Genomic DNA, 143679 nt, shown 5'->3' on the forward strand with positions numbered 1-143679 from the left:
GATCATAAGGAGCAGAAATAATCGAGAAAATCAGGATCTCATTGCAAATGCCATAACTGTTCAGCCCTACACACACACACACACACACACAACATGAGAAATATGTATGCACACAAAAGGCGTCAATTGCATCTGCACCAGTTCTTGTACATCTGTTGTTGTTGTTGTTGGTTGTTGTTGGTTTCTCATTCTTATGACACTCATCACACTCCCAAATACGCAGTCACGTCTCCAACATTTAAACCACTGCCACCGACCAGACACACAGAAGTCTGTTTTCTGTCACCAGTGGTAATTTTCAAGCTGTCAATCAGAGCAGAGGAACCTTCAGGTGTGGGTGCGTACGTGCGTACGTGCGTGCGTGCGTGAATGTGTGTGTGTGTGTGTGTGTGTGTGTGTGTGTGTGTGTGTGTGTGTGTGTGTGAGACTAAATGTAATATGCAACGTGCAGTTTCTAGACATGCCTTTGGAAACATTGCATATCCTAGATTTCAGCTGCTAATGATGCTAAAGGCAGTCATTTTGCTAAATTATGCAAATCACACACATTGTTGCAAACTGCATGCAGAAACATGAAAAAGACATCAGTGAGTTACGTTTTCTCTGACAGTGGGTGAGTAAAATTTTCCAATTCAATGTTGGGGCAATTTTTCATCAGCACTGAAATTAATTCTACCTTCCTGACTGTGCGGCAGTAAAAGGATGTTAAACTTGGATTCTCTTTTGGTCTCCACCATCAGAAGCAAAAACAACGACAAAAGATCAGAGACCAAAACTTACATCAGGGCACTAAATGAATGAGGAAACTCCTTTACCTGTAATATCTGAGGACCAAAAGTCCTCTGAAAACAACACTGGTGGCCTTCATAGTGCACTGTGCTTTGTCACAACATGCTGCTGCGCCACAGCCCTGCATGTAGTGGCTGTTTCATATTCAATGAGTCTGTTGTCAGCGGCGTACTGTATGACATGAGAAATAGAGGCATAGCAGAGAAACATTTCTGAAATGCATTCCTTCACCTCATTCCCTGCTTCCTCCATCTCTTAATTAAATCAATTTCACCCCTCTCTCTCTCTCTCTCTCTCTCTCCCTCTCTCCCTCTCTCTCCCTCTCTCCCTCTCTCTCTCTCTCTCTCCCTCTCCCTCTTTCCTCTCCCTCTCCCTCTCCCTCTCCCTGCCCTGTGTGACTCCCCGGCTGCAGTTGATTGATGATGAGAGAAATCTCCCAAGGACAGGCGCCTTGTTAAAGACAGGCCAGTATGTTCTGTCGATGGAAGCAAACGGGGATGTCTCATATCTCCTTAAACTCTTGCTTCCTACTTTTCCATCTTTGTTTACCCCTGAGCCGTTTTTGGGCAGCACCTGGCCAAATGAATCTAACTGAAAGACTTTCTTGATACCTAATGATTGTAGTTCGACTTGTTTAGCAAGGTTTGTCTTTAAGCTTTTTGAGTGTTCTTTATTTATTATCTGCTCTAGCTTTTCAGAAACAGATAAGGTGATAATAACGGGCCAAAATGATGGAGAAAAAAAAAAGACTCAAAACTACCACAAAGGGACACAAACCGACTTAAAGAGACGCCAAATGACCAAAAAGAGACAAAGTCCCAAAAGAAACACAGAATGTATGGGGAAAAGTTTTTTTAAATTGAAAAACGTCACATTTTCTTGAGGAAGGACGCTTAAACCCCCTGCCAAATAAGCGCACATAAGTCTTCCACAAAGCCAGGGAAAACACACATCTATCTATCTATCTATCTATCTATCTATCTATCTATCTATATATATATATATATATATATATATATATATATATATATATATATATATATACACACACACATATATATACACACACACACACACACACACAACAGTATGTACATACATTTCCCTTTCTTCCCGTTTCCTGCTCCCCAACCTCCCCAGCTTCACTACCAAGGGAGAGCCTTGTCACCAGGGGGACTGCAGGATGGGGGTGATAGCTGTCCGGTGGAGAAGGGTGAAAGGAGAGGGAGATAGGATGAGGAAAAAAGGGAGCTCTGCGGTCTCTGCTGAGACCCCTCCAGGGGGGGCCGGGGTGTTTTGAACGAGGGGCCATCCCAGAGAGAGACAAGCTGCAGTCTGATTAATGACAGGGAAGCCATCGTATTTATCACTGCCCCACATCAGCCCTGAGAGAAACGCTGTTTGTTGCCAAGACTGGTGGTTTTTCTGCCTCTGGATATGTTTTTTTTCCCCTAGTTTCCCAGGAATTAATTTAGAATAATGACTGATGAGGCAAGCAGAGTCAGAATACATTAAAAGGTAAATATTAGATAAATTAAGAATGAGCACAAATTAGAGTGGGGAGGAATACTTTATAGTGCAAATCAATTTGCTGCTTTTCTTTGTCTAATGTGAAAGTAAACTGAATTATCTTTGTGTTTTGGAATGTTGGTTGACATCTTGAGTTTTGGAAAATTGTGACAAGCATTTTTTTTTACTTTTCTTATATTTTATATTAATCTAAAAATGTAGTATCAGTAGATTGATTATGAAAATAATTGCTGCAATAGTTGCAACCCTAGATAAAAGAAAGAGTGGAAAGGATTCCACTTTAAAGCATGGAAGATGGGGTAAAAAACAAAAAGGCAGTGAGATGTTTCTGTCAACACTTCGTTGGATTTTCAAAAAATATTATTTGATTTGCAAGCGGGTCTTTGTCAGATTAGGGGATTCTCCAAATAGGTTACACTTCAAGACAGGAAGATAAAAAACGACCACTCAGTACCAGGCTATGAGCACCTGAACAAATTGTGATAAATTGATGCCCTCTATGGTTAAATCGGACAGCTTGTTGTGAAATCCATGAGCTGCTAAGAATTGCAAATTAATGTAAATAGCGTTGTTTTAATTTACAAGCAGAACTTATTGAGCCTCTGAGTGTCTGATTAAACCTACAGCATGTAGTATATACATGGTCATGCACGGCAGATCCTTACTTTGATGTCCTCTTTCACAACCACTCATACGCACACTCACACAGAGAGCTAGGTTTCTTAATCTCAAAAGCTCATTACTGCAGTCCGAAACTGATCAAAACTAAAATCCCTTTGATTCAGGAGGAAACACACTGTGGCTCTCTCTCATCTCTGAGATGTTTCTAAACATTTAATTAATTTCTGAACTGAGGCCAAGTTCACGTCTTTTAATCCCAAAACAACACACACCACTGAATTTACAGCATTATGCAAATGCACATAAAACTGACTTATTAAAGATAGTCGCATTGCATTAATTTAAGCATAATTCCTGGCCATGAATCGTTTCAACCGAGTGTCTTCCCTTCTACTGCAACCACCACCGACTAGTCACTTTTGTTCCTCTCTTACTTCTCTCTTTTTTTCTTCCTTTTCCTCCTCCTATAATGTCCTCATTTTCTCTACTTCTTCTGCTCTCCTCTCCCCAGGCCCTCCACAGACTCATACAACATTTATGACTGTCTGGAACATACGCTTGCAGCAGGAACCTGAAGGGCAGATCTTCATATCCCAAAACCAATACTAACACTGTCTACGGCTCAACTGGTATCTTATCTGACTGGGAGAATCCCTGGTATGTTTGTTTTTACACCGGACAGCATTACACCAATTCTCTTGTGGCATCGTCGTGTTAAAACGTTTGCTGGAGCAAATGCAGTCTGGAATCTGTCCGAGACACATCTCCCTACAGGGGGATCAACCTAGTCTAGTCCATCTTACCTCCCATGCGAATGTAGAACAGAATACTCCTTGTCTGCAGTGTACAAATGCAGCGCAGAGTCCATGATGGAGGTTGGAGCAACAGTGCAGCAGTAGCAGTGCGATACGCTTGTAAAAAGTGGGACCTCAGTGTCAGCTGCATCTGTACAGATAAATACACTTCACTTTTTTGTTTGTTTGTTTTAACCACAGAGCAGCTTCACTGCTTTGATCTAGGGCCCCCTGATGGTAGTTGCTGAATCCTTTTAGATTGAGATTTGCACCAACAACTTTCCTGTAACAAGCCATTTCTCTGCCCCCATGGCATTGTTCTTGCTCCTCTTGCATCTCTCTCAGCAGCAGCATGGTGCCTTGCTTCATGGCAACATTTCTATGTGTCCTCACTGTAAATGTTACTTTTCTAAAGTTTATAATTGAGGTTTATTTCAAAGCTAATCATTTGGTAACCTGCTTTAGGTTGAATGAGCTGAGATCAAGTTAAATTAAAGTAAAGCTTAGGATTTTAGAGGTTAGAGGATATAACTGTATAATCTAAAGTACACATTTAAAACAGGTACTTGGAGAATGAAATCTTATGAATAAGTTATACAGTTAGAGGGTACTGCGGAACTACTTAACACAAGCTAAGGTAAAGGTATGTAGATTTTGGTTGAACAACGAACTGCCTTTGGGCTAAAAGTAGAAAATAGCTTTCAACGTTATGATCCTAAGAGTTCAGTCCTGGCTGATTTGTGTCACCTGTGGTTACCCGTGACCTTGAGCAGCTACTCCGTTAGAAATGCAACAGCACCTTGTATCAGTTTACAGCGCACCCATAGGCTGACAGGATATGTGTGGTTTTGTTTTAAATAAAAGACAGTCAATAACAACTACATTTTCTTTCCAAATGCCCAGTACCGGCTTTTGTCATTCACATCACATCCAGTACATGCATGTATTGTTTCCTGTGAATACCTTGTGCATGGGTGTGCAATGTGAATCCCAAACGGAAAAGGCAGATAACAATGAATACTAATACAAAGAGAGGCAATTATAGAATGCAAATACATTGAATGGCTGTTCCTAAAAAAGAGAGTTTTTAGTATCAAAAATGGGATTGGATAGAATGAAAAGCTTGAGAAATATCACTGCAAAGAATAAAAACCTACTTTACCTCTGAGGAAACATAACGAGCAATATTGATATTAATTCATGATAAAAAAATCACTTTGTGAGCATCAGGTTGTGTGAGAGAACGTATGGTGCCGCTTCAGAGCTCAGTGCAGCAGTGTGGAAAGATTGAAGCAAGTAACTACAATGGGAGATTTTTACAACGGCCATTTTATTGGACCTCACACTCTTTTTATGTGGTGCAGAGGAATAATAGACCATCATTGAAGTCCTAAGCGAGCGCACTTTAAAGGAGATTCCACCAGTTCATATTTCAGAGGTTCTTTGATTTCACGCCTTAGCCCATTACTTTCAATCATCTGCGTTAATAATAAAATAGGTGGTTTTCTTTTGTTGCTAATCTATCTTATTTGCTATTCAGCCACTTAAGGCCATTTCACCAGAACTCATATTAGAATACTGGGCCCAATGGGCATTAATATTGAATGAAGTGGGAATATAATAATGTGAGTTCCCCTAACTGGAGGCAAACCACTCTCAGTGCGTTTCTCTCGGGCTCTGCAGCAATATGTATGGAGGACTAGCCTATTAATTACTGTCGAAACATTATGGTTATTATCATGATTTCACATTATGCATCTTTTAGGGGCAATCTGTGGTGGGATGGTAAACAGGTACAAGCAGCTTAAGATGATGAGGAGAAGGGGAAGAGGGGAAAATAAGAACACAGCTTTCTAAGACCAGTAAATTTTCTTTTTTGTCCTTCCTCTGGTTGTCTTGCCCTTCTGTTTCAGCCTGTTTCTCTTAGATAACGTTTGTTATTTCTTGGCGACAGATTTAACAAAACTTTATTTCCATACACTTTGTTTTCTCCTCCTATCCATTTGCTCCCCGTCCTCTTTTCCATCTCTTTTTACTTTCTATCCTGCTTTTTAGTAACTTTCTCTTTCCTCCTCAACCTCTGTCTACCTCTCTCCCCCTCCCTCTCTCCCACAGGCACAGTGGATCAGAGGGTTTTAGGTGATAAATACCCTGGACCAAGGGCTCACCGGCCACCGATTCCTGCCACTTTACTGTGTCACATTGTGGCCGGGGCCTCATTAAAAAGGCATTAGCCTCCTCTTGGTCCCATGATGGAGGCCGTGTGTGGCTCAGTCACTGCCGCAGGGATCTATTTAAAAGTGGCGGCAGGAATGGATAAGGAAGAGAGAGATAGGGGAAACAGAGAGAGACACAGAGAGAAAGAGATGGCCATGTAATGAAAGGGAAGATTTGGCTGGAGAGAGGGAGCGAGCGGCATCAATTCCATGTCTGAGGATGAGCCGAGGTCCTGGAGTCCAAGGAGGCGTAGAAGGAGGAAGCAGAGATAACTAGCTGGAGTGAGGTCCATTTACTTGTCCCCTGTGAGTTCATGTGCTTTCAGAATTTAATTGATACCGGCCAATTAAAGCCACTCAGGTTTCACCTTGAGGGGGTCAAGAGAGGTGGAGTCAGGGGTTGGGCACAGGATGAGGAGGCTGCTGGGAGATGAGGAAATGGAGAGGAACAAGGTGAAGAGGAGAGGTGGAGAGTGCAGCATGAAAACACAAGAGTAAGCGTTTGCAGGCTTGCAGCACATCATTAGTAAACAAGTAGTCTGGAGGTGACGAGAGAAAAGAGGAAAAAGTGGGGGAAGGAGGAAGGAAGGAGAGAGGAGGAAGAAAGCGTTAACAGATAAGAGAAATGTTGTTTGGGGGTTGGGATAAAGGATATAGAGAGTACTATCGAGCAACTGTTACAGCACATTTAAAGTCTTATAAAACAGATTAAATGTGAAGCATGTGGGTTGAATCTATAAGACTTCCTTAATCTCAACAAAAGACTGCAACAGGAAAAATATTATTATTGAAGAACAGATCAATATTGGGCAATTTGTCAGCGCTCTTTACTGTCAAGTAAAATTGACTGTGCATCAAAAAATAGATACACATAGCAATATTCTAATGTTCCAACTAAAGGTCAATAAACCACAAGAGGCACCATGTACATGGAAGTGATGCTGGCTATGACATTTCAAGAAAATGTTGGTCCCACCCCTTTCACCAGGATTAGCTGACCATATCAACAACAATGGCCGAAACCGTAACATTAAACCCGCAATGACCAGTTGCAAGTTAGGAACACAGCATTGACATTTCACCTTTTAAGTTGATATGCTTAACTAATTATCTCTCTTTTGGTCTCTACCAACTTGTGAGGGAAATATCTGGCTTCATCACGGGGACAGAAACACAACTTTAAATAAATACTAATGTTGCTCTGTATCTGCTGTGTAAATAAGCAACTCTTTGCCAGCAAGTTTGCCATAACTTAAAAGGTGATAATATGACAGTGTTGTGCTTACAGCTTGTTTTTCGCTACCCCCAAAAGGCCAAAATAATTCAGTCTAAGGAGGATGTCATGTGAGCATGACACTACAGACTGGAGTCTCTTACCAGTAGTCAATGCTTTTTCACCATGAACACTGTCTCTCCCTGACCTCGAACAAGTAGTTTAACTTGCCTAAACCTAACCATACCCTTACCACTCAAAAATGTTCATATCAGCATACATCATTTGGGAAGGCACTTAACTACTACTACATCATTAAGGTATAAGGGCAAACTGTTGATCATAAAAGCAGTGTATAACAGTTAAGATATAGAAATAGAGACCAAGAAAAGATAGAAATTGCTCATGTTTGAGAGATGGACTGATAAAAGTCAAGAAAAGCAGGACATATCTTGATAGGCAGATAAGCGCATGTCCTCAGGTGGGTTGCAAGAAAGACAGACAAAAAGACAAGCAGACAGACAGGCTGACAAGTTGCCTCCTTATTTATCAACAGTGCAGATTCCAATGCAGCTGCCCGCTACCCTCTTTGCTGTGATGGAAGGATGAAGAATAAACAAGCAGAAAGCTGTCACCTCCACCACCTGTGTGTCCGTCCATCCACTGACAGGCCAAGGAAGTAAGACGGCAAGTGTGTAGGCACCTCAATGAAAGAAGGGCAGGGGTCAGGCAGGCAAGTGTTACACATGTGCAGAGGAATGTAATGTATGTTTCAGTGTTAAGTCAATGCACAGGTGAGGAGTTTGTCTAGTAGCCAGACAGAGCTTAGAAAGAAAAGACAAGCACTGCTGAAGTGGGGGAAGGTCTTGCAACGATGCAGATCAAAAGACCGAGGTCAGACAGGCAGGCATGCATCGGGTGGAAAGAAGTGGATTAGCTATTGTGATTTTATTTATTTTTTTACAGTAACAGACAGACAGTTGGCTGTCAGAGGGTATTGGTCAAAAAAAAAAAAAATTTTTTTGTGTAGAAAAAAAAAAAAAAAAAAAAAAAAAGGGGGGCGGGGGGGGGCTTTGTGAAAACTGCAGTTTGACCGATGAGCACTATGCTGTGAATGGTTCAGAAGACAGACAGGCAGCAAAGCGGAAGGAATGATAAAACACTACAGTCAGACAGACAGACAGACATATATATAGGTAGTTGTTTAGTCAATACATTGAACAGAACTTTATATTATTTCTTTCTGTTCTGTTAAGCAGTTTGTTTAGCTTGTTTCTATTCTGATATGTATTATCTTGTTGTTGTTGTTGTTGTTGTTGTATAATGCTGTATGTAGTTGTTTTTGGGCCAATTAAAGAGAATTCCAACATTTAGTGCCTATGTTTTCCTGATGTGGTCATAAAGGAGGCAAAATTAGAGAGGAGACAGTTTATTCTTCTGTATCTGTAAACAGTGGAAACCCCTTGAGAACGCTTTTTCCAACAAATCATATCTGTTGTTTACAGAGCTCCATTAGTATAATGAAGTAAAAGTTATATTGTAAAAAACAAAAACAAAAAAAAACTAACTGTAGCTATGAATCTTCACACTTAAGGTGCAAATTGTCACACAACTCCCACAATCTGTCATGGCTTCTGAAAGAACTTCAGCAACTCATATCATGTTCTTCTTTAGGCTAAAGATTTTAGGCCACATCAGTGCACACTGACTTTGTTTGGGTATAGTGATTAAGCCAGTTAATGCCAAGCAGTGAAAGCGTTAGCAGTGGCGTGGCTCAGTACAAATGCTGGGGAATACAAGTAAGACACATCATCTAAACAAAAAATCTATGTTCCACTATGTTCACATCAAAAAATATCATTGCATGTATCAAATACATGACTTACTCATCCTGCCCAGGATACAAAGATGTCCTTTCTGGTTACAGCTAACTAGTCATTATAATGCTCAGTTTAAAAACAAAACACGGATGAAAAACTGGTCTCAAGAAACTCAGACCTTTTCCATCTTTTTAAACATCACAGCAAAGAATATAGATAATATACAATATTTAAAACAAGCAATAACACAACAGCTTCAGGGTCCTGCCAAAGGCAGAAGTGCAAAATATAACCTCAACTACATACAGTACAGCCAATGCAGGACATTTAACAAGCTTGTAGACAGACAGAACGGCAGGGGATGTATTTTACTTACTTTATTTGTTGTCGAAGCCCATCTTCCTTTACTTCAAGGGGGGGGAACTGGTCCATATCCATGACATAAAATGTCCCATTGTACTTGTTGCTGACAGTCCTCTTTTTCATTTCTTCTTCTTGCTAGCTAGTTAGCTATTTAGTCTAAAAGAACTAACGTTACTTTAGCTGTTAGCATTAACGCTAGCAACAGTGGAAAACTAGCTAGCTAACGTTAACTTACGCAACTCTCCCGGTTGTTTAAAATAAATGATGTGGAAATAACTATTTTTTTGTTTGTTTGAGAAAGTTCACAATTCACTTAACGTTACACATTGTTATTCCACATTTATGCCCGCTTACTGTGTCGCAATGTAATGGCGGTGACCGTATCTGTTTAGATTGAACTACATTGACATGTACTGGGCTTTTTAATCAACTTCACCTGGCTTCCCCTCCTTTAAAAAAAATGATTACCTCCAGCGAAGATCAAAGCGCAAAATCGCTTTTGACCCACATAGGTTGCCATACATGTACCAGCCGAGACTAACGTAAGGTTATGTTCCGTTTTTTTGTGGTGGAAGCAGTACTCAGGTCACAAGTAAAGTTACGACCTTTCTACATAAGCATTAGCATCAAAATATAGCCTACTTAAAGTACCAAAAAGTAAAAGTAGCCTAGTCGTTTTCCAGAAAGGCCAATTTCAGAATAATGTGTATTATATTACTGGATAATAATTATTGATGACTTGAATGTTGCAGATGATGGAGCTAATTTTATATACTGCTGGGTAAGTAACTAATGTTATCAAATAAATGTTATACAATATTGGCTTCCAAATTCTAGTGGAGTAGAAGTATAAAGTAGCATAGAATGGAAATACTCAAGGAAAGTACAAGTACCTGGTGTTGTTGAATTGTATTGTGCATTTATTTTATTACTGTTTTATATATTAAAATGTATTAAATTATAGAGCAGAAAGTTTTTCAGGTTTATCACAAGAGTCTAATGTGTGTCTTCAGGTCCCACAGGAAATCTGAATGTATAAATTGATAGAAAAAAAAGAAGAAGTTCTGTCATAACTTATTCGTGTTTAGGTGAAACATCTTTTTAATCTTCCCCAGTAAACTTTGGACAGAGTAACTTCCAGCATCTGGAGGAAGTTGCTGATATAGCTGGACAGTAATGAGACGACAGGAACGCAGACATTCTGCTGACGCCTGTACAATTCTCAAATCTAATTATTAATAAAAAATTCCCCCGCATCCCTCTATATATATCCCCTCTCCTTTTTATTATGGAACTGTATTTAATTCATAATCAGAGGGCATTGAGTCCCCCATGATGACACCCTTATAACAACTTCCCCAAAAAAGGTCAAAGAAAGTTGAAAGGCCATCAGTCGCCAACCTTATTTACTCACAGATGATTTACTTCCTGTGATTGGATGCAGGCACTACTCCAGGGATATTTGTGAGGTGACATGGGACAGGGGAAAGGTGACAGCAGGGTCAGGTTGGTTGTTTATTAAAATCAGAAATGGCCTGGTGTCTGAAAGGGACCCTCATATTAGGGTTAATGATATGAGGCATTGATGGAAAATATATGTAATAAGTGCATGCATGAATGTAAGCATGTAAGCTCTGTGTGGGTTGATTGAATAGATTTTTTTAATTTTTAGGAAATTAGGTGTCACATATTTGTTACATTGCTGGTCATATTACATGCCTTCATATAAATAGGGAGCATTTGGAGATAACAGATGCACACAGAGATGCCTGCAGAGTACAAAAAATCTGTCTTTAGTAATGTAAGCCAATTAAGTACAGTATAATTACAAAGCTATAGCTTTGTGATGTAGCTTTCTAGTTATGAATATTTTTTTCTATAAGGATTTATAGGATTAATGTTGTCACTAATGGCTGTATTAATGGTTGGTACATGATTTACTAAAGCTTTACAAATCAGTAATTTCTAAGACAGAAAAGTAAGAACAACTTGATAAGTAAGAACAACTTTTGAGTTGCCAGGTTGTTAAGCATTTGGCTGGTGTATATACTCCTCCTCCACCAAAGAAAAATGACAGGAGCCATATGATGTAGACAAATTGACGTTAACGTTGTATTTCTTTTTTTTAAGATATTTTTAAGGCATTTTATGCTTTATTCGGGTACTGACAGAGAGGAAAGGGGAGAGAGAGGAGAAGACATGCATCAAAGGGCCCTGGGCTGGAATCAAACCCGCTGCGGTAAGAACTCAGCCTTAATAAACTCTACCCAGCGAGCTACGGGGCCACCCTGACTGTATTTCTTTAATTCATCAAGAAGCCTCTAATGGACAGTTACAACACTTAGCTTGTGGAAAAGAACCATAGGGCATTCAGACCAAAATCCATTCTTGAGAAATAACATTTTACAATTTATAAAGATTTTTTTTGCCATGTTAAACTATAGTAAGTGGTACTGAAAGCAATTTCTTATTATCTTATACATAAAAGGTGCACTATAAAGACTTAATTTGCAATTAGATGGCAGCTTAAAAATACAAAAGTGTGTATCTTCCTCTCTATTTAAACATCTTTCTTTGCTGTTAAGTTCTAATACACATTTTGTAATTAGTTATGCTACAGACTGTCTGTGTGTGTGTGTGTGTGTGTGTGTGTGTGTGTGTACATCGTATGTATGTGTGTGAGTGGTTTAGTGTACAGGAAAAATAGAAATTGCTGAGAGGGGTTGTAACATCAATGGTGAGGAGAGGTTATATAGCCTAGTGAGCAGGAGTTTTGAGTAATGGACAGTGAACTGGGTTAGGTCAAAGGTTGCTAGCTGTAGGGAGAGTAACCTCTAACCTGTTCTCTGGTAGATATGTGGGTTTGCAAAGCAGTAAAAAGCCCACCTCGACAAACCTTTAACACCTACTGCCTTATAGAATTAGAAGTATGATGGATGACTGAGACAGTGCTGAGGTGGTGACTGCCATCTGGGAGTGTGTGATACAGAGGCGAGTGATTGACTGGGATTTAGTGGAAACTGGACTGACTGTGTGGCCTGACAGGGACTGATAGCCTCGCCATCATTATTCTGGGTCACAGCAGGGGCGGTCTGCACTCTGTCTAGTAGGTCAAGAGCAGCATACATGCAAGGGTATAAACCGCTGTTCTGAGTGCATAAGGGACTTTTTATGAACAGTATTTTATCAATTTGTTCATATTTAAAGCAGGCAAGCATGTGTACTCTCAGTTTTACGTGAAATCAGAACTCAGGAGCCTCTAGTTAATGATTGATTAATAAAATAAATGAAATGCTTTCTCTTCATCAAATGACAAAATTTGTTAATATTAACTCTTTATGCGACTTAACTCATAAAATGTAAAAATGAAGAAAGGAGGGGAGATTTAAAAAAAAAAGCCTTGCAATGACTGAGGTATCAAGCGAACAAAATGAACACTTTCAACACTGAGTGTACATTTAAACTCACCTGTCATGTTTTTTTCCCATTAACAAGCATGCAGTGGGGTCAGGGACGCTCACTCACTTGGAGGGGCATACTGCAACATTATGATTACAGAAATATTTATAGATGTATCAGAAATACCATAGATGTTTGATTAAACATATTACCCTAACTGTTGATAAATTGCAAAACTAAACAATCAAACTTTATTTATCCGGGATGCCTGGATGGCTCACCTGGTTGAGCGTGCACTCCACTGAAAGGAAAATGTTTTTTGATGAAGAAATCTGATACACTGTTGTGCAATCACTTCTTTCTTGCAACAGCATTCCAAAAACTCTGAGATAGCCTGTTAAAAACCCCATCCCCTGAAAAAAACAAAGCTGAAATGCAAAAGGTAACAGCCCTTTTCATTAACCCTTGTGTGTTGTTCGGGTTTTCAATGTTTGCTAAAAGAGAAATTATGCTATTTATTATTTTTTCTTACTGAAACTCATCGGCCTTGGCTCATTTTCTGTGAAGAACATAAACAAATAACTTATTTTCAATGACTGCACACAGTACACCCCCCCCTACACATAACTATTACATATGAGGTGTTTGGGTCTACTGCACCCCAGTTTATTTAATTTTTACTTATTTATTTTAAGTATTTTTACATACATTTTTACAAAATGACTGTATTGATTTAAAAGCCTAATAATGTGGTGGGTCCACCAGACCCGGGAACATTGGCTGTGTAACAAAAATATGAACACCACACAAGGGTTAACACCTTATCACTGACTGTGCACATCACATCTAAATGAACAAAACAGACAGATAATGTTATCATTATCACCCTATTAGTGCATTTAAACCAATTGCAATTAAAACTGCAACTGTTGTTGTGATGTACTAAAACTAATTAACCCACCATCAACAATTACATTTTGTAATATTTGCATATGGCTTGTCACCCACAGCAACATTCATTTACAGTTTATTTTAACAGTCTAAGATGTTAATCTATTTGTAGTAAAGCTCATCATCAACAACATAATAATGTATGAGTGTTTACTGTACTGTGGTCTCTGCCAGTGTGGGGATAAAGACATTTAATTATTACTTCTACACCTTGCATTGCTTTGTCTGTTTCATTTTACTCTCTCCCTTTTTGTCCCCCTCTCTCTTTCTTTCAGTCTTTCCTTACTTGTTCTACCTCCATTCCTACTTACAATTTTTTCACTTTTTCTCTTTCTCCATCTTTTTTTTTTACGCCCCCACTCCGTATAGCCTATAAATCAAATGGTGATAGATTGGCCCCTTTGGGAATGTCTCAACCCGAGGCTTGGAGCAAGGGTAGCTCACCAGATATGGCTCCTCTTTGTTCTGTAACCACGTCACGGGGGGATATTTACATGAAGGGCGCAGATCCAAGTCATCGTGGCTTAAAAGCAGGGAAGAAAAGGCTATATTTACGGAAACAGTCCAAGGACAATAAAAGGCTACAATAACAGATATTTTCAAGGGACCAAATTGCAGGTTATATTCGGACCTCTGGTGGGACTGAATACTACGATCGTCTCTATTTATATTGCAGTTTTGTGAATTCACAGAGAATGGGCCATCAAGGTAAAGTGTGTGTTTGAGTTTGAGTTCAAGAGGCGTAACCTAGAAAGTGAAGCATGTTGCTGATGTGAGGAAGACACACTGGATGAACATCAGCCTGGGGTGTTGTTCGCTTTCTGCAGCCTGAATCCTTAATGAGAGGTTTTATACCACAGGCCACTCTAAGCATTTTTACATCATCCCTATGTTGAAGAGAGTTCAGTTTAACTCATGTTTCACACAGTAAATTAGACACTTCAATTTTGAATGACCTTCATCCCAACATGCTGCCTCGCCGCATCTCTTCGCCAGCGAGCCACCACGGAAAGCTCGCGAAAAGACACGCTGCGAGGGGCTCGCACCATCCATCACACCTCGCAAGAAACGCAGAGGTGGCTGTCACACAAATCTCGTGTTTTTTTCTCTGTTAATGTATTTATCTCTGTACAGGAATGCCAAAAGCAACAAGGTCACCCTGCATCATCACAATTTGCCAAAAGCTCCTTCTGTCGTAAATCACTCATCCCAGGATTTTAACCCCAGGCTCCTCTCACGGTAGGATTAAATATTTATGCAACGCAGCCAGGGTTCACAGTTATAACAGCAGGAGTGGCACAGTTTAACACAATGCCAGGTGGAGTTATCACTTTATTGTTAATGACTATAGACATTATATTCTCCAGGCTATAGACAGGTGTTACAGACATGTAGGGTACAGCCCACTTTTCTTTGCAAAGCTGCCAGTCTTTGTTAAAGATGTACTCCCTGCTCTTGCTTTCGTGCCCATGTAGCATCCTCACAGCCCACTGATGATATTTGGAAACTCAACTGTGAACTGTGTTGACTTTGAAAACATCCCCAGTTGGAGGCACTATTGAGCACTATACCCAAATCAGTGAGTAGACCTTTAAATCAACTATGTGTAGAATTTAAAGTGTTGGCTCCCTCCAGTGGTAGTATCAGAAATGCAACACACTGCACCAATTTTAACCAGGATTCTTCTTCTTTTTTTTTAGCCATGCTAGCAGCGAGGCTATACTGTATGTAGCGGCAATGTTGGTCGGTCAGTAGGTCCACCACTTTGACCAACTATTTGATGGATTGCCATGAAATCTTGTACAGACATTGGTGGTCCCCAGAGGATGAAACCTACTGACTTTAAAGATTCCATGACTTTAGCCCTATTCGCACGGGATAAGTATTACCTGGTGACCTCCAGTCATTTGTAATAATTGCAGAGGTTGTCTGTAATCTTAATCCCGTGCGAATCGGTCATGTCTGTAATTTGTAAGTAGCCTAATAATTCCCCCGCAAATGACCTACCATATTTCGTCGAAAACGGAGGTCCTGTGATAATATTAGTCCCGTGCAAATTGGCATGTCTGATTTGTCCAGGATTTGGCGGGGCTTTTTTGTTTTTTCAAGGTACCTATTTCCTTCTTTTGCGCCTTTTTATCCATCTTTCGCGAAGAATGGAGGGTGCGTTGGAGTGTTTTGACAGTGTTTTGGGTGCTGGATCATGTCGCTATACATCGTATACAATTTGCAAAAAGAGAAAGATGAAAACCACCACAAGTGCGAAGACAAAAAGAATGATTAGATGGCGATGGATGACATGTATAGCAGCATGCGGTAAGTATATTTTTTATGTTTGTATCATACATCTAGAGATAACGGCAAGACATCTCCAAGCAATAGCTTATCAAAAATAATGCACAATCAAGCAAGGGGGCTCACTTCATAATTAGAGGTTAATGTTACAAATAAATCAAGCGTAAAGCTTGAGCTAATAGATTTTAACCTGGTGAAATGTTTTGTTTTATCCATCTAACCGGACCCTGCTTGACACCACCCGGAGAAAAAAGTGAGAGAAAAAGGAGAGGTCGCAGTTCGGACGATGACTGACTACCCGGTTGAGATTGTGTGCGTGTGTGTCTTCGAGATCTGACCACATACAAACACACGTAGCAGAGCTACCCACACCCATGTTTCTACGGTTGCTTAATGTCAGTAAATTCGAGTAAAATCACAGGCTTCGCTTATCCCGTTCGAATGCGCCAGATGAAAATCAGACATGGGTGGGTAATTTATAATTCACACGAGGTCCCTAGATAATACTTATCCCGTGCGAATAGGGCTTTTGTCTAAAACACCACCAAGAGGTTGACCTTTGTTGCCTTGAGTGACCTGTCTCATAATGAATTCAATTTTGTGATACCCTGACTTTTCATCTAGCATCATAATATCTAATTACTAAATATTTTGGTTATTAATACACTGTTCTGTGCTAATTAATCACACTAATATGAGTAATATCATACATGCTTACAATGACAATACTAACGCTGCTGACGTTAGCATTTAGCTAAAGGCCCAGCCTTAGAGAGCTGCTAGCATGGCTGAAACATAATTATTCTTTCAGTAAAATGATGATGCTATAATGAGTCTATACTCACATCCAATATATGCTCTAGTGGCTTTGATGTCAACATTAGAAACATACTGTATATTTTTGTCATCTGAATTCCAATATGTTATTATTCCTATTGCTGTCTCTCTGTTTCTGTGTAAAGTGACAAATCAACAAGCAGACCTCTGGCTTACAACAGAAGACACATCAACATTGCACAAGATGTTTTAAAGAAAAACTGACACTAAAGTTGGTGGAATTACTGAACAAAAAGCAATGCTCAAAACTATTCTTGACATGCATTGGCATCCAGGTAACTGGGGTTCTTTGATAAATGAAAAGAAAAAAGAAACAAACTCCCTTGCTATGCCTGTAATTGCTTTTCATTATTGAGTGGTCAAAGGCAAGACCTGATTTAGCAACCTGAAGTTTCATTCCCTTTTTTCCTTTTTACCTTCGAAGCCTCCATTAGCTTCGCCAGCCCATGGGAGTTGATTCCCTCCAATAAATCTCCGCACAATAATGTACAATGCACAGTGATAAGGAATAAGACTTTTTAATAAACAAAAATAAGAAGAAAAGCCTGCCAGGAGAAAGGACCAGGAACCTTTTGTGGGCTGCCTGTTGAAAGTGTCTTGGTCTGTATTATCCTGTGCAGTTTTTTGGGGTCTGCTCCAGATACGGGTAAATAAAGCCTTTTATTGCCTTGATTCCTTCAAAGATAGACTCAGCTGTGTAATATAGCCACCAATATATCAGGGGATTGGAGACAAATAAGGATAGGAGCAAGGTAAGGAATACAGCTTATGAAAGATCTTTCATTCATCATTATATGCAAAGAATAGCTTATATTTTTTCAAAACATAAAAAAAATGCATTTAATCTTATAATAAAGGTATATTTTTAGTGGTAATAGTGTTTATCCCCTGCAGGCTGTGCTACAGTTAAAGGTCCAATATGTAATATTTGTACTGTAATAAATCAAAAAATGACACCAATGCCTCATCAGATATTAAGGAAACATGTTAAACTGAAATACTATCTTTTCTGACAACAATGCTAATTTCAGTATTTTTCTTTTTGAAATTTACATTCCGTGACGGAATTTCTGTTTATGTTTTGATCTGTGTGTTGTTATCAACGGCCCAGTTTGACAGGCAGGCCGGGTTGCCAGATATACCTGTAAAAACGTAAACCCAGCACGCTACAGCTGTAACGGTAGTACAGCCATGAAAGCAGCACACAAACGAACAGGATCAACAGAGATAGATTCTACCCGACCTAAAAAAAAGAAAACAGCATTTTTCTAACAGTTGCGTGACCAGAGACGTAACAACCCCCTGGTAAATATTGGAGATGTATTTGAAAGATGGAGACAGCTTAGAGCCCAAAAGGATGCAGAATTGGCTTATTTCCTCCTGAACCGGTAAGCATTAGCTTCAGGCTAATTTATCACAGCTACTAGGGGCATTTTTTGTCATTTCAACATTTGTGTACTCACATTGAATTATATAGCTAGAGTACCGGAGTTGGTTACTTGCAAAAACAATTGAGACAGTAAAGTGATCCCGACTGGTCCGTGCGCTAACGCTGCCTTGCTAACCCTGCTTACTGCTAACGTTACCGGGGGACCAGGCAAGCCCATGGCTGTTTACAGCATGTAGCCTCTTCAGCGGCTGGAGCCGACAACGGTGAGTTATTTTAAGCCATGAGAGGGGGCTGTAAATCCGAAGAGGGACTGTGAGTTTGCAGTGTGTTTAGCGATTGTTGCCGTAATTCTAAGCCAATGAAGTGTGTTCCGTCGGCAAGGTAGTGGTATATTTAGCGTTTCGTATTGTAATTCTAAGCCGAGGAAGTGTGCCCGACTGGCGTGTGGAGAGGACGGTGAGGTTGTTGTGTTTTTAGCGGTTCATACTGTAATTTTAAACCAAAAAAGTGTGTCTGTCAGTTGGTTACAGAGCCCCGAATGAGCACGGGCTTTTATGACTGTCAATATAGCCAGAATCTAACGTTAGCTACGCTGTGCTGTGGAGTAATGTCTGGCTATGTGAGACTAGCATCTACCGTTAGCTACTCTGCTGTGCTGTGAAATAATGTCTGGCTATGTGAGAAAAGCATCTAGCAACATTGTTGTGAATGCTGCGGTCTCAGCCTGGCAACCTCCGTGAACTTCGAGTCTGGGCAGGAGGGGGCGGGGGAAACGACTCTCCAGTATTTTGAATTTGTACTGCAGTAACTATTTTAACCGCTAGCTGCCAGTATTACACACAATATTACATATTGCACCTTTAATGATTACACATTAACTCATAACCTGCGGACATGTTGACCTATCTAAACTCGGCCTGGTAATAAGGTTATATCTGACAGCAAACAATTTCCTTTCATTACCTCCATCTGACACTAAATGTTGCCCGTTCACATACAGTAGCCCTGACACATATCGATTGAGTATTAAAACTGCCATCGGGCTCAGCCTCAAATCAATACACAAATACTTTACCAGCTCTCGGAAAATTCCTTTTCTGTAACATCAAGTCCTCAAGTGGTTTAAATAATTTCTGTCGGCACACACGAATGCTCCCCGAAATTACTTTTTTATTTGTGTCTTATTAGCAGTTATAAGATAATATGGCAGTGATTTATTTCTCAACTTGGCCTTTATACTTGTTCACATTTTCTGACACAGTGCTTTCGTGCAGCAAGTGGAACAACCTGTCATTCACGAGCAAAGTCACTGAAAAGTCAAACTCGTCAGAGATTTTACTACTTCTTTTCCCCAACCACCTCCACATCTTAGGGTGGGAGTCACTTTCACTACAGTCAATCCACACAGACATGCCAGTTCACTGTCTCTCTATGTTTAATCTATCCATCCTATCTATCTATCTATCTATCTATCATCTACCTATCCATCTATCCATCTATCTATCTATCTATCTGATCTGATCTGTGTGTGTCATTGTTTCAGTAGTACTTAAGTAATACTGTTTCCTGAGACAGTGTGAGACAGTGGGGGCAGCAGGTGTAAAGTCAAGGCAATTTTACTTATATAGCCCAAACTACTGCTGTACAGCATAGGACACTCTGTATCCTTGGACCCTCAGTTTGTATCAGGTAAAAACTCCCCCCCAAAAATGCTTTAGGTAACAGGGAACAAAAAGGAACACAGGAGGGATGCCTCTTCCAGATCATACAGAAAAGTAATAAACAACAGTAAAATTACAATATGGAGAAACCAAATGGCAATATTAAGTAGAAAGACTGCAAACATATATGAGGAATATGGATCCGGAAGATTTCAAGCAACTTCGATTTTCCGCCAAAACTGTCGGGATCCTGACTACGCGAGCATTACATGTGATCCTGGGCGGCCTTTGCTTTTCCAGGTTGAAGCTGAAAAGATTTCACTTCACATCTTGTATGAGCATGTGACAAGTAAGACTTCTCTTCTTGAACTCATCTGAGAAAAAAGCAAGCGCAGCTATCAGTTAAGGCAGTAACTTGCAGCTTTAATTACTGCAAAAAGCAGCTGCCCAATAAAAAAAAAACATGTTTCAGAGGACAGACAGACAGAGAGGAGGAACGTTGCACTGAGACTTATTTATTAGACAATATATTTGCAGACGGCCATATGACACTGCATATGGCTGCATCCCTCTCCTTTATTAAAATAGTAGTAGAAACAAGAAACTGTGAGGGTGCTTTATTCTTAAGCTTTCAACCTAAAAGCATGTATTCTATGAGATTTGAGCATGTTACAATAAAAATAGACAGAGTTGCACAATATGCTTTAAAATAAATTCAGCTGTAGTATTAATTTATAGAGCTGAGGCAGAAAGATGAGCAATCTCAGAGCAGGACACACCTGAGACTCCACACCATCCTCAGTCAATTTAGATCACATCAGTGTTCTCAGCAAAATTGAAATTACTTTCTATTCTTTTTTTTTTTTACTTTTTCCTCAATGTTTTTATCCCTTTGGGTTCTGTTGCAAGAATATCTAAAACTTGTTTTACATGTAGCAGACCATGTCATCTGTCTGTTCTTGTAAAATCAGAACAAGTAAAATAGAGAGGGTTTGGCAGCAGGATACCAGCAATAATCTGTGTTAAACCTGCTGAGCTGCTGTATTACTGAAGCTCTTGGCAGGTGCAACCACACTGTAGCCTTGCTCAGTCAGTTTGAATAAGCCCTGCGCAGCTATGATCACCGTGAAACTTCAGATAAACACGAATCGCACTCAGACATGCCAGGGGAACGCTGAATCTGCTCTCTTGCCGCTGTAATGTCAAAAGAAAACCAATCATGATGCAAATAATAAACGTGTTTTTGCAGCACTAGAATCTGTAGCTGAATTGTTTGTAAAAGAACAGCCGGCCTGTGGGAGAAGGAAAGTAATTTGGAGACACAAACACGAGCTAAGCATGACTATGAATGTCATGTAACTGTTAAAATATTGAAGCAGGTTTTAAATGCTTTGTTAATTTTACTCCACCTGGGATTCCTGTAATCTGTTCCATCAGCAGTGGCTGTCCTTCTTGAAGGCCACACAGAAGAGAATACTCAAATTAAAGCACCCAACCCATCACTGTTAATGTGATGTACTGATTATGCAGGAGTGGGGAAAATCTGCAATTCAGCAACTTACTGTAACAGGCATGATGTGCTTCTCAGGGTCTTTACTGTTGTGGGGTTTTTTTTCCAGGAAAACAGGCAAGGAAAATGGGCACCTGCTACTAGGGACTTGAGGGCCGAGCATTTAAAAACACTTTGCACGTTTGTGCGACGGAGTGGACAGACGCAGAGGACTGAAGGTCGACAGCTCTGTGATGCGTGACAGAGGAACAGGGTGTTCTGCTAACAGCATCCCGCTGTTGTTTACAGCGAGGTCAGCATTTTACTCACTTCGCTCTACACGCTCTCCTACGCTCTGGATTTCTGCTCCAAGACACATCAAAGTAGTGATGGGCCAGAGCAGCCTATCTTTACTCACTCACTCACGTGTGTGTGTGTGTGTGTGTGTGTGTGTGTGTGTGTGTGTGTATTAAGTGACAGACCCACATACAGTTATCGCTAAACTCTTCAGTTCCCCTCAGCTTTACAAACGTTTTAACTTTGGGATCATTATTTTGGGTTTCCAGCCTGCAACTCCATAGCCTGGATGCCAGCCGAACTTAGCCCCGCCCACAACATTTGAGGTCAGGAAGTTCGGTCTGGACTTGATCTGTTGTGGAGCAACTATGCTCGAACCAGAGCTGTAGCAGAGCATTTAGCTCTCTCTCCCCTCATTTCCCGACATTTCTCTACTGTCCACTTTATAGAGCCCCATTCCCACAAGACAAAAAAAAACCCGCTAACACCCACTAAAATCTGTCTTTTGTCTTTACTGGTAGAGGTTACAATCAGCATTCATTCCAGGAACAATTTACTCTGTAGTAGTCACGGTTATCGGTTATAGGCTGCAGCTCTGTTCGGCAATGAAGAAACATGACACGGATGGCCATGCTAATTTCCGCCTCTTTTCCGGCACAATGCTATGACTCTCTGTCATCTCATTCTCAGCCACAAATAGACGCCACTGAGTTTGAAAGAGAGAATGAATATGTTAGATATAAAAAAGAAGTAACCACCATAACATTTTCACTGGCCTCCATGCTGCTTTCTACTGTTTTCCGGCGCGTTCGTGACATTGAACGTGACAGAACAGAAAAAAACTACAGTAAGGCATAATCTACTAGCAATGCAAAAGGAGTCTACTGCCTATTTTTAGCTTATGATAAAGGCAGGGGCGTAGCACAAAATTCTGGGACCTGTAGAAAGACATTTTCTATGGGCCCCTCCCCGCATCCACAGCTATTCATTCTAGCATCTTTTTGGGCCCTCCTCACATGAGGGCCCTGGGTACTCAGTCCCCTTTTTCCACCCAGTCCGACGCCCCTGGATAAAGGCATAAAATACCCTCAAAATACTTCAGCTTGCTCTAGTGGTGGAAAAAAAATCAACTGGTCAATTCGCTCAAATTACAAAAACCTGTAGATAGTGTAATTTTTATTCAGCGAGTTTTTGAGATATCTGTCTCTTGTAATATAATTTGAACCTTTAAAGGGTGCAGAGGGTTGTTGTGTATTAAAATGCTGTCTCCTCTCTCTCTCTCTCTCTCTCTCTCTCTCTCAGTAAAGCATCAACCGTTACGGAGGAAGAGACTGAATCAATAAGTGCACTATGTTCAGCTGAAAACTCCCAAAGTTAGAAAGTCAAACATCTCCTTCTCTCATGGGGAGATTTATTTATTGACAGATGACTTGTACCACAAAACTACTTTCAAAAGGATGTTAATGGAGTTTTCAAAGTTGCCTGATCCAGTCCTTCAACAGCACAACTGTTGTCAGCCACTCCTTCATCTTTCTCTGCATTGCGACTGTTTAATGAAAAGACTCTGATGTTCCCTGTCTACTATTACAAATACCATGTACTCTCAGTTACATGGAATTAGATGCTGGCTTATGTGGTACTTGACATTTGTTCCATACATCTAACTGGTGATAGAAACCAGCCAATCCATCAGAAGACTATTCCCTGCACATTTAAATGATAGAAATGAATATTAATTACCAATATTATATCATGTTCTATTGTTTCATGTGCTGAAATTTGTTGTGTGTGAAGTAGAGAAGAGGAGGGTGCATTGTGCAGCAGCTCTTGAAGCAGACCCCCGTAATCATATCACTCACCACTGCATCTAATAAAAAGAGAGGCTGGAAATGAAGACAAATTGATCCCCAAACTTATTTTATCATGTCATCGTGAATCCAAGAGAGACAGGTGTTTCTCAAATGATTCAAGACTCTGTGTGTGTGTGTGTGTGTGTGTGTGTGTGTGTGTGTGTGTGTGTGTGTGTGTGTGTGTGTAGCACCAATACAATCACCGTTAACTTCATATCTGCATTGTTTTGTGCCCAGAATCACAAGTACACACCTGGACAGGAGCTGCCACCGCAGCATGTCTGCATTTGGCGAGCACACAAGACATAGTTTAGGGAGGACATGTTTTTTGGAAGCTGACCAAATTGACACCCAGTAGTTTAAAAAGCAGGTGTCTTTGGAGAGTGATAAAGAAAAACATACACAATATATGGGTTTATATAGCGAGGCATATAGGTTGTAAGCTCATCCCATAAAATCACACGTAAGGGATCAATGAAAGGAATAACACAGAGCAAAAGTTATGGCAAGGTCTAGGTGACAGCAACACTTTTAGATATAACTTGAAATAACAGAAATAAACTGTCTGCATCAAAGTTGAAACAGCTCAGTTCCTTTTGCTGGTCTGTCACTGAAAATACCACAAGTACCCCACAAAAACCCAATGAGAAACTGTCAGCTTGGCTTTTCGTTTCGTTTCTTTTCAAACTCAAACATGGCACAAACTGTTTCTCTCAAACCCAAAAAGTGAGCTAATGTGTAGAAGGGTGGGACAACAGCTTGACTATGCACTAAAGAGCCTGTCCATTTACTTTCCAATGTGCCTAAAACAAAACAAGACGTGAGGTTATACCCATTCGAACATCACAGCAGTGCCTTGAGGTAAATCCTTACATCAGCATGCTCACAATGGCAACACTTTCATGTTGATGTTTAGCAGGTATAATGTTTACCATGTTCACCATCTTATTTAGAGTGTTAACATGCTGACAGTTGCAAATGAGCACTAAACACAAAGTACAGCTAAGGCTGATGTCATTACTACAATTTATCCTCTTGGGACCATGACGTCTGTGCCGAATTTCATGGCACTCCATCCCACAGTTGTCAAGACATTTCACTCTGAACCAAACATTTCAACTTGCTGGTGGCACTAGAGGAAAAGTCAGAGGATCATCAAAGTCATTACATTGTATCCTCTAGGCACATTTAATATGTGTAGCACATTTCATGGAAATCCATCCAATGGTTGTCATGAAATATCACTGTGACCACAAATGTAAACCTCATGGTGGTGCTACAGCAAATGTCAGTGGATCTCCAAAGTTATTAGGATTCAAATTCCTGGGACCATAAATATCTGTACAAAATTTCACAACAATCCAGGTGACATTACCGACTAAAAAACAAACTTTTCTTGTGCACGAGTAACTTTGACTTTGAATAACTTTTTCTTTAGTCTTAACCTCTTAGCTGCTTATCCATCCATCCATCCATCCATCTTCGTCCGCTTATCCGGTGTCGGGTCGCGGGGGGAGCAGCTCCAGCAGGGGACCCCAAACTTCCCTTTCCCGAGCAACATTAACCAGCTCCGACTGGGGGATCCCGAGGCGTTCCCAGGCCAGGTTGGAGATATAATCCCTCCACCTAGTCCTGGGTCTTTCCCGAGGCCTCCTCCCAGCTGGACGTGCGCTGGAACACCTCCCTAGGGAGGGCGCCAGGGGCATCCTCACCAGATGCCCGAACCACCTCAACTGGCTCCTTTCGACGCAAAGGCGCAGCGCCCTCGAGCTCCTCACGGATGACTGAGCTTCTCACCCTATCTCTAAGGGAGACGTCAGCCACCCTCCTGAGGAAACCTATTTTGCCGCCGTGCACCCTGGATCTCGTTCTTTCGGTCATGACCCAGCCTTCATGACCATAGGTGAGGGTAGGAACGAAAACTGACCGGTAGATGCGAGCTTTGCCTTCTGGCTCAGCTCTCTTTTCGTCACAACGGTGCGAAGATGGAATGTATAATACCGCACCCGCTCCGCCCGATTCTCCCGCAGAATCTCCCGCTCCATTGTCCCCTCACTCGCGAACAAAACCCCAAGGTTACCGGAACTCCTTCACTTGGGGTGTAAGGACTCATTCCCTACCTGGAGTAGGCATTCCATCGGTTTCCTGCTGAGAACCATGGCCTCAGATTTAGAGGTGCTGATCCTCATCCCCAACCCTTCACACTTCGATACCGATCCAGGTAGTGCTGAAGGTCGCAGGCCGATGATGCCATCAGGACCACATCATCTGCAAAAACAGCGATGAGATCCCCGCCCAGCCGAACCGCACCCCCACCCCTCCCCCCCGACTCGCCACGATATCCTGTCCACAAATATTACAAACAACAGGATTGGGCGAAAACGCAGCCCTGGGGGGGCCAACCCTCACCTGAAAGCAAGGTCCGACTTACTGCCGAGAACCCGGACACAGCTCTCACTTTGGTCGTACAGAGATTGGATGGCCCTGAGAAGACCCCCTCACCCCATACTCCCGCAGCACCTCCCACAGTATCTCCGGGGACCCGGTCATACGCCTTCAAATCCACAAAACACATGTAGACTGGTTGGGCCTACTCCCGGCCCCTCCAGGATCCTTGCGAAGTGAAGAGCTGGTCCGTTGTTCCACGACCACCGCGCGGTATCCGCATTGTTCCTCTTCAACCTGAGGTTCGACTTCGGCGGAAAACCTCCTTTCCAGCACCTTGGAGTAGACTTTACCAGGGAGGCTGAGAATTGTGATACCCCTGTAATTGGCACACACCCTCTCGGCCCCCTTTTAAAAGGGGAACCACCACCCCAGTCTGCCACTCCTTTGGCACTGTTCCAGACTTCCACGCAATTGTTGAAGAGACGCGTGTCAACCAGGACAGCCCCTCCACACTCAGAGCCTTGAGCATTTCTGGACGGATCTCATCAATCCCAGGGGCTTTGCCACTGTGGAGTTGTTTGACTACATCAGTGTCTTCCGCCCGGAAAATCGACGCCAAACCGTCGCATCCTCCAGCTCTGCCTCTAACATAGAGGGCGTATTAGTCGGATTCAGGAGTTCCTCAAAGTGCTCCTTCCACCGCCCTATTACCTCCTCAGTTGAGGGCAACAGTGTCCCATCCTTACTGTACACAGCTTGGATGGTTCCCCCTCCCCCTCCTGAGGTGGCGAACAGTTTTCCAGAAGCACTTTGGTGCGGTCGAAAGTCCTTCTCCATGTCTTCTCCAAACTTCTCCCACACCCGCTGCTTTGCCTCTTTCACGGCAGAGGCTGCAGCCCTTCGGGCCTTCGCCGGTCCCGCTGCACGCCTCCGGAGTCCTCTGGGATAACATATCCCGGAAAGACTCCTTCTGCAGTCGGACGCCTCCCTGGCCCCCACCCGTGTCCACCTACGGTCGCTGCGTGGGTTACCGCCCCTTGAGGCACCTAAGACCCTAAGACCACAGCTCCTCGCCGCAGCTTCAGCAATGGAAACTTTGAACATTGTCCACTCTGGTTCAATGCCCCCAGCCTCCACAGGGATGCACGAAAAGCTCCGCCGGAGGTGCGAGTTGAAAGTCCGTTGGACAAGGGCCTCCTTAGCTGCTTATGAATACTTTATATTGTACTAATGTGGTAATAAAGCATTTAGGTTGACTTCTCAGCAGGGCAATAAAAGGATACTTTAGCAAAGCACAGACTCGCCAGAGTGGTGAACTTAACCCAGGTCATCCAGCTGAAGGACATCCAGTCACCCAGCCATCCATAGCTGTCAGCAACATGAGCAGCACATTGCTCGCCAGCACTGTCCTGTGATGACCTTTGTTTTAGTTTTTTACAGAATCACATATTATCTGAAAGTGTATGCTGATCATATTTAATTGGGGGATGTTATCCTCTTCTACCATTATTGGAAAATATAAAGCTTTAACAAGTGAAATTCCATTGGCTTTCACACATCGCACATTAGTGCAACCTGTAATTCCACACACTATTTATCACATATGAGTCATACTAAGTGATCAAATCAGCCTCCAAACACAGCCTGTGGCAAGGTGAACAGTAAGGCATCTGAACTTAAAATGGGATTTTCTGTTAGGAGGACAAAAAGGGACCCTTTGTCTTCTTCCTGGTCTCCTAATGAATTGGTTTTAGCCTGTTTTGGAGAAAATTATCCTTCCCTCTCCTCCTAATTTTCCAATTTGCTGTGTCATTTATACCTAATTGAGGACCGCACTGGGCTGTATTACTCTCACAAATAGGGTGATATAGTTTATTGAAGGTCTGCTTTATACAGAGGGGCTAGTAAACCAAACATCAATTGTAGACCACACAGAAGATGGGGATTTTTCCCGGAGGCTGGGGAGCATTGCAAAGAGGCTTTAATTATTTCTCAAAGGCAATCCCAGCCATTGCTCCACCGCTCATTTTATGGTCACTTTTCTTTTCTGCCTTTGATGGAGGTAATGAATGGGGTGAGAATTCACTTTATTTTATCCCTGCTCTGTCGCCCTTCTGGATATTTGCATCTCATATTCACCTAACCAAATAAGAAAAGCTTGTTTTCAACCTGGCCAGGTCTAGCATAGGAATGAATGCACAAAGCTCAGGTTAGTGGCTCCACTATTATATTAGTACTTTCCACATTAACTCCTTCTGCATGCAGGCTTTGGTTCGCACTGTTAGGAAAGTGTAAGTTTGTTAACTCTCAAACTGTTCATGACCAGGAAATGGCAAAAAAAGGAAGTTTTATTTATTTACAAAATCAGAAACCCTGCTTGTTGGAAGGGACAGATAATAAATATAACCCTCTGATGCATGAATTATGAAAGCCTCGGTCAAAAATATTCACTTTTTTTCAGAAAGTTACAGACATGTCCACTACACTGGACTAAATGTGCTTAAGCACTCAACATAAACAGCACAAACTTAATGGAAGAATGAATCAAATTGAGTTTTATCATAAATCCATGAACAATTATTAAATTTTATGCTTTGAAAAGCACTTAACCATACTTTCACACACTTTAACATTCTATAGCCCTATTGCAGAATTAGTGGCAGAAAAAACTGTCCTGTCATGTTGGTAGTGTCCTGGGACAGTCAGACAGTGTCCTGTACACTGTCCTGTGACTCCCTGTCCTTTTTCATTTAACCTTTATTTATCCAGGTAAGTCGATTGAGACCTGTCACATTCGCATAGTTACACATTCATACCTGGAGCAGTTGGGGTTAAGGGCCTTGCTCAAGGGAGCAGTGGTGGTAATGAGGGAGGGACACGCGCTGCTCTTTCACTTTCCACACCCAGAATTTTATCATTGAACCGTCACGAGATCTCTTCCTTAACCCCTAGGTCACCACTGCCCAATGTGTCCTGTGACTCCATGACTGTTCCGGGACAGTCAGACACTGTCCTGTACACTGCCCTGTGACTCCCAGACACTGTCCTGTGACTCCCATCACTGTCCTGGGACAGTCAGACACTGTCCTGTGACACCCAGACACAAATATACCCAAAATGCACTGAATTGCAACCAAGATAGTCATAATAAAAGATGAATCAACCACATGACTTGTGTTGGAAAATATACTTAGCAATGCATGACGTCCACTTCATTGGACACATGGTTAATCACAATTTAGTACTTATTTGAAATAAAAAATGTAAAACTAAAAGAATAATATTGTTCCTTAGATATTCCTGCATATCATCATATATTTATTTTACCTCTAGGGTTCTCCTGGTATAGAAGGATTGGCAGGATATTCCAGCAGTGGTGTGGCTGTCTGTCGGCCATCTTGGATTCAGAGGCGGTTCACCTGTAGTTACAACAACTAACCACTGAATAAACCTCAATGGAGGGGGGCAGCAGAAAGCATTCTAACGGCTGATATGCAATTCCACCATAGAAACTATTGCATTTAGGAGAAAATTACTTTTAAACAGCTGTCCACTGTAGTGACCACTATGCGTGTTCAATTAGATTTACAAAACAAAGAAAATTGTGCTGTTAAACTCCTTACAACTGACAGTGTAACTGCTTTCAGCCCTTACTGTTAATTCTACTACGCTCAGTACTTAATCAATAATTAATAAATTAATAGCTCCTCAGCTCCACATCTCAGCTCCTTTTAATGCTTACACTTTAACTTATTTCATTTGCCACAACACCTTTGGGTACAACTTAAACTGTCACTCCCATACAGTAATTCACATGCAAAGAATTCCTATTTTAATACATTTTAAACTTTTTCTAGTGCAGTTTGCATCTGCAATTTTCAGCATAAACGAGAGCCTTTTCTTTTGGTTGGTTTTCCCATGAATACACTCCTATCTGCACAAACCTGACAATCGCACAAATCAATACCCATAAAGTACTTTCTTGGATCACAGAATAGGTTTAATGTCTCTTAACTTCTTTTGGTGCCCAGTGGAAACAAATGCTACCACGTCTCTCATAGACAAATGTCTGAATTTCAGAACCACCAAGGGGCCTTTCAAGCAAAAGTTTGTCTCTGTGCAATCAGCAAATGGCATTAACCTCCTGCCTCTCCTCAGAGTAGCCTGTTATTGTCAGGGCTTAATTTCCACAGGATTTTTTTTGGCAGCAGATGTTCTTCTCCACCCCGCCCATCATCAGGGGTGCCTGAGCGACAGAGGGGCCGCCCATCAAAATGCTATCAGGACCCTGCTGGCCACCAGACGAACACATGCCCAGAATGCATCATGTGGGGGCCGTTCAGTCCCACTTAACTCTTCCTCCCGTCTGCCACTTCACTTTACCGTCAGCTTGTGTCCTCCTAACTCTCCATCACCATGCAGACAGAACAAAGCGTTCAGTCACTTTTTTTGTGTGGTTTGCACTGACAAACCAACTTAGCAGAAGATGAGTCTTAACCCCTGGCTGGCTCAGTATGAATTGAGTGAGAGACAGTGGCCGACAGAGGTGTGGGCATGTGAGTAAATCGATTAGTGGGGCACTTGACGGATGGGATTTATAGGAGGCCTCGACGCACCAGAGAATTAATTTTGCTAGGAGAACATGCCTCTGCCAGGTTCATTCGTCTTGGCAGCAAATTTGGCAGTTTACCCAGGTCTGGGGCCTCAATTAACCAAGGGCTCCAGCAGTTTGGGGAGGGAACAGCTTTGTCGAGAAATACGCCACATTCGTGTGTCATTCAGTGTTTTAATGATAACAGATTTTGGGAATACAAAATGAGATAGAGGGAGGATGAGGTTATGTGGTTGAAAGGGTGGGGTTAAGGGCTGAGAGATGGGCTTGGTGGGGGCGGGGCTTATTAGTGAATAAGGGGACAAAAGGAGAGGTAGCCTTTATAAAAAGGTTCATAGAACGTGACACAGCATTATTATACCGTTATTCCGATTTAAGACTGTTCACCCATTATTTTAAGATGGTTACTTCAACTGCTAGATATATAAATAACCTAAAATAGCTTTTTGTGTTGCACATTAATTCATTACCAAGTGACTCAAGAAAAAAAACTAACAGTGTCGAGCTCCTTTTAAATTATCGAAATCAATTGCTTTAGCTATTAATTTGATTTAAATTCAACTACCAATGATGGTGGCAGCTTCACAGTCATTTTGCCAGTGGTCTGTTGACACTTCTGTAGTTGATTAACCAAGTGGGAGATATGTAGATGTCAGACATACAAAAATATTGATTAGTGCAGCTTTAAAGGATTAACTGAACCAATTCTGCAAACATTTGTTGCTTTACATCTCTCATTTTCTTTGGACTGATTTAAACCACTGCACAGAATGGACGCTAATACAGAGTTGCTTGTGCAAGTGTTGAAGCATTTCTGTACCGTGTCTCCCTTCTGCTCTCAGGTTCCAGTCCCTCATCCTGAACATCTCAGCAGATGATTTATGTAGAAGTGTTGCTCTGTGACCTCAAAATCCGCCCCATCCGTACCGCACCTGTCACTGCGCCACTGCCTGCGTGCTTACTGAAAACCAAGCCATCCGTGCAAAGTGGCAATTTTCCACCTACCTAGAGAATAAAAAAAAGGATTCAATCCATTCAGAGGCAAAAGTAGGAAAATTCTATGATATGTAGAGCAGGTGCGCGAGGGCTCGGTGCTCCGCTAACGAGGGAGCTGAACGGCACGCACCGCTGACCACAACAGCTGTCGTTGGTAGGGATGCAGAGTTTGGTTTTTACCTCTGCAACGCAGTTTGCACAGCGAGAGACAGCAGATGATGAAGGGCTTTAAGATGGATACAGATGGAAGGGACCAGGCCCGGTTTCAACTGGGGGCACAGAGTTCCATGCTGTGGCTTGGTAGCATATGATGCATGAGAATCCAGCGAGACTAGCAAAGAGTTATGCTCGTCTGTGTGGGCCCAAGGTGAGGCCGGTCTGACCCACTTCAGCATCCCAGGTGGAAACCCTAATGAGCTCATCAGGCCTAACGAAGCTTAACAAGCTTCTAACTGGCAGCGTTATGATGGCCCCGAAGGTCAGAGTGCAAGTTTCTGTGCAGCAGCGGTACAGGCTGCCACTTCCTGCCAACAGCACGTCACATGGCCCACTAATGTCCCTCTGTGTAAACAAAGTTGTGTACTTTCACAAGAGGAACTTCTTACCAAGGGGGCCTCTCTCCACAACGCGTAACTCCTATGGCGCCATTTTGATGCTAACAAGCACTCAACCGCCGTTAGCATTCCATTGACTGGCATTCATTTTGACAGCGAATACCTTTACATCTGAAGCGTTTAAAGACTTTATTTGTCCATTGTTTATTTCTAAAGAAACACGACAATTTATAAAAGGCTCCATTACCTTGTACCTCACGTTACGGCTCTGTAGCAGACGTTTTTGTAAAAATAGGCGAACGATTGTGTCATAACCACAAGACTTACTGTCGCATAGTAGAGGAATTACCGTATAGTACAGGAGAAGCTTGCAGGCAGTTTTGACTTACATTAGCTGTTTACATTTAATTACTAATGTTAACTAGCATTTTAGTTAGCAATAATTAGCCTGTGCCTATGTTCTTTCATTACAGAGACTGAGAGCGTAGGTATACACCTATGCTCTCTCTCTCTCTGCAAGATTCAGAATGATTGAGATTTCTCTTGGCACAGCTACCAGAAAACTTAAAACTTTCAGACAGGTTGCTCACGTCACATCTATGTCTTCAAGATCAGTTGGAGGCTGCGCAGTAACACTCAGCCCTCACTGGAAAAGTGACGAACTTCCGGCAAATTTGAGATTACAACTGAGAGTGTGTCTGGTGCAAGGGGGTAAGCTTCGCTTCAGAACGCGTAGCTCCTATGGCGCCATTTTGATGCTACAAAGCGATCACCTCCCGTTAGCATGCCATTGACTGCCATTCATTTTGTCACCGAATAACTTTACATCTGAAGCGTTTAAAGACTCTATTTGTCCATTGTTTATTTCTAAAGAAACACGACAATGTATAAAAGGTTCTATTACCTTGTACCTCACATTATGGCTCTCCGTAGCAGACGTTTTTGTAAAAAAATAGGCTAACGATTGTGTCATAACCACACGAATTACTGTCGCATAGTAGAGCAATTACCGTATAGTACAGGAGAAACTCACTGTTTAGGTTTAATTACTAATGTTAACTAGCATTTTAGTTAGCAATAATTAGCCTGTGCCTATGTTATCTCCTTACATATGCCTACGCTCTCCATCTCTGTAAGATTGGGAATGATTGAGATTTTCTCTTGGCACAGCTACCAGAAGACTTACAACTTTCAGACACGTTCACATTGTCTCTCTCAGTTGGAGGCTGCGTAGTAACGCTCAGCGCTCACCGGAAAAGTGCTTCTAATAGCTTTCACTGGTCTCCATCCAGAGCAACGGGATCTGTTGGTCCGTTATATACTGTCTATGGTCTGGTGTCGACCAGGCTAGTTTGTTTAGCTAGAGAGGAAAATTCCACACAAAAGCAGTGGACCAACACTGTAGAGCCATTTTATTTATTAACCTCTCTGCTACCACTAAACAAAGCTCAGCAGTGTAGTGAACAAGAAAACAGTGATATTGATTTTTTCCCCTGCTGATGTACATCAAAGTATTCAAAACTACAATATGGTAGACCTACTGCGTTTAAGGTTCTTTTAAGTGAATATCAAGATTGTGAGCGTTGGTTTTCTTGATCATCAGCAGAACAAATAAGTTTTGAAAAAAGGTTTTACTTACATTTCTGGTCTAATGACCAAAGATTTAATAGTGAGGACAGATTACAACTGGAGAAAAGAGGCTGCTCTGACTAAGCCAGACAAGCAAGCTTCTATTGTGAAATGCTGCCACCTACTGGTCACCATGTAAAGGTACAGCTTGAAGATATTTTCCCAAAAGACAAAACATGTCCTGTATGTTCTACTAACACATAATTATAGCATCATATTAAATAATGACATGGCTGGCTTTCTTGTGATAAAGCTACTCATCCACACTCTTATCAACCAACACATTCCAATCCCAAATAAACCATATCACACAATTGAAAGCTGTGGTCAGAATCCTTAGTTTTGAAGATAAAGATAAACAATGACAAAATAAAAACACACAATAAATGTAAGATTAGAGTGTACTTACAAATCAAAGAATGAACAGTAAAGCATATTTGCAGAGTACCTATCAATTAACTGGCTTGTAGGAAAACTAAAATCCAAACTTTACAAGTCTGACTGGCCAAAAGGATTAAAAGACTGGAAAAGCACTAAAATGAGACGGACATTAGGCAGAGTTCCCCCAAGGATAGACCCTAATGCTTGAAAAGCATTAGAAAAGAAGTTTGTAAAGGAGTATATTACAAAAGTAAATGAATAAAACAAATGGTAAAATAACCCACATTTATCTCACCTATAAGTAAAACCACAGCAGAGCATGTAAAGCTTTAAAATATAGATAAAATGTCTTTAAAATAATGTACAAGTTGACAGAAGAGGGTTAGGTCACTCTGATGTTCCACACAGGGTTGTAAGGCGATTCTGTCAAGAAGGGAAAAAATGTGATGAGAATTAAAGCATATGCAAGAATCTCACACCTAATGCTACATTAATTTAGGAGCAAAATAGGACTTCCAATTCCTCCCCCCGTATACATGTTCACGTATTCATACCACTGCTAATACTATCTATATACGTATTCATATCCCTTACTGTGTATTCCACATTCTAGTCTATATTTTAGTCTGTCAATTCTGTACATTACTCTGACCTTTGCTGCTTTTCTGCACTTCTGGTTAGATGCTAAACTGCATTTCGTTGTCTCAGTACCTGTACAATGACAATAAAGTTGAATCTAATATACCTGCAGTAGCCGAATGCTCGTCAGAGCGGTCTCATCCAGTAGAGACAGGTCCACTGAGTCCAACTGACTGGCCAATAACTGAATGCTCTGGATCAACACATTACAAGACATTGGTTAATTAGCCTGCTTTTCCAAAGTCATACAATAAAAAGCAAACAATGGTCACATCTAAAATAAATACAGGCCTAGCACACAGACGACGGATAAATACTCGAAGTTCCTCAGCAATATTAATGTAGTGTGGTCATATTTTGCAATAAGGACTTAAAAAAAAAAAAAATCAAATGCACGGTTATATTTCGAATAATCTGATTATAAAGTGTTCAGAACTTTATCCCTGGTTAAAACAATTCTTTACTTAAATGAATTGCCCTGTAGGATCAAGCTAACTGCGCACTCACCTCTCCGTTGCCAATGGGAACGTTGATGACAATGTCCTCATTTCCTGCTGAAATGGGAGAGCCGTTGACTGAAATGCTATAAACCCTCTCTTTGTGGCGGGGAATCCTCACAGCAGGGGTCTTAGGAAGCCTGAGGGAATAAAGCTTTGAATGGTGAGTATTATGAACCCCTCACTCACTGTGTGTAATGGTTTTCGATTTAAAAATTAGATTAAAGGGAGTAAAAATGCACTAGTTGCTCTAGTACATATCAAATTAGTGAGATAGCTATGAGAACAAGTCCCTGGTGCCCATTTAATGTCTAGTCGAACATATAAAAGATGCTAAATCTTGCAGATCAGAGCTAAAAAAGCAAAGTGCTTTAAAGATCAACCTGAGATTTGATGCGGTTTGGGCATTTATTTGCCCGTTGCGTTTTCATAAAATCACAATCAGTATAACAATAAAGACCAATAACTGTACAGGAATTTCTGCCTCAATGTTAAATACTGAGTATCTCACACACTCACACATTTGGGTGGAGACGTTAAACCCCAACGACCAGACTAACCCTCTCCAGTAGTGATGCACCGAAATGAAAATTCTTGGCCGAAACCGAAAACCGAAAAAAGAGGAAACCAAGACCGAAAACCGAAACCGAAACACCGAAAGAAATTAAGCCAATTATTAGTACCATTGCATTTATGGCTATGACTGTGTACTAACTTTACTAAAATCAAGGCATTGCAATTGTATAAATTAATATTAAAGTTTAATTAAAAAAATATCTAGCAGAAATATGGCTACAATCTGATAGTCACATACAGTATACAGTAGCCTAAGAACAGAATAGCTTACCTATTGTTATTATTATTATTATTATTATTATTAATAATTGAGGCACTTTCTTGCAGGATTTCACTGAACATATCAGACAACGAGGGTGCATGCCCCTCATCTGGTGCAGCGAGACAAGTCTTTTTTTCTGTGCTCTGATCTCCTGCCCAGGGTTGTGCTCCGTCTCCACGCGGGTTCTCCGCATCCATCGCGGCCTGGATCATTTCTCGTGCGCCCTGCTTTATTTCCGCATCCAAGTCTTTATAACGCGGATCAAGTACAGTCGCGATGAAGTGCAGAGGATCCGAACAGATCTCACTGAAACGTGTGCTGACAGACTCTAAGAGCGTACTTTTCATTGTTTTCACTCCGTGGTCCGTCTCAACCTCTTTGCTTAGGAGACGCTTTGCAGGTGGAACGGATCGGGTACTGACACGCGTGCAGGTCGCGTTTTCTGTTTGCGTCATCACAACATTTTCGGCCGTATTGTTTCGGTGATAAAGGTATTTCGGCCGAAAACCGAAAATGCCCTTTTGGGCCATTTTCGGCCGAAAATTTTCGGTGGCCGAATATTCGGTGCATCCCTACTCTCCAGAATTATCGTTGTGCAGCTGTAACTATAATGCCTGCTTACCTTGGGTCGAAGCGTGGAGTAATGAGGGGAGTGGGACCCATCATAAAAGAAGAATCCAGCATACTCCTGGCAGGAGTGACCAATGGCTTTCTGGTTGAGCTGAATTCAGATAGAGACAGTTTAGTAGGACATTATTATGCTACTGAACTTAAGAAAGGGGTTAAAAAAAAAAAAGAGAAAAAGGTCTTACCGTCTGATGGAGTTGTTCTGCTTGCTGACTGTCAGTGCCTTTGCTCTTTTTGATGTAGTTGGAGGTTTCCTTGTTGCTTTGCCCTGAATTAGGAACAAGCAGTTAAACAGACATCAGGTCCGTGCATTTATGATTAATTATGCTCTCAAACACTCGGCTGCGTTTTCTGACTATTATGCATGCTTGAATAAAAATGTACCATTACCTTCCTTGTTGTGGCCGGGGTCTTTTCATCCTCCGAACTGCAATTGGCTGCACCCTTTTTCTTTGATGCTGTGGGAGACAAAATATACGGGATAAAATCCACTTAAATTCCTGACTGGGTTGAAATAATTCGTACATATTTAGTCCATCCCATCCAAAGAAGACTCCGTTGAATTTAAAAACTACTTTAAAAAAGTAGTTTTAACATACTTTTCTTGACTGATTTGAGAAGGACTGCGTGGTCCTCAGCCACAACGCTGTCAACAATAGCAGCTTCCTCTTCTCTCTGGTAACAGACAGACGAGAATAAAGAACTGAATAAATGTTTAATACAGTACAGAGTGTGCCTGGCCTGCACAAACCAAAGATATTTTGAAATCTGTGACACAATGTTAATTATGATACAAAATAATTGAGAAACATAGTCAACTCACCTTTGTATTATCCACTTCTGGTGACTTTGGTTTCTCAGCCCCTTCAGAGAGAGGGGTGAATGTTTTTTAATTTACAAAATTTAAAAAAAGAATAGAAATTCATTTTTTTACACAATATATGCAACACCAGTGCAGATAATCTGTTTTACAAGTAACTATGTATAACATGTTTCATGAGTCAAAAATACTAGATCTGCAGTTATTATTTTATGAAACTAGCACAAAACGCTAAAAAGATGCCTCTGTGACACAACTGCATTACTTCTTAAAACAACATTCATGGAATTGTGGATTTGGGTTTCATTAGACTAATCTGAGAGCGTTTGTCAACTCACTGAAATGTTCCAACCAGACCATTTGACGGACAGCCTTGGGGAGCTTAATTTGTGCCATGTTGTAGCTGTTGTCAACATTTTTCAGCAGCTGGTTGAGCTTCTCTTTCAGTTGACCAACTCTGGTCTTCACTGTGAAAACACAACAAGAGCTTTAGATTACACACTACCCTGCAGTTTATAAAGCAGTTAAATTGACACATTGACAAACTACAACAATAAATTCCCCCTTACATGACAATGCATCAGTAATGATAATCCAATAATATTTTAGCAGGCTCGATAAAAATAACCGCCGATACTATATGTCGATTTCTGATGTATTGGTATCAGCATATGTGTTGATCAATAAGTTACAAGAAATTGCAGTACAGAAAGGAAACACTATAGCCATTACAGTTTGTTGACCAGAGAGTATTGCTTTGTTTATTTTTCAACTGTACAATGTTAGGCTCGGTACACATCTTAGTCACAATTATTTAATAACTAAATTATATTGGTATATGCATGCATGTATAACGATATCTCATTTGATATTCATCCAATGTCAATATATCTGTGATGCCCTCTAAAATCTTTCAGGCTCTGTAATAATATTAATATTGAATTATTATAAATCAACATGCAGCAAGCCTGCCTGGGAGTGTTGGTCAAAGTGAATTTCGAAGTCAAACTAAAAACAACGTTGACACATTGCACAGGCCACTGCTTTACGAAGTACCGTGTATACCGAAGAAACTGCAGTTGAAAAATAAGGGACATATATATATAAATATATATATATATATTCACCCTCGCTGTCAAAATCCTCCAGAAAAGCTTCCAGCTTGGCCGTCTTGGGGTTGTTTTTCCGTTGTTTGGTGGTCCTTTTCCTGGGAGCCATGTCTGCATGGATAGGTAGCGGAAACGAAGTAAGTTAACCCACGCTTGACAACACGACACAGTAATATCATTAGGTTACATTGTGTAGCTTTAGAATATAATAAAGAATAAAATATAACTTCATCCAGCGTTTTAAAAAGATACTGGCGACATGCGGCTGGTTGGTAATCGAGCTAACGTTAACGTTACGGTTACTTAACGTTAGCAAGACCAGTAACGTTAGCTTGCCTCGCAAGCTCGCTGACTTGCTTTACTGACAGTTTCTATCACACGCACAAATACTTAATGGAACACTCTAAATCATTATTATTTTGTTTACAACGGTGATCCATATTTCGTAAGCAATTAACGTTAATTACCTGATTATGTTTTTCTTCACCGGACGGACTCTTTACTTTTTTCTCTCTCTCTCTGTGTGTGTGCGTCCTTCACAAAGCCGTTTTCAAATGTCGGCGCGGGGAGGGACTAGGCGCAACGTCAGCCAATTAGGACGCGTGTTTGCTTTGCGTCACGAAAAACGTTTCTCGGCCAATCGTAGCCCCAAACGTCAGTGTTTACATCAGAAGGACGGAAATGGGTTCAGGCAATCTGCAGGCAACATGGTAGAAATGTGATTTTATTAGTAGTTAATATTACCTCACTTTTAAAGGGTTACAGGAACTGTATTAAAATAGTCAGTTGCTCCAAAACGGACTAAAATCATTTAAATACAAGGATCCGATTATTGTACACACGCGGTTTTGCTTTTGTGGTCAACTGATGTCTAAAATCAACAACTGAAATGTCCAAACCTGCACTTATTTCACTTCATCAAGCACTGAAGAAAAGCTTCCAGAGTCTTGAAAACAATCAGAAAGTATGGACGAGTGTGTTAGCCGATTGCAGCCCTCTGATGGTGTCTCTGGGTAACTTGGCGGAGCAGTCGCGAGCGCTTTCCAACGTCCAGATCTCCAACACACCGCTCAGAGACTTTCCTGACCTGGAGGAACGGCTGCGTTTCAAGCTCCTACAAGCCACTGATACAGTGCTGGGCAAACTCAATGAGAAGATGTAAGTAGCTGGGTAAACACTGCAACACAAATGAAGACTGTGATGATGATGTACAGAGATCTTTGAGACTTTTTGACATATATATAGCTGATGTTGTTGCTTAATAATCAGTCGTATAACAGCAGCCAATCAGGGCCAGCTCTAGAAGGGTCCCGGGCAGATATGAGCTATGGGCCTCTACTGACCCCCTGTTTCAAGTGAGCGAAAACGTGTCTGATGCCTCTCTTTTTTTAGTGATACATGTCTTTTTTGACTGATGTCACTGTTAATTATTGGTATGCTAATGCCATTTTACTGTACTTCAGTCATGTTTTACTGACAGGTATCACTTTGTGCCGGCATATACAGATTTTTGCTGTCATGTGCTACCGCTAATTATGATATGCCGCTGTTATTTGTGTCTTATAAACGGTTTGTTACTCCTGTTTCACTGGCAGATATAACTTTTCACCGTCATACTGTCATGTCACCTTTCACTTTCCGTTAAAAAGAGACCATCGCCATGCATGTGACAGTGAAAAGTGGTATCTAACAGTGGAACGAGAAATAACTAAAAGCAGCGACATATAATGATCAGCAGTGGCTTATGCCAGTAGGAATCACTATATGCCAGTGGAAAGTTGCATCTGTTAGTAAAACGTGACTGACATTCTGTTTATAAGTGCCACAAGCCAGTAGAACGACAGCACATACCACTCTGAATCAGCACCAGCCACTTTTAAATATCTGCACTGCTGTCCATTCCTCTCCACACTCTATCTGACTGCCATGTGCAGGTACAGTGCCCATGCATTATTCATAGCAACTTCATTATATAATGATTAGACACATTTTTTTAGGAATGCTCCACCTTAGCACAATATCAGCTAAAATAATAAAGGGTTTACAACTAGATTTTTGATTTTGACACATGGCATCTATACTGTCTTTTCATCCCTCTTTTCTTTCTGCCAGGTCTTCTCTACAGTCGGTCAGAGATTCCATCAGTAACCAGGTTTTTGCAGTCTTCCAGCATTACGAGCAGAACACAGACAGTCTGGATCTGCTCACCGTAACCGAGCGCTCGGCCACCGCCCCTTCTGTCTCTGACATGCTGGAGTGGCTGCAGGATGCCGAGCGTCACTACCGACAACAGTATCCATTCTGTTAAGGTTTGCATTGGGTTTGTCTTATGTTTGGGGGCTTTTTTTTTGTTTTTTCCTCAACTCGTGTTCAGATTTCTGAGGAGGAAGACTCTGCTGCAGACTCTGAGGGCAGATGATTTTTCCCTTTTAGAATTGGCTCCCAAAAGATGGAAATCCTGGGAGTCTCCCAGTACAGAAGACCACATCAAAGGTAAAGTGTCTTACATAATGTTGATAACTTCATTGTGACGCTCTGTTTAAATAATAACTATTTTCTTTTCTATAGATGATTCTCAATAAACAGTTTAAAACAGCGGTATGTTATAGTCCACACTCAGTGTTGCCACTGTCACATATTGACAAGGTATCTTGTGTTTGTTAGCATATTTCGTTTTTGGTAAAATGTTTTATGACAATAGATAATTGGCTATGTGACTGTGTTTTTATAACAAGCAGACCAGAGACCAACTCTCAGCCAAATCTATAATGGCTGTTGTTTCATTAGCTGTCAGTGTTAGTCGTAGGGGTGCTAAAGATTTGTAGGTAAACTAATTACTTCTCTGTCTTCTTTCAGATACACTTTGCAAAGTGTCCTTCTTTATTATGTCCCAATAAAAAGAGAGAAAAAGCAACATATGTGGAACTTTGACCAGCATGAAGAGGCTAGAAGAGAAGAGCAAACATACGTAGATGGACACATTTCCTGTGGATTTTAGAGAAAGGACTGGATTTTTATTGTCATAGAATAGTCCCTAAACATGTTCTTGGATGGAAAGTGTGTGCATGTACAATACTTTATATGGTAATTGAAGATGAAGAGGCAATTACAAAAAAAATTTTTTCACAAAAAAGGACCCTGTGGCGTTATTTCATACTTGATTGACAACATTGTTGTCTGTGATGGTTAAAAATGGCCCAAACTGGGGGCGGCCTCTAGCTCACCCAGTAAGAGTGTTCGCCCCATGTTGGCTTAGCCTTGCAGCGGCGCAGGGTTTGAATCCGACCTGCTGCCCTTTGCTGCGTGTCATTCCCCATCTCTCTCCTCCTTTCGTATCTATCCACTGTCTAATAAAGGGAAAAAGCCCCAAAAAATTATCTTAAAAAAAAAAAATGGCCCAAACCAAATGTATCTTCAACAAACAATCAGCACAAACAAGGATAAAGACAAGTTGTAACACATAGTCAGCGAAGCACGCTTTAACAAACTCTTTTTATTTCACACTTTCGATGTAGGCACACTCAGTCAAGGCTTCATGTGACAAATCGAGAGGCAATGTCACAGAAAAACAGCTTAAGAAATCACTGCAATCTGCACAACACAAGCCACCATTAAAGCCATCATAACAGTCATACTTTTCGATTTGACAATATAGGCAATGGGCTTTCTTCAGACTACTTTAAATCACAATGCAGTAAAAGTCAAACTTCAAACAAACGTGAAAGTACTGAAGACACATTTCACATTACAAAGAGACATACAAAATATAGGTTGAATATATTAATAAATAAATATATAAACTATGCTTATATACTTCAATTTATAGTTTACAACTAAAGAGTTAAAACTTGAGACAGCAAATTTAGGAAAGAACCCAGAGTTTTCAACAGCATTCACTTTTAAACTTCCTCCCTCTCCACCTACTGCTGTTCCTTCCTCCTCTTCCTATACGTACTCCTTTAATGGTACACTATTAGATGTGATAGGTTTTGGGGGATCTGGTGCTGAAGCGGGTGAATTAGCAAAGCTCCGGCCTATATAGCCCCTGCGGTACCTGCCGCTCCTCTCCATGAGGGGACAGGTGCTGCTCAACACAGCTCCACTGATCATGAGAATAACGGCAGACGCCCAGCCCAGATAAATAGCCTGACCCAGCTCTCGTTTGTGCATCAGTGGCACGTTGGGGTTATAGAAATCCTGGATGACGGTGTTAGCAGTCCAGGAAACGGGAATCAGCACGCACAGGCCGGTCAGAATGAAGAGAACCCCGCCTGAGAGCGCGATGCCCGCCTTGGCCCGGCGGTCGTCCCCGGCGCAGGTGGTGCACTTCATGCCGCAGCAGGACACCGTGCAGGAGAGCCAGCCCATGAAGATGGCCAGACACATGAGGGCGCGGGCCGCCTGGATGTCTGGAGGCAGGGCCAGCAGGGAGTCATATGTCTTACACTGCATGTGACCAGTGGTCTGGTAGATGCAGTTCATCCAGATGCCTTCCCACTTGATCTCTGAGGTCAGGATGTTGCTGCCGATGAAGGCCGAGACCTTCCACTGAGGCAAGGCCGTGACAGCGATCGCCATGATCCAGCCAGTCACCGCGCAGGTGAAGCTGATCAGCTGCATGCCAGTGTTCGCCATGATGACAACACTTTTTAGTCCAGTTTATAGGAGATTAAAGGGTCCTCTTTTTCTACTTCTGTTGCCTCTTATTTTGTTTATCCTTCTTTGTGGTCTTCAAAGTCTACACCTTTTGTTTGACTTGTTCCCCTTCCTGTCTGACTTGGACAAGCTTCCTATGGTCTCTGTCCCAGTGCCACTTTGTCAGCAGCCATTTTCTTCTCTTTTTCTTTTCCCCTTCAACATCTGCTCACTGTTCCACGTGTCCTCAATTCCCCGTTACCCAGAAGTAATCACTCACTTTCTCTCCACAGTCATTCACCTTTTTCAAAGGATCAGAGGCACTTTCTCCTCCTTTTCATTCCTCAGTTTGATTCAATGCATTATTGAACAGCTAATAGCTGTGCAGCCACCTGTGGCAGCCCGCAATACCAGGATCGATCGGACTTTACGGTCCAGGCCTTGTGGATGAAATGGATCCAAGCCAGGCTTTTTTTTTTTTTTCTTCGTGGAAATGTTTCTTTGCCTTCAGCTCTGGTTCAAATCCAGGAGGTCAATTGTTGAGCTGCAGTGTATTTGAGTGTCACACTCCTGGTATGGTGTAACCTTACCTAGATGGATCAGACTGATGTAACCTGATACTTGAACTCAAGGCCACTGATGCTGCTATGCGTGTATCCTGTCACAGCAAGGTTGAAAAAGGGAGATGCTTGATTACACAGAATAAAACTCTGCGTAGCTTTTTACCTCTTAGTCAACAGAAATCCAATGTTTGGTCCTCAAGGAATACATGAAACAAACATCCTGTTGAGATGAACAATCAGCTGATTCAGAGTCAATCAAAAGAGGTTATTCCAGCCACTTATTTGAGCAGGTTTTTCCAAGAATCCACATCAAACTTAGCAGGAGACTGGCTTCTAAATCTGTCTCTAAATCAAAAAAAGTACAGGCTTCCAGAGGAAAACAGCCAGCAGAACTCGTCATCAGACACTGCTGCCGCTGCCAGCTGAAGTATCTCCTTGTTGATAATGAACGGCGCTGGGGTCCAAGCCCTGACGAGGCCACTTCAGCTGCTGTTCAGCTTCACCCTGCCCCCAACTGCTTCCTTTGGTAGCAATGTAGCCCGAAAGGGTCAGTCTGGTCCCAAACAAGGGTATAAATAACAAATCAGGCCCGTATAGTGAGACTTCTGGATAAGTAGAGCATCTGTTCACTCCCTCCCATCTTCAGTTCCACTGTTGACAGTCAAACCTGTGAGTGTAACACTGAACCCCAGAAAGAAAAAAAAACAGCGATGCAGGAGGGAGGGACAGGGCAAAAGAGGGTGAGACAACAAAAGGAGGGAGGGATGGATGGCCGAGGATGGAGCGCTGTCTGTTGGTGGATCAGTTAACACAAAGACAACATGGCAAACGTGTGGTATTGCTTTGTACCACACAACCATGCATTTTAAAGGAGCTTTCACAAAAATGACCTTTCACTTATCCTTTTTGTCTGCAATGAAAGAGAGAAAGGGCTTCACCAAAGGGGCCATAGGTTGTTTTTTTCTCTCTCTAAAAATCTTTTGTATGATTGTGTCATCTGGACAAAGGAAATAACAAAACCCTAAATTCTGACATTTGTCCCATCATTGATTTTTTTATTTTTTTATTGAAGTTTTGTGTCATTTCAATTCGATTTAATAACAGACTGAATATAGCAAGTCTATATCAGGTGATTTATTATGGTTATTATTCATATATTGTTAAATAAACAGCTAGAGGTGGAAAAAATGGACCCTGGTTTTAACAGCATGATCTGACAGCACCTCTATTCAGAAATGTCCCTTCTACCCAAGACCGCTCTCGCTCCATGTGCATCACACTGAACCTTGGTGTGCCGATGAATTAAATATCATGGCATCAAGATCTGTGGTTCAGGTTTCCTTTCTTCTGTAGCACCCGCTCTCCTTGGTAACGGTGGTCATGGCAACCATCCGCGCGACACAGGAAACGGGAGAGTGGAGGGGATGATACACAAAGGGAAGGTGAAACATACCAATGATGGCTATCCAGGCTGAATGAATAAACAGAAAGATGTAGGTGTGTGCCTATAGCAGTGACATTACACTACAGTTAATGCATCCGGATATTCATCATAATAACGAGAAATATCACCACATGGGGGGTAAATGAGGTTTGTTCTCTGTTCCACAGAGGTCAGACCAGCTGACTGCATGAGCTCTTTTACTACTTTTTATGGACTAATGCAAGAAAAAAAATGCTACCATTTATTACATTTTTAATCCATTCTGCTTTTTGAATAAGTTCGGCCACCAGCAAAGTTTGTTTTGATAAACGTCAGTATAAATAGATCTTTAAATTGTTTAAACATGACCGAGCTCTCAATCAAATGCTCATTTTTAGTCGATTGCTCTTTTGTTTTACGATAAATTGTTATGCTGTGTGAATTTCTGTGTGTTCTTTTAAAACTTATTTGAACCACTGCCTACCTTACATTCACATCTGATATTATAGGGAAAGCTAATTTTCTTCTCACACATTTTCAGCCCGAAACATCGGTGTGTAAGTGGACTGCTGGTAATGATCGGATAAAAAGAAAAACGTATGAGGATAATTTGTGAATACTTGTCCTACTTTTAAGTGAATTCAGTGGACTTTGGTTAAAGACTGATAACATTATTTTGCCTGTGTACCTGCTAGGATGTTAAACTGGGACAAACAAACATAAATTATTTACAGTTCAAGCTGCTACACGAGTTACTAGCTACATAAATACATATTTTAGCATTTTACATGTCTAGGTAAGGCCCTGAGCTACAGAATATGACAAACCTTTTGGAGTTCTAGTGTAGTGCAGTAAAGCCCACAGATCCTCAGGCCCATACACTGTTTGAGTGTAAAGAGTAAGAACAAGTTCTTAGCAGTTCTTGAGATGGGCTCACTTAAAAAGGAAGTTCAGCATGACTGAATCCACACTGGTAAACATGGAAAGAAAACAGGTGTGTAAGAAAATAAGATATCTTCATGCCTCATTCAGCTATTCTAAGATGGCCATCGAGGTGAGAAAATGGAAAGATCATGTTACTGTTTAAGTAATCGTGTGATTCCATTTACCATGGTAAAGAATGCCATCTAGTGACAAAATACATGTACATGCACATAGAGACGTTGGTGTTAATTGGTCAACTAGCTCTATAAAAAGGGCACGCTGCAAGAGCCCCCTTTCATCGGTCATCAATGACGAGAACACGCCAGCTTATAGGCATAAAATACCAGTTTATTACTTTGCACATTAACAATAATTCCCTGCAGGCTAAAAAAAAAAGAAAAGAAAAAAAAAGTTATTTGAACAGGTCACAAAAATAGCAATAACAGCGAGTGAATGGCCCTCTGCTGTTGGGGCGGAGCTAAAACATGCCCCGCCCTCTCACAACTGGTCAGAAAGGGTTCCATTCATTCACAGAATTGGAGCGTTCCATTCACGGAATTGGAATGTTCCAATTCTAGGATTCTATTGCTATAAGACAATCACACACAGCTTCAGAGACCACTAGCAGAAAGAAAAAAAACAGAGCAGAGCTATAACAAACCCCAAAAAAGGAACCAAAAAGGGAAAACAAAATAAAATGAAAATACACAATACACAATGTCAAATTACAAATCCTTTAAGATATAACAATATATCAAAGTGAGAGGAATTTAAAAATAATTCATGCTCTCTATCGGGGCACAGAAAGAATTATGATCTTTTTTTAAAAAGGTTAAAAAGAGGTAATCCTGCTCCCTTGATGCCATGGGGACCCCTTCACAAAGAGGAAGTGCATTTGTGAGAGGTCAGCAGAGTTGCCATGGAGACAGGAGAGCCCCTACTAAGAGGCGTGGCCACAGGTACAAACCAGGAACGAGGAGACAAAATGGTAACCTGGCAAAGAGGAGAGGGGTCCGGACTTTAACGGGTCCATGTTTGAAGAAAGTACCTCGTTTGAATTTGAACACGACGCAAAGAGCTGGGTCCCCTCACCTCAGAACACAGCTTGTACCTCCCAAATTACTGACATTTGTGTAGGAATCTTTAAAATGCATCTTAGAGAGACTGGACAAATATTGCTAGCCTAAAACAGTCCCACTAAATTGATAAACATTCCCCCCCCCAAAAAAAAAGATTTATATTTTTTTCCTTTCTCATAATAAATATGATTTAAAAAAAGTTTTTAATTTATTTTTATTTTTTTTAAAAAGGACAATACTCTGGCATGCAGGCGAGCAAAGTCTACATTTTGTTACTTTAAAAGAAAATTGTCTAAAACCTACATAACTATACCACCAAATGCACATTCCCACTGATTGATACAAGCAAATAAAAAAATTAAAATAAAAAAAAAAAAAGTACAGATACACAATAGCGAGAGACCAACAACCACAATGAGTAGAATTATAGCTTTGTTTTTTTTCCACATTTGAAAACTAGAACTGGGTTAATATTGCTTTGCAATGTCATGTTACCAACAGGACGGGATCATTCTTCTGACTGGAGGTTTAATGATCAAATATAGTTAAGGATATTAAAAACATTAAATCATTCCCCATTAGAGATGCCAGATGAATATTTAATCCCAGCCCACTTGGCTTGGTAAAACTAGTGCACGTTTTAAAATCAGATCTGCCCCCCCTTTAAAAAAAAAAAAAAAAAAAAAAAAAAAAAAGAGTAAAACTTATTGCATGCAATGCCTGGACAACACCCTCCCAATCCCCCGAACTAGCCCTCCTCGTTTCCTGCTTCTCTGTTCCTGGCCCATGCCAACGCCCACGCCCACAACAGGCAGGTGCTCAAACTCATTCATAGTAAACCTGCTGCTTTACGGGTGGTTTATTACAAAAGGGTTTTCACCGAGCTGTCCCCTCCTGATGAGGCGTGCACGTCGACTGTTTCTCCAAACTCTCCTGTCCTGTCCTACAGCTTTATCCGATCGCAAAAAACACAAGGGGCGCCACACTTGTGCAACGATAACCACAGCACGTCACAGATGACACTATGATTTTCATGGTAACAGTTTGACAAGTGTTTGTACAGGGGGGGGCACAAGGGCAGTGCTTATGCTTATTGTCAATTAATTTAATCCAGTGTTAAAAATGCATAAAAAAATATGAAACAAACACAGTCAAATAGCAGAGACTTTTAAGTTGGGTATACTTCAAATACACACAGAGTAATAGAAACCTTTTTTTTTTTTTTAAGTCTAAAAATTCAACTCATTGCTTATCGCAAACCGTTTTTTTAAACAAATCCCTTAATCTAGGTTCACTCTGATTACAATCCCTGATTGTCTCCATCTACCTGACCAAAACCAACCGATACCAGCTGAGCGATATACACAGCGGCAGATCTGTTTTAACAGCCGGAGTGCTACAAAATACCTCAAACCTGCAGCTAAATTTCACCCACATCAGAACCTACAGAGGAAGCATGAATTCATCCGACATGGGGCCTACTTCTTCTCATCATTAGCCAGAATACTACAAAACAAATGTCCAACCCAAAGCTCTGCCCCACTAACCTGCAGCTCAACAACTGAAATCTATTCCTGAAGTCGCACTATTAACTATAAACCGGCTTTGCTGCCGACCATAAAATTTCATCACAATAGTAACAACATTGACAACAACGATAACATCAATGGTAAAGTTCTAATTCTAAACAACAGTTTTTTAAGATAACCACAAAACATCTTATATTAAACTTTTACAAATCTGCTTTGTTGATTCGTATGTATAAATGCATAAAGGTAAGAGAGTGCCCTCTGTTGCTTGCCTAGCGTCCCGGGTCAGTGCAATGAATTGGCCAATATTAGCAAAGGAGACTTCAAAAAACAAACAAAAAACAATACGTTAGTTTCCTGCCCTTAAAACTAATTAAAAAAAAAAAAAAAGTAAAGAAAATTGAACTACGTCCAGCAGTGTCATCATATAATCTTTCAGATAATCAGGTCCAAAGAAAAATAAGATCCTGCTTTTCACACAGACAGCAAGCTGATAAAGACCATACCCTGTGTGTAATGCCTTCAGCCATTCAACAGGTCCCAATGCTGAGCCAGTCACAGGCCTGACCACGGTTACCACTGCTACAGTCAGACCTGACTTCATTTACTACTTGAAATGGATTAAGTTGCTTTTTTATGGAATTCAATGATGATTTGAGTCACAAGGAGCAACTGGCTCCTAAAGGTGCAAATCCCACCCGTCATGCACTAGCAGGAGGCTAACACACACGTTCAAAATGTAACTCAAAGCATTTCAATTAATAAGTGACCCAGGACTGCTACAAATACCCACACCAGCCTCTAGGAGGCTTGTTTAAGTCATATGTCTCAAAGTTGCTCTATAGATGTAAATATATGCTTATATGTACTGTATGTGTGAATATAAAAACAAATCTGAGGCATTTACAGCAGTTATCTCCTTGATTTCCCTTTACAATTCAGTGGCCTGCCATGAAACACACATGCACACAAAACACACACTCATACAGCAGTACATGTATATACAGAGATGCACACACACACACACACACACACACACACACACACTTAGACACATACAGACTTGTGTAATCTTCGCTATAAGACGGGAGGAAAATAGTAATGGGCATGGACACCCAAGTCACCTCGCTTGTTAAAGACCGTAAAAGGAGAAAAAGTTAAAACGCACGCTCATAAAAGGAAAAAAAAAAATATATATATATATATCCATCATTCTCAAAAGGTCGACTCCCCTCCATCTCTTTTCATGTAGAGTTCCCTCCCAACCACCCAATAAACCCAAGACCTTGTGACAGATTTTGCCCAAAGGGGCTTTGAGGTAAAAGTAGATAAGAGTCCTGCTTAGCTGGGAGAGCTAAGAGCTGTGCTGACACACATTGTGCCAGTCCACTCACTTGCTCAGTGTATCTTACAAAACACAAGAGTGCAGACATTCAAATAGAAAAAACAAAAACAAACTCAAAAATAATGGCTCAACTTGTAGTATGTGTATGTATGGTTTGTTTTTGTTTTTTCGTTTTTTTCCTTTTGTGCATTGGAAACCCTCAGGGTTTACAGTGCTGGATTGCTGGTTTGAGAGGCGGCTCGATTGGAACGCTGGTTGGAGATTGTTCCTTGAAATAAAAAAACCTGCTGGACATTGAGACACAGCAGATTCCCCTGTCCGAGAGCCGCTTGGGTGCAGATTCAGAAATTGTAGAGTGATTGTGAAGAGAAAGAGACAGATTACAAAAGGGAGAGAAAGATATGTGGGAGAGGAAAAGAGAGACTGGCAAATGAAAGATAAAAAGACAGTAGAAGAAGAAAAGGAATCCGCGGGTGGACCGGCTGACGTGCTCTTTAGCTCAGGCGAAGTACATGGTGTGCTGGGTATCATAGTGGATCTGAACTGCCTTGGCCAACGCCTGGGGGTCCCGCCCGTTACTCTGGCCCGACACGTGGCTTCCTTCAGCACTGCAAGACGGAGAAAGACAAGAGTTTAATTTGACTGTCAGAAATGATATCATATCACAGAAATGCAGGAGATAGAGGGTACAGGGATGTAAACAACAATCAGGAGCTGTGTAGGTTAAGTGGTTCAGTCTCCGTCTCTGGAAACACATGTGCCTCTACTGGCCTAGCGTTGATTCCAAGTGCTTTCTCTTCCGTCTCTCCTACATTGATTATGCAGACATTTTTTTTTATATGGTCACTTTTTAAAACAAATGTATAAAAGTGCCTTGCAGAGACAACATCATTTGACAAGATGCTCTGTGCAACATACACATCCAAACTAGAAAACAATTAAAAGAACACTATCCCAAGGTCCATGAGGCTTGGGTCCAAAAGCATGAGCCATATGGAACCATAGAGGTTTAGGGTTGCCTCACCTGTCATGATCTTTGTCCACCAGGTGATAGCGGGCTCGGAAAGCCACTAGCCGGGCGTAGTAGGCCGGTGCTGGGATAGAGACGGAGCGTGTGCAGCGGACATAGGTGTGGCACAGCTGGTAGGTGAGGAGCTGCAGTTCATCGGCAGTGAAACAGTTGTCATCCCACAGGACGTGGTAGTGGGAGGGACGACTGGTGCCCTGATGGAAGATGGGACATAAAACGTTACATGTCAACACGTTACTGATAATTGCATCTGATCGTTATAAAGTGCACTATATTTATTTGGTCAAAGAAAAACATTTTTTTAGTATGAACACTGTGGCTCTTCTCAGATACAGGACAAGACATGTTTGTATTCACCCTTTTCAGAATAAAACACCAGCTAAATACACAGGAATTCCTTTATGTGTATGAAAGTGTAGCATCAGGCTTGCCAGTAAGTGAGCCAAGACAGAGCAGTTCTCATGATCAGTTGAAGAGCAAGAAGCAAATGCTGAAATGCTCACAAACCACTGCAGGTGTCTGTTTGCAGCCACATTTTACATCCATCTTTTCAATGTACAGGGGATAAGTGTTTTATACTGAAAAGAGTTTGTGTGTAGTGTATCACCTTAAATAAGAGCCAAACCATCTGATGGGCCAAAAAAGGTTGTAACCATAATTTAGATTTGTGTGTGTAAATGTGCCAAATCTCACACACACACACACACACACACACACACACACACACACACACACACACACACACACACACACACACACACACACACACACACACACACACACACACACACACACACACACACACACACACACACACACACACACACACACACACACACACACACACACACACTTTTAAAACTGAAAAAGAGAATTGGGAGAACTAGAGGGGGAGCTGGACACAATGCACAGTTGCATTAGCTTTCTTACAAATTGTAAACCTTTAAAATTTACCAAACAGCTTTTGAGAAAACCTGGGAAAAGTGTCTAACTCACCTGAATTCCAGCATGGCTGCACAGGTAGAAGTCAAACTCAGACGGGTGTGTGATGGTGCTGTCCACAGTGGTTCCTGCTGGGACGTTACCGCTCTTCCCAACCTGCAGGGGGTGAACAATTAGATTATAGTTAAGACTCGCACAATACAGTGTTGTACAATAGAAAAATAATTAAATACCACACATCATAGTAGAGTGAACTCCTACTGACCCTCTCAGCTTTGTCAGAGCAGAAGAGACGAGTGTGGTGACGTTTCTGAACCACAATGTAGGTAATGCCCGGCCTGTAATCCTCCTCCAGACTGATACAGGCCTTCCTGATGGCTATCAGCTCCGGCCACGCCACCTGAAAATACAAAACAAAAGACACACACTTGAAAGGTATTCTATGAGACATGTTGTCTTGATGTAGTACTATTGCATATCATTTTTCTGTGGCATTTGGTCTGTGGCCTAGTCACCATTTTTGGACTGAAGCAGCATATCATCCTTCAGATAAGACTATTTATCCTGAGGGAAATTGCTGTGCAGTTGCAATGCAAAGTGGGAAGAGTGCAAATATAAATAGTGCAATATAAAAAGTCCAAGATAACAATAAGGTGCAAATAAAACATTTTTTTTTTTTTACATGTTTTAATTGTGCATTGTTTGTTGTTGAGCCTTGTCAAAGAATTTCAGTCAGTTTTTATTCTCTCTCTCTTATCCATCCGTCTATCCATCCATAAGACAGCCTCCTCTCATTCAGAATCACAGCTGCCATTACTGCCAGAAATATGGTACAAATAAAATTGAGTTTGAAAATAACTGGTGAAACTCTGCCAAATACTACCAAGGTCTCACCTGTTTCATTTGTCCCTCAGACACACCGCCACGATAATAGATGATTCGTGTGGGCTTGAAGCGTGTGGACTTGTAGAACTGGATAAGCAGCTCTCGCACCATGTTGGTCAAGTCTTGGATTACCTCTTGACTGAAGAGCTGCTCCTGATGAGACGGAGGAGGGGGAGTAGGGCACTGATTTCCAGAATCAGAATCAGAAATGGTTTTATTTCCAAGTAATTTTGCACATACAAGGAATTTGACTTGATTTGGTGCATAACAATAAACACAGTGGAAAAGTATAAAGAAAAAAAAAAAAAAAGTATTGTACGATAGGATAATAAGGATGTGCGTTAATGTAAGGCATAATGTGGAGTAGATCTGGATAGAGACAGTGGGGGTCCCAGGCGTTGCTGATGAAACCGGTTTTGTGGCATGAGGTTTTGGTCCTGATGGACCGAAGTCTGCTGCCAGAGTAGAGTGACACAAAGAGTTTGTGTCTGGGGTGGGAGGGGTCAGCCACAATCTTTCCTGCCCGCCTCAGGGTCCTGGAGGCTTACAGGTCCTGGAGGAATGGCAGATTGCAGCCAATCACCTTCTCCACAGAGCGGATGATAGGCTGCAGTCTGTCCTTGGCAGTGGCAGCAGCGTACCAGATGGAGATGGAGGAGGGGATGATGGTGGTGTAGAAGTGCACCATCATGGCCTTTGGTGATCGTGTCCTCCCAGAAGCAGATGTATGACATCACAGCCTCTGTATACTCATTCAGACAGGAGTCCTGAAAACATCCCAGTCTGTACAGTCGAAGCACGCGCTTAGATTCTACATAGCTTCACTTAGATGTCCTCACAATAGGTTTAGAAAGTTTTATTTCTGCCTGTATTCAAGTCCCTATACAGACCAGGTTTGGAGTGTGGACTGGTAGCTGGAAAGTTGCCAGTTAACCGCCTGGGCACTGCTGAGGTGCCCTCGAGTAAGGCACTGAACCCCCAACTGCTCAGGGCCCATCCTGTGAGGCAACATCCTTGCTCCCACATCTCTCCATAAAAAAGGCCTGTGTAAAGCTTCTGTTTGTGCATGTGTGTATTTGGGCCTGTGTGTGTAAATATATTTAACAGACTAACAAAAATGGAAATTGAACAATTGAAACTAAGTTTTATATTAATAATTAATAGTAATTTAACACCATTTTAAATTCAGACTGGATCATGCCAAAATGATGCATTCAAACTTAGATACAACAGATGGATTTAAAAAGGAATTACTCAATTAATGTAAGTAGTTAAATAAGTAAATAACATGAAAATCAAAATGTCATTTTCACTAATTACACAAAGAATGCCTTTACCTGGGAAATGTCTTGTCTAGACGTCTGGACTCGCACCGTGGCGCAGTATCGGCTGGGGTGGCCGTCCATGCTGCCCACAACCGCCGCGATGGACGGCTTTTTCCCATCGCCTGCTGGAGGATGTGTGACATCCGCACCCAGGAAGATGACAGGCTGCTGGAACACCGAGGGCCTGAACCAAGAACAGGACACAACAGTAACCCGTTATTGTTATCTTGGGACTTTTATAGTTGTACTTTTCCCACTTTGTTTTGCAACTGCAGCACAGCAATTTCTCTCAGGATAAATTAAGTTTTATCTTATCTAATAAAAGAAAAGAGAGACTTTGCATCACAGGCCAGTACATCATATTTCTTAGTGGTGCTGTTCTTAGTTTAGAAATTAAATGACAGTTAAGAAAAAAAATAAAAAAGATCCAAATATCATCAAACAAAGAAAAAGAAAAAAAACACTGACAAAATATCCCTCAAGATTCTCAGAATTTAAGCACCAGATGAGAATTTATATGAAAATGATTCAGATTACTTCAAATTGAATTCCTCTTTACCACATAATTACCAGGGGACCATCTGTATTCCAAAAGCATCTGAACAATCTACAACATTCAAAGCCAAAAAGCATTACAGACTCCCATCTGGACTGCAACGAAATAATTACTAAAATCCATGCTGACCTCTGATGAGGCACCAGGACGTTGTTGATGCCTCCCAGCTTGGCGTTGATCTTGAGGCACAAGTTGGAGAGGGTCTGGGGGGACGTCTTCACTACGTTCTTCACCTGCACACACTGAGTTGCCATGCCAAGGAGAGTGTCACCCACCCGCTTTACTTCAGCTGTAGACGAAAATGGAGAAGACCATGATCAATATCACAAAAAGTTTGTTTAAAAACAGACTAAATACCTGTAGAATAAAGTTGGATTCCTACATATGAGATCCTCCTTTTATCTAAAAAGACTAATTCACTAAAATGCCAAATTATGAATTTCAATTCCTTACCATAGACTGGTGTTTTGCCAGGCAGGATGACCACAATCAGCTGCAGACCTACGTAAGACATCTTGAGGTGTTTGAACATGGGCTCCACGCTGTCAGCTCCTTGGGCGTATTTACAGAAACATGGCTGGCCTTGAATGGGCATCCCAGCATCCTTAGAGATCTTTCGCAGCTGGTCAGTGAAGCTCCTTTTTTGAAAGCATTAAATGCTCATCAGAAATCAGCAGTAAAAAGAAGTCTAAATGTAATAAAATTTTGTGTAGCTGGGAGAAATAGACTATAGACTACTAAATAGACTGTGTAGACTAGATCACTCAATGTATGCAAGTCCATTGTCGCTGCAGGTTGTAACTTTAAACAAAAAAAATCTACAGCCACACTAGCAGCTTTTTGAGCAACATTTTTAACCATGTGACATTTTAGAGACCAAAAAACTAATCGATTAATTGAGAAAATAATCAACAGATTAAAATCGACTATGACAGTAATTGTTAGTTAGCAGCCCTAAATCCATCCAATGTTGTTAAAGAAATTTCAGTCTGGACCAAAGTGGTGGACTGACTGGCCAACATACATTTCCATCGATAGAGCCACGCTATTAGCATGGCCTAAAAGAAAACAATGTGTAAAGGCTTTCACTTTCGCTTTTCACTTTCCCCGGTCCCTTCTCAAGTACATTTCTGGGACATGCCTCACTATAAAAGTAGGGATAGACCGATCAATGGCCCTGGCTGATTGTTGGGCCATTTTTTGGCAGTTTGCAGATTATCTGTATCAGTGTTTTATTTGCCTGACAACCGTAAAGGTAATTAATTAAAAAGTGAGCTACTTTGGCTCCGCACAACAGTTGATACCATCACTCACTTGAGCAGGTCCTCCCGGCACTGTTTCTGTGGAGCGAAGCAGGCCACAGCCCAGACCTTGATCTCGATGCCCGCGTAGAACTGCTTACCCCTCATGTCCCACACGCCCTGGTTGGGCGTGGCCACGGTTTTATTCTGCGGAGATAGTCCCTACTCTCTTAGTCAACCCCCCGGTTGGATGAGCCAATACAAAAGGTACAACAGCCCAAACCACATTTTGATTTACCTACCATATACAGACATTAATGACATAATGACACATGACAGACAACATTATACATGAATGACAGACAAGATAATGCATTAAAAGCCCACCCAGCTGGCATACAGACACTGTACATTGTTAGCTTGACAGTGACACATCAAAAATATTCTACACACATTGAATGGCTTTAAAATTGTTTTACTGTATAATGATGTTCTGTGTGACATGGTATACTGTGGATTAAGTATTAATCTGCACAGTACATACACTGACACATATTTAGCAGAGAGAAATGCTCTTTTCTTATTGCACATAAATATGCTGGTTTTATAGCTTCCCATATCAGGAGTCCTGACATGAACAGCAAACAAGAGTAATGTATCCATCAGAAGACTATTAGGTGAGTGCTCCTGCTTCTGAGTGTGGTTGTGAATACAAAGTCAAAGGACAGTGGCTTTTAATTAAGTTAACAAGCTTTGCCAAAGGCCATTAAGAGCCTTTATTCTCCAAAACAAGTGACTAAAGTGAAATACTTTTGAGTGTTTGCCAAGAAATGTTAAGAGCTTCTCCATCTCATTACAAGATTGTCTCAAAAGACAAAAGTCACAGGATTTAAAAACTACCTAATAAATGATTGCAGGTAGTCAATAATATAAAAAAACAGCACAGTGCATGAAAAGCTTTCAGTCTACATTTAAGGGCATTTCATTGGAAGCCGATTAGACTCAATGTCCAAGCAGGCAAGTGGCCAAGCCTTTCAGAAAGAGTGGTAGGTAGTCAGATAGGATGTTGGGTAAATTAACTAACATATAGTTCAGACAGCCAATAGTGGGATTTAAGCTTGGTAGTGGAACATGAGTTTTTGTTCACTCTACGCAACAATCTGCTTTAATTCTGTTTAAGAACAATTGTAAATGTAGCAGAGAGTAAAAGCCGGCCCATACACTGAACAATTTCCCCACAGGGATCATTAAAGTTTCATCTTATCTTAGCAGAATCATTGAACACTGCCTCTGAATGGGGTGTTATATTCCAGCAGCTTTAGTATTTATATTAACCCTTTTCACTTTTTTAGATAGGAGAAAAAGACAAACATGTTTTACTTTAATGCTGGGCGGCTTTGAGTCTTATCGTCCTCCTGTGGCAGCACATACATTCTTCCCCTTACACACAATCCTTGAATCCCAATTCAGCCTTTCACGCCCAACAACCAGTAAATGTCACAGTCAAAGGTCTGTATTTCTCATCCAGGTAAAATGCTGTCTTCTGTTGACAAGTTGGATGGAAATGCTGATTTGAGATTCAATGGGTAAAACTCAGCAGTCTGCAGTGATTTCCTTAAGTCCTTATTTCCATTGCTTCACTTACAGCACTACAGAATGCAGGTAAAAACCTAAGCCCTCGTTTACTGTACGTGCACCATCATTTTTACATACTTAGAAGCTGTGTCAGTCAAAGGAAAGAGTATTTAAAGAGATGCACTGTTCAGACTGCAGATATGCACCACAGGATTGTAACACGGGGCAAGTGCCAGGTCTGCATATATTTAAGTTGAATACCGTATTTAGTCACTACCTGAATTAATATACTGTATATAGAGTTGCAAAATCGGAGGCGGCGCTGGTTATGTAGGGGTCTAACTATTCTATATTTCCCATTTGATTTCTTTTTTTTTTTTTTTTTTAAATGACATCCCCAATTTAAAAATCAACATAGGAAATACAGGACTCTCCTGGATAATGTAACAATCCTATAGTTTTATTGTTATGCCCACAAGCTTTAATGATTACAACTTTCTTTATAAGAAATCATGTTCTGCCCTTTAGTTTAGAATGGGTAAATACTAATAGACCCATGAGCCTCAGCCACTGTTGCAATGGAGAAGAAGCCAATCAGAGGCACAAATCAGAGCCGTAGGAAAAAAAAAAAAGGGAGCGATTGAGTTCATTTAAGGTACAGATTGTATCATCAGTACAACACAGTAAGCTTAAGCTTTTACTTGCCTTTTGCAGCATACATAACATATGTTGCGCACTGTGATTAGATGTTTACAGAAATGCACCTTGGGAGTCGTAGTTAATTTCTCACCATACGATTTTATGTGCACAGGCTAACACAGTTGTTTGTCTTTTATACGAATGATTCAACTGGGGAAATTTGTCCATCCAAGCAGTAGAAGTGATCCAAATGTCAGTCACCTCATATTGTCTATGGAGATAATAAAGGACTTTTCTTCCTGAACCAAGGGTGCCTGAAGTAGCTTCTCCTCCTTTGCAACTCTGCTGTTTGAGCTAATGTCTTCACTTAAAACAGTATAGCCATTTTTATTTTTTTTATAAATATTACAATATTTATCCATCTCAAATTTGCTTAGAAATCCCATTCATTTAATTATTAAAAATCAATCCTATCATAAATTCGCTCACTCTTTTGGTGAGTGACCTCTGCAAACCTGGATCTCCCCCCAGATTCCCAGCATTTATTCTGATGCGCCCCCACCCCCCCTTTGCGTTCCCAGTCAGGCTTGTGCCCCCAGAATGCAGCCCCTGCCCAGTACTCACCCTGCCACAGTCCCGCCCTGTGTCTGTACTGACTCGGCCCCCATACTGCAGCATGGGCGCTGGGAGAACACGCCCTGTCACTTCTGTCATGTCATTGTGTACCACAATGCCAAATTCCTTCAGGTAAGGGTCCGGGCCCCCAACCATGCTGTTACTTTTGACCTGGGAAACGAAGAGAAATTAAGTTAAAAAAAATTTAAAAATAAAATAAATAGAAAAATCATCGAAATGCCAGCTGCCACAGTTGCTCGTCGTCACTGTAAAAAAGTGCTACCTTAGTGTCTCACGAGTTGAAATAAAGGTCATTCATTGATTGATTTTCTTACTCCCACCCCCAGAGGGAAACAGCACTCACCAGTCTGCTGATCTCTTCCTGTCTGTCGGGGGCTGAGCGAGCTGTAGCTTTGATCATGGTGGATGTCTGGTTGTCCGTCAGTTTCTTGATACAGCGCTGGCCTGCTACTATGTTACAGACCTACAGAGCAGGAAGAAACATTTGATTAATTAAACAAAATCAATCAAATAAGACAGCGGGGAATTAAAAAAGACAGAATGTTACCCCAATGGTACGATTGTCAAACCCTTAACTAAAATAACATTTAAGAATCATAACAGCCTCTTTCTCACCTCCAGGGGAAGGTAGGTGTGCTTCTGTTCCTGCCCTACTTGCAGGCAGGGTAAATGTGGATATTTGAGCTGCAGATTGTACTTCTGCTTGAAATACTGAGCTACTGTGCACTCCATGGCTTGGCCGTTCTCAAGTTGTAAGGGGAACCTGTGAATAAATGGAAAATGTGAGCCAAGTCCACATGAGTATGTACACCAAAAACACTAAAGGAGACTATCACCAAAGTTACATTAATTGTATATTTACAAGGCCTTGGTATCAGAGGTGTCAAGTAACGAAGTACAAATACTTTGTTACCTTACTTAAGTATAAATTAAGGGTATCTATACTTTACTGGAGTAATTATTTTACAGCAGACTTTTTACTTCTACTCCTTACATTTTCACGCAATTATCTGTACTTTCTACTCTTTACATTTTAAAAATAGCCTCGTTACTCCTATTTCAGTTCGGCTTGTTTTCATTCGGGCTCGTCATCGTTTAAAAAAAAAAAACTATCCACATAAGTCGCGGCATCCGGATAGAGTGAATTTGATTGTGGTTGGATGAGAAGTATAAACATATACCATTCCGACACCCTATTGGTTTGTACGCGATCCATCACACCTGCACAGACCCGGTGCTAATATGGCTGCGGTGCCTTACGACAGTTCTCTACCGGACTGAATAGCCTTAAATGACTGCGCTTCTCTCTGATGCTCCGAAAACGGACGTTAGAGGGAACTGAAACATCGGCGCACGGGACGCTAGTTAACAAACACTTGACAGCAGGTAACGTTAGCCTACGGTTAGCTAGCAGCTGGAGTAAACACGGTTAAAATGCTGAGAGCTAAACGGTGTAAAAGTGTGTCTGTATTTCACTGGAGAGGCTTGTAACACCAGACTGTAGCTGCCGTTGTCTGAGAAACACAGACTCAGCCTGAAATAAGTTACTGTTAGAAGTTATTACATTTTTAATAAATCATTTAATTTTGACCCTGTGGCCTTAGCAATACACAAGCCGTTCTTTAATGTCGCCTTGTGCTCTTTTTTTTTTTTAAGATCAACTTTTTATTGTTTTATATTTTTGAACATACAGAACAGACAAATACAATTGAACAAGGTGCTTCCTTTTTGTGTGGAGGTGGGGTAGTGCACTATTAAGCCCCTGTGGGGGCTAAGCTTTTGTTCTTAATGGCATTTTTTCCCCTTACATTACTCTTATACTTTAAGTAGTTTTGAAACCAGTACTTTTACACTTTTACTTGAGTAAAAAGCTTGAGTTGATACTTCAACTTCTACAGAAGTCTCTTCAAACTCTAGTATCTATACTTCTACTTGAGTAATGAATGTGAATACTTTTGACACCTCTGCTTGGTATATTGCACTATACATACAATGTTGCCTTTGCAGACATATGATGGTGAACAAACTGATGTTACAAACTTACGTTTGGTGGCTAGCGGGTCGTCGTGTCACATTGCACACACGGTACTTCCTCTTCATTTGACCACAGTGTGTGACCTCAACCTTCAAGCCTGTTTAAAAACATACAAGAATTGTTACAGAAGAGACCATGAAAAGGCATTACCATTTTCCAACCAACTGCAATTTCAAATATTTCATTATCTCTAAAATTTAGCAGGTTGCAATCATACTCTTCTGTTCCTCTAATGTTTTCAGGCCATGCTGAAGACAAATGCTGACAAGGCAGCCAATGGTGTACATGGTGTTTCAGCTCTCTGCCGTTTCCATTAACACATTTGTCACAACTCGGCTCAAAACTAAAGCCAAAAAGGAGAATTTAGATAAGCTTACAAGTATCTGCCGTAGAAAATATGCAATTGAAATTCCACAGTCTAAAAGAATCCCATTATCTCCTGCAAGGTTATTTGGTGGTTCTTTGTGTTTTTACAATAACAGCAGTGAAGACAAACAGACTAGAGCTGCTTGGAATAGCAGTATTTTCTGGCATTCAAAAAGATCTGCGAGTTATGAATAAAAGCTTTATTCAGAAGATCCTTTAGGAGTACTTGTGTGAGTCACATGAACATATTTTCTGATTCGAGAAATGCAATCCTTTGTCACCCTGAGGTTAAAAACAAGTGTTCAGCATTGGTGTAGGATAAGCTGTGTGTATACAGCATGATTATGTGCCAGGAGCGGGTGTCTTTAGTTTCTTTAGTTCTGACACACTGCATAAAACAATATGGATGTGCCTAGCAGGCCCACACCTATCTGTAATTTATGTGGGGAATTTGTTACACAGTGAGTCACAGAAGTTGTGTACATAAGATGTGCATGTCTGTTAACGTTGGTACCTCTTATTTCCTTGGTGAATTTGACACGCTGCGAGTCAGTCAGTGGCTTGGTCTGTTCGTTGATGTTCTGTATATCTAGCACCTCGCACATGAACTCAATCACAGGCTGAGCGCGGTAGAAAGCTGTGGCTGACACTGAGGGGTAGAACAGATTTTAGCAAATCAGTTCCATACATCAATAACTACAACCAGGCTAAATGAATCCATGATGACAGGCAGACTGGTCAAACTGGGAGTGCAGAAGAAGCAGTAACAAAGGGAGCTTTGAAGCACCTTCTTGCAGCCATAATGAATGTCCTGATCTCATCAGCAACAGCTACACATCTTTCTTTAGAATGACTCCTCAATTTAACCGAGCACATACATACATACATACAAAACAAACAAACAAACAAACAAACAAACAAACTAGTAAACAAACCATCTCAGTTCGGTAAACACATCAGGACCTGTGTTTATAAAGTATTTTATATGACAATAAGTCATTCTTAGTTTCATAGAGTAAGACCGTCAGTGTTTTTGGTCATTGAGTCAAGAGGACATCTCAACTACCCCTTCACTCTTAAGAGATTTAGGAAGTGACTTCAGTGCCAAAATACCTTGTGAAATACTGAGTTTTACAATTTCAACTGACTTAATGGGTGTTCAGACGGATAACAGCCCTGTGTTTTAAAAAAACCCAAGGGGAATGCATTTTTGGGGAAGAGACAATTGAATACAATCCCTGAAGTTCAATTTGAGTAATAGATAGGAGTTTAAAGGCTTATCAGATCACATAACGCTACATGGTTTATAATATTATAGTATGAGGCTGACAACTCTGGAAAGTTATAACAGTCTCAATCATGTTTACTTTCATTGCAAAGTAAGTTCTAAGTTGAAATTATGTGAATTAAAATCAGGTATATATTTATTATCTCTCCTTTTTGCTTATACAATTACTTGAGCGGAGATCAAGTTTTCTACTCGACTGCCATAATGGCACTGAATGTATTTAGTGGAACATTTGTAAAGTCTACAGTTACAGTCTAGGCATAGAAGGACAAAGTAGCTAGGTGCAAATAAAACCCAATTCATTGCTGATTATCAGTGATTCTGTGCACACAAATACATCCAATCTTGTTGGATAGAGCATTAAGACATGAGAATATTATTTATATTGGTCAGCTAACACCAACATAAAGTATCAGCCTGATACAGAATGCTTTTAAATGAATGTACCAAGTAAACTTTAAATCACAGCTGAAGTTGATCAGCTCAACTCAGGTCTTACCGTCGATGTTGAGCATCATGTTCCACATGGCAGGACGGACAGACTGATGGAAACCAAACCACACCTCCCTTCCTCCACCCAGAGGATGATAGTAGCCCTCCGGAGGGGAGAAAAACGAACGCCCCACAGGAGTATACCTGTGTGCACAAACACAGAGGTCCAATAATGGACCAAATTAATCAACATAGACTCAACCCACTTCGATAAATGAAATGTCAACAAGATCATTTTTAATAAAATCGGACAAATTAAGAATACATTTAGTTTATTTGGGTTCAACAGCTAAAAGTAAAGAACATGTATGGACCTACATGAAACCGCTATAATTCAAAAGTACATTTTGGTTTCTGAATCAGATTAGACAGTGAAAGCACTGGAGGACCATTTCATATTTGCTAGGTTTGCAAATTAACCTACAATGGTATTAAATCTGACAAGCGTTTCTGAAAATGTGCACTTAATGATCTGTGTGCAGTGAATTGATTTCTCCTCATGATGCAGAAGTGTCACAATTTTAGGGTGATGTGATATACAAATCAAAGTTAACAAAAATACAGTGCCCTGTGGCTCAGTTGTTACAGTGATGTGCAACGAAAGCTGCTGTTGGTTATCAATTCCATAAAAATGTAATTTGCTTGCAATATCATTTGATCAGGAGGACACAACTGCAGGAAATGAAAGTAATACAGGCAAATAAAAAGATGAAAAGCAATAACGGTCAACAGATGTGAAAAAAAAATGTGGGTGGTGCGTTTGTGAAAAGGCAGAGGTGATGAGTGTCAGTACCTCATGGAAGGCAGATGCCGTGTGATGACATCCAGAGCCTGAACCGAATCTTCGGGGACCTCGTTAAGGTGACCCGACAGGGCTTCCAGCAGCATCTGAAGACTGACCACAGACACCCACTGCAAAGACACCTTGAACGTCTGATCTTTCCCCTCACCAGGCAGGGTCACCTCCAAATCCACCTAATGATGGAGAGAGAGGGAAAATGAGGGGGAGGGTCAGGGAGATGAGCGAAGGGAAATGGATTGAAGAACAGGTGACAGGGAGAGATAAAATGCAATAAATACCCAAGTGCAAAGTAGATTGAAAAAAAGAGCAACACAGAAAGAATCCTTGGACCGGTTTGTCTTTGACACAACAAAAAGACATTAAAACTTTACATTAGCACAGCCGCACAGAGTCAACAAGAAGCGAAGAACTGGGGGAAATTTACTGTACGAGTAGTACTTTAAACAAAAAAGGAGGTGGTATTTTCCTTTTTTACTATGCTGAATGAAACACTTACCCTAAAACAGCTTAACACTGGTAAAAACAGGTATTAGTATTGATCTCAGTATTCATGATTAAGGCAAAAACATCATTTTTTTCCACTGGTTAATTTTGAGATTTTGGGCTATTTGTCTTCAATAAACATGTCTTGTGGTGAGAAAAAAAAAAAAAAAAAAAAAAAAAAAAGTCCAAAATACAATAATATAGGTCTTTATTTTACTACACTTTGTCTGTTTGCATCTGTATATTTCTCCTAAATTCAACAAAAGTTGGCGTTCTAAATCACCCCGCTGCTCCGCGATCCCTGTCATGACATACCGTTAGAAAGCTCTCTCTCCTGTCGGATCCAAATATGGTCATTCCCTTTTTATCAGCAACCAATCGTGAAAGTAAAATGGGTGATTTAACTCTAAATGCGCAATCTCATTGACTGACGCCACGTGATTCGTTCAGAATCGTCATGTGATGTGCTCTGACATTTCCGCGGTACTTCAGAATGTCGAAAATCATCTCAGATAGACAAAAGTAGATATCCATAAAACCCTCTGTAATTTCTTTCCCCATCTAATATGTGAACACAATGAAAAAAAGAATGTTGAACCTTGCTCTATCCAATACTCAGATTTTTTTTTTTTTTTTAATATATGCAAATTAGCGCATATTTAATTAGATAATGCATAATTGCCTCTCCGGGAACCATCACCTTATCGTGGTGGAGAGGTTTGTGTGTCTCTATGACCCTGAGGGCTGTGTTGTCTGGAGCTTTGTGCTCCTGGTAGGGTCTCCCAAGGCAAAGTGGTCTCAGGTGAGGGGCCAGACAAAGAATGGTTCAAAAACCCTATGAAACAACGAGGAAGAGGTGAAGTGACCCTGCCCGGAGGAAGCCCGGGGCCCCCGTCTGGAGCCAGGCCCAGATGGCGGGCTCGTCAGCGAGCGTCTGGTGGCCGGGTTTGCCACGGAGCCTGGTCGGGCACAGCCCGAAAAAGCTACGTGACCCCCATCTCTCCAGCCCATGGGCCCACCACCTGTGGGAGGAACCGCTGGGGTCGGGTGCGCTGCCACACGGGGGGCAGTGAAGGTCAGGGACCTCGACGGACCAGACCCGGGCAGCAGACGCTGGCTCTGGGGACGTGGAACATCACCTCTCTGTGGGGGAAGGAGCCGGAACTGGTGCGAGAGGTGGAGCGCTACCGGTTAGATCTGGTGGCGCTTACCTCTACGCACAGTCTCGGTTCTGGAACCATACTCCTGGATAGGGGTTGGACTCTTTTCTTCTCCGGAGTTGCCCAGGGTGTGAGGTGCCGGGCGGGTGTGGGGATACTCACAAGCCCCTGGCTGGGCGCCGCTATGTTGGAGTTTACCCAGGTGGACAAGAGGGTCGCCTCCCTACGCCTGCAGGTTGTGGGGGGGAAAACTCTGACTGTTGTTCGTGCATATGCACCAAACAGGAGTTCGGAGTATTCGGCCTTCTTGGAGACCTTGAGTGGAGTCCTGCATGGGGCTCCAGTGGGGGACTCCATTGTTTTGCTGGGGGACTTCAACGCACACGTGGGCAATGATGAAGACAAATGGAGAGGCGTGATTGGGAGGAACGGCCTCCCTGATCTGAACCAGAGTGGTTGTTCATTGTTGGACTTCTGTGCTAGTCATGGATTGTCTATAACAAACACCATGTTCGAACATAGGGATGCTCATAAGTGTACTTGGTACCAGAGCACCCTAGGCCAAAGGTCAATGATCGATTTTATAATCGTTTCATCTGATCTGAGGCCGTATGTTTTGACACATTCGGGTGAAGAGAGAGGGCGGAGCTGTCAACCGATCACCATCTGGTGGTGAGTTGGGTCAGGGGTGGGGAAGACTCTGGACAGACCTGGTAAGCCCAAACGGGTAGTGCGGATAAATTGGGAACGTCTGGAGGAGGCCCCTGTCCGACAGACTTTCAACTCACACCTCCGGCGGAGCTTTTCGTGCATCCCTGTGGAGGCTGGGGGCATTGAACCCGAGTGGACAATGTTCAAAGTTTCCATTGCTGAAGCTGCGGCAAGGAGCTGTGGTCTTAGGGTCTTAGGTGCCTCAAGGGGCGGTAACCCACGAACACCGTGGTGGACACCGGTGGTCAGGGAAGCCGTCCGACTGAAGGAGTCTTTCCAGGATATGTTATCCCAGAGGACTCCGGAGGCAGTTGCAGGGTACTGAAGGGCCCGAAGGGCTGCAGCCTCTGCCGTGAAAGAGGCAAAGCAGCGGGTGTGGGAGAAGTTTGGAGAAGACATGGAGAAGGACTTTCGGTCGGCACCAAAGTGCTTCTGGAAAACTGTTCGCCACCTCAGGAGGGGGAAGCGGGGAACCATCCAAGCTGTGTACAGTAAGGATGGGACACTGTTGACCTCAACTGAGGAGGTAATAGGGTGGTGGAAGGAGCACTTTGAGGAACTCCTGAATCCGACTAATACGCCCTCTATGTTAGAGGCAGAGCTGGAGGATGATGGGGGATTGTCGTCAATTTCCCAGGCGGAAGTCACTGATGTAGTCAAACAACTCCACAGTGGCAAAGCCCCGAGGATTGATGAGATCCGTCCAGAAATGCTCAAGGCTCTGAGTGTGGAGGGGCTGTCCTGGTTGACACGTCTCTTCAACATTGCGTGGAAGTCTGCGACAGTGCCAAAAGAGTGGCAGACCGGGGTGGTGGTTCCCCTTTTTAAAAAGGGGGACCAGAGGGTGTGTGCCAATTACAGGGGTATCACACTTCTCAGCCTCCCTGGTAAAGTCTACTCCAAGGTGCTGGAAAGGAGGGTTCAGCCGACAGTCGAACCTCAGGTTGAAGAGGAACAATGCGGATACCGTCGTGGTCGTGGAACAACGGACCAGCTCTTCACTCTCGCAAGGACCCTGGAGGGAGCCTGGGAGTATGCCCAACCGGTCTACATGTGTTTTGTGGATCTGGAGAAGGAGTATGACCGGGTCCCCCGGGAGATACTGTGGGAGGTGCTGCGGGAGTATGGGGTGAGGGGGTCTCTTCTCAGGGCCATCCAATCTCTGTACGACCAAAGTGAGAGCTGTGTCCGGGTTCTCGGCAGTAAGTCGGACTCGTTTCAGGTGAGGGTTGGCCTCCGCCAGGGCTGCGCTTTGTCACCAATCCTGTTTTTAATATTTATGGATGGATATCAAGGCGTAGTCGGGGTGGGGAGGGGTTGCGGTTCGGTGGGCTGGGGATCTCGTCGCTGCTCTTTGCAGATGACGTGGTCCTGATGGCATCATCGGCCTGCGACCTTCAGCACTCACTGGATCGGTTCGCAGCCAAGTGTGAAGCGGCTGGGATGAGGATCAGCACCTCTAAATCGGAGGCCATGGTTCTCAGCAGGAAACCGATGGAGTGCCTACTCCAGGTAGGGAATGAGTCCTTACCCCAAGTGAAGGAGTTCAAGTACCTTGGGGTTTTGTTGCGAGTGAGGGGACAATGGAGCCGGGAGATTGATCGAGCGGCAGTGCGGTATTACATTCAATCTATTGCACCATTAGCAGCGAAAAGGCGAAGCGGACCAGAAGGCAAAGCTCTCGATCTACCGGTCAGTTTTCGTTCCTACCCTCACCTATGGTCATGAAGGCTTGATCATGACCGAAAGAACGAGATCCAGGGTACAAGCGGCCGAAACGGGTGTCCTCAGGAGGGTGGCTGGCGTCTCCCTTAGAGATAGGGTGAGAAGCTCAGTCATCCTTGAGGAGCTCGGAGTAGAGCCGCTGCTCCTTTGCGTCGAAAGGAGCCAGGTGAGGTGGTTCGGGCATCTGGTAAGGATGCCCCCTGGGCGCCTCCCTAGGGAGGTGTTCCAGGCACGTCCAGCTGGGAGGAGGCCTCGGGGAAGACCCAGGACTAGGTGGAGGGATTATATCTCCAACCTGGCCTGGGAACGCCTTGGGATCCCCCAGTCAGAGCTGGTTAATGTGGCTCGGGAAAGGGAAGTTTGGGGTCCCCTGCTGGAGCTGCTCCCCCCGCGACCCGACACCGGATAAGCGGAAGAAGATGGATGGATAATTTGCATATTTAAACATTCAATTACAGAAAACTTGTAATATATATTTTTTTCTCATCTTAATGTAAGTAATATACTGGGAGTGTTTCATGGTGATATCTGCTAGTTATAAATTTTACCCTATTCACCTGTAGTGTCTCGCCTTAAATACTATTGTTTGAAGGTAAATTTCTCTTATTCCTAGGGCTAACAGACCAAACGCAGACAACATGATTTTACATTTAGGAGCAAAATCACAGAATTTTTTTGTCGAACATCAAAACTTGTAAAACAGTAAGTATTTGAAAATCAAAACTATTTTAAAAGCCTAAATGTAATGTAAGAAAACATAAGAGTATGAGCATTCAAGAGACTGGTGTTCCATCTTCCATTAGAGGTCCTGGTACATCAGTACTGGTCTCACATTCCTGGTACAGACTTTCCAGATCCAGCTGGCAGCCTTCCAATTACAAACCCACAAACACGCAACCTAATCCACTAAACCATTTACATGCCTGCCACCTCGAGCCTAAAATATGAACAAATCGCTGGGTTTAGGTTATTAAGTGTAAACAATTTCTCCCTTTCTGAATCCTTTAGAGGAATTGATTTTTCTACATGTCAAAAAACATTTACACACATTTATAAAAAGACACAAATTAATTTGTGTACATGCTCATGACATGAGCGTCAGGTGTTTGAAATACCAACCCTATCTCTCCCAATTGGCAGTGGATGTGCTGTGTACATGTTCCTCTTCCCGTCGTAGCCAGGCTGTCGGTCTCCAAAGATCTGCATCTTGAAGTGCCGCACCATGGTGTCAACCACCTCCCTAGAAGACAGGGACAACAGGATGGTGAGCCAAAAACCCAGGCATAACAGTAATTTAACAACATTTCTGGTGACAACATAAACATAAAATGGCCATGCAGATTTTTAATGCAATAAAACAAAATGCTTCTTTTTCCTTCTTTCCCCATTTGCTGGTATCTAAACTTCGCAGTGTGTCTGTGTTGTTATAATAGCTAGAGATGCAATTGGCATCTCAAAATTAGCAATATCTAAGACAAAAACTCTACTAAAATGTGCATTTTCTGCTCAAACTTGTTAGTAGGATTTACCTGTTGACCCTCCGAGGCCGTTTCTCAGGCTTGATGTCGATATCATAGTGATAGACATCAATCTTGGGAATCTGCACCTGGAAATGGTTGGCCAGGAGCCGGATGGGTTTCCCCACTGTGCCGAGGCCGGGACGCCGCGGAGGCTGAAACAGAGAGGGAGGGGCGGGCGGGCCTGGATAGAGCAGAGAAAAGAGTGATTGTGAATTATCACCATTTTAGAGTTTATATGGCTTGATCTACTAGACTTTTGAAGAAAATGCATGATTCCTCGCCACAAAAGAGCTAAGCTTAAAATAAAGCACTTTGGCATTTATTTTGAATGTGAACAAAGGTGGCGACAGTGAGAGCGTTTATCTTTGCATTAAATGTCCGATTTTAAAGATGAATGTGCGCGGTGCAACGCCAAACTTGTTGCAAACTCATCAGTGACACCTGCTTGAATGCACTGAAATGGCCTCACAGACCCAGAGGCGCACATAAACGGTTTGATTGATCCGTAACTCTGGCCCCTGACCTACATGGGTCAACAAGGGGCTGGCAAAACAATGACCTCCAATTATCCTTCAGCCCGCCCCCAGCTCCACCCAGACACACAGGGCGCCCACCCCGCTTGCCGAGACAAAGGCCCAGCTCCTCTCAGACAGACCGCAGCAGGGCCATATGGAGGGGTGTCACGCAGAGTCTGGGATTACCGTTACACACAGTACACGCCACACACATGCATCTCACTCACGTACACATTACATACAGTATACGCTCGTACACAGGTGCCTAACACAGGTGTGGTGCCTGCGAGTCTGGTAGCATAAAAAGCTGCAGGCAATGGAGGAAAAAGGTCTTCAACGCTTTAGTCGTCAGTTAAAAACAGCACATTTATATACTCAAGACCTCAGGCTTCAAGTAAAACTGATAATGAATTACAATCCATCTCACACATTAACACTACTTCTTTACATTAACATGGACGGAAGGAGGCACTGTGATGCCTGCTGTCAAAATCATACTTGATCTCTTGTTTTGGGCTGCCATGCATCTGTACAAGAATGTCTGCAAAATGCTCAAAGAGGATCTTTGCTCTAAATTAAGTTGGAACAAAAGAAGAAAAAGATGGAATACATACTCAATATGCAGAAAACACACTCAATATGCAGAAAACACTATATATATATATATATATATATATATATATATATATATATATATATATATATATATATATATATATATATATATATATATATATATATATATATATATACACACATACACACACACACATATATATACACACACACACAAACAATATTAAAATAACATTGTGTTGGTGGTATTGAAGGAGGTTGGAGAAGGCTGCTTCAAGCTTTTGTTAACCGACAGCTAAGGGACTGCGGGGGTCCTCCTGAACTCCATGCACCCACACGCTCCAGTTAGCAAGTGAAGCGCAAGAACACGGACAATTGGGACCCTCCCCATCGCTTCCTGAAAACATGCCCTCATCTAGCCTGGGCCCGAAATCAACTCCCCTGCTCCCTGCTCCCCCCTCCTCCTCCTCCTCTTCCTCCTTCAACTCCATCATACTAACCAAACCATTAGCTTGATTATATTATCAGCTTTTCGACATCATTATTTTGCTAGGATACAGTCTTGAATAAGAAGCTCTTCGTTGCAGATCTGTTTTCCTTTGTCACGACGGATTAAAACCATCTGATGATTCACTCTACTTTGTCCTACTGGCCAGGTTACTGATGGCAACAATAGGCATACCAAGAGCTCTGAGTGTATAATTCTACATTATGTATCACAAGTACACAAAATCATTTCAAGTGCACTGAACTCGATAGTAATTCAAGTGTATTCCTTTGCCTCCATTTTGGTGCGTTGTGTTGGCGTCTACGTAAAGCTTTACAAGCAGGAAAATGTGTTTATATAACATCCTGTCTTCAGTTGTACGTACATGTGGGGGTGGATAAAAAAATACAATAAAATGCAGTTCACACAACATTCTCACAACTGCAAACTATGACATCTTTCATACAAATTTGACCTTTCACAAAGCGAATGCATAATGCTGTACTCTGGATTTCTGCAGAGACTTTTTAAGACCTTTATAATACCACATAAAATGCAATTTAATTCTTTTCATTAGATTAATCTGACATGTTTGATTAATTGTTAAGTCTATAAAATGTCAGAAAATATTGAAAAGACACAAAGATTACAAAGATATAAAAGTCAGACAGACGCAGCAAATCCTTACATTGGAGAAGCAGAAATCAGAACGTTGTTTGGCATTTTGGCTTAAAAAACTAAATGATTATGAAAGTTTTCTGGAGATGGAGCCAGTATGGACATTATAGCCTGGAATTATTTATTAAGCAGCCCGCAATCAGTAACAAAAAATAACTAAAAAGGCAAGAGAAATTACTTGTAAACTACATTTAAGACTTTTTAATCATCATCTAATGCCTTTTGAGGCAAGACCTGCAGATACCCTGTGTGTTGAATTGTATGATATTGTACATGGGTTTCAATTTTTCTGTGCTCACTAGGTGCACGTAAAAGTACTACAGAAGGGGTTTTACTCTGCGTGAACAGCGCAGTGAGTTCGAGGTCTTCCTCTTCTACTTTCACCAAAACCAGAGATGTACCTATATATAGCCTCCTCAGCTGCCACACTACTACGTTTAGATATGCGCGTGTCTCACTCTCAACATGAAATGCCCAAACTCATCCTTCCTCACAACCACAGCCAAAATAAACAGTTTATGGCTGCATCTACCCAAACTGTCATGGGGGGGGAGATGTGCACAGGCAAGCAGACATCAAATTTGCCAACAGCTTCCAATACGAAAACAATCAGGAGAAACATAACATGTTCAAAGAGTGCCACTTAATCAGAAATTCAATTGTAGCTACACATGGTAGAACATTATGTCCGTCTAGAATACAACCTCTGTTAAGTAATTTCTTTCCTTAATACGTTTTGTTCTTTTTCACAAGCTTATTAATAAAAATTTACATTAATGCAAATTTTGTTTTTTATACTTCCTTTTAGCAGCCTTGCCATGCATTATTAAGGCAAACTGAATTGATTTAAATAGGTTTATGATTCCTTTCTGTTTAATATAACTTATTTAAACATTTTAAATAGAGCTAAAATTCACATAGAGACTCTACAGACTTGTCAAAGTTGGCATTTAGCCTAGTCCTTGATTTAAAACAACTTGTTAAGCAAGCTTCCTGCATAATTGTATGCTTGTGCTTCAAGTGAGACAGAGCTGCAGCTACGTTGAGTCACAGAGGAAGTGAAACGAGCTTTCCCTGGCACAGAAAATGACAGATGACTGGAGCCAAACAAGTCGTTTTGCTCCTTATGTAGTTTGAGTGCATCTTTTAGCTTGGATCCAAAAATTGACCACCAACATCTTCAAGGAGCAACACAACACAGTACAAAGATTATCGCCTCCCTGTCCAACTATTCAAATTTTTCTCTCTACGCTGATCTAATGTTTAAAAACCATGAGATTGTGTGTGGTGGTGTACTCACATTTGATGAGAGGTTTAATACTAGTGTACTGTACAGCCTAATAATGCTATGTGTGTCCTTCCCTGGTAACCACAGTGTGATCAAGCCGAGACACAGCTGGGCTTAAGTTAAGCATGAGGATGATGGCTTGGCCTGGTGGCAAGTCAGAGACTAACAGCACTGAGCAGGGGGCACGCTGACGCTAACACCTGCAAATCACCTGGATTAAGGACCAGGCTGGACTGGGGAAGAGGCAGAGGTACTGAGAAAGACCATTCACAAGAAGGTCTATCCACCCATCACTGCAGAGAAGTTTAACCATTCGCTGTTGCTTCAGGAGCAACAGATTTTGACTTTAACTGATGAGTACAGAAAGTACACACCGGAAAAGCAATATTATAATCATTATTTACACAAATTTCACCTCTGCAGTCCATGTTCATCCACCACAAACAGCCAATTGATACATTTCTTGACTGGCAGTACAGCTGCTGAAATAACATCTATGCGTAATAGCGGATGCTGAAATAATCATCAAACATTCCCACATTTTACTGGGAATTGTAGTCACTTACTTTACTCCAGACTTCTGCCTTTTTGCACCAGTCTCTGTATATTAATGATGTGGAGTCATATTTTGGAACAATCATTAATTTCTCGCTCAAGATATAACATTTTCAACCTGAGTGAGCTTAGCTTTGCCTTAATTCACACCACCTACAGTGAATTAATGCCTGTCTGCCTCTTTTTACATCTTTCCGGTGACAATTTCTGTCAGCTGCTTTAGTAGTATCTGAACACCACTCTAATAGTTGCACCTAAACAATAAGAACAGATTAAACGAGCTGCTTTATGAAAACACTGCATCACATTATTACACACAACCTTTGGGGCGCCCTGTCGAAAGAATTCCAGCCACACTTAAGCAAAAGCCAGAAAGTGCATGTTTCTGAAGAAATCTCCTGCAACTGGACCAGAAGAGGCTGACTTTTCAAATTAAAATCTACAATGTGAACAAAAATGTCACTTAATACAACTGTTGAAAAAGTTAGAGGTTCTAAAAGGCCTAACTTGTTTTGCACATAAGACTCTTGTAAAGATGCATTCAGTGTAAGCCAATATGAGTTTAAAAAAGGTCAGACACTGGGCACTACAACCATACTGCTGTATTCAAATTAATTATTATTCATATCTGCAATATCAAACTTACATCCACACTCTACTTTAATAAAAAGGTAAACATGTATTAAATACTAGACCTCCTTGCAATGTAACAGCTGCTGTTATCATAGATAAGACCTTTAAGGCTTTCACTGATTATGTGTGGCTCACACACCTGTGAACGGGTGTACAATATTGTCCTATCCAAACATCCCCATGCTCACACAGTACCATGCTGTTTAGCAAATGTCCTTAACTTATACATCTAAGTTGTCCTTTTGCCACCACCTTTCTTTAAGAGCATGTGATCAATGTGTGTAGACATGCATCGATGCAACAAAAATAAACAATTTCTTCACCGTGACAAAAAAAAAGTGATGTGTTTGCTCTGCAAGCTGCACTCAATTACTCATGTATGTAAGGGCGCATTTCACAAACAAAATGAGGAACAGTTTGTCTATTTAGAAATAAATGGAGATAAACACATATTTTGCTAATAAAATGCTTTGTATCGCTGTGTGTACAGTATGGCCGATTCATCTCCGCATGCATTCTCTTTAGATCAATGCATCGCTGCAAAATAAGTGCCTTTGTTATCATATAGGAGAATTCTATGGAGCTGGCCTGCAGATCTGATCGATAAAAGCGCCATCCATCCCTGCTGAGCTCTCAGACGCATGGCGCGTTAACAAATGACAGCCTCGTATAAAACCAGTAAATTACGGTACAAAACACACACGTATGCTCATTTAACGCATGTAACATGCGTTTTATTGGCGTTTTTTGTTTTTGTTTTTCACCCTTCGCTGTCATCTTGGTCGGAGGGCAGCCCGAAGAGACGTACTGTTCCTGATGGCGATGGTACAAATGTAGATGGTTTAGCAGGAAAAGATATTTATACAGGTGGAATATTTTGACATATTTCGACGGTATTGTGTGGTCTCCTTGTACGAATGAGGTCGTATTATGTGACCAAAGAGAAACACATCGTGAACAAACAACGTAAACACACGACGCGGAAAGAAGCAAGGAAGGAAGGTCCTGGTTAAATCCCCACTCACACAATGCCAGCCCCGACACGACGAGCAGTGCGTGCTTCAGATAAATAAAACAGCACAGACATTACTGGATAACCGATTTTAAACACAAACCCTCCTCGTACAAACACAAAACGTGGCTCCCACTCGTTGTAAATAAAGTCACACACATATATAGACACACACGGGCTGGGCCTCGGTTTGTTTTCCCGTCAGAGCGTCAAGGCCTCGCTGCAGCCGCGGCCCCCAGTGATGCGACGCATATGCGCACACGCGCCCAACACCCGGATCGCTCTCTCCGCTGCTCGCTTTCTATTTTCTTAAAATTCTTACCGGGTCCGAGCGCTTCCATGGCCGAGGCCTCTCTCTCCGTCTCTGTCCCGGCCTGGCGGCTCCGTACCGACGCTGAAATTGGGGGCGGTATCGCGAAGCTTAAAGTGGCTAATTTAAGAAAAGGGAATATAGATAGATGCGTGGATGACTGCTGACTGAACTGACCCGAGCTACCGCTGCTGGTTCTGAGGATTTGTAAGTGCGCATGCGCCAGTTAGAAGCCTTGGACTCTGCTGTACGCATGCGTAACTTGCTGCATCGCAATGGTAGATCAAACCGATCAAACTTTAATGATCCCAGTCAAGGGTGGGGAGGGTGGTGTGCATTATATAGTATATGGTAACAGAATACAGTAAAACTAATCTTAATAATAATATAACAATAACATATAAATGGTTGGATGTAAATACTCACAAGTTACCTAACCAACAGAGCTGAAAGTAAGTACAATTATTCAAATTAGGGTTGTAAAGTACATTCACTCAAAACAACACTCAAATACTGTACTTTGGCCCTGTACACAGGTACTTGAACTTGAAGACAGTAGCTCCTGTACTGCACTCAAGTAGAGTTGGTAGTTGATTACAATTCATTGTTGGAAAAGTATTCAATTAATTGATTAATTACTGAATTAGGCTACTAATTTAATTAAGTAATTGCTTAATTAAGCAGTAATTCCATTTTATGCCACTTACAAATGAATTATGAATATATATTACAATATTATAGATTTGGTTAACTAGCAGTACAACTACCCTACCCTACCTTAACCAGCATTAAAGTGATGCTTATTTATGGATCAACATAATCCAGTAATACACTATTCTAAATTGGACTATAACAATTTCTTTTACTTTTGGTATCTTCAGTATATTTTGACACTAATACTAATACAATTTTGAAACCAGGACTTTTACTTGGAAAAGACTATTTTATGCACTGACATTGGTGCTCTTACTCAAGTAAAAGATCAGATTATTTGTTTTTACCATTGAATCAAGTGCTTTACTTTAGTAGCAACACAACAGTGTAAAATACTCCATTACAAGTAAAAGTCCATTTAAAATCTTTGTTAGAGTACATACTGTAAGAATTCTAAGCAAAATGTACTCAAAGTATGAAAAAAAATATAAGTACTCATAAGGAAAATTGCCCCTGTGTGTGTTGTATTATTGTTTTATTATGTAGTTGGTCGAGAATAAGCAATTTATTTAACTATATTGCTGGGTAGATTAATCTATAACAAATACATGTATGAAATGCATTAAATATTCTGTATGTAAAATCTTTAACCACATAGTACATCTCTAGTGGCCCTGTGCAGATGTAGGCCTACTTTTCATCCTCTACTACACACTGAACATTAAAAACTCATAACTGTCCTTACCAATAAGTACGTTAATTAATGGGGCATGCCTGGAACCCCACATAACCATATGTCCATATCCATCAACACAATTTGATAAGGGATAATATGTTATACAACCAGGGAGAGAAATGCACTATTCCTGTGAACTAAACATGTTATTTCATTAGATTTTAGATCATAAAGTGGGGCAAATGCTTAACGTCTTACTAACTTTCTTTCTTTCTTTCTTTCTTTCAAAGCACCGAATTACCCTTACAATCTATTGTTTGCTTTTGGGCACGTTCATATTTTGAATTGTAGGCTACCTTACTCTTAACCATTTATATTTATGACACTTAACGTGTTTGCCTGCACGTGCATTATGTACATTGTCCACCTTGTATTACAACTGCTGCACAACAATTTCCCTCGGGGTAAAGTTTAATCCTCACCCTCACTTTTGCAAAAAAAAAAAAAAAGAGAACGGCAAAACCAAAACCCCTCAGCCCCGCCCGCCCGAGCATTTCCGGTATTTAAAATCAGCTCCCACCAAGCCATGTCGTCAAATGGGGCGGATACAAACGTCCCCAATAGACCAATAGGATTGCGAGAACGAGGCGATTGACACCTCAGTGACGAAAAACTACGGGCCAGCTGTCACAGCGCGCGAAAGATCAAAATTTATATTCGGTGTGTAAGGTTAGGGATCAGGCGGGAGGAAGAGAAAGAGCCCGGCTAAACGCTTTCTAAATGTCCTTTAAAAGTCTAAAATAGACTTTGTCACGCAGACATTTGCTTTTCTACGTCTGTTGTTGCTGCTGAGTTTCGACAAAGTGTTGTCTCCGCTGGTTTATTTTACAAAAGAGCGGACAAAGATGAGCCTGGTCGTCTCTCAACAACAGGTGAGGAAATTATTTCAGATATCAGTCCTTATTTTGGACGTCTAGCTATGTAGCTAACGTGAACATATGAGCCTTATGCCATATGTTTGTCCCCGTTAGTTATGAGTTAAAAGACTGGCAAGAAATGTGTTAATTGCAACTACAGTTAGCGTTAGCCAGTTAGCTGGCTCGCTAGGTTAGGTTTAGCCAGCTGGGATGGTGGCTGTCGTCTTGGCCTGGTCACATCGATTAAATGCACGCTAGTTAGGCATTTTACTTTGTTGACCACTGTTAAAATCGTATAACGTTATCTAAGCAGATTGTGGTCTAGGGGATTACTCACGAAAATCAGTCACTTGTGCTTGTAACTTTATTTCATGTAACATTAGCTAGCTAAGTTACCTAATAACGTTAAAGGGAAGCATTGTAGCTAGCTAACGTTACGTGCTCATTGTTTAGCATATTGCAGGGCGCCACTAAAGTATTTTAACATCTGTTTTGCTGCTTTAAGTCACACCAACGACCTCCATGTTTTTTGGTAACGTTGTAAAGAAATTACCTTTCCTATGTGATGTATTTTGACAAATAGACCCATGCTCTAACTTTGGCATCCTAGAAAAGTCATGCATGGAGTTGGACAGCTATCAACGATTGTAGTCTTGACACTTTAACCGTGCAATTAATACCTAGTACCTTTTTTGGATTGTATGGTAACAGTGCAGACGACAGGAATCAGCCCTGAACACTGACATTTGGCAGTGTGCTTTAGATTAAGGCTGTATTGCATAGAATCTGGAGCCTCGTGTTTTTTTTTTCTCTCTCCAGTAAACAGACCTCAGTTCAAACAGACTACAATCCCCCATACTATAGAAAATGCACTTCATGATAGATTAATTCTGTTTTGTGTTATTCTACCCAGGCAGAGGGGCTCCCGGCTGTGGCCCAAACGGCAACGGAGAGTGATTCAGACAGCGGGATGGGCTCTCCAGCAGAGGAGATGGTCATAGAGACAGCAAACAAAAGAGAAGAGCTTCCAGGTGAAGTAACACAACAATGTATGATAATCCAGCCTGAGAGAGATGGGGCAGCAGGAACAACTTTGGCTGTTTAAATGAGGGAAAGGTTTATGTTAATGTCTGTAAAGTTACATAAATGTGTTACATTTACATTATATACAGTTTAGGTATTTAGTGGATACTTAACCACACAGTTTACAGTAAGTGCAACAGTTAAATATATTTTTGAGTAGTATCCCATGATCCACAATAACAACCCAAAGACAAATCTGCCTATGCAAATTATCTAAAGGTGTAAAATACAAAAACCAATGCAATGTCAAAAAACAAAGTGCCTCAAGGACTTGACTGCACCTACAGATTAAAGATGATAATAATCCTTTTATGTGTTTAAAAAAAGGTTATATCATTAATACTGGAGCAAATAAAATAACATAAAAGCACAGTACATCAGACAAACAACGCAACAACATAACCAATTTTAGATAGAACTATTTTTGTTTTAGTATCACTGCATGTGTGCATATATTTATTTATTTGACTCTAAATTATCTGTTTTCAGATTCTGACGACGATGAAGACATCACAGTTCACAGAAAGCCACATCGTAATGCCATTACAGACAGTGAGGAAGAGGAGGCATCTGCGGAGAGCAGTGTATACATGGCCGAAGCACTGGTATTATCTGCTTCCAGCGGAGAGGAGATGGAGACTAGAGAGGCAGAAGAGAAGGATGAGAGGAAAGCAAGAGGGGCAAAGAAGAGCAAGAGAATAAGCCGTGCTCCCATTGACAGCGAAGACAGTGAGCCCGAACAACAGGGATGTAGAGAAATGGAGGAGCAACGGGAGGAGGTGAGAAAGGAAGCAAAATCAATGAAAGAAAGGAAGAAGAGAGAGAAGAGCCAGAGGCATCGGGAGAAAAAGGAGAAGCGTAGCAAAGTGGTGGAAAAACTGAAGAAGAAAGAGAGGTTCTCTGAAATGAATGAGGTTAGAAGCGTGGCCTTTTCGTGGTGTGTGATTGCACTCAAATTGTAATTAACATGTATTCTAGAAGCATAATTAAGTGATTGTTAAACAATAGGAGTCCTTGACGTGGATTATATTGCATGCATGTTCCCAGAACACACCTCTCCCTCGGGCTCTGAATGACAGTGGATGCCTGCTGGGCGACACGGACCTGTTTGACACTGGTCTTGACAATGAGGAGGAAGAGGAGTCTCTCGATGCCATCCGAGCTGCTGTCAAGCAAAAGATGAAAAAACAGAAGGTACAAAAAAGATGACCATTGCAATTGGAATCGTTTATAACAGTGTTTATATGTAAAAGGTGTAATCAGGAATTTAAGCCCTAGCTTTTTGTTGTTATCACTATTGAGCTGATTGGTACACATAATACTGATGACACAATTCATGATATTTTGGTGAGAAGAGTGGCATACAACTATTTTGCAGATTTTGTCTGCACAGGCCTTTGTGTAATTGGTGAACTATTATTGCAGGATCATCTCCTGGATGAGGAACAGGAGGAAGAGGAAGAGGAAGATGCAGCAGAGAAACCCCAGCGTGTGGTATGCAGTGCCAAAATGCTTGGAATTTATTCTAAATGCTACAAAATCTATACCAAAAAGCAGTTTCATTCTCAACATGTGTGATGATTTCAGGAGAGGAAAGCTGCACGCGCCAGCAAAGAAGCAATGAAGCAGCTACACAGCGAGTCTCAGAGGCTGGTCAGGGGTCAGTTTACAAGAAACACTTTGTCTTTTATCTATTGTGGCAATGTGTTAACTGTTTTCTGATAATTACTCGTAATCATGATTTGAAATGTGTGGTTCCTATTTAAAAATAGGTGTCTTGTGTCCTCCATGCTACTGAGACTTCATCTTTGACATTGTTTCTTCTGTCTTTGTAGAGTCTACACTAGGCCTGCCCTACCACATCCCTGAGCCGAAGACCATTGACCAGTTCTTTAGGAAGAGAGCCCGGCCGGAGGGGCCTGCCATGGCTTTGTTGAAGTAAAGACAAACATAACATGCAGACATCCAGGCAGCTAGCTAAAAGTTTAATTTCACACACCAAGTTCATTTTGAAGTTTTGCATTTATTTTTGTGTGACACACACACGTGCATGCACGCACACACACACACACACACACACACACACACAAATGCAAATCAAACACCAATATCAACATTCAATCAAAAGTTTCAAGCCTTCGGTAATAAACCTACAAATGAATGATAATCTCTTCAGATCCACAAAGTATTCAGCCATGATGTTGGAGACACCGTCAGCTCCTCCTCCACCTCCCACCAACCCACCCAATGAGCCTCTGCAGCCGCCCACAGAGCCGGACTCTTCTCCCTCTCAAGATCTGTCATCCACTCAGATCCAGCCCATACGCCATCCTGCCGCCACCTCGTCCCCGCAGCAGGAGAGCCTCAACCAGGCCGGAGAGGCAACTGCGAGCATAGATCCCGACCAGGAATCTGGACCGATGCTTTACCTCTCTGAGAGTTTGCAGGAGTCGGTCACAACAGATGAAGTGGTGAGACCTGATTCTGGAGAAGAAACGTCTCATGCACATTTAGAACAAAGTCACGCTGCAGTAATGTCTGACTCTGATGCCCTGCAAAAAGAACCTGTGTCTGGAGCTTTGGTGCAGCCTTTAGCCACTCAGTGTGACTGCGCTGATCAAGTTGCAGCAGAGCCTTCGGCTCAGCAACCCACCAAACCCAAGAAGGACAAATTGGCCAGACTAAAGAAGCTTGGACTGGACCCCCCACCCATCGCTAAATTGTGTCCAGATGACGGGGCTTTTGTTCAGCTCGAGCTCCCACAGCCCAACCCTGGTTAGTGATGATTCTCTTAGGATTTCAGCCGAGTTAGAAGAATGTGTCGTAAATCGGAATAAGCATTTCTACTATTAAATTTAGATCTTATAGTCATCACCTCTGATCTTCAACTAGGTTTGGAGGCCCTGAAGGAACGTTACCTTCGTCACGTCAAGGCACCTGTACGCCCTCAGGGAGAGCGAACAATGCAGCTCGACATCGTCCGCAAAGACAGCACTCCGTCTGGCCAGGAAGAGCTGCACACAGAGTCAGTCACTGTCACTGTTAAAGAGGGAGCAGAGAAACCTGTGGCAACCAAACCAGGTATGGATACACATGTGATGTGTACATAGAGGCCAGGGTTTCTGGAAAATTAGATTTTGAAGGGTATTTCAGATTGGGAGACCAAATTGTTGACAGTTTATTATTTAGCAACAATAACAAACAAAGGAGAAATCAACTTGGCCGTGGTCCAAAGGTGCGCACATATATTGACTTGGAGATTTGGTTTGCTTCATGACATGCTTAGCCTCCTCTGTCCCCTCTTTTCATAGGAGAGAAGCTGCTGACTCTGAAGCAGCGCCTGCAGCTCGCCATGGCCCAAAGGAGACAGGAGGAGAGGGCACGCAGGGCTGAGCTAAATCGCCTTGACAATGAAGACTGTGGAGACGAGGAAGAGGAGGAGGAAGATATGACCGATGAGTCTGAGGAAGAAGAGGTAAGAGGATGTTTTGTTTCTTGCTACTTTGGAACAATCAAATTGCTTTATACACATTTGTGCATTTATCCCTTTTTGTACTCGCATCAAGCCTGCTCTTCTCTTTTACCAGAATGTAGATGACTTACTGGGAGGTGATGATGGTGAGGAAGAAGAGAAGGAGCATGAAGATGAGGAAGGCAGTGTGGCCCAGAGTATCAGGAGTCCTTCTCCTGTGGCACTAAACGGGCCCTCGCTGACTCCTGACCTGATAAACGCAGATGGAACGCTCATGTTGTTCCCTGGGAACTCCTGCTCTCGCACCGGGTAAGTGTGTTTCTGGTTGTGTGTCTCTTTATGTTGTTAACTTTGTTGGTGACACTAGAGAATGCTTCTTAAATGAATGTAATGATTAAACTGCCTTTTTTAAAAGTATCACTTACCTAATCATAACCACACGCGCTGTTGTCATTTTTAGTGATGGTGTAAGAAGGTCTGGTCCTTCTGGACAGGACAGCAGCAGCAATAAGATGGGTGAGTAGAGTGAAAGGCCTGTGTTCAGTTGGTCCATAGTTTTTACTTCCGAAACAAACTGCAGTATAGTTATCATTAGCTATTATTGAGATCAAATCCTTTAGATATAGTGATACAAATGTTGTTTTTTACACTCCTTGAAGTTTGGCAGGACACTTTTTTTTTCATTTGTCTTTTTCGCTCTTTCTCATCCTTCTCGTCTCCAGAAGAGGACGACTCTCTGTCCCTGATGAAGGACAACAGCCACAACAGCAGCTTTGAGTTAGCAGGATCTATGATAACCTCCTACCAGCCTGTGAATCATCAGCGCTCCACAGGAAGAAGTATCTCCAACTATTCCATTTTCCGCTCCCCTTCTCCCTGCCACTTCAGGCCCAGCTTCCTCGGCTCTGCCTCTAAGGTAAGAGAAAAGGTTTTTCAGTGTGTTTTAATAGTTTGAGCACCAAAATATCATTAGGGGTTTGAATTGTCCCAAACCTGCACAGGGTTAAAAAAAAACCTTTTTTTAATTCAGTCAAATTGATGAGGCACATTGAAAAATCCACAATTTTAATGTCATGATTTTAGTTTTGCTCATTAAAAAAACACAGTAAAAATACAATATGTACTCAAAGACATTTGTGTACAAATGTACCGACTCACTTATACCTGCATATACTGACTTTTACATGAATTAAAAGTAAATGAGCTGAAATGATGAAGTTTATACAAAGCCCTCCCCCAAAACCTCAAGGCAAGAAACTGGACTACATTAAATAAAAAATGAGGAAAGGCAACTTCAAAAGAGACAAAATATTTTTTTCAGCTTTTATATATTGTCAAAATGAAATGGTTTACATTTTTAATCTTTTTTTATTTTATTTTTTATCTTCTGTCAGAGTTCAGGCAAACTCTCCGAGCGCTCTCTTTGCCTCCCTGTTGAGGATTCCCAAGACTTGTATGCACCTCCATCCCCAGGAGCAGATTCGGGTCCCCTGGGCGAAGCAGCTTCTGGGCCTGGTCTGGGAGGAGACTCCCAGGGTCGCTTCTCCCTGGAGGACGACACCCACTCCCAGTTACTAGATGCAGACGGCTTCCTTAACGTGGGCCCACGGCCCGGTGCACCTCGCTCCCACAAGAGACAGTTGATCCTGGACAGCCTGGATGAAAATGCGATGGATGCCAACATGGGGGAGCTGTTAGGCCTGTGCTCAGGTGGTTTTGGGACAGCGCAGGGCGGCTCAAGCAGGGCTGGAGGCCTCGGAGCGACACAGGAGGATGAGATGCTCGGGTTGTGCTCTGGAGCGTTTCCACCAACACAGGCCGAAGAGGAGCACATGGAAACAGAAAAGAGTAAGGGGAGAGGACAGGATGAAGATTCTGATAATACCATGGATCAGCTGCTGGGGCTGTGTTCAGGGAAATTTCCTAGTCCAGGTAAAGGAGTGTTTGCTGTCACCCTTCTGTACGGTTTTATTTTATTTTAAATGCCCTACCGTGAACAAAATCTGTTTTGCAGACCAGTTAAAAACTGGAGACATATGTCACTTACAAGCTATTCATTTCTTAATGGTTTAACCAAACGGTAGACCTTATTGGGAAAGGAAATTAAAACAGATAACTTGTAAATAAGAGCTTGATAAACTACACAGAACCTCAAGGATCTGTAGTTGAGAGAACTGTGAAAATTCCTACTTCCTTATAATGTTGGAGTTTTTATCGTCAAAAATGCTAAACTTTACCAAACAACAACCATACTACAGACACGTATCACATCAGACGAAAAGTGGAGGCTGTTATATGTATGTCCTTCAATTCTCTCGAAAAAGTTTGATTTTGAGATTTGACAATGTTTTGAAATGTTTTCCCTCCAGTTACGCAATATTTAGATTTTGTCTCCTTTGCTGCCAATTTTAGGTTCTACTCGCACGGCTTCGCCAGCACAAGACAGGTACAGTTGAAAGACCTGAAATAATCCAAATCATTAGTCAAAAAGAAGATTATTGTTGAGGAAAAGTTGTTACTTTTTACAATTCTTCACAAAAGTGTTCTCCTTGTGTCTGTATGAAGTAAAAAGAAGCCAGATGAGGAAGAACAGGAGGAAGAGGACTGCGAGTTCCGACTTCTATCGGATGTGGAAAGTCACAGTGAACAGGTGAGATTGTTTGTTTGTCAATTTTTTAGCTACAGAAGTTCCACTTAGATAACATACTGGATGTATGTATTTACCATGCAAATGAATTGTGGCTTTATAGGAGGACAATGATGAAGATGGTGGAGAGGAGAATGAGGAGGATGGAGAGGACGAGGCAGATGCTGATGAAGACAATGACATAGAAGAGGAGGAGATGCAGGGCGTCTTTGCATCACACGGGGTGAAGAAAAAGAAGAAAATGTAGGTGTAAAATAAAAAAAAAACACATATGAATACATAACTAATGTTATATGCTCTTCTCTTTTGAGTTTGACATTATAGGAAGATTAATTCTAGTCATTTTCATCAGATAGTCCATGCTGTAGTGCAGGCTTTAAAAGCTTCTTGCATCCTGTTCACAGGCGTTTGGCTGACTATCTGGAGTCGGAGGCTGAGCTGTCCGGCAGTGACTTGGACAGCGACGATGAGGACGGCGACAGAGGGAGTGAATACGAAGAAGAGGAGCTTCTTGAGGAGCTTCCCTCTGATGAAGAGCTGCAGGACCAGGTCAACAAGATCCACATGTGAGTACTGTACCAAGTTTAAGCTGCCTAGTACAGAGAGTTTCCTCCACCGATGCTCCAATCATGATGGGAATATCTTGTAGTAATAATGCAAGGTGGATATCTTTTATTTTTTATCAGAAATGTTGGGGTTTAAACTGAGAGATGGAAATGTAAAATGTCATGCTTCCTACAGGAAGCAGATAATGGATGATGATAAGCGTCGTCTGAGGCTCTACCAGGAGCGTTACCTCGCTGATGGCGACCTGCATTCTGATGGCCCGGGACGAGCTCGCCGCTTCCGTTGGAAGAATATGGGTGAGTTACCGGATGGGGAATAAACACCCATAATACCATAAACTGGTGTTTTAATTAAGAATTTGATGGGATTTTAGACAGTAGTTGCTGAAAGAAGACAACCCAAGGAGTATGTGTCTGAACACCTGGATTTATAGCTATTTATTTAAAGTTTTACATATATTTTGCTACATTTTATAGCAAATCAGTACAACTTTACTCATTCCTGCAAGGACAATTGTACTCAGCAGCTTGCCTCCCAGATCAACAGAAACACACATAAAAGAGGAAAAGAGAGAAAATGCAGTTAATCTGAAATAAAAACATTTAGGTTATAAGCTTACAATTATGTGGAATTGGTTTAAAAAAAAAATGCATACATTGACTCAAAGTTCATACATTATTGAACTTTGAGTTCATTAAATCTTTCTGTTTAGATTTAATGTTTAACTAAACTGCTCCAAGCCATTTAGAGTGTCTTTGTATTTTTCCTCCAGATGATGGTTTCAACATGGACAGGACGGGAGCGGAGGGCGAGGAAGAGGAGGAAGACGAGGTGGTGGACCTATCTGAGGTCCAAAGGCGAAAAGAGAGACTAGAAAGAGAACAGTGGCTCAGAGAACAGGTAAGGTTTGAACATTTGTGTTTGGAAGTATTTATAGTCTTACACACATAAGTGAGGAGCCATTGATAAAAATACATTTGTAGTATTGACTGATGATGACTAAATTCTATTATGCTGTAAATTCAATGCAGTCTTAGAGAGTTTACCCTGTAAACATGCAAAGAAAGGATAAATGTGTGCATTCAAGACATACTTGGTTTCCCCTCCTCTGCAACAGGGTGTTATTGTCTTCATTCCTCTCTCTGTCTCTCTTCTCACAGTCTGAACAGAAAGCCAAGAAAGGGGAAGATTTGGATGCAGATGATGAGAAGATTGGAGGGGAAGACAGTCAGTTTATGAAGCTGGCCAAGAAACTGACTGCCAAGACTTTGCAGAGAAAAGGTTGGTTTGATACTAGACCTTACAAGACCCTAAAAACACCCAGACATGCTTTTGTCCAGTAATAATTGCAGTAATGGTCTGAGCAAACAAATAGATGGAAAAATCACCAGACAGAACATTTCAAAGTTTAGGAGCGTTTTCTTTCTGTTGATAATGGGGTGATTAACAGTTTCCAAAGAGAAACAGTCTAATCTTAGTCTGTTCTTAACATATATGCTTTTTGACCTACTTAGTGCTGTCAGTAAAAGAAAGACTGTCGATAACGTTACCTGATGTTGCGACAGAGCTTTAAAGATAAAGCAGAGGCACACACACACACACACACACACACACACACTCTCTCTCTCTGATTGCACCAAACACTGGCATGTGTCACAGCTAACTAAACTTAACCGGGCTCAGAGGAGAAACTGCTGCCAATACTCTGAGTGCTAAATGGCAAGTTGCGTCAAGTCGTTCATTTCCAGACAGTTGTAGCTTTACAATAGGACGTTATTCAGATTTTTAAAGGGCATTTTGACTATTTGTACTGCTGTACCAGTCAACGGAAGACAATAAATGTGCTTTTTTTTATATTATTATTATTATTATTATTATTATTATTATTAAACACTGCTTTGAAATGATATAGCACCTTTTACATCAGTGTGTCACGACAAACCTTTCAGGACTACAAATGTAAGAATGACACCAATAAGACCTGGTAATTTGAATTTGTATGTATATTTGGCAGGTTATATTTAGAATCTTTCACTATCTAACTTTCAAAATGTTCAAACCAGAGCCCCCTGCGGCACCACAACCAGAAAAGACAACCTCAGCTCTCAACCCCTTCCAGAGACCCTCGCAGGTACAGGTACGTCAACATCCCTAATTATTTAATCTGGGTTTCATTTGCTTCAATGACTCTTTATTCTTCAGCTTGTTTATATCCCATCTGGTTAACTACTTGTTGGGGATTTGTAGGTGTAAGCATCATTACGATTGAGATAAACCTAACATTTTACCAACAAAGTTTGTTTTTTATGCGCACACACACACACATACACACATACATACATGCATGCATGCATGGAAACTGTAAGACGTGTTTTATTGACTCTTCCAGGTGAGGAGAGGGTCACTACTGAGTCAGCCTCAGTCCGTCCTCCAGAAGCTGGCCTCGATCTCGGAGGGGAATCCTCTGGCTCCCAGAAACAGTAGAGGGTTCCTGTTTCAAACTCTGTCTCCTGAGAAGGACAACTCGACCTCAAACGCTCCCAAGGAACAGGTGAGTGAAGAAATGCCACTAAACAAATGTGTTGAATCCTCATTTGCTCTATATGGCATTCACCAATACAACTATTCAGTCCTGCATCACACCTATGCTGAGGTATTGAGCTGAATATACTAAATATCTTTGATACACTAAGGGATAAGGACAAAGTAATATTTCACCCTAAAATGTTGGCATTAGTTTATCACAGAAAGATTAAGGTAGAATCTATTTATATTCTCTCCATATACAGTACTCCGTGCACAGATTGTGTTCCATCAGTGTACACAATAGAGAAAGAGAGAAACGGGTAAAAAAGATGAATAAGCTAGTATAAGAGAAAACAGATGGCAAGATTCTGGTTGGTCTTATTATATAACTTGAAATGAGTGGTAGAAAAATGCAGCTTTCTATAGAAGAATGTAAATCCTCAATATTCTGCATCAAATGTTAGTCTAATAAATTGGGATTTGAATGTTTCAGAGAACTGACCGTCCAAAAGTCTGCAGCTTCACTTCAGTGATGCAATTTAATAACTCAGATTTGCTTATGTGCACAGTCCTTCCCAAACATTGTGTTTTCATGCCAATTTTGCTTTAGAAAAACACATTACAAAACCCCCTCTTGTTCAACTCTGTGTCATTAAGTCATAGTTCACACTGGCAGCTATGCATGGATCCCTAGATTGATGAATGTTTGTTGTTATTAGATAAAAGGGGAAGTAAGCTCATGTTGCAAATTGCGGCTTTCGTGTTGCAAAATTGGTGAAACGGGCCCCACCAGTACGTGACCACTAGTGGAACCTCATCACTGCTCTTGAAAACAATACGCTCATGGTACTGCTGTCTCTTCTGCGTTCTTTAAACATTCCACATCTTTGATAGAGTAGCCATTATGGTTGCTAAATCTTGACAAGAAAATTGGTCTGTCATATTTTCCAGCTGTTTTGTATTAAAAGGATAATTCACTGCACTGTACTTCACCCACTTAGATTTTCCCAATCCTGTCTGGTTGTGTATTTTTAGCAGGATCTCCGTTTTAAAAATAAGCACAAAAACTAAATACTTTCCAAAGAGCTTGGAGAGAGATTGCTCAGTAGGGCTGGGCGATATGGAGTAAATCAGATATCACGATATTCTTGACCAAATACCTCTATCGATATTGTGGCTATGTTCTAGGGTTGAAAATCGGTGCTTTAACAAAATATGTTCACACTTAGATTTTAGATAAATAATCATCAGTAATGTGGGCATAATGTCTAAGTGGGGGAAAAGGCAAATAATAGAACAGCTAGAACAGGCTGGTAAGTTCAGAAAAGTACATAACTGTAATGCAGCCTTTAAAACCAGTAAAAGGCAACACTTATGTCATATCACGATATTACGACATCCACAATCTAAGACGATATCTAGTCTCATATCATGATATCGATATATTGCCCAGTGTGATATTCATGTGAGTGTGATGGGTGAATGTATTAATGGCTTCTAGATTTATAACACTAGGTGGAGCCAAAGCCCACCACTCATATTAGATTCTATTAATTTTTCCAAATGTCTTTTATCCCAATACTCACATTAACTTAATTTATTTATTTTTAAACACAACATTAGTCACAAAATAATTGTATTCATGTGTTCTTTATCTGTGGATGTGTTTGATCCTCAGATGATGAAGAAGAGGGGGCTGGTGGGAACGGTGAAGCCAGCAGCAAAGAGGTTCTGCAGGGAGAACAGACCTGCAGAACAGACTAAAGGCCCCCAGAGGAGCATCTTCAACTTCCTGGACCACTGAGGTCGCAATACACTTACTGAATGATAATCATCAGCAGGCTGGGAAGCAAACCGATGAAGGCCAGAATTTACCAGCCATTACCAGTATTTTACCAGCCAATAAGACTTCATTAAAGAATGAGGTGGTTAAGTGATGGTTATGTGCTATAGTGGCTGGTGGATGTCCTCTGTATTACTCATTAAACACAAATACAGATGCTTATATGTGTTAAGCATGTTTACATTGCCTTAAAATGGCAAACTAAAGCACACCACTCAGGCATCTTTTGATGTTTTACTTTTTCTTACTCCCACTTGCTGTTCATTTGTTCAGCTTCTTTGTCAAAATTGTAAATCCGTTCCGCCATCAGAAGCATTCATCTGTCACACCTTACTTGACTTAATTTAGCTTCTCTGGTGGAGGTCCATTTCAAATGTTTTATCATGTAAATAGGATTGATTTGTTTTTTTAATGGTTAGGGAGCTTTTGTATGATGATTTAAATGTATGTGTTTTACATTGTAAATAAAAGTGTATTTTAAGACATTGCTGTTAATGCTTCTGTCTTCTCTTGTTAGACCCAGCTGTCTGTATCATTACTCTGTGGATTGTCTTAAAAATATGGTAAAGATATCCATTGTTTCCATTTGATGAATCCTACAGACTTTGGTGTTCCTCTTGACTTTTTCCTCTAGCACCACCATGAGGTTTATCACATCATTTGTGATTTTGAGTGAACTGTATCCACAACTTTTTAGGTGGATTACAATGAAATTTGGTACAAACATTCATGTTCTCCTCAGGATGAGTTGTAATAACTTTGGCGATCTCAGATTTTCATCTAACGCCACCATCAGGTCAACATTGTAATTTATCATCCCTTTTGGTTCATGACTAAATACCTGCAAAACGAATGACTTTTCTATTTGCCTCAGCTGTACTTTGTGTTTAGTGCTAATGTTAGCATAATAACATGCTAGTTCAGCCTCACAGAGCCACTAGCATGGCTGTAGACTCTAGGCTGTATTCGAAACCGCTTACTGCATACTACCTACGAATGCAGTATGTACACTGCTTTCGTCAGAAGTATTTTTTTTTTTTTTTTGTTTAAAAGCAGAAGTAATGTTATTGTTGTGCTTTGCATTGTTGTCTGATGAATACTGGAGATTTTTGCGAAACGGTACGACATCCTGGTATTTTTGGCATACTTCAGATTTTGTTGGGTTTTTTTATTTATTTTTTTGCATACTATATTTTGGCCAAATGAGTGCATACTGCTAATATAGGCAGTTTCCAATACAGCATCGGTCTTGTTCTTCATTCTCCTTTTTGGGGCTGGATATGTCGCTACTTTAGTTTGTAAGATTTGCCTTCTTTCGAAAACAATTGTCTGTGAGGAATTTTGTACAACAAAAATAATTTAAAAAGCCCTCAGAGACCTCTTTTGGGTTATTGCTTGATCCTTCTTGGGATTTAGACATTGCATTTGAAAGAAACATTTCTGTTTCCCATACCACTCTTGGACATCACCTTTAATCATATGCAGTGTACATAGTTATTAGGCCTTTTGTGGATAAGACCGTGTACTCATCTCATCTTCATTATCTGTGAAGACTTAATGTAACATTGAGGTTTAGACAGGCAGGAGAGCATGTAAAGAAGGGATTCCACGTCCAGAAGGCCACACTTCTCTATCTGTCCTTTGCTGTGAATATTTGAGACTCCTTTGACTCTTTATTTCACTTTCTGCTTTAAATCATAATCGCAGTTTAGAGACTAATGATTTGTTAAGTGACTAATAATAGGCCGGCATTAAAGGGAGGGTCTTCTAACGAGCCCTTTCATGTCTCTCCGTCTCATTAGTAGCCATGGTGATTAGGAGGAGTTCCCGAGGTTAGGAATAGGCGCAGGAGGCCCCATTACACATCATTAGGGGCCAACGCCAGGAGGGTCTGGAATGAACCCCATGGTGGGTCCCGCCTATAGCGAGCTGCTTTACCTGCAGGCAGGCCAGCTTAATCCTAGTGTTGTTGAAGCAGTGATTACATTTTTACCTTTGTCAAAGCAGTGATTACATTTTTACCTTTCTCAAAGTGTTTCCGCCTCTGTTTGAGAGTCCAAAGTCTCAAAACCTGGATTTCTGTGAGATTTTAAGAGCCAAGAGGCTTTAGGCAAAGCCATAATATGATTTCGTGTGGAGCTGCCTCGGTCATTATTTCTGAGCCATTACAACGCAATTAATCGAGATAAAGACTTGATTCCAAATCCTCGGGGTCTGTTTGCAGGGTCAAGAAATCGATTGTAATTAGAATGTGCATAGACATTATTCGTCTTTGCAAGTTGGAGAGTAATTCAGCTTTTTTATTCCTTTTTCTCTTTCTCTGCATCAACACCATAGTCGCCTTCCAAACTGAATTTCACAACTTTGTTTAACCCCGAGAGGGAATTACGAGGTCAATGCCCCCATGAACTCCCAATTCACTCCACACTTGAAAGAGGAGGAAGGTTACATGTTTTGGCACCGAGGCCCAGCTTCTAAATATCTAGAGGACACAGATCTGGCCATTTTCAGATTATGAGGAGGAGAGAGGGCAGAGGGTGGAATAATTGAAGAGAAACATGAGCTGTAGCACCCAAGGGGTGTGTGCAGCTTGTGTCATGACGTATGCACTGTATGCCTAAAATAAAAGTATATAATTAGTGTGCAAAGCAAACCCTGTGCTGAATTAGTGGTTCAATTTAGCACGTCTTGGGTGATTTGGATGATTTTTAAGAGCGCTGGCTGTGAGCTGAAGGTCCAGCAGGCCTATTCTTACAGTCTCTATGCATCTCAGCACTGGGGATCTGACAGTGTACCCTGTGGGTGCTGCTGGCCGCCCTCGGCCACTGTCACAGCCGAGACTGGTGCTGGAGCAGATGTGGAGCTGAGCTGAGGGAAGTGGGTCAGGGTGCTGCAGGCTGTGTACAATTCAAACAAGGTCTTATTATTCACAAGGTAAGTCATGCTCCTTTTTTTTTTTTTTAACTCTTTCCCGTGTGTTTATATATATATATATATATATATATATAAACACACTGTGTGTGTGTGTGTGTGTGTGCACTAATCTGTCTTCCCCCAAGAGGCCTCACAAATGACCCTCAGTCCTCCGAGTTCAGTCTATCTCTCCTTCTACCAGTGTCCTCTGTAGTTGTCTTTTGTAACTTGGGTTTTTCTTTTTTAGAGAGAGATGGAGTGAGAGATGATTTTGCGTGTGACGGGGCCTTGGGCGGACGGGTGTGTTTGATGTATTTTTTATGTGCTTAGGCTACTGGTGAACGATGGGAAGGGAGAGGAAGGGGAGGGAGGGAGGGATGGAGGAGGACGCCTGGAGCTGATGCACTTGAATGGGGATGTTGTTGAAGGAGAAAAGGGGGTAGATAGAAGTGTGTGTGTGTGTGTGTGTGTGTGTGTGTGTGTGTGTGTGTGTGTGTGTGTGTGTGTGTGTGTGTGTGTGTGTTCGTAAAAGAAGGAGGAGGACACAAGGTTTTTTCTGCCGCCAGCGACGACATGTCAGGGGGATTAGAGCAGGGTGGAGGGAGACAGTGAACACTTGTTAAGTCTGTCTGATGTAGCCTCTCTATACCACGCACACACCTCTAGAAAATACACTTGCATGTACACAAACACACACAATCAACTGCCATGTCCTTAGATCTGAGATTGACAATCACAAAAGCACTCAGCCACAAGTTTGGAGAAATATCACACTACAACAAATCCTGCAGTTCTGTGAGGACTGGAGATATGATGTTGCTTGTCAGTGTTGCATTGTGGGTATCAGTTTTGATGCCTTAAACACACCTGTAATTGTAGATATGTTGTGATAAGATTTCTAAAAATCCATCACCCGACACTTGATGTCGACATGTTCAATATATACCAGAAACTGTTGGCATTTACTGTTGTGATTTGCGTGTGAGTCATTTTCCTCCATTTCCCAGAATGCTGTTCGACAAACTCCAGAGGACAGGCATGACCTTGCTTGTTGAGTTCAATAAGAAGGTGGAGAGAGAACACAGGCATGGCAATAGCACAGTAAAACCACCAGATGATGTTTTTTCCTTTGTCCTCTACTAAAGCTTGAGAGTCTTTTACTGTTTCTCCTGTGAGGAAATTTCCCTTGTATGATTTTTAAAAACCCTTGTTACAGACTGACTGTAGACAGATGTCCTTCTGTAGGTCTGAACAAACCAATATATGTGTACTTTTGATGTTACAGAAAGCAAAGAAAGAAAATACTTTGCAATTGAACTCTGTCTTTAGCTGAGCTGGAAATATCTAAATATCAAAAATGCAGTAGCTGTCTATAACTGTACTCAGAAGTGTGCTTTTAATATTGTTACTTCACTTGGATGTCTGAGCTTCACTGTGCAGCAGAACGATGTATGTGCAGTTTGACACTAGAAGGCTGTTTTCACATTCATCTTCTGAAGGGGAAAAGTTTATCTATGCTCACAATATCTGACATGTTTCATTGAGGGAGAAGGAGTAGATGTCACTTCAGGCATTTATAATTTGGTAATTGGATTTTCTTTGTCTTAAAATGTGTCTGGAAGAGATCTTTTTTTTAATGATCCATTTTTTATTTATTTTTTCATTTTGAACAGAGAAACACACTTGAACAATAGCAACCACCCTCTCCCACCCACCACCCTCCGCGGTCTTGAGGAAAATAAACAAACAGAAATCACACCTTGCCTAGTCACTCTCCTCTACTTCTTGTGATGCTGAGGTCATTAGGACTGATACCTGTGCTGCTGCACCTTTCCATAGAACTCTAGTCGATGATTTGGCTTTGTTAATCCTTGCTGTAGAGAGCTCCAGCATAACTATGTCCAGAAAATACGCCAACCACTGTTTTATACAAAGCGAGTGGGGGGGGGGGGAGCCAGCGTTGAGCTATCATTTTCTTGGTTGCGATTGAGCCAGCTAACCAAACTTTCTTTTGTCTCCAGCAGGTGTAATTTAGAGTCATCATTAAGTAACAAAACAATCGGGTCAGTAGGAATTCGACATACTATCACATCAGATATTATTGATGTTGTTTTATTCCAAAACTCATGCACCTGTTCACACTCCCAAACCATGTGCAGGAAAGTTTGGAAGAGATCTTTAACTTTAAAGTCCCTATGGGGATATTTGTCTTGTAAGGTGAACAACACATACAGACTCTAACATAAGATAAATAAAAGATAATAAAAATACACCAAACATGCAGAACATGAGCTAAAATCCACCACACAATCGGTGTGAGAATCGGTTGGTTATAAAATGCATACCTATAGTTTTAACAGCGTTTAACTTAGACATGCTTCACAATCACATATAGTCATTTAAAGGCCATTAAAACAAAGACTATATGTAACCTATACATACCCCATATTTAGCATGTATAAGCAGTATACAACACACTACTTTAACACACTATAACAGGGGAGTCAAACTCATTTTCTCTAAGGGCCACACTGGAAAAAGAGAATCACACCAAGGACCACACACGTCAAGTTTATTGACATACTTTTGTTACTGCATGTCACTTTTTTTAACATTTTGGTAGCTTTTTTCATCATTTTTGTTCTTTTTGTGGCTTTCTCAGACATTTGTCACCTTTTTGTAAATTTGTTGCTTTTTGTTGACATGAAGCCCTACAAAAATCATCAAAAGAGTTCTTTAGCCATAGTAGAATTTAGCAAATCAAGCAAAAACAATGATACATTTTTTAACAACAACCTGTTTCACAGCCTGAATATGAAAACATCCAAATTCTGCTTTGAATGTCAGGTAATTGCCGTTTAAAAAACACTTTCCTGTGTTTTTGGTTTGGTGCACAACTAGGCGGGCCAAAATTTATTGTGAACCCAAACTGATATACGGGCCAGATCTAAAGAGAGTTTGACACGTGCACTATAATGTAGGTATAAGCACATATAAGTGTTTATTAATATATTGTCAACTCCATGTGAGCATTTATAAGGATAACACTGTTGTACTTATATACAATATGTATTCATATCAGAATTTAATAAATGTTTGTACATTAAAAAATACTTTAAGATAACCTTATATCTGCATAACTGCTTTATAGTGTGTTATTAGCCATTGATTAAATATTTGTGTACTGCTTCTGATTGCTAAATGGGTCAAAGGAAAGTGTTACCCACAAAAAAACAACAACATACTTTTCAACCTAATTTTGTCTAATTTTAACTGCTTTTTGTGTTCTTTGTTGTAACACACAGGCTATTAACACTATAGGACTCAATATAAAACTGTGATTTTGCCAGAGGGCTAAAGTAACTGGAACAACAGTCACTGTAACCTTGTTATTAGGTTAAAAACACCATGCCATCATGTGGTTGTTGTGATATAGAAGCCTGTTGCTGTACAGTCAAACTTACATTACAGTAAAAATAACTTAAGACATCACCATCCTCACATTGTTTCTATTCGAATTCTTCATGGTTTCCCTTTTCCTGCAGTCCCAGCCCAGTTTAGGAAGTGCTTAGTCAGTCCTGTTTTTCCCAGAACCACAGTGGCAGTGAGAGGATGGGAGGAGGAGGAGGAGGAGAAGGAGGAGAAGGAGGAGGGAGGAAGAGGAAAACAAACATCACATAGGAGGGTCGGAGGAGGGGGGATCGAATTGGGAGGGCGTAGTGTCCAGCTTCTCCACCGAACAGCAAACCAGCAAAAAGGTAAGAATAAACCGCAACCTGATGCTTATATGTTCACACGGGTCTGTGTCATTTGACTTGTGCAAGCGGCAAATAGGAGAAGAGAGCACGGGTCTGAGGTTATTTTTACCGAGAGGACACAGCACTGATAATGGGGTGAGCGTTACATAACGCCCAATGTAGCCTACATGAAATATTCCTGGGTTTTTCTGCATTTTTATCACGTTGAGAGGAAATATCGAGTCTTTTTTTTTTTTAAATTTTTAACCTTAACGGTTCCCTGTAGATGAATTAGGATGTAAAATGGTCGTGTATTTTTAACCTTATATTCATCACTAAGCCGTAAATATGCAGCCACTGAGCGCCATTGGTCGCCTGTTTTGTGTTTTCCGCCGTCGACCGTGTAAAAACGGGCATCTTTTTGCACAGATAAGAAACATCCACGCGGCAGCAGGACCGTTTTGGTATTATTTTTCTCTTTTTTCATCGCATGCTTATGTTTTCGCTTGTAGGAGATAGCCTATATTAATATAATGGCCTTATCCTAAATATTCTAACACATTATAGATTATTTTTAAATTTAAAATTCAGCTCTAGAGCGATAAATATGTCAATTTTACACGGAGAATCAGCTTTTTCTCGTCACGATCATCAAGCATCAGTTTGTACTTGCATGCTGCACGCGCGCTCCCGACAACGCCACAGTCGGCTCGATGGTGTTTAAGCCCCCAACGTCGACTTCAAGGCAGCGCTGCGACCGTCGATTTCAAGGCACCTAACCCTAACCTTAACCCTTACCCTAACCATTGCCAAATCCTAGTGCCTTCCAGGCAGCGTTGCCTGTTGGGGGCTTAAAACACCAAACACCCACAGTCGCTGTCCTTCAGCACCACGTGAACGCGCATGCAGAGAAGAGGAGAGGGGTAGGCCTATTGATTGACAGCAGCCTGAAGTCAGGATTAGAGAAATTTCCATTCTGAGGAGACATGTAAATAGTTGATGCTAATAGAAATAGAGTGTGCAGACCAGCCTGTAGTTCTAGACATTATAAACAAGGAGTTTTGTGTGTGTGTGTGTGTGTGTGTGTGTGTGTGTGTGTGTGTGTGTGTGTGTGTGTGTGTGTGTGTGTGTGTGTGTGTGTGTGTGTGTGTGTGTTTTGTTGTTTTGTTTCACCCATGTATATCTAATGTGTTGTTTGTAACGAAGCTCTTTTAGCAGGTACTTTACATTTTTGGTGAACATTTCCTAAAGTGTGCTTTAGCTTTATAGGCTACTTATGACTCCTTTATGTATCCTCTATGCAGCTGCTGGTTTTGACAAAATCAACTTGCAGAGACTGGGAAATTGCTTGGCTGATAAAACAGTTAAAACCTTGGCTTGTTTTGAGAACTCCAAGATTTAAGAGTTGTGTATGGAACAGCATGGGATTAATAAGATGTGTTTTGTCTGGCAATCAAACTGGTGAGACAAACAACAGGAAAACAGAGCTGTTGTGAAGAGAACAGTGTGCATTTGTTGTAGTGTTTCACCACTAAAAACTTCAACACACAAACACAAAATAGGTTTAAAAACACTCTTTTGATCACTAGATATCATTTGTTTGCTGGGTAACATTTGTACATGAGTAACCTGGTACAGATGCCAAAATTATACTTTACTAACTTTGTTTAACATTTAACAGAACAAAACAAACTTCTTGTCATTTCAGTGAGGCTCAGTCAAGGTCAGTGATGCTTCACCATCAGGACCAACCTCTGAACTCGGCCTATGGAGGCAAAGGAGGCTCCAACAATGGCTCCTCCAACAATGGCTCCTCCTCCTCGCTGCGAAACAGGAAGTGTGACAAAGATGGCAACTTCAACTTCCTGCCAGGCAAAGATAACGAGGGCTTCACAGGCAACGGAGGAGGAGACGAGAACCAAAACCAGGTGCGCCCCCGCAACTTGGGCCCACTGGGTCGCGACCCTCCCAACTCCTCCTCGTCTTCTGGGTATCACCACAACTCAGGGGTCCTGTCACCGCGCTCCCGCAGGCCCTGCTGGAGCCCCCTGGAGCCCCTGCCTGAAATTGAGAACGGGGATGACGGTTATGGCCGAGTGCCTCCCGATGGAGCGGAGGAAGGTAGGATGCAGGAAGAGGAGAGAAGGGTGATGATGAGCCAGAATGAGGAGAAGCAGAGAGAGAAAAGGGAGTTGCAGAAGAGGAAAAGCAGCGTGGGTTTCAAAGGAATGGAGAAAGAGGAAGACAAGGGGGAGCTGGAAGACAACGATGAATGGGGCGACAGCGACTCTGAGTCTGAGTTCAGCGGCCGGTCTGGTGGCAGCATGTCCTCCCTCAACATGGACAGTGGCGGCGAAGGGATGCTCATGGGAGGCTGGGACCGCATCGGAGTTGGGGAACCAAAATCCAACCACCAGGAAAATGACCCAACCAGAAACGGCAACAGAGAACCTACTGGGAAAAACAAAAGCTTCAGTCACAAGTCGCTGACAGGAAGCAACCTGGGAAATGTTCTTGAGGAAGGAGCAGAAGAGCAAGACGACAACGATCAGTCTTCAGACTCGGACGGCGAGATACCAGAGCTGATGGATGCGGTGTGGACGCTGCGAGACCGCGAGCGCTTCAAGGCCCAGGAGATGGAGAAGCACCAGGTGCAGCTGACCATGTACCGCCGCCTGGCGCTGATCCGCTGGGTCCGCACCCTGCAGAGCCGCATCCAGGAGCAGCAGAACCGCCTGCAGTCCAGCTTTGACATCATCCTCACACAGAGGAAAGAATTGCTGCGCATGGGCGCCGCTGCTGCCGTGGCCAACGCCGCGTCCGCTACTGCTGTCAGCCAGTCATAAAGAGAGAGAGATGGGAGGAACTAAAACAGGAAGGTGTTAAACACGTTTTTGTTCCGTTTGCTTCTATGCTGAAGACATTCCCCCTGGGGGAAAAAAAGACAATCCCCCATCATCCTGTCTGACATTTCTAAGCTTCAGACTCATGTTGTTGATTGTAATGACAAAACCCTGTGTTTGTGTTGATTTTCTTTACTGATGGCCCACACAGAGCATCAATAAATGTATCTGACTCATCTTCAGTCAACTGAACACTGAACTTTAATCCCTGTATCTACGTCAAACCAAAAATGTTTTCTGGTCAAATATGATGAGCACATTGTTGTGAGATTAATATAAAAAATATTTTGTGTGTGTTTGCTGTTCTTGTTTGTCTTTACCTGTGCGTAGAAAAACACCTGCTGTACCAAAAAGGTATTGGAGAATATAATGTATATTTAACATTGTTAGAGATGATTTATACCCTGAGATCATGCTGTAAATATAGAGAGATAAATTAAGAGAGTAAATTAAAAGAATAAATAAAATGATCTTATCTGATTTGTTTGTGTTGTCTGTTTGTGTGCACATTCCTAAGACCTGCTGTTATAAAAATTTAGTTTTTGTGATCAGATTTTTAATAGATAAATATGAGGGGAAAGTCCAAGGAGTTGGCTGATAAAAGCACTTTAAGAGCCCAGAGCTTCATTTCATTCCAGATCAGCATGTTGATTTCAAGGAGCAGGTTTATCAAAGCTCCCTCAGTGCAGATATGACTAAAGAAGGGCGATTTTTTTTTATCTTATGTAGCTGTACTTGCTGTTCTGGAGCCCCTGGGCAAATGACCTTTCAGCTAACAATTGCCTCTTTGTCAGCTGAACAAAGTTGGTTTGTATCGGCTCATCGCACGGGGTTGGGGAGTGTATGTTCTGCGGGGAGTGTGATAGCCGTGTGAGGCTCAGGCGTCAATCTTTATGGGCATGGCTGCTGCCGCGGGCACTCCGAGATCATCGCACCTCCTTCCATGTGCATGTATGTGTGTGTGTTTGTTCAGAGAGAGATACCAGCCGCAATGCCACCCTATAATCTCCATCCTGAGCGAGTCGTGGAGGGGGGCCCCCGGGGAGCCTGTCAGTTTGCGCCCCGGGGCCCTGCAGGTCCTATCCGGACGCGCTGAACAGACGCTGGTCCGGTTGCGCGCAGGAGAGCCAAACCCCGGGGCAAGTTTGGGATAATCCCCGGCTATGCCTTCTAACTAACTCCGGTTTATGTTTGAAGCTTATCGCCTCTCCTGGACGCAGGCATCGCAGAGAAAGTCTGAGTCAATTTACATAGGCCCTATTGATCCCTTGTTCATTGGCTGAAGGTTGGAGGTTTGAGAGGCATCAAAGCGCGAGGATAACATGTTTACAGCGGAATAGTGACTTGTAAGCAACGTACAAGCAGCCACCTCTAAAAAAAGACATTAAGGAGGAACAAACAAGCCTTTGATGGTGATTATGTAAACCACCGAGACGTGATTTTAGGGTAGTTAGAGAGGTTATAAATTCATCCAAACAAAGCGCAAACACGGAGATAAATGAGCCTAAAAGCTGCTTTAACTCACACAGGGATATATCTGATCAGTTTCACCTCAGGAGAAAGTGTCTCAGTGTTTTTAGAGCAATGGCAGTATTCATTTCAGTAATATCCCCTGGTGGTATGCATATTAACTATGTCCTCCCGTTAGTGAGACTAAAACAACAAAACTAGTCAACAAGACGTCAGTGCTTCTTTCTAATAAGACACGCTTTATAAACAGTTCATAAGGTGTAATCGTTTTTATTAATAGTAAATAAATAATTTACTAATAGTTTATTTATCAGTTATAATCCATTAACTAGATCGACTTTTAGTTGTGAAAAATCTCTCTTGGCATTAGAGGTTATCAATAGCCTAAATACCAAAATAAAATATTTCTAAAAAGTCATCAAACAGCCAAAGTTATTAAGTCATCTGTACCTAATCATAGATGTGTATCTCTACAATAAATTGCTAACGTTAAAAGTAAGTAAACTGATGACGCTCTTTTGCAGCCCTTTTTCAAAAGGTCAGAGGTCAAACGGTCCCATGAGCAGATCTCCCTGATGAACTAAAGAGCTAAAAAGACAAAGAAAGTGTCCACGATAAACACCATGCAGCAAGCGAGATTTCGCACAACCTGGTAAATCAACATTTGGGTAATGGCTTACTGATCTAGCATTATGGTTAATTAATCAACAATAAATCCATTAGTTATGACTAATAAAGGGTACCGAGCTTTGCAACAGAAAGACGACTCCATAATATGTGTATCAACGTGACATAAAAACTGGATGTAAACTGTGCATGATTGATATACATACTTTCCTCACCCAGAACACGTTCCTCAGTCTCGGTGTGACTCCTGCCAGGACTCCTGCTGCGGGCTCACTGACTGCGCCTGTTTCTTTCTTTGCAGTCAGTAATAAAAGGGAAGGAAGACAACACATGAAAATGACAGGTATGTTCAATGCAAAACTTCCTGGAGAGGAGAGAGGTGCGCATACAGCCGGGCCTCGTGGCTCCCCCATGGAGACATGGAGGGGCAGGAGGAGGATCTGTAGTTTTATCTTTTGTAAACCACTTCATCTTCTTCACAACAGTAAAAGCACAAGCTACGTTTCAATGTCTGGCAGTATTTAAATGTTTTTTTTCCCACTCCCACTGCAATGTCTTTATCCCTAAAAGAAAACAACTAAAACTTCTACATAGCCATTGTAGCCTATTTAGATTTTCTAATCCCACTAAAGAAACCATATGCTGTTCTAATATTTTTGAGTTTACCAGACATCTCCTTGACAGAAACATTTACATGACCTCCTTAAATGCATACAGCTTATGATAAATATGCCAGTATAGACTTAAATACCAACATTTTCAGAAAGAAGTAGTAGCCCAATCTATTTATGTAATTTATTGATTGAATTTAGGCTTGGTGATTTAAAAATACACAATATTTCTGCACAGCAGTATGACCAATGATAAAATCACAATAGAGAAGCCTTATTGCCTTTTTCCACTGTGGTCCTCCCCACACATAACAAAAAACACAACATGACAACCATCCCTAATAATAAACAATTCCTAATGGAGTATTTTAAGATTACTTTATCTGTCTGGGTTAAACTCTGATTACCTGACTTGTGACCTGACACAGCTGCTGTCAGCAACAGAACAATCTTTCCAAAGATTTCCTGCTAAAAACTTTTTTTTTTTAAATCATTTTTGAGAAATTTATTTTTTTCATACTTCGTGGACATGCTCATTTATCTCTGACCTGGAGCAAACACAGGAGCTTCTTTGTAAGGATAACAGCAGAGAACAGTGTCCACTAGGGGGAGACACTCCATCACAGACACTCTGGATCAGACCGTCACCTGCTGTTGTTTCTGTGTTTTGACACCAGGGGACAGCAATGTGCACATGGGGGATCATCCAGCAGTTGTGCACTTAACAGGGGGACCACCTGGGATGCATGAAAGGGTTCCAACTGGGACGCAATAGATTGTTTTCCACTACATGTTGAACGTTGAAGCAGTTCCCAACCTGAGATCAGGACATGAGAGGGGCCATTAACAGCATGTGGAAACAAAGAAAAACATATTTCTATTTCACAAAACTATAGTTTTTCTTTCAGACGTTCCTCAAAATCTTTGCTTTGTTTACTTGAAAACAAATATTGAGATGAAACAAGGAAAAACTCACTTTTGTTTTGCTGAACTGGTCGCAACCTGTAGATGTAATAAGCTATGCAATGATGAGGGGTTGCAAGTAGACATGGCTTTGTTTAAGAAAGAAAGAAAGAAAGAAAGAAAGAAAGAAAGAAAGAAAGAAAGAAAACTCACTTAAAAACATCCGGTACATGTCCATGTTGAATAATTTCCCTCCATGTTTACTTGTTGGAAAATTGTCACAAAGTCTGCAGTCTAATGTGGCTCTATGTTGAAAAGTTATCTAAATATCAGTGACATCTTCCAGATATTGTGTGGCTGGCCCTAACCACTTTACCCTCTTTAAAATTGGAACAATCTTATTCTTTCCCACTGTCTGACAGTATAACATGTATATATTCTGTATCAGATTGTTCCAGCTCTCATCGATGTTTACACTGAGAGAAATGGTATACACATTTCCCTAAAATCCAGGCTGACATATTTGGTATCTTTGAAAACTTTGGGACGTTGATTTGAATTTGAAATCAAGGTCCATGTGTCTGAGCTATGTTTGGCTGCACACACACTAGAATCACTGGGTCCAAATTGAACCAACGTCGTGATACTGGTTTAACTGGTAAACCAACCAAAGTCAGTGGGTTGCCATTTTAAATGTCATTTTCACATCCAATTGAACTTGTTGTGTCTAACAACAGAATAACTGCTTATTTTGACCCGGTTTGAATGAATAACCCAACATAATGTAAAAAAATAACATGTTCAATGCATGGGTCAAAACAACCATAAGTACTGGGTTAACATTTAAAAATGTTTCTCTTTGTAATTCTTTTCCTTTTCTTTATTATCAGCACACACTGATGAAAAAATGAGGAAAACTTATTGTCCTTTGTCTAAATTCCGCTCCTCTCTGCCCTGTAATGAAAGCAACCCTTGATATGTTGTACATTCATGGCTGCATAAAGCTTTAATTCTTCCTTCTGTCAGATTTATCTCCCTGTCTATAGACAGGTTTATCTTTCTGTCTCGCTAAAAGTCCTTTCAGATTAAGATTCCTCAACACACAATCGGAGGTCTGTGGTCTTGTATTATGATGCCCTTGACATGAAAAAGTTTGGGAACCCCTGCTGAAAGCCTCGGCTTTAGCTGTTGTGAACACAGATATACATATATACCCTATCATGCTCTCTCTCTCTCCCCTTCTTGCCTCTGCCTGATGTAGTGTGACAGTGTGTTCGCCCGCAGCACTCTGCTGGCGTGGAAACAATCAGCTTTGACAGAAAGGGGGTGGTGATGGGGAGGATAGAGGGAGGTAGAGGAGTAGGGAGGGATGAAGGGAGTGAGGAGGGGTGGAGGGAGGGTGGGGGAGGCTGCGGCCCGAGGCCTGTGTATGATGAACTGGATAGAAAGACCTGTCGTCAGAGGAGAAACAACACAACACATAAAGATAGATAGATAGATAGATAGATAGATAGATAGATAGATAGATAAATTGATAGATAGAATAGATATGTTAATAAGAGTGGCAGAAGAGATTGAAACACATTTTACATATTTTGTAGTCAAATTTGGTGAAAAATCACAGTTGAAAATAATCAAAAATGAATTATAATATTAAAAATATTTCTGAAAATAAGCTTTCTTGAAATTTGTGTTTCAAGCTGCAGTGCATTCAGCACAAAGAGCTCTACTTTCTTTAAATGAACTAAAAAAAAACCACAGTTACTTTAATTCAATTTAAAGGCATGATAATTTTAAGAAATGGAAATGTGTGTGTTGTAATGTATAGAAATTGTGTATTTTTAAGTATTTGCTAAAGGTTTTTTGCTCTTTTGTTTATTGTGAACTTGTGAACTGAAATGATGGGTGTTTTAATGTGTAGAAATCTTTTTTATTCCTGTTCTTTTTTTTGTTGGTAGATGTTGTTACTGTGTTGGATTGTTTTCATACAATAATCGCTCCCAAAAAAAGAAATTTCGATTTCAAGAGACTAACTAAAAACACAAAAATGTGTAATAATTCAAAGAGAAAGGAGGAAGTTCCCATATGAATTACACAGAGGGGAAATGTACCTGTTTAATTATCTTAATGCCTTGTTGTATTCAACTATTAATTATCATTTTTGCATTATTTTGCTCATTCCTGCCGAGCCCAATTATTGAATTTAAATAATTAAGTCTCATCAACAACAGATTTAGAAAATCTTATTGTTCTTGTCATCCACTGTGCTCTAACGTGGCTTAATTTGAGACTAAATTGAAAACCATGGACAAAAACGAAACATTATCAAAACTTTAATTGACAAAGAAGACAAAAACAGGTCAAATCCTTCTTCAAAATGTGAAATTTTATTAACCAAAACACCTAATAATGTGTTGTAACAACCTGTTGACTGAAACCAACCACACAGCTTTTAAGGCCTTCATGACCCCAGTGTCAGTCACCCACTTGACTCACTTCACTAATTCAGTTAAAGCAATCAGGTCTATTATGAGGACCCCTTTCAAAACGCAGCATCTAGTCAATGCTTGATTCCAGGACTTGAAGCTTGTGTGTGTCTGTGAGGAGGAGGGGTGTGTGTGCTGATGGTTCAGCTGCCTCGTCTGCTATAACCAGCTAATAAATATGAAAACAGCAGGTTAAAACTTTTTTATTCGTCCCGTGCCTGAAAGGATTATACCCTTCTATAGAGTCCCGTGAAAAATCTCCCAAACCTCATAATGCCCAATGTTGTCCCATAAAACTGTGTTGGACAAAAGACGGAGAAAGGGGGCTTTTTCACGCATAAGGGGTTTTCTCAAGAGCACATTGAGGGGAGCCACGGCCCGGACCCGCCCATAGATTATCTGGCTGTCAGTGAAAGCGCGGCTGGGAGCGGCAGGTGCGTGTGCCAGGCACGGGGGGTCGCTGGGGCCCCGGTGACCATGCAAAGGGTGGTGAACTATGGAGAATGCGAACGCAGCTGCCGGCAGGAATGTTTGCAGATTGTCACTTCCATTTAACTTGCTTTTCTTTTCTCTCTCCCCCTTCTCCCCCACCCCCGACCCAGAGATGGAGCCAGTCTCCCCAGGTTTCCCTCCCACTACCAAGCCACAGAGATAGGGCTAAACGGTGACACCCTGTCCACAAAAGCGACAAGCGGCGCAGGTCGTCCCCTCAGCGCCGTGAAATCGTGGATTAAACAGATAAGAAGCAAGAACGATACAGATCCCACATTTTTTGACCGAGTTTTATGGGACTAAGTGAATGCCAAGTAACTCATAAGGCAGGGTTAGCCCACTCTTTAACTCCGTCTCACTTTAGTCCCCAGAGGCTTCTTTCATACAGGTTATTGGATTTCGGGTTTTTGAAGCGCACATCAACATATGGTGGTCTGTAGATGAAGCTAAAGCTGTTTAATAATGCAGCTCATGAATTTATCTCTGCAACTTTGCCAAAAATTAATCAAATAACACAAAGAATGGAAATTGTATACGCTTTTGTCATATTGGCCTCTTATGGAAGCATCACCTCTTATCTTAATTTTCATGCATTTAAAATAAAGTGTGCATTATCACCAGAATTAATTTATCAAAGAAGATCATCCCCGTGTTGACCCATGTAGACTGTGTCTGTGCCTGGAAATGGCCTCTTTGCACCATACCTTGGTCTCTAATCTCTGTCGTCCAAACTGTGTCCCCTTTCCAAACTGTGGCCTAAGGCTATGTGTGGGTCGGCAACATAATCCCCCTCAAAACTCTGCAGTCCCTGCTATTCCACTGGGGTTTGGTAAAAGTGCAGCACAACGCTGCTTTTTCACACCATCTTCTAACAAAAAGGGATTAATGTCGCCACCATTATGAATAATGAGAATGAATAACAAACAGCCGTCTGTTTATCCCGCACGATTAAATAAAGGAAAGAGTTTCCTTGTGCTTTTGTTATTGAACGGTTTTTAGGGTGTTTGTGGAGGGGACAGAATGGGATGAAATCAGTGTGTTAAGGTACCATCTGATGCTTTTAGCCAACGTATTGGCACTGAATTTATCTCCTACTTAATGTCCAAACAGAGGATCTACCGATACTGTTTTTTCATTAACAAGTTTTAGTAGTTAATGAAACCAATAACCGATATTTGGAACTGATATGCATATACAGTGAAAAGGAAAATCTTTAAGTCAAAATTAAGATTTTAGAATGTTACAAACTCCAACACAAAACTTTGTTTAAATGCTTTAAGCAATTATTTAATACATTAGAAACTTTCAACATAATACACAGTAGAAGATAGTCAGATAGTGTTGTGGGCGGGACATTAAGTCAGACTCAGTGCCAAAGTAGCACACTTTTAATTAATTAACTTTATCGGTTATCAGGCAAATAAAACGCCAATGTGTTGATGTGAACATAACGCATAATGGACACGGCCGTAGCCACCGCTTTCCCCCTTTTTGCTTAGTATTTTCCATCACGCACTGGCTCAAAACTTAAACCATGGGATAAATGAGCGACATTGCTTTTAGCAGAAATAACTGATGGTCAATGTGATGAAAGCCCATAAAACATGAGAAATGAAGAACACTCTTGGACCTAAGTGTCCCATCTACATTTCTTTAAAGTGTCTCCAATGTATCATCACCTTAACATCTTCTCCTTCTTTTTGCTCAGTATTTTCCCAACACACACTGGCTCACAGACTCTGTATCCACAGCTGCCAAAACGGAAAATGCAGCTCGGAACGAGGATATGAAAATGAAATATGAAACAGTGGTGTGATAAACTGGTAGATAATCATCTTTTCATTAAACTTTCATCCCCAGTTACTTAAATATTCAAGAGCCCAATTACAGAGCTTGTATCTCTCTCTCTCTCTCTCATTCTCCCTCACTCTGGCTTTTCTTAACAAGAGCAGTCAGGGAGAGAGAGAGAGAGAGAGAGAGAGAGAGAGAGAGAGAGAGAGAGAGATAGAGAGAGAGAGGCTTAAGGGCTGAGTGAGAGCATCATTATGGAGTGGTCACACGGGGGAAAAAGAGATGACCCGTCGTCCCTCATCGAGGACAGGGAGCAGCAGGCCTGACGCAAGGCCTGTCCAAATACCGGGATAAGAAAGAAGAGGAAATAGAGATGGAGAGGGACAGACAGGCAGCAGATAGACATGTAGCAGTGCATGTGCAGCCATGCAGGTTGGATGGATGGAGGGATGGTGGGAGACAGAGAAAGAGACAGAAACAGACAAGATGTGTGTGGAAAGATGTGTGCATCCTGATGAGCGCCACAAACAGAGCGCATGACTCTCTCTTGTCTGCCTGTTTCTCTGCATGTGTGTGTGTGTGTGTGTGTGTGTGTGTGTGTGTGTGTGTGTGTGTGTGTCAGTGTATTAGCAGTCAGAGCACTGAAGCCCACGGGCGATTCCTGTGTGTGCTTGCGATAAAGGGAAAAAGGGAGGAAGTATAACGGGGGGAAGCGGGGCGTTAGGGGGGTGAGGGGAGGGTGAGAGGAGAGATGAGGAAGTTGGTTGGGTGGGGGGGGTTGGTTGTGGTGTATATATGCAGAGAGTGAGAAAGAGAGAGAAAAAAGAAGAGAGGAAAGAGCATCCAGCAGAGCAGGGAGCTTCCTCTGTGCTGTCAAAGCCTCTGGATCATGTCCCCATTGGTCTTTCTCTTTTTCTTTCTCACACACACACACAGACACACACACACACACACACACACACACACACACACACACACACACACACACACAAACACACACACACACAAACACACACACACACACACATGTTCCCTCACCCAATTGCTCCCTTCTCCCTCAAACCAACCCCTCTCCTCCCTCCCTCCCTCCCTCCCTCTCATGAAAAGAGTGTCTTGGCAGGGTAATTAAGAATGGCCTCTAAACACAGGAGAATGGCAAGAACGCTCCAGATGAAAGTAAATGATTAAAATAATTACAGGCTGAGAGCTGACGAGCCGGAGTGTGGGGTGGCCGCCGGACATTTGTCGGTAATTAGATAATTAATCTGAATGCAAATGATGAGCCCTAACGAAGCAGTCAAGCTGAACCAGCGACAACTGCCGTGAGTGAAATGTGGGGAGGGAAGGGGGAGAGGAATAAGCAAGAGGAGAGAGGGTAAAAAAAAAAAACACATGAATATGAGTGTAAAATATCCAACCTCCCAAAAAACAGCATGAACAGACCCAAAAGCAAAAGCCAGCAAAAGCAGAAGCAGCAGCATTGTAAATCAATAACTGTTTCTGGCAGTGGCAGCTCAAAACACTCTCACTTCACTCTGTTTGTAACTTCCAGTCGTAGTGACAAGCAGACATGAATACCTTGTTAAAAATATACAAAAAGGCAAGCCACCATGTGTTGTGCTCTGCAAAAAAAATAATAGTTAAAACATGTCTCCTCTCCCAGGGAGCTGAAATGCCAAATGAAGAACATGAAATGGCTCCTGAGGAAGAAAACAGAGCACGCTTTGCACATCCTAAAATGTGTGAGCAAATTGTGGATTTACTCGCTCGCTGCTACACACTCATTACTCCTCTATGTCTCTCTTCCTCACACTCACAAATACTATCAGCATGTGTACGTGCTCGCGGCAGATGTAAATAACCAACTGCATAGTTTATTCAGAGATGTTTTTTTTTCTTCCCTAAGTTGGTATAACAGGTGAAGATATACTTGTCAGCATCCTCTGCAACTACTGTGGATCACTTCTTTAAATTTAAATAAAGATCTTCAGGGTTTATTTATTCCACCTAATATTATATAGTTGTGACAGCTGGCAGTTCTGTCTGTATTTTAATTGGGCACTATGAAAAACAACAATTATTATAAAGGCTTGTGCCAATAACTTAAATAAAGAGCATCTGGGAAGTAAACGTCAACACCAGCATAAACCAAGTGGCTCCCAAATCCTGCAACAAGACAGCTGTGAATCTTTTAATGGTATCAAGAGAATAAACCCCATAATCTAATCTAGTGATGGTAAATAAAAGAGCAAATATGTTGCTACAAGGGCTTAACATTTTCAGTACTACTGCAGAGTTGTATTACATTACATACTTTTTTTCCATCTCTTACTTTATGGAATATCAACATCTTTCAATGTTTTTCTACAAAACCAATCAAGAACTTTTCCAAGGTAAGTTACAGTCTAAATAGTGGTAAAAAGAATACAAATCTGAGCATTTGGTACTCGTGGCAGTTTTTTGATTAAACCAAAAGTAGTAGTGCTACAGACGCACTACTACTACTACTTTAGCTCATAACCCTCTCTAAAATGTTGAGGTTCAATTCCCAGCCCTATAGTTGCTCGTATCCCTTGATAATACATGATTTCATAGAGGAATGGAAAAATGGGTGAGATCATTACTGTTTGGTTTACACTATAACATCTTAAGAAACCAAATAGAAATCATACATTTTGTTCTGTAATGTTGAAGACCTGTGATGACTTAGTTATAGGAACAAAAACTTAAACTACCAAACTTGGACCCACAATACTCCATTCAGTGTATCTAATATAAGGAGAGAATGCTGCACAGTCAGAGGCAGACATGACAGTTGATAACACCCCCTTTCACTCGTTAGTGCAAATTATGCAACACATCCACTTATACCTTTAAGAGGCTCTAGAGGAAAACGTTTTACCTGTCCACCTCATTAAATCCAGACAGATCGTCCACTCATCATAATCACTTGAGACAAATGCTGTGCTTAAGAATGTGTTGCTAGTCAGCATGCTTTGCTATCTTATTAAGGCCCTTTGCAGGTTAACATTATCAGTAACAAGTGCCATTATCCCCCCAAAATCTCAGCCGCCACAGTCACATTTTATTGCTTTTGGCTGATTATATAAGCAGATGTTTAATGACATGGTCTCTTAACTGGTGGGTCATGCTTTAAGCTTGGACATTACTTGAGATTTTGCTCGAATATTACAACAAACACAAGAAGTTATTGAGGCCAGATTGAGAAGATAATTGACTGTTTTGGGCCCCTTCTTTATGCGAAGGCTGTGTGAAATTGTAAATACTGCAAATTTGTTTTGTGGTTTTATTATTATTGATGTTACTAAAACTATCACTGAAAATATGACAAAATCTCAAAATTGTTTGGCAGAATAAAGGATTTCTGTGAAAAAGACATGACTAAGAAGAACCAACAAGTACTTAGTCAAGTCTGGAGATTTGGTAGAATATTTATTTACAGGGAAGCATTAGCAAAACTTAAAATGGATTTTCTTTTATGTTTAAGAAAAGACAGAGCATAAAGTATACAGTCTAAGAACATTGATAGGTGCTGTCTTACAGTCTTATTCTGACATTGTATGTCAATTATATGTGGATGTAGAACATTATTAAAAGGGTAGTATCCTGGTTACAGACCTCTGAACTGCTGCCCACATTTGTTGTTTTTCAGTGATTCAAATATGAAGAAATACAAAATCCCAATTCAGTCTATTCAGTTTTTCTCCTGATAGAAAATTGTCCCGTTCTAGCTCTCAGGTCCTACCCTGCAAAAAAATGTCTCAAAGTTTACAAACAACAGCTTCCACATGTGGTTACAATCCGTATTAAACTGTCTATGTATCATGTGCACAACCAGTTTGGGAATACAAATTAAATTAAAAACAGTCAAAGCCTATTTAAAAACTTTTTTTTCTCCCCTTTCAAAAAAAGCTGTACGTTTCAATTATAACCAATACAAACATGCACAACGAACGTGCTTTAGGTTTTACTTGTCCACTGGTCAGCTTGACCACATCATGACTTAAAACAACACATTAGGAACCACCAAACATATGAAACTCGAAAAAGAAATTCTGAATTTACAATAGAGCAGGAAATATACAAAAAAAGAGAGAATCTTTTGAGTATGAGGAACATGTTGTCCTCCCAGAGTCAGTGTTTCCCAGCACGTCAGAGACAAAAACATGCTGGAATAGATTTCTTCAGTCTCTCAGTCACATCATTTAACGTTAGCTACTCCACGATCAACTCAAACTCCTCTGCCTCCTCAAACTCTGCGTTCATCTGGGCAGCCAGTGCGTCCAGCTCTGTGGTGCCTATCTGCTGGACCTTCTTCCTCCTCCTCCTCTTCTCCTTCACCAAGGCCACTCCAGGGATGTTTTGGTCCGGTTCGGCGAAAGTTGAACCACAGTCGTCCGCCTCAAGCAAAGACGTGAATGAGTTCAAACCAGACAAGGGTCCAGAAACTTCCAGACCGGTCTTGGGTCGCCCGACTCTCCGGACCACCTCGGGGGTCAGCTTCTCAAAGCCGAACATGGTCTCCCGGGAGTCGGGGCTGTTGAAGGACTGGTCACTGAGCCTGCTGTAGGAGCGGCGTACTTTCTGGGACCAGACCGCGTCCTCTGGATCCACTGCCGGCTGTTGGGGGTGAGGAGGGGGCGGCGGTGAGGAGGGGAGGATCGGTGAGAGAACAGCGGCCTTCTGCTTTTTCTTGGCCGTGGAGGAGCTCCTACGGTCTGTGACAGGATCCGGCGTGGATACATTCGGTTTCTTCTTTCGGCTGCTCTCCGAGCCCGACCGTCTCTGTGTGTTCTCCTTGTTGTGCTCCGACGGTGCAACTGTTTTTCTGGGTGCTATTTTTCTCACCGTGATGGAACGTTTAACAGCGACCGAGGCCAGCGCCATGTTGTTGCCAGTTTTAACGTTAGCCTGAGGAGGAGAACTCAACCGCGGTGACCGTCTTCTCTGCCAGCCGTTAAGAATATTAGATTCCGCCATTATGTTTTGAAGCGTCCCTTCGTTCATTCTGACCCCCTTTCCTGGTGAAATAACCGATTTTCGTTGGATTTACTTTACAATCGGTAGAGTTGTATCGCCACACGACTAACACAACAACAGCAGTCCGCTCAAATTGCCCGCCCGGCGCTCGAGTCTTCTTCTTCTTTGAGGCTTATTGGCGGTTGGCAATCGATTTGGGCATTACCGCCTCCAACTGGTCTGGAGTGTGGATCAGAAAGAAATAATAATACTGACAAAAGTAAACACATATCTAAACTCATCTATTCAATCATATTCATTTGTTAGGATAAATACACTTCCTATCCCTGTAGTTCTTTTCTAATAATAAATAAATATATCTGCTGCGGCATGCCGAGTCGCGTGGAAAGGACGAAAAACTGTTTTCCGGTGACGACAACAGTCTGCGCCACCTATCGCAAACTTTTGCTGTGTAATCTGTGCAGCCGAGGCTAAGAGACGTCTGCTATCTCTGTGTTATAGGCATTTTTCAGCTCATACCTGTTGTAGCTACATAATGGAATATTTAATCGGGATACAGGGACCTGATTTCGTCCTTGTCGCCGCCGATAATGTTGCAGCCAGCAGCATTATTCAGATGAAACACGGTATGACAACGCTTTAGCTTAGCGTTAGCCATTCAGACAGTTGATTTAGCTAAACTTGCTAACAGTTTTCACCTTGTTCATACTAAACCAACTTGTGCTACTGATAAGTAATCCTTAAAGCCATTCAATCGTACGGTACATTGATGTGTAATGCGTAACGTCCCCTATCACAATGTGGCCACATATTCTGAATGTAACTTTAGCTGGCAATGCTAAACGTATGTTAGCTAACGTTACGGAAAGTTGAAGTCGCGAATAAATCTTTCCCATTCTGTTTTTGCAGTTTAGGTGATTTGTTTTGATAAGTCTAACCGACAGAAATGTTTGTATAATCATATACACGTACTGCACTGACTTAAATCGATTTTGCGTTTTATAAAATCGAATTAAAGTTAGCAAAAGCTGCCCAAGCAGGCTTTTGACAACGAAAGTGAAAGAGACTACCGTTACCGTTACTGACTCACTCTGGCACCTTCATTTTTAGTCTAACGTTAGTAGACTCAGTATTTTGACATAGATTACTTGTAGCAGATGTAGTAGGTGAGGTTTTTGGATGGAGGGAGAGCCCTTGTGTGTATGTTTTTGTTGAATCTACTATGTGTTGTTGGATTGTTTAAGTCATTATCATTATTAGTTATGTTTAAATGTTTTTTAACTTTCATCTTTTGCCTGAGGACCCCCTTGAAATGAGATGGTGCATCTCAAGAGGTTTATCCTGCAATTCAATTCAAGAAATTCTGTTCTTTGCTTTTCAGACTATGACAAGATGTTTAAACTAAGTGAGAAGATTTTGCTGCTGTGTGTTGGAGAAGCTGGAGACACAGCACAGTTTGCAGAGTACATCCAGAAGAATGTTCAGCTCTACAAAATGAGGAACGGTAAGGACCTTTTAAGATGATTGTGTGGTAAAACTCTCCTTCCTTCTCCACGGAAGTTCCCAGTTTAACTACAAAATGTCTACTCATTGACAATAATGTTATATTAGATGGCAAACTGTATTTTCTGAAGAAGCACTCACCTAAAACTTTGGCTGGGTATCGCTCAAAAACCTTCAATGCTGATACCCTGAATTCGATGTCAGTTCCTGAACGATACATTTTTTCTATACAAATTTTATAAAATCTTTTTTGTAACGTTAGACAGCCATTTACTCCTTAGGTGTTGAAATTTGGTATTGAATGACGAGGCATTTTCCGATCCTTGATAATATGGAGGCAGTTCGGTTGGTGCCTAAAAGTATTGAAGTTTGGTACCCAGCGCTACCTAAAAGTTTGTGTCTGATGCCTCCTTGTTTTTTTTAGGTTATGAACTCAGTCCATCAGCAGCAGCAAACTTCACACGAAAGAATCTTGCAGACTACCTTCGAAGCAGGGTAACTATCATGATACACACAAAATACTAATCCTTTTACAACACAATCAGCACATCATACAACATAATTTAAATGTCATACTTATCAACATTCAGTTGCCTGTTAAATCATTTGAGCTCTAAGCTGTCTTTGTAGATTTATCAAGAGAAATATCCTAGAGTGTGCGTACAGTGAAAACTTCATAGTTGACACACCATAACTGCTTGTGATACAATTATAGAGTTGGAACATAACAGCTCTTGTCTACTCAACTATGCGTAGACAATTCAGATCAGTGTCCTGTCTCTAGACCCTAGCATCCAGCTTGCAGTTAGTTGTTCATGTTAACACAAACTGAGATTTAGCTGTCTTGGTTTGTGTGAGGTTCGTAATCTACACTGATATGATCCATATTAAGCTTTTTGTTTAATGTTTTGTATTTTATTTTAGCGTGCATTACTTGACACATCTATGAGAAATTCCATTTTTTTTATTTGTGTTAGTTTGGCATGGTTGTTTGAAATCATTTGTTCCTGTGTGCCCTGGTCTCAACCTAATGTGATTGTCTTTTAGTCTCAGCCTGTTAAACAGCCATCATTTCCCATAAAGCAGTGGTAGTATCATTTATTTTGTGAGAGTTGTGTTCTCATGCCCTGGGATGTTGTCTGTTTTACTAAAGTGTTGGATTTTATATATATATATATATATATATATATATAAGTAATTGTTTTAGTTGAGGAACACAATTTCTTGCTTGAAACTCATATCTGCACACTAACATAAAGAGATGATGTCTTTTTGTTGGTCAACTTTATAAACTTTGGTCCACTTTGGGCCCTCACAGCAGATAGCCAATACAATTATAGCATTGTGTTTCTGATTGAGAAAATCAGCTCTTTGTTTACAGTCAGTATATATGCACATATTTATTTAACAAGATCATTTCCACAACTTAACACACTTTTTAACAGAACATATAAATAACCAGTTGCTCAGGATTCCCACTAGCCAAAAAAGGGTTTTCAAGATGGAGGGAAACTAACCTCAAGCGCCAGGTTGTTTGTTACTCAAAACTGTCTGGGAAGCCGTCATTGGAAACTGTTTGGAAAAGGGCAGACACTTTCAAAAAAATACCTGGCAGGTGATCGGATGAACCATCTGTCTATCACATACACAATTGTTGTTTTTAACAAACAGTTGCTGCCGCCACACACCTAAATCACACCCGTAACTGGCAGTAGCTCCTCACCAGACGCTGATTGGTTGTTCAGACACAAACACATTAGTTGAAGCCCGACAAGGTGGATTTTCAAAAGGTAAGAGGGAACGATCACTTATGATTAAACATGTAAACGTAGCCAAATTTAATTGAAGTTAACTTTTATACAGCTACTTTGCCAAAACAAACTAAAGGCAACCAGCAAAGTAATGTAACACATGGTTTTACTGTCATTGTATGCAATCTATTTTACTATAATGTCAGATATGATTGTATAAAATTTGAAAATGGTCTTTGAAAGTAAGACCACTTACACATTTGTAGTCACAGAAAACAACCTGAACGACCTTGTGGTGTCACCACAAATGTAAATTCAACTTGCACCGTATGCTGCATTTTGTGATGCCATGTATTCTCTGACCTGCTCAATTTTTTGTGCTTCTAATGCACTTTTTCTTCCTTTTTTACCTCTGTGCATAAACCCAGCTTTTTAAACACACTGCAAAGAACACCTTTATCTTTGTATATTTCCCCAGTTAACAAAACAGTAGCTAATGAATCCCCTGTACCAGTGGTCACCCTCTGAATTAAGCGTATTCATTGTGGAGTAATGAGTGAACAGACCTATAAATATTTTAATTTCTATTTTAACTTAATTACATTCCTCTGTTAGCATTTGCAATCTCATTTAGCCGTAGGGAACGAATGATAGAATCACAAATTAATTCCCATAAGTTAAAGTAATACTCACTTCAAATGGCAGGGATGGTAACCATATGTGGTAGGTTTACTCATCCATATCAAAAATGTGTTTTAATTTCTGCTTGAAATTATTCATTTTTTGGCTAAAAAAGGAAATTAAAAAGACTCAAACACAATAGAGGAACCTATTGCTAGCTACCCTTGCTCGTCTTGAAGACGTGACACTGCTGTGATGTAGTGCTACTCCGAAGTTCAAGTGGGGAATTAAGTCTCACTTGCAATTACTCTGTTTGTGTCATTATCAGCTTGAGACATCTTAGCTGAACCAATAGATGCATTTTTGACAGAGCCATGTACAGTTGTCAGCTTGTTGTGAGCGGTGACGGAGGTTTCTCCCTTAGAGACTTCATGACAACACCTGAGCCTGCAGCACCGTCTCCCACCTAAACTGTGCAATTGCTCTGTGTAGATTATCAAAATACCATGGTTTTGACCTTCAACACTTCAATACCAAAATGTGACCAAACAAAACTGTCAAAAAAAAAAAGGTTCAGAATCTTCCTCATTACTTATACAAGCTTGGATTTCAAACCAGGCAAGTTAACCAGCTAATTTATCTGTCTGCCTGTTTGTGTGTTGGCTTGTTTATTTATGCTGAACAGGTCTTGAAAAGTGCTGTTCTTTTGAAATCATTGTGTCCTTAAGGCCTTGCAGAGACCTGAGAGCCCGGCAGAAGCAAAATACACTCTTATACCAGGTAGTGCAGTGGAAGGCACACATCAAGAACTAGATTTAAGTGCATTTATACTACATATTAAAACAAGCATGGAGGCTTACTCACTGAATAGGTATTTTATCTGGTCCAGGAAGACTGTACTTATACACTTTAATGTTAATAGGTGCAGTTATAAAGGTCAGTGGTGTTTCAGTTAAACCCCCAATCGCAAGACATATGCACATATTCATTATGTACCAATCATTACGTATCAGTTTGGTAACTTAGTTTAGGGATCAATGTTTTTCATTTAACAAAGTCAAGTCAATTTTATTTACTGTAATGCCTAAACTCCTCAAAGTGCCTCAAAGGGCTTTACTGTCTTTATAAGCAACACAGAAAACCCTTGATGCTTAGAGGACCCCCCCCCCCTCCCAACAAACCTTTTAACTTGAAAAAAATATGCCAAACAAGTCAATAAGTAAACCCATCTAAGAATCTAACCAACTTTTAAAACTTTGCACTTTTCAATAATCTATTTTTAAACGGTAACAAGGTTTGATACCCAGCCCTAGTAACGCACATCATGCAGACTTTTTGCCCTTGCCACCCCAAATCTGAGCATCTACAGAATAAGTGCATACAATGTGTGCTTTCAAAAACATTAGGATACATATTCGTAGGGCTGCAGCTATCGTAATTCACCACAACCCAAGATGACGTTCAAAGATATTCAATTTGTCACATAGGAATGGAAAAGCGGCAAATTCTCCCATTTGCTTAGAAATCCACTATCAAAATAGTTTCTGGTTCATTTTCTGTTGATTGACTAATCAAATAATTAACAACTTATCTCAGATCGACATACTTTACGTTAGTTAGTTAGTTAGTTAGTGTTTGTATGCACCGTGGCATATGTGGTTTTGGATGTAACGCACTCTGCTCAGGCAGGTCAGCTCTGCTTCTTGTATCCGTGCGTTGTATTTCTTGCACTAATTTGTTAAGAGTAGTGCTGCTGTTGCCTGTCACAATAGCAGAAGGGTGAAAATAATTACAAAAAACAATTAGTGCGGCAGGGAAGGGAATGTGGGACACATTGAACAGGGGATAGGGGTAGAGCAGGAGGAGGAGGAGGTGTGGGGGTCCCCGGGGGAAACAACCAGGCCCAGTAGACAACACTCCACAGACTGGAGTGTGAGAATGAGTAGCAGTCAACATACACACAGATACAATATGCATGCACACAGGAGGGACCTATAGGTTCAGGATGGTTTTTATTCTGTCAAGGTTGTACATGTTGTGAAGGATAACATTTATATTCATGTCTTGCTGCGAGTGTATCGTTATTTTTGTGCCTCACGGTTATGAATTTGGTTTTATGAGTGCAGGATTTACTAATGCTGCGTTCTCAGGAGTGCTCAGAAACTGAAGCAATAGCAGTTTCTCCTCTGCATCTCCCACACCTTCCTCCAGCTATGCTCTTCTCACATTCATCAACCTCCAGAGTACATGGACATTTGCAAATTATGTTGTATAAACAAGTTTTCTTTATGGTGTTTCCCCCCAAGAGCATCTTGAGTACATAGAATATGTAATGTGTGTTGTCCATTTGAACGTGAAACAGGGAAACCGTCTTTAATCGTTAATTAATATCAACTAGAAGTAGCATTTCTTTAACAAAAATGCAGGGGATCGAATCTGAGGTGTTTTTGGGTCAATAATTATTCTGTTTGAAGAAGTATCTGAAGTGTGAGTTTCTTAAACCATTTTAGTACAATTATCACAACTTTAATTAATGGTTCCTTATTTTCATCATCGATCAATCTACGTTATAATTTACATGAATAGATTACTCGTTTGGTCTTCAAAGTGACAAAAAACAATAGTAAAAAACATAATGCCCGTCAATTTCACAGAACCCAACCCTTATTTGTTCAACCAACAACCCAAAACCCTAAAGATATCCAATTAACCGTATCAAATCCTCAGATTTCAGAATATGAAACCAATGGAACCAATGATTTTTTGGCAAATTGGCTTTTAAAAATGTCAAACGATTAATAACTTAATAAATCAATTGTTCAAAATAAATTTTCGGTCAATCGAATCGACTAATCATTTCAGCTCTACACCACTTGCTAAATAATCCTCCTCATTCTACGAAATGTTAAGAACAAAAATGTATTTTACTGAACTTTCTACATCTATCAGCCTTCACAAGAGGATTTTAATGAAAACAAAATTCCACAAAATGATTAAAGATAACAATTGTGAAGTTGTTAAGATCCACAACTTTTAAAAACGAAACATTTACAACAACATGTACAGCATAGATTAAGTCCATTTGTTGGCTAAATTTATTGTAGATGTAGGTAGATGAAAAACGCCTGTAGTCCAGGACTACTACGCTCAATTCTTGTCTGGGGAACTGGCTGCATATGTTGGAATTTATTTTAATTAATCTGATTAAATCATTGCAGATTAAAGTTTGGCCTAGACAGAAAGGAAAGATAATGATCTGCTTTTGTATATCAATTTTTTCCCCTACCATCCTTGAATCATCTTCTGAACCCCCCAGCCCCCCCCCCCAAAAGAATCACGTGATCCACTGGCACATCCAGACCCTTAGGTTAAAAACCACTGGCTGATAAATTAATCGGTGGTATATTGTTAATTCTGATGGCCTTATTCCTGCAGGATAAATGAGATGAGTCCTTTAGTCTGAAAGATGTCATACCCCAGTGGCTGCAGACCTCCGGGAGGTGTAGTTAGCTACAGTCAGCAGAGCATGTCGGCGCAGAGTAAGAGAAACCCTGTTCACATACAACTGTGTGCTTACCAGCCTGCCGTCCAGAAAAACAACTCCGCTAACCTCTGGAGTCCTGCATTCACTCAAGCTTTAGAGATGAGACAAAGAAAAAGCGGTAAGCATAATCACCTGAGGCCTCAACTCTGCTGCATGCATATCAGTAATGATACACATGAAATTCACAACCGAGCAAAACAACAACTGCAAAGTTTTAGGGGCATAGAAACTCTGCATCTGCTCTGCCTCTGTTTGTTTTAGCTTCCTGTCTGATGTACTGTAATATTGGCAAAGAATCGCCTACTGAAGATGAATACAGATTGAATTGATATTGAATTGACAGGTGTTGTAGACTGAGACATGAGGTTAAATAGATACAGCAAAACTCGGGGGAGGCAGATGGTTTATAAATATCACATTTGATTTTTTTTTTTCAGGGGGATTATGTAGAAGCCTTAATGCCTTGCAGTCATTAGTTTTTGTATATATGTGGATGCAGTATGCTGAAGAAGTAACATTTTTGTCAATCTGTAAAGTTTGAGCAGGTTATTTTTAGATTTTGTCTTTAAGGCCACAGCAACAGTTAGCCTCTGTGCGGTGGTGATCTACAGCTGGCCCCATATGGGTTTGTAAAATATTTTGTAGTACGAGCACACAATGGGTACAAATAATTACTGGCGCCATATTGCACACGGCTCCCCTGCTCCTGCACAGATGAACAATTAATACAGCAGATTGAGGAGAAATGCCAATAAAGAGAACATGCCCCGGGGCAGGGTGCAAAAATAGGGGGGTGGGAGGAGGTGGGAGGAAGGAAAGAAGGAAGGGAGTGCTGGAACGTGGAAGAGTAGAGTTGGGGATGAGTTTGTGATGATTTTTAGCGGCCTGACCTTAATTTGTGTCACAACTTAAGCTGTTTTTGCTCTGAATCCTACACTGTGGATGTCTTAAAGGAATAGAGCCACAATTTTGGCGCTTATTGTTTTCTTGCTGAGAGTTAAATGAGAGGATTGACTCAACTTAACTCAACTTATGTCTGTACACTATATATGAAGCTCCGCCTGAACCCGCTTGGCACAAAGAATGGGAAGGGGGGGGGGGTGGCTAGCTTGGCTCTGTCCAGTGGTAGCAAAACCCACCTACTAGCACCTTTTTTAAAGCTCACTAATTACACTACAGCAACAAGAATGAAATATGAATGTATTTTTGAGAATGTCAAACTATTCCTTCAAAACCAGGTGCAGTGGGTTTGTGTCTGCTAAAGGCGATGGTAGCAACGCACAGGTGAAGCTTTTTGTTTCGTGGAAAAGCGTTGGCCGTGTTTGGCTGAGAGCAAGAGCCGCAGTGGGGGGGGCGGGGGGGGGATAAAACATATGATGTGTATTGTTTGCATGGGTGTGAGTTCAGGTGGCTGGGCTAACAAGGTGCCTGGTTCCCTCCGAGGTGACATGGGAAGGGAAGGTTATTTTGATGCCAAGACCATATTATTGTAACCAGCGAGACAGGTGTCTGGTGGGTGGGGGTGACGCCACTGGGGCGTTCGCAGGCTCACGGAGGAGTTAAAACACACACCCTCTAAGATATTCATCCGAATATTCACGCCTGTTGTGCATTCTCACAAACGTACGTGTGTGTGTGTGTGTGTGTGTGTGTGTGTGTGTGTGTGTGTGTTTGTGAGAAACCATTGTTAACACACAGAGTAAAGCTTATTCCACAGGGAGCATGATGATCATCATTGCCCTTGTGGCACACACAGCGCTAACACACAAATCACATAAGCAGGTTGGCTCAGAGATAAATTGAAATGAGAGGGCCGATGTGCAGATCACAACTCTCATGGCGTCGTATGATTCACATTTGCTTCACTGCACGACCGATAATGCATGCATGCGTTATATTTTTCTTGTTGCAGTTGAACTCAAAACACTGCACTGCATTGCTTCTACTTCCGTCAAGAATTTGGGCCAAAACTTGTTTTGAAAATCCCCCAGAAAATGACTAGCTTTAAAGGGATTTTTAAAATGAGGAACAGTAGCTTGCAACAACGAAGAGAGAAAATTAGTGCTTTGGAGGAAGAGAAGGGAGAAGAGGCTGGAAGCGTAAAAGATGTAATTTAAAAAGAGAAGAAGGGGGGGGAGGAAGGGGCAAGAGAAACGACTTTAGAAGTTTTTAATGAGCCCTGGCGCTACTCCAGGGCACAGGGTGAAGGCGGCGGAGAGGGGAGGCGGGAGGGATGTAAAGAAGGAATGAAGAGGGAGGTAGGGCGCGATGGAGGGAGCAATAGGGGTGCTGACTCCCAGCAGATGTCGCAATGCCTGCCAGTGACACTCTTGATTCCCCCTCCTCACACACAAACACACTCACCTCCTCTGTCCTGTCGCCCTTTCACCTCACCTCACCCTCCACTCTCCAGCTACCCCTCCCTGTTCTGTCTCTCTCGCTGTCTCTGCTGTTAATGCTGCGTTAATGTGTGCATCACTCCATGTCTCTGCCAAGCTGAAAAGTCAATAATTAAATAACTGCAATTGGTTGAGAAAGAAAAGTTGCACTTTTCAAATGGTAAGATGTCTTGCTCCAGTGACCTGGTTGATAAAAACTATTTCGAAGCACAATTAAGTGAGATAAGATACAGACAGTGATATAATACATATGCTGATGGTAATTTCAGTGCAGAAATTGTGCAACATGAGCGTAAACTACACACAGTATAGTTTATATAGTACAGGATTTACAAATCCAGCCTGTTGCCAGCTGTTATGGTTTCTGTGATCCTTTACACGTGATGTTAATTTCACAAAGAAAACCTCTCAACCATGCAAACAGTTGTAAAATGTCCTCTTTGCTTCCAGAATAGCTTTATAGGAACACAGAAATCAATAAGTCTGCATCCCCGGCTCACACGTTGTAAAAACCCTTCTTATAGATCTGAATAATATTCCTCCTCCTCTCCCTCCAGACTCCATATCATGTGAACCTGTTGCTGGCGGGCTACGATGACACAGACGGCCCCGGTCTCTACTACATGGACTACCTGTCTTCCCTGGCCAAGGCCCCCTTCGCTGCCCACGGCTACGGAGCCTACCTTACTCTCTCCATTCTTGACCGGCACTACAGACCAGGTCAGTGCAGAGAAATGCCTCATGCATGTTTTGTTTTTCTGTTTTATTGTTCCTACGAGACTGAATAGACGAGAGAGAAATAAATAATATGATGCAAGTCTGTAGAGCGTTCAAGTGATTCCCACTTTGGTCACAGTACAGACTCATGTCACTGTAAGGGGTCTTGTTAAATTAAATGATTTCACCTGATGGCAAATGACTTGTGTAGGAACAAGACAACCATGTATGTTAATTCCATGGTGGTTTGTAGTACAAATATCCCTGATAAATCTGACAAACTAGCATCAAATGTTTTTCGCAATTAATTAACTTGTCTTGTTATTCTTCCTCACATGGCATTATGCTCCCCCCTTTTCTCCCCAATACCACACTGCAACATCCACTTAATTTCTGTGTTAATAAAAGCAGTCTTTCCTCATTTTAATCTAATTTAAGTCTTCGTCATTCCTATTTTCTCCCATTTCAGTGTTCTCATTTTCTTCTGTTTTTTTTGTTATGTTTTGTTCTTAGATCTGACCCGAGATGAGGCAGTGGATCTACTGAAGAAGTGCGTTGAAGAAGTGAGTTCAAGAAGTTTTACTCATAACGTTTTTTTTACAATTATGAAGAATAATAAACATCTTGTTTAATTTTTTTGTTTTTGTTCTTGCTCAGCCCTTCAGATAGCAACTTTTTTTCTGCGTAAGTGGCCTCCGTGTACTCTCAGGAGCTTAAAACAATTCACTCTAATTTGGCTCACACGGATTTACTCTGATTACTGGGAATTCACATTAAAAGCGAGCATCAAGTCGATCCACGCTGACCTTCGATCCAACCTTCCTTCGGCTGCAAAGAGCTGAGACGACAGCTGCCACAACTGTCTTCACCATGCTGAAATGTACTAAACAAAAAAAAGTTTTCACGTAGGCTCCACGGGAAGAATTCAGAATTGTTTAATTTGATTGACAGATTTTTATGGGAATCTGTAGGAATGTCTTTTTACAGAGAAACCGGCGAGCTCATAGCCACACTGCGAGCCTTGATCAATCGTTACAGACACCGCTAATAAGTTCACAACGTACAGTATAAACAGAGGGAGATTTGTTTTGGTTTTTTTTTAAACCACTGTTTGTGGAGATTATGCTTCACTAAGCACGCCAGAGCAAAACCAATAGACTTGTGGGGGGTCCTGTCCTCTCGGAGTCATTGTGGATTGATGCATTGAATAAAATGTTATTTGTTTCGAGAGTCGGGCAAGTGACGTGCGTCAAAAACACTTTCCATGTAGCTCGGCCTTTAGCCTTAATAGTCAGTATTGCACTTTTGTAATCCCTCTGCATTTTTCTGCTTTACTTGTTTCTACATCCATTCTGCTTATTTGTGCCTTTATCTTTTTTTTTTTTGTCTTATTCTCCCTCCTCCAGCTGAACAAGCGCTTCATCATGAACCTTCCCTCCTTTACTGTCCGTTTGATTGACAAGGAGGGCATCCATGACCTGGAGAAGATCACCTCCGGCGCCAAGTGACCGCTCACTGCTTAACTACCAACCCTCACGCCCTTGTTTTTTTCCTTATTTTTTTTTGTACCGCTGACCTCCTTGCTCTTTCTGTTCCAATAAAAAGTGACACACAGTTGAGATACAAGCTCTTTGTCCCTGTGGTGCTTTCTCATTGCTCTCTAGTCTACTCATCTGCACATAGAAAGAGAACAGCCTTCTGGCTGTGTACTTTTGCACTTGTACTCAGTGAGTGTGCATGTGGGTAATGTACACTTCCTCATGCTTGTACACGTGTAATAGAACATGCATGCACATAATGGTGTTAGTTAAAAACTAGTTTTCTCATAGTTTCGTTCCCTGAATGACCAAACTAGATAGAAATATTGGTTATATAGTATGTATTATTAGTCCAAAAATCATGTTTAGTTTAAATGGTGTTTTAGAGCTCTTGTATTTATTATTATATATTACTTTTTAAGCAATAAGAAGCAGAAGAAGGCATACTTCAGTTCACTACAGCTTCCAAGCTGTGTGATTTACAAATGTACTTCAGTATAAGAGTGAATAGATGCTAGCTACTGTATGTTCAAAACAACATTTTCTCCCTTTTTAAACATGGAACCTTGAAGTAAATAACAGCAATGTATCCATGTAGTCAATTTAAATATCTCAAAATATGGTCTGTAAAAATTACCACAGAGACGACTTACGACAGTGTAAGGAAATGAATAAACAACCTGCACAAAGTTGGCATCAACTGCAGAACTAATGAATCGGGTTACGATGTACAGGTGTTCTGCCTAGCTAAGCAGGATTGTCAAAAACAAATCCAGGTTAGCTACAGGGAATATACAGTGTATATATATATATATATATATATATATATATATATATATATATATATATATATATATATATACAAATGTAATACTGAATGTGTTCATTTTTTGCACCCTACTACCGTAGCTGTGAGCCTTTTGCTACGGTTAACAGAAGGCTGAACTATTAGCAACATTTTCTCTCCATCTCTGAAACGCTTTGCCGATATTGACACGTATTACGATATTTTATTACGTTTGTCAGACTTTCTTTTCGATAAGTCCGTCTTCCTTTTTCTGGTGTTGCTTTGCAGTGTAGGCTGTTGTTACCAATGCTGGAATAGCAACATTTCCTGCACGATTTTACACCATTGAACCGGGCTTTCACCATCTGAAGGAACGTGCACGTGCAGCTGCATTTGTAGAACAGCCAATAGGAACGTCCTCTATGACCTGTGACGGGCTAGCCTGAAAACAGAGCCAAGAGGAGGTGCTAAAGTCTAGTTTCTCTCAGACCACTTGAATTACAATATCCTGAAAGGTTGTTATGGAATGTTTGCCCAGTGACGCCAAAAACGCTAACACTGCATACCCCAGCTTTCGATTTTTTTACTCACATATCAGTTGCTCCTACAATTACAGTAGCTCCCACGAAAAGACAAAACTAGCCAAGTTAATGTGCGTTTTTAATGAAAGCCTTATCCAATGCTACTTTATTTAACAGGGTATGTGTAAAGCTGTAAACAAAGTATTTTTTTACTTTGTAGGGAGTCGCTCACCATCAGGATGCAATTGTATCAAAATAAACCAAATCTTAAATGTCTACGTTGCTAAATATTTTCTGATGCACACCTGCTGGACATGAAAATGAAAATAATACAAAAGAAAGCATTGAATTTCTGCACAATGTCAGCACTATGATTACTGAAAATGTGTTATATTAAAAAGATTTGTCAGGCATCAAATTCACAATTTTAAACCACAACAAGATCTTGATGCTTAAGTCACAGGCAGCGTTTTAGTGGATGTGCTGACAGTGTGCAGGAATTCAACGAATGTAATTGGTAATGTAATTGGTTTTGAAAGATCAAGAATGGACCTGTAGGTTTAAAAGATGATCTTTGGGAGAAAAAAAACACATCAGTGTAATGATTTGCTAAAAAAAAGTAGCTGCTGAAATACATGGATTTTGACTATACGGGGAGTGTTACAGTAAATGAGCACACTTATATACAGCTGCAAATGGAAAAACCAGGCCAAGTTGGTAACATCACAGCTGAACGTGTGTGTGTGTGTGTGTGTGTGTGTGTGTGTGTGTGTGTGTGTGTGTGTGTGTGTGTGTGTGTGTGTGTGCATGCGCGTGCGTGTGTGTGATTTGATTGTGTGTGTGATTGTGTGTGTGAGCGAGACAGCCAGCCCATGTGTACAAGAGTGTGTGTGGCTCTATCATCGTCTCCTCTCTCCACCACAGACAGGTGATTAATAAACATTAAACAATTCCTCCTCTCTCAAACACACCGGAATCTGACGGGAAGAGCAGCATATGTTTGCCTGGAGGCACAGAGAGAGATGGAGAGCGGCCCCGCTGAGTGTCAGATAGAGGCAGAGAATAGGGGGAAAGGGGGTGAGGGGGATGGGGAGGGGGGAGTTAGGTTACAGAGTGGGAGATGAAGGGATGGGGGGGGGGGGAATTGACACAGGAGGGTAATGAGATGGGAGGAGAGAAAGGGAGATATAGGGAGGTAAAAATGAGTGATGTTTGAGAGTGTACGAGCAGACGACACGTGTATGTGTGCAGTCCCTGGAAAGCAGTAATTGTGTTGAGTATCTAATCCTGGTTAAATAAAGTGAAGGACTGTGCAGGGAGGTGAGAGGTGGTTGGTGGAAGAAATGTGGAACAGATGGGTTGAGGGGGAACCGGGGTGTGTGTGTGTGGCTTGTTGGGCGCTGGGGGTCGCACCGCTGCCTCCGCTCTCCCAGGTACTAGTGTTCAGGGCTGCAGCTGTGACGCCGCCGTCTCCCTAGGCCCCTGCAGGAGCTCTGCATGCATAGAGGGACCCTGTTTTTTTTTGAGTGGCCCCTTGGGGTGCTCACAGAAAATGTATGACATGTAACATTTATAGTATTAAATTAATAGTAGAAGTGATCTATCAAGCTACAAGACTAAGAGTCTACTGCCACGCTAACGGCTCTGTGAGGCTGTGCTTAAGCTTTCAGCTAAATGCTAACATCAGCATGCTAATATGCTCACAGTGACAATGCTAACATGTTGATAATTACCAGGGTTAGGGTTCACCATCTTAGTTTGGCGTATTAGCATGCTAACATTTGCTATTTAGCACAAAACATAAAGTACAAATCAAAAGATTGCACATTAATTTTGGTACCAAACTTTAAGGCAATTCATTCAGTAGTTGTTGGGATATTATACTTAAGGATACAAATATCAAGCTAATGGTGGCGCTAGAAGGAAAAGCCAGAGAATCACCTAAGTTATTTGGGTACATCGTCTGGGAAGCATGAATGTCTGTACAAATTTCTGTCCTAACCCATCTAGAAGATGTTGAGAAATTTCACTGGATAAGTAAAAACTTTTACCTGCTAATGGTGCTAGAAGAAAAGTCAAAAGATCACCAAAGTCAGTTATTGTTGTTGAGATATTTCAGTCTGGACCAAAGTGCTGGACAGAGCAACATTGCCATCACTGAAAATGAAATGCCAAACATTTACTGGTTTTGGCTGCTTTTTTTCTGTTTAATATTAATGTGAATTGAATATATTTTGGTTTTGGACTGTTGGTCAGATAACACAAGCACACTGAATACATGACATTAGGCTCCTAGAAAGTGTAATGGACATTTCACACTATTTTCTGACATTTTATAGACTAAGCAATTAACAAAACAAATCGACACATCAATCAATAACGAAATTAAGTGTTGGTTGCAGCCCTCGCTATGACCTTCCTGTTGAAGTCACAATAGACTTTCCCTACAGGGATCAATAAAAAATATCATTATTGGACAAATGGAAAGAGGAAGCATTTACAGTAAGAACACAATAAAAGCCCATTGTCACCGTTGAATTTAAAGTAAGTTGAAATGGGCAGTTGCATTTAAAAAGGTACCTGAAGGTGCAATTACTTTTTATTGTTCTGATAATCCAGATTAAAACATAAAAGCAAAGTCATGAAACTAAACTGATCAGTTCTTAATTCTTTAATAATATATTACATTTATGCCGTAATACAATAATAATAACAACAGTAATAACATTAATAATAAACATACACAGAAAGTACAAAATGATTTGTGTTTTTAAGTTACCAACTTCAAAATAAAAGAAACAAAATCTCCTTTAGCTGCCTTTGACTCCTCCTTACCCCGCTGTTAGAGACCCCAGAGAACTCAATTTCCCATGACCACCCACTAAGAAGAACTACATATGGAAGCTGTGCTTGTCCAATCAAGTAGAGTTAAAAGTCTCCCAAAGTTCAAGAGGAGCAAAGAGCAGGTTGTTGTCTCGGATATGGCTTTACAACACTTCCCAGATGAGTTCAGTCCAAAAAAATGTGCATGTGTGTGTGAGAGAGAGTGACTGATAAAGGCAGGGGTTTCTAAAACACAGATAAAGGTGACATGTTTACCAAAATAAAAAAAGGGGGGAAATAAATACAGCCATATGTAGGAACTCATCCTGAAGAGATGTTTTGTAGACGCCATCATGACACAAACCAGCTACTGAGAAGAGAGGTCCATGCGTCATGTTGAGTGAGGTGGTTGTGGACACACATTACAGTACAGATATCATCATGACCCCGCCTCCTTGATGAGATAGACTGCAGAGGTTTTTCTGGGAGGTAAAAGTCTCAGTTTTTATCCTGAAGGCGAAGGTAAAGAAGCAGAGGGGCACCAGTTAGTCTTTTTTCCCCTTTTTTCTCTTCCTTTCTGCCTCTCATCCATCCATCCATCCATCCATCTATCAACACATCTTGTCTGTCCTCCCTCTATTTGCGGTGCTTCATCTCCTTGTCGTGGTGGCTCTTCCCTCCACCCTCTCCTTTATCCAGCATTTTGATCGCCTCCATCAGGTAACTCTGGAAGGCAGAGAGTGCGGCGCAGATGGCGGGAGTACCGAAGCCGTGGGTGAGCAGGCTGAAGTGGGTGAGGCTTCCCTGGACGCCGGGCTCCAGGCAGGGGTTGGGTCGACTGCCGCCCAGAGGAGAGCGGTCCTGGGACATCATGTCCACAAACTCCTTACAGATCTCCCTGAGAAGAACAAAGACAAGACATTAGTTTTTTTTTATAAATCTTGTATGAATGAATGAATGAATGAATCTTTTAGGAGCATTTATTCAGTGTGCAGGTGCCTTGTATCTTTATATAGTTTTTGCCTTTTGTCCATTGCACCTGGAATGTTATTTAAGTTCATACTGTGTACAACATTGTGCCCTTGCAAGGTTTTGGAAATCTAACATTTGACATTAAAAGTGGGACTATGGAAAATAGAGTGTGGTGAAGGTGGCTGCGGAGGTGGGCGTGGTCTGCAATCAGCAGCAGTGGAGAGAGGTGGGGGGATGGATCAGGAGAGCAGCGCCAGGTGAGTTTATTGTCTCAGCTGATCGTTGTTGTACTAATTAAACTCTCCCTCTATATCCAGTAGCGGGCTGGCCCTTCAGATGTCTGCCAAACACCACAGAGACAGAACTGGACTGTGAGAGCAGCGGGCTGTGCGCCTGCCAGTAACCTGGCTGAGGGAGGAGCGCGGTTGGTAGTTATAAAGTTGTGTTGGAAAGTGTAAGAAGTCAAAAAATAAACACTATTGCCTATTAATTGTCTGTCTGGGCTGTGATCTCTGCTGAGGGTAACCCACGGTGGCAACGAGTCCTTCTAAAGTGGCCAAAATGTAGGTTGGTAAACAAAAACAAATAGCACACTAGACCTTTTTTTTCAGTGTTTTGTTAAAATCATGTGCTGTTTGTTTATTTCAACCTTTCTCACATTCTTATAAAACAGATTAAGTTTGTAATTCATAAAAGTTCTTGATATAACCAAAGCATTTAAATATAGTTCTCTCCCTTGGTATTTTACAATAATTAATTCTATCAGCATTTGTCATGGATTTGGTAGCACTAACTGTCCTGAATTACTCTTAAAGAGGCACTCCAGCGATTTTTTTTCACAATCCACAAGAGACGGAAGCAGCAGAAGACAAAATATTCTAAACTTTTACTCACCGGTGTGGTTCAAGCTCCAAAAATGCTGGATCCTACACTTCCCATAATGCAGCTTAATAGCATTTTTTTGTTAGACCCTCCCCTTTCTGGTGAACGCTCACATCTTTCAAACTCCATGCCCTTTGGTTTGTAAAACATTTCTTATTTATTCTCCAAGCCCACGCTGAAATTACTGAAGTGATGTAACTTGATAAAACTCCTAGTAGTACTCCCCATGACCAGCAAATTGACTTTGACGTGTAAAACCAGTGGAGTGCTCCTTTAAAATGCAGCGGGACGGATGAGGCACTCACTTGGTGGCGAGCAGCATACTGCGCCGTGTTGGGAGCTGGTCCGGTTCGCTCTGCCTGCACAGATATTCAGCTGTGGCTTTGGCTGGAAACTCTGTCTCACAGACATAACCAAAGTCCCGAGCCAGATGGACGGCCTCACCTGGAGGAGGAGGAAGAGGAGAGTGTGTCTATTAAAACAGAGCCAACTAGTACACAAAGGGATAGTCTTCTGTATTAGTTAGACAAAAAGCAGCTCTACTTCTGTCTATTTAAGAGTCAAATGTCAGTGCTTCAGTTTAGATTTCATATCAGATGATAATCCATATTTATGCTTTTACCTGATACACATTTAAAAGACTGCTGTAACCGCTCGGGTCAGGTCAGGTCAAGAGACAAAAATGCAGACATTTTTCTCACTTTCACTACTCAAACAGTTCACTGCTCTTTGGCTTTGTGAGGCAGCCGCAGCTTTTTCAAATGACACCATCCATGCATGCATCCACCCATGCTATGACTTGTTTATTCATGTCTGCTCATGCGTGGATATTTCTATGTGAATATGTGTCTCTATCTGTCAGGATGTATGCAGGTCACTGTGTGTGTGTGTGTGTGTGTGTGTGTGTGTGTGTGTTTTTTTTTTTGTGTGTGTCTGTCCCTACCCTCCACTAGAGATGTTAGGAGAGTGACGTTGGCTGCTGCGTCGCCCGGCGGGCAGGTTGAGGCCAATCTTCTCCAGACGCTCTCTCAGACAGCGGCCACCATTCTTTGACTTCGCCCTGAGGGGGGACAGGGAGACAGAGAGAACAGTTTTTAGGAGATGGTCCTTGTGGTGTGTGTGTGTGTGTGTGTGTGTGTGTGTGAGAGTTTTGTAGTGGCGTGTTTGTGTGTCCCTGTGTCTATGGCTGTATGCATTTGTGTGTGTGTGCATTTATGTAAGTGAATGTGAAGCTGAAATCTCCCTACAGTATGTTCCCTATCAACACTGATAGTGTCTTGTATTTTTCGATGTTTTTAGCGGTTGCTTTACTTCCTTTTGCCTGTTCTCAACCCTTTCTTTAATCTTAAATATCTGAATTTAAGAACATTTCAATATCTATTATACAGAGATATAATACAATGTACATATCAATGTAATTATCAAAAGTCAAAGTACTTGTTATGTAGAAAAGCCTCCGTGAGTGGTATATTTTTAATTTATTTTATTATTGGAATATAAGGTTTCATGTATTAATGTGGAAGTAGCATTTCCCTGTTGTAGCTGGTTGAGGTGGAACTTATTTTAATTACTTTATATAATGTTGGATGGTGCATGTGTAAAAATGCATTGTATTTTTATAAACTGATCATTTATTTCATATGTAAAATGTTAATGTCCAAAGTAACCAGTGATTACAGCTGTCAAATAATTGTAGCAGAGTAAAGAAGTGCAAATACCTCAAAATGATAGGCAGTGATTTATTATCAGTGGGGTAGCTGTATCTCTCCTCTGAGGAGGTTTATAATATTTACTACCCTTTAGATCTTTTAATTATCTCCTCTTAAAGTATTTCAGCCAGCAACCCGAATCATAAAGTTGTTCTCTTGCCCCGAGGCAGTGGTTCATTAAACCACATTGCTTCTCTTGTGATTTAGTCCCATGACCCATTTTGGGTCCTCAGCTCTGGCCCTTTATTTCAGTTAAAGCGCTCTTATTCTGAAAAGCTTTAGGAAAATGGAGTACACCAAGTTCACATCAAGAGCCCCTGTTGTGTGGTTAAAAGCATTTTGTATAAACTAAAATCTATACTCACAAATTCAATAAGGAAGCAGTCTGAGTGCTATGCTTAAAGGTGTAATGTGTAGCATATTTAGTTTGTCTTTGTTACATTATTTTTGCTACATTTGTAAAATTCAACAAAAAACATGATGTTTTGGTGGCTTCTATCTCTGCCCTGCAGTGTTGTTCATGCGACTGAGTTAAGACTACATTTTTATTCATCTCTGCTTCTTGTTTTTTCTCTTTCACTTGACTAAAAATGGATACATATTTTTTCCTCAAACTCCATCCACGGTCTACCGGAGCCTGAAACCTCCTGAAAGCTTCTTTTCTCCAAGAAGAACAGCACAGCTTTCCTGTTTTGTGGCATGAAGAAGCACCTCTGTGCAGTAAAACAATCCAATTAAAACTGCAATGTAAAGGTTGGTGGAGGCTTCCAAAAACCCTCTTTGATGGTGTTGTTTTTGAATCATTATGGTAAAGTTTGTAATCACAATTGTTGCAGGTTAGTGAGTCTTTGGTTCTGAATCACGCTCAGATTCCAAGTCTAGTTAACCCACTTACAGATGCTTGTGACCCTTTTATAGCTGACCAACGTTGAATACCTTGCATATGTCTATAAACTGTGACAGTTCAACCAAGGAAAGATTTTCTCTTCTCACAATGTTGCATTTTAACAATGTTTAAAGGCCTAATGAGGTAAAATTTGCCAGTATAACAGCTAAGATTTGAGAAAAGTCCGACAAGGTTGGGAGTTACTGATTTAAGGCCTATTTTTGTCTGTAAGTGTAGGCTTGGCGTTCAAAAACACAACTCTAAAAAACTATATCACACCCTCTTCATTCCCCATGTTCCACTCACCTGCGCAGGACTCCACCCAGCAGAGAGGCGTTGAGGCACTCAGGCGGAGAGAGGCGTCGCTGCACCTCCCCGACCGTCACCTTGTACTTAGAGGTGGAGCTGAGCAGCGAGAGGCGACCCGGGACCGAACAGAAAACCTCGGCTGGGTTGGACACGGCTCCCATCCCGAGACCCTCCTTACCGAGGGACAAGATAGAAAGGGACGACCCGTTCAGCTTGGACGGGATGGGAACTAGGGGAGAAATAGAAAAAAGAGAAAAAGAAAGTTCAGGCTTATTTGCATGCAAACTTGACATGTTTTAGGCTATTTGCATTATTTGTGTCAAACAAAAATTTAAGAAATCAAAGCTACAAGAAGTTTACCGGCAACAAAAACAGGATGCAAAGGGGATCATCAATCTTAACATATGTCTTCTGCAGTGACAATCATTTTGTGTGAATGACAGCGTGACAGCATGCTCCTCCTCTCCTGATTAATCAATTCAGTGTAATGTTCTCCCCTGCGTCGACAGCTCTAATTGTGGAGTGCTGCATGTTGATTCTGTTGTTTAAACTGCAGGTGGTTATGTTGTAACTGTGCATTCTCAAATAGCCGTATTTCTCACCTTCAAGAGCTCAATTCACACTCACTTTTCTGCACTTTGGTAAACTTTTAAGATGTTTTTCTTTATGTCTTGGTTGCTTATCCCGTCCAATCGTCTGAAGACTTTTCCAACCACTTTAGGAGTTTAAGAGGAACGTGGCCTTTTTAGGAAGCATCTCCTTAAATTGTTAGTTGCCCAGAATACCTGTTGCAGCACTGATATTGCAAGGTCTTTCACTTACTAATAATGATTTCTGTTGGCATTGAGACCAAAGTCTATTTGGCTTTTCAACCTTTGTTATGTCATCTTTTAATGTGTTAATTGGTGTTGATGAAATTATCTTTGGAGTCTTAATCTTAAATCCTAAATCCACTGAATGTGCATTTGTGTGGGCAGAAATCCTCTGAATTGAGAGGATTGAAAGGAAGCAACCCCTTTGTCTGTTTGTGTGTGTGTGTGTGTGTGTGTGTGTGTGTGTGTGTGTCTCTGTCCTGCCTCTTAGCTGTTCTATCTGTTTAGCAGCCTGTTAATCTAATGTTAATATAGAGTGTTTCTGGTTGTGTAGTGTTCAAATGCCTACAGTTCCTTCAAAAATAAACACTTTTTATGTATTTTGGTGAATTCAAAGCAGTTTACAATGAATTGTCAAAACATATTTTCATACATTTATCTGTAAAATGGTTGTAAATAAATTTGTGTTGATCTACTTGTATACTTATGAGGACCACAATTTCTAGCAAGGATAAAAAAGAGCAAATAGAGCTCTACCTCATTGGTTTATGGGGCTGTTTTTTGGACTTCATTTTGGGTTCATAGTCATCCAAATGATTTTTCATTCACCTCTAGTGATCCCTAGCCATGCAGATGCATTTGTTTTTTTGTGCCTAGGTTTTGAGATACTGATGTTTGAAATGTCTGCCTCCACCCCAATACAAAGGAACTGAATGTTGTTTAAAAAAAAAAATTATTTCTAAAAATAATCAGTTTTCATTGGAGAAGTTATTGGCTGAGGAAATAGTACTGATAAAAAAAAAACAGTTGTCTAGAGTTAATTGGTAAACAATATTCGGAAGAATGACTTGCTGTTGCATATTTTGAATGGGATGTTTTTTAATGATGTGAGCACCTCAAAACAAAATCCCATTCACCTCCATTGTAATGTTGTGGAGGCAGAAATCTGGACAACCTAGACAAATTAACCTATCAGCATGACTGGACGCACAAAAGCTATGAGAAAAAATATATGTTTTAAAAGGATATTTTATGCCTTTATTACTAAGTCGACAGTAGAGAGATAACAGCAATCGAGTGGAGAGAAATGCGGAACGACATGCAACCCTGGATGCATGTTTTTTCTTGTAATTTGGGAGAAACAGACCTTTAAGGTGAGCTAGGAAATTAATTAAACCAATAAAGGTGTTTATAAGAATGAGCAACATGTACCTACATTTTAAACAATGTCAATATTCTTATTTGTACTCTCTCTCTCTCTCTCTCTCTCTCTCTCTCTCTCTGTAGTCTCTCCAATCCTGATGGCTCTGCAATTTTCCTTTCTCTCTCTCCTTTAAAAAAAACATATCTGGATAACTGTACAGTGAAAAGCCGGATCTCCCCTCGCACTCAGTGGGCGGAGGGTGGCCTCTTTACGACGCCCTGCTGTGCAATGCAGACTGAAAGAATCTCTTAAAATCCTCTCATTCACAAGCAGCTGATCAGCCGGCCGGCGAGGCCACAGCGCAGCAGAGTTTCCTCTAAAGCTCTCTCTCTTTCTCCTTTGTCATCTCTCTGCCCCTCCCTCTCTTTCTCTTATCATCTTTGATGCTTTCTGCTTTGCCTCCCACTCTTTATCTCACCCATTTTCCGTGTCTTTTTTTTTCTCCTATATTCTGTCTCGTTCTCTTCTCCCTATTGGATTTTCTTATTCATGAGGGCTTTAGGTTTGCTCTGCTATCTGGTATACTGTAAGTGCTTGCCGGTGAGAGTCTCGCTGTGGTAATTGATCAATTCCAAGCGTTTGGCAAACAAGTGGAATCACTGTCACTTTATCAAATGACTGCTGGTTTTGCAGTTTGAATCAAGCTAGAAATTTACAGTATGTGCCTCCTCTTTCTCAGGGACCTGATTTGGAGAATTAAATTGTAAAAAAATGTCTTTGTAAAAAAAACGTCACTCGGGTCAGTAAGGGGTTTGGATATTTAGAATTAGGACGCCTAAATGTATTCAAAATGTGAATGGATAATGTTCAAAATGCACATTTGTTCTTCATTTAAAAGAAAATTCTCTAAAATAAGCATACGCACATTAAATGTTATGCTGTCAGTCAGTTTGTAACACACTAGGTGTCATCTTTAGCATGCTTTCAGAGCAAACGTTCTAATTTTTTTTTTGCTGCAGCACTACACACCCAAACAGGCCTATCTATCATATCAGGCAAGGTTTTCACAGAATCACACTCCACCAGCAACAAATCCAACTTGAATTTTCTAATCGTGCCCCTGTGTCTCCTGCAACTCAGAGTCGGTAATATTAGAGTGATCATACTCTGCAAATTTCCCCACAACTCCTCTTTTATCATGTTCCCCTCCCTTTTCTTCTTTGCCCCACTTCTCCTCACCTCATCATTCTAATTTTTTTTTTTTTTTTCTCTCTCTCTCTCTCTCTCTCTCTCATATGACCATGAACAGTTCATTAAGAATGTGTGCCTTTGGGGTGAAGTCTGCAGCTGAGTATTAGAGGACTTCTTGACTTCAAATGAAATAGCAAAACAGAATTATTTATAGTGTGTGTGTGTGTGTGTGAGACAGCGATAGAGAGAGAGAGAGTGAGACTGGTGTTGGAGTGCCCCTAAACACAAAACCCCCTTCAGCATGTATAGCACAATTATATAGGTGCACACTTAGACACAAATGCACCACACACACACACACACACACACACACACACACACACACACACACACACACACACACACACACACACACACACACACACACACACACACACACACACACACACACACACACACACACACACACACACACACACACACACATGCACACAGAGCTCTCCCACCTCTTACCTTTTTTAATGACAGAGTGGTCGAGGATGCCCAGGGCTGATCCTTCCTCCATTCCCTGTGTCAGACAGACAGACAGTCACTATCTTTTATCCACCGGCCTTAGAGCCAAAACACACATTTATATACACACACTAAAATACGCGGTCACACACACAGCTTTTCTCTCTCAGGCCAAAGCAAGATGGACGGTCCAACGTTAGGTTTTCCCTTGCAGCACATATGAACTAAACTATCTATATCCGAGTAAATAATAAAATCTGTTACTCTTATTGGATTTAGTTTCTTTGTGCAGATGGAAAGCAGGAAACATGGTAAATGGAAGTTATGACTGATGATTTAACATTTTAAACAGTTTATTCATATTACTACACAGCTTGCCATTTAATATTTTAAATTTGTAGAATCATATAAATGTATATTATTATTTATGAGTTTATTGGTTGGTTCATAAATCATACATTTGGACAGGAAAAGTTGCCTCTTATAATTTTTCAATGCCACAAATCTACCTATTTACTAAAAATACAATTAAAGTAATATCGTCAATATATTAGACTATATAATAATATATAATATATTAGTTTCAAATAACCACAGAGCAGTTTATTTATATATAATATTTTTTGCGTAGAAATGTAATCATTTCCAATATATGAACATCAAAATGTTTTGATATTTCTTTCACTATCCCTAGGTAAAAGTCATATGTGAAAAAAGAAAATATGCTTTAATATTAATCAGAAACAGCCACCGTAAGTTCACCGATTCAAAAAATAAATTAAAGCATTTTCAGATGATTTGATCTTTTCATTCACTGAGGATGAAATTGTCTTGCTGTGCGATTCTCGGATGTTTCCTTTGTGTTGTATTTATAAGAGGATTCAAACGCGAAGGATATAATCCATTAATCAAATAAAGGTCCTTGTCAAGTGGGAGCGTTTAACAGTAACATGCCCGGGTTGACTCCTTGCCTGGCGCTCCTCTCAAACGTTTCTTTTCTATTAATGACCGTGCACATCAATTGGTCTCGGTGTGTTTTTCTGCGAGGAGGCAACAAACAGCGTCTGCAGCTGCACCTGCTGCAGGGAAGCTGACTGCTCAATAAACCATAGAAACTATTCTTCTCCCAAAAAACCTGCAGAAAGAAAAAGGCTGCAGAATCAATTTGTCTTTGTGCGAAACATCGGATACTCCATGAATGTCCTGACCAATAATAAGACGGGCAAATGCCACCAAAAAAACCCCCGTATTTTTATGGAGCTAAAATCTTAAAACCTCAGAAAAAAAAAGAATTATTTTCATTTAGTCAACACAACTCATACTACTTCCTCCTATTGTAAACCCATATATAGAGTAGGATTCCATTCATTAAGCTCAACTAAAATTTTAGATGAAACACGTCTCTGGCTCATAAACTCTTAAAAAAACGTATTCAACAGGCCATCTAAAATTCACACCTGACAAAATGGAGGATCGGTATCTAATATAGTTTTATTCATTCATATATGAACGAATTTTGAAGAGAAAAGAAAACATTTCTAATATTGTTGCAGAAATATCAGGGCTGACATCTCACTTCAACAGTACAGTTTGTTTAAGAGATGCACAACTGTTTTCCTTCTTTTTGGGATATCAGACACCAAAACTGCTCATGTGATTTTTTATTATTTTTTTATGGGAAATTCAGATAAAATAAGATAAAGTTCTGCAGGAATTAAACACAAATATAAATAACAGGTTAAACATTCAAAATGAATGAAAATGATTAATAATATGTAGCAGTCGTTAATTAAATGTGTTTACTTAAAAATCTATTTGATTAACGTGAGCTATATTCATCATGATTTGTGTCGTTTGAAGGAAATGGAAGATAAATTGCTTAAGGGCCTCTTGCAAACAACCACGTATTTTTAAGTATGAGATACAATTTTGCACTTATTTTCTAGGATATTGGGTTAATATAACGGCATTTGAATAGAGAAACATAAAGAGTCAAAGAAGCTCAGAGGAGATTTTGTTGATAAGAGTTCATGTTTGTGCGCACTGATTGGATACCAAGTGACTTTTACGCACGGTCTTCCCAGAGCGCAGCGCCAACGCCAACGCAACTAAAGGATGGAAAGCCAAAATAAATACATAAATAAAGTCACCTGAATATCGTCCAGGCCGTGATGTCCCAGTTGCATCCCGAGAGGACCGTCCCCAAGAGCAGCAGCACCTTCTCCGAGACCGTGAAGCAGCCGAGGGACAGCTGCATACTCCCGCCGGGGGTCGAGGCTCAGAGCCCGGTGCGACTGTGAAAGGAGTCCCCCATCGTCGGAGCGCGACCTCTGCGAGTGCCATGCCACTTGCTGATGCTGATGGATGGAGTTGATGGAGGTGTAGGGGTCTGACAGGTGGGAATATGAGTCCTGGCTTTGGGAGTATGGCAGGGAGGACTGGGGATAGGGGGGAGGGAAGTACGGAGGCTGGAAGTCAGAGGCCGGAGTGTGGCAGAGCGGGGGAGCCGAGGAGTAAGCGGCCTGGTTCAGGGAGGACAGCTGGGAGAGGCGCCCGCTCGGCGAAGAGCCGCTTAGTCCGTCTGCGCGGTCCTGCAGAAAATGTAAAAGTTTGCTTCATATCAGGAGCTCAAAGGCTTCATCAAACTGTTCTCCCAAAGGTACAACACGAGACTGACTATTTCATCAAATGTTAGATTCCAAAAGTTATAAGCTCCGGGAAATATGGTAATTATTTAAAAAAAAAAGCACAAATCGGGGGCAAACTAAAAATATATAAAGACGATTTAATATAACACAAAACAGCAATAACCCATAAATAAATGTATTTCCATTTTTTATTAGATGGTTGGAAATAGCAGCAGCGCTTGAAGTGATGCGCACTGGCAGAAGACGCCTTTGGCATCGCTGCTGAACAGTGTCAGAAAGGTCACGGCCACCAAGAAGCTGCACAAAGGACAGGTAATGCACAACAACACGTTGCTCCGGGAGGGGGGTTACATCTGTAAATAATCTGTTATCGTGTCAACAAAACCACGTTGACCCCACAAGTGAAAATGAAAGAGGTTCATTCAGGCTGACAAGGCGTAGAAAACTAAATGTGATCTTAATGTGACTTTACAAGTTTATTCCCTCATGTAACAGCACGCATGTAGTCCACTAGCCTACATTTCTGCTCGAACACATCCTGGTAAAATTGGATTTTTTTTAAAGCTGGGTCACCCAGATCAATGCTGTTGTTGTGGAACAATGTCCATTATCTGCCAGGCAGAGAGGCCCGCTGCCAGGTTAAAGCACATATATATATATTTGTCATCACCCACACTGTGCAGGGTTGTGTCCTTCATTTTAGTCTTAAAAACTTTATATTTAAGGTTGTTAAACGCAACAACACTCCTCCAGACAGATGGACTACTGCTCTGTCTCGGCATGTCACAGTTTGTGCAGCGAGTGGACACTTCACTGTCAGCCGGTCTCACTTGCTGTGACACTGTGCAGACAAAGCCCATCTCCGCGGACAGATGCGCGGCGCCGCAACACTAAACTCAGTGTCAAAAAGGCTCATCGGGAAGTATGGACACTTGGCCCTTATGATGCTACTGGAGAGCAAAGAACACATTTTAAAAAAAGTGTATTCAAGTGTCAGCCAAAAAAAAAATCAGTATCATAAACCTATACTGTGCAAGCTGACAGTTGATGTCACACGTTTAAAAACGTAACACACTGATAAATCATAAAGTATTTATTTATACCTAATTTACCCGAAATTAGCTGTTATTAATGATAGCACATTGTGCGCATCTTTCAGACTCAGTCTACTGACACTCGGAATAGAATATAAACTCTTTCTTAAATTGAGTTACATTAATGAACAGACACCAGCAGTCCAAATACCGTAAAAAACACGAGTCTCTTTTAAACTCACCATAGCCGAATAGGTGTGGATTAACATCTGGACCTCTCTGAATACACCCAAATTTAAAATTCAACAGGATGCGCAGGCTCCCAACGACTGAAAGATGTCACCAAATGCTCCGGTATGTACTCCAGGCTGTTTTTAACGGTCCATTAAATTCAAAGGTGTTATTTACTTTTCCTTCTCTCTGTTTGACGGAGGTCTTTACGCGCAGATGAAAAGCTGCTGTCAGAATCACACACACACACACGCGCACAACACACACAGAGTCCTACAGCCTCTCCATGAGCGCACTACTTATAGGTTTTGCGCGCACCCGGCAGAATGAGGGGAGGGGTCGACAGGGTCTCTTTCTCTTAAAGAGATATATTCATTCAATTACCCTCCGTTAATTCAAACACACACTGTACTTTTACATTTAATGTTTGTTTGGTTTAAAAATGGCACTGAATCATATTCTGGACTTTGCGCACCCAGAAAGACTATACAATATCAGTGTTTCCTCTGTATTTACTCAAGAAGCATCTCAACACAAATCATTTAAACAAGAAAATCATATTCTCCAATTTTTAACGTCCAGGTTTTACGCACGGATATCCAGGTCCCTCTAGTTAGAAGTTTTGGATTTTTATCATCTTTACACTCCAAATAAAGCAAATATTTTCCTCATCTTTTAAAAACAAGCCAACAGGCCCACCATGTGCAGCCTTTTACGCAATGAGGATAGACTTCTACATTACAGACCTAAAGCTGCTAAAAGATACAAATGTACCAATGAAAACAGAAAGACAAAAACCTGTTTTACCTGCAGAACGTCAGTCTTGGTTCGGGATTTCCAGAGCATGGTGGTGCCGTGGGCTATCAGTCTGGTTGTCAAGCTGCAGCTGAGGGGTTAATGTGACGCGGTGGATGGAGAGGAGACGGGCTGAAGGTACAGAGAGGAGTGAGTTACTTTGAGAGATGATGCAGGAGTTTGTATGGATGGGTGTTGGGGAGGGGGGGTAAAAAGAAGAAAAGGGCGGGAGGTGACAGGAGTCGCAGAGGGGGTAACTACAAACTTTTCACGGTTTGTGCATGGACTGCTAGGCTATAGGATCAGGGATGAAATGGCGAAGATGGCGACAATCACAAGGCAGTGAATCACCGATATTAACAAAAACGTGATTTTCGTCCTGTGAAACACTATGCAGGATTGTCTTTTTTTTTTTTAAATGTATGTCAACATTAAAATATTCTAAACTGAGAATCCAAATATGTGCAAAACAATACATATGTACTTACATTTAATATTTTATTGAGATGAGTCACTTTTCAACAACGTTTGTAACGAAAGCACAGTTAATACCAGAATACACACATACTTGTTTTTATTACTTTATCATGCTTTCTTCAATATTTCACTGCATAAAAAACTAGTTGTTTCTCTAAATCTGAATCAGGAAGCAGAATTGGGGGGGAACTTAAACAAGAAAAAAAAAACACTCGAAAGTTATACATTCACATCTCCCTCTACAAATGTACAGAGGTGGAATGTGTCCAGAACCTCAAGTCACATTATATCCAAATAAGTCTCAGTGCGCCATCTTGTGGTAGTTCATTAAAAAAGAGGACTCTTGGATTAACTACAGAACACTAACACCTTAACAGGAGGCTGCTGTGACATCCTGGCTTGTTAGATTTGATCACCTTTATCATACATATTTAATCTATACAAAACTGGGTAGGTAACTGGGTAAAAACTTCAGGCCAGAGTAGCAGTCTTGTTATTTGAAACCAGGACTCGACTTACTTGAGACTTAAAAACCAAAACATCTCAAGCTTTGACATGATAAAATCCCAGAACAATAAAAACTAGAATGGTACACGGCGAGCGCAGACCTCCACCAATGCCATGCCCTATTTTGCGATGTTAACGAAAGTGAAAAATAATGGTGTATCCGCCCCATGATTTGGATCTACTCAAAAGTTTATTGGGTTCTTCCTTGTTCCCATGCTATGCCACACCCTTTCCCCAAGTTTCATGAAAACTGGGCCATAAACATAACATGGGCCACCAAAAACATAACCTCCTTGGCGGAGGTAATAATAATAATAATAATAATATAACTGCATACAGGTATTCCTTGCATTGCTACACAGCTTGAATATGAAAGGATTTGGCCTATGACTGTGTCTTTCAATATTTTTTGACTTCCCTATCCTGTCTGTCACAAATAAACTTGAGACTTGACCAGGACTCGACCCAATGAGCTCTG

At 41.2% G+C, this 143679-nt stretch overlaps 9 protein-coding genes across 14 annotated transcripts; 4 read left to right on the forward strand and 5 right to left on the reverse strand.

Annotated features, from left to right (window-relative positions):
• Window positions 1-33462: 33462 nt before the first annotated feature.
• Window positions 33463-39203, reverse strand: cdca8 (cell division cycle associated 8). Its single transcript, XM_039821024.1, has 11 exons — window positions 39073-39203; window positions 38624-38716; window positions 37835-37963; window positions 37500-37540; window positions 37276-37351; window positions 37067-37134; window positions 36862-36944; window positions 36672-36770; window positions 35222-35351; window positions 34821-34907; window positions 33463-34498 (listed from the first exon to the last, which is right to left on the reverse strand). Exons 2-11 carry the CDS (start codon window positions 38712-38714, stop codon window positions 34463-34465), a joined length of 840 nt encoding a protein of 279 aa, XP_039676958.1. The 5' UTR covers window positions 38715-38716; window positions 39073-39203; the 3' UTR covers window positions 33463-34462.
• Window positions 39204-39265: 62 nt separating this feature from the next.
• c19h1orf109 (c19h1orf109 homolog (H. sapiens)) lies at window positions 39266-41738 on the forward strand. Its single transcript, XM_039821026.1, has 4 exons — window positions 39266-39763; window positions 40718-40897; window positions 40980-41098; window positions 41462-41738. The coding sequence occupies exons 1-4, from the start codon at window positions 39495-39497 to the stop codon at window positions 41500-41502; spliced, it is 609 nt and encodes a 202-aa protein (XP_039676960.1). The 5' UTR covers window positions 39266-39494; the 3' UTR covers window positions 41503-41738.
• Window positions 41739-42495: 757 nt separating this feature from the next.
• On the reverse strand, window positions 42496-43430 carry LOC120571897 (claudin-4). Its single transcript, XM_039821025.1, has one exon. The coding sequence runs from the start codon at window positions 43238-43240 to the stop codon at window positions 42551-42553; it is 690 nt and encodes a 229-aa protein (XP_039676959.1). The 5' UTR covers window positions 43241-43430; the 3' UTR covers window positions 42496-42550.
• A 3047-nt stretch (window positions 43431-46477) lies between these two features.
• ago4 (argonaute RISC component 4) lies at window positions 46478-75763 on the reverse strand. 4 transcript variants are annotated; one of them, XM_039820509.1, is made up of 19 exons: window positions 75581-75763; window positions 69524-69695; window positions 69114-69234; window positions 63907-64088; window positions 63121-63257; window positions 61848-61982; window positions 60977-61064; window positions 59548-59695; window positions 59276-59395; window positions 58921-59082; window positions 56156-56304; window positions 55295-55479; window positions 54971-55130; window positions 54298-54469; window positions 52970-53143; window positions 52341-52475; window positions 52130-52231; window positions 51128-51327; window positions 46478-50711 (listed from the first exon to the last, which is right to left on the reverse strand). In XM_039820509.1, the coding sequence occupies exons 1-19, from the start codon at window positions 75597-75599 to the stop codon at window positions 50603-50605; spliced, it is 2670 nt and encodes an 889-aa protein (XP_039676443.1). In that variant the 5' UTR covers window positions 75600-75763; the 3' UTR covers window positions 46478-50602. The 4 variants fall into 4 exon arrangements, with proteins under 4 accessions (XP_039676443.1, XP_039676446.1, XP_039676444.1 ...); XM_039820512.1 differs by having other exon boundaries at window positions 52970-53113; window positions 56156-56289; window positions 75581-75599; XM_039820510.1 differs by having other exon boundaries at window positions 56156-56289; window positions 75581-75599.
• A 1812-nt stretch (window positions 75764-77575) lies between these two features.
• On the forward strand, window positions 77576-90438 carry LOC120571200 (claspin). Its single transcript, XM_039819985.1, has 24 exons — window positions 77576-77830; window positions 78729-78846; window positions 79388-79812; window positions 79946-80092; window positions 80324-80392; window positions 80486-80558; window positions 80734-80836; window positions 81075-81673; window positions 81791-81979; window positions 82210-82373; window positions 82486-82679; window positions 82831-82886; window positions 83093-83286; window positions 83765-84302; window positions 84783-84816; window positions 84936-85020; window positions 85121-85260; window positions 85422-85583; window positions 85759-85880; window positions 86357-86484; window positions 86745-86865; window positions 87648-87721; window positions 87974-88135; window positions 89789-90438. The coding sequence occupies exons 1-24, from the start codon at window positions 77804-77806 to the stop codon at window positions 89912-89914; spliced, it is 4050 nt and encodes a 1349-aa protein (XP_039675919.1). The 5' UTR covers window positions 77576-77803; the 3' UTR covers window positions 89915-90438.
• Window positions 90439-96498: 6060 nt separating this feature from the next.
• Window positions 96499-99973, forward strand: LOC120571201 (UPF0500 protein C1orf216 homolog). 3 transcript variants are annotated; one of them, XM_039819989.1, is made up of 2 exons: window positions 96499-96624; window positions 98312-99973. In XM_039819989.1, the coding sequence occupies exon 2, from the start codon at window positions 98334-98336 to the stop codon at window positions 99447-99449; it is 1116 nt and encodes a 371-aa protein (XP_039675923.1). In that variant the 5' UTR covers window positions 96499-96624; window positions 98312-98333; the 3' UTR covers window positions 99450-99973. The 3 variants fall into 3 exon arrangements, with proteins under 3 accessions (XP_039675923.1, XP_039675922.1, XP_039675920.1); XM_039819988.1 differs by lacking the exon at window positions 96499-96624 and adding an exon at window positions 96631-96759; XM_039819986.1 differs by lacking the exon at window positions 96499-96624 and adding an exon at window positions 96908-97067.
• An 11345-nt stretch (window positions 99974-111318) lies between these two features.
• On the reverse strand, window positions 111319-113217 carry cdca5 (cell division cycle associated 5). Its single transcript, XM_039819990.1, has one exon. The coding sequence runs from the start codon at window positions 112912-112914 to the stop codon at window positions 112123-112125; it is 792 nt and encodes a 263-aa protein (XP_039675924.1). The 5' UTR covers window positions 112915-113217; the 3' UTR covers window positions 111319-112122.
• An 80-nt stretch (window positions 113218-113297) lies between these two features.
• Window positions 113298-125048, forward strand: psmb2 (proteasome 20S subunit beta 2). The gene is made up of 6 exons (XM_039819991.1): window positions 113298-113513; window positions 114269-114391; window positions 114815-114885; window positions 123263-123425; window positions 123936-123985; window positions 124829-125048. Exons 1-6 carry the CDS (start codon window positions 113423-113425, stop codon window positions 124928-124930), a joined length of 600 nt encoding a protein of 199 aa, XP_039675925.1. The 5' UTR covers window positions 113298-113422; the 3' UTR covers window positions 124931-125048.
• A 3876-nt stretch (window positions 125049-128924) lies between these two features.
• tfap2e (transcription factor AP-2 epsilon) lies at window positions 128925-142678 on the reverse strand. Its single transcript, XM_039819996.1, is given in 8 exon segments — window positions 128925-129989; window positions 131251-131389; window positions 131889-131926; window positions 131928-132005; window positions 133847-134078; window positions 137510-137564; window positions 139660-140100; window positions 142230-142678. Coding segments are annotated over 8 exon segments (1284 nt in total). The 5' UTR covers window positions 142269-142678; the 3' UTR covers window positions 128925-129727.
• Between the last annotated feature and the right edge of the window lie 1001 nt (window positions 142679-143679).

This window comes from Perca fluviatilis, chromosome 13 (assembly GCF_010015445.1).
Source record: "Perca fluviatilis chromosome 13, GENO_Pfluv_1.0, whole genome shotgun sequence".
Taxonomy (NCBI): Eukaryota; Metazoa; Chordata; class Actinopteri; order Perciformes; family Percidae; genus Perca; species Perca fluviatilis.

Excerpts from the sequence above, each read along its gene's own strand:
- cdca8 (XM_039821024.1), bottom strand. The coding sequence starts at position 38,714 with ATGGCTCCCAGGAAAAGGACCACCAAACAACGGAAAAACAACCCCAAG. Across the intron at positions 36,771-36,861 it reads CAGAACAACTCCATCAGACG|CTCAACCAGAAAGCCATTGG; the intron begins GTAAGACCTTTT and ends ATCTGAATTCAG. Across the intron at positions 34,499-34,820 it reads CGAGCATTCGGCTACTGCAG|AATCGCCTTACAACCCTGTG; the intron begins GTATATTAGATT and ends CCTTCTTGACAG.
- c19h1orf109 (XM_039821026.1), top strand. The coding sequence starts at position 39,495 with ATGTCCAAACCTGCACTTATTTCACTTCATCAAGCACTGAAGAAAAGC. Across the intron at positions 39,764-40,717 it reads GGCAAACTCAATGAGAAGAT|GTCTTCTCTACAGTCGGTCA; the intron begins GTAAGTAGCTGG and ends TCTTTCTGCCAG. Across the intron at positions 41,099-41,461 it reads TACAGAAGACCACATCAAAG|ATACACTTTGCAAAGTGTCC; the intron begins GTAAAGTGTCTT and ends GTCTTCTTTCAG.
- LOC120571897 (XM_039821025.1), bottom strand. The coding sequence starts at position 43,240 with ATGGCGAACACTGGCATGCAGCTGATCAGCTTCACCTGCGCGGTGACT.
- ago4 (XM_039820509.1), bottom strand. Across the intron at positions 55,480-56,155 it reads TGCCGGGAGGACCTGCTCAA|GAGCTTCACTGACCAGCTGC; the intron begins GTGAGTGATGGT and ends CTTTCAAAAAAG. Across the intron at positions 51,328-52,129 it reads GCAGCCATGCTGGAATTCAG|GGCACCAGTCGTCCCTCCCA; the intron begins GTGAGTTAGACA and ends ATCTTCCATCAG.
- LOC120571200 (XM_039819985.1), top strand. The coding sequence starts at position 77,804 with ATGAGCCTGGTCGTCTCTCAACAACAG. Across the intron at positions 80,837-81,074 it reads CCTGCCATGGCTTTGTTGAA|ATCCACAAAGTATTCAGCCA; the intron begins GTAAAGACAAAC and ends TAATCTCTTCAG. Across the intron at positions 84,817-84,935 it reads GCTTCGCCAGCACAAGACAG|TAAAAAGAAGCCAGATGAGG; the intron begins GTACAGTTGAAA and ends GTCTGTATGAAG.
- LOC120571201 (XM_039819986.1), top strand. The coding sequence starts at position 96,952 with ATGCAGCCACTGAGCGCCATTGGTCGCCTGTTTTGTGTTTTCCGCCGT. Across the intron at positions 97,068-98,311 it reads GCGGCAGCAGGACCGTTTTG|TGAGGCTCAGTCAAGGTCAG; the intron begins GTATTATTTTTC and ends TTGTCATTTCAG.
- cdca5 (XM_039819990.1), bottom strand. The coding sequence starts at position 112,914 with ATGAACGAAGGGACGCTTCAAAACATAATGGCGGAATCTAATATTCTT.
- psmb2 (XM_039819991.1), top strand. The coding sequence starts at position 113,423 with ATGGAATATTTAATCGGGATACAGGGACCTGATTTCGTCCTTGTCGCC. Across the intron at positions 114,392-114,814 it reads GCTCTACAAAATGAGGAACG|GTTATGAACTCAGTCCATCA; the intron begins GTAAGGACCTTT and ends TGTTTTTTTTAG. Across the intron at positions 114,886-123,262 it reads CAGACTACCTTCGAAGCAGG|ACTCCATATCATGTGAACCT; the intron begins GTAACTATCATG and ends CTCTCCCTCCAG.